At 41.4% G+C, this 102,326-nt stretch overlaps 1 protein-coding gene and 1 long non-coding RNA gene across 2 annotated transcripts; one reads left to right on the top strand and one right to left on the bottom strand.

Annotated features, from left to right (window-relative positions):
• Nucleotides 1-15,079: 15,079 nt before the first annotated feature.
• LOC309637560 lies at nucleotides 15,080-24,305 on the bottom strand. Its single transcript, XR_014250655.1, has 2 exons — nucleotides 22,530-24,305; nucleotides 15,080-20,736 (listed from the first exon to the last, which is right to left on the bottom strand). It is a non-coding gene; the product is annotated as an uncharacterized lncRNA (long non-coding RNA).
• Nucleotides 24,306-24,536: 231 nt separating this feature from the next.
• On the top strand, nucleotides 24,537-98,704 carry RYBP (RING1 and YY1 binding protein). The gene is made up of 5 exons (XM_082412388.1): nucleotides 24,537-24,681; nucleotides 25,441-25,566; nucleotides 93,852-94,028; nucleotides 94,123-94,221; nucleotides 94,663-98,704. The coding sequence occupies exons 1-5, from the start codon at nucleotides 24,650-24,652 to the stop codon at nucleotides 94,913-94,915; spliced, it is 687 nt and encodes a 228-aa protein (XP_082268514.1). The 5' UTR covers nucleotides 24,537-24,649; the 3' UTR covers nucleotides 94,916-98,704.
• The last annotated feature ends 3,622 nt before the right edge of the window (nucleotides 98,705-102,326 follow it).

Below are 102,326 nucleotides of genomic sequence, written 5' to 3'. Positions count from 1 at the left end.
GGGTCCTTCAACGGATGAATGGATCAATAAAATGTGGTGTATCCATACAATAGAATATTATTCAGCCATAAAAATAAATGGCATATGGCTACCTGCTACAACGTGGATGAACCTTGAAAACATTATGCACAGTGAAAAAAGCCAGATGCAAAAGGCGATATACTGTATAATTCGTTTATGTGAACTTTCCAGAATAGGCAAATACATAGAGACAGAAGGTTGATCAGTGGTTGTCAGGGGTTTGGAGGGAGAGAGGAATGCAGTGGGACTGCTGATGAGTAGGGGTTTCTTTATCGGGTGATGAAATGTTCTCGGTGATGGTTGCACATATTTGTGACTATATGAAAAACCACTGAATTGTGTACTTTAAAAGCGTGAATTTTATGGCATGTGAATTATATCTTAAAAAAAATTCTCTGGAAATTTGCTTAAAAAACCAGATTCCGGGCTTCCCTGGTGGCGCAGTGGTTGAGAATCTGCCTGACAATGCAGGGGACACGGGTTCGAACCCTGGTCTTGGAAGATCCCACATGCCGCGGAGCAGCTGGGCCCGTGAGCCACAATTACTGAGCCTGCGCATCTGGAGCCTGTGCTCCGCAACAAGAGAGGCCGCGATAGTGAGAGGCCCGCGCACTGCGATGAAGAGTGGCCCCCACTTGCCGCAACTAGAGAAAGCCCTCACACAGAAACGAAGACCCAACACAGCCATAAATAAATAAATTAAAAAAAAAAAAGAAAGAGGAAATCTATTAAAAAAAAAAAAAACAGATTCATAGGCCCTACCCAAAATCCACTGATTTAGTACCTCCAGGGTAGGAACCTCGGAATCTGTTTTTTAATAAACTCCCCAAATGATTCTTATCAAAATTGAAGTTTAGGAAGAGCTCCTTGGTGCTCAAGCCTGAGCTGCCCTTCCTCATGGACCCTGGAGACTCCATCTGTGGTCAGCAGCCTCTAACATGGCCCCCGTGGTCCCTGCTTTTGGTGTTCTGATCCCCTTGAGTGTGAACTGGGCTTATGTACTCTCTTCCAAGAAATAGAATACAACAGAATTGATGGGATGTTGTTTCTGATTTTAGGTTTCTAAAAGAATGTAGCTTCCATCCAAAGAAGATATACAAATGACCAATAAGCATATGAAAAGATACTCAACATCACTAGAGAAATGCAACATCATTAGAGAAATGCAAATCAAAACCACAATGAGATATCACCTCACACCTATTAGGATGGTCACTATAAACAGACACACACAACACACACACACAGAGAAAATAACATGTGGTGGTGAGGATGTGGAGAAATTGGAACCCATATGCACTTTTGTTGGGAATATTCACTGGTGTAGCTGCTGTGGAAAACAGTATGGAGGGTCCTCAAAAATGAAAACTAGAAGTACTGTCTGATCCAGCAATCCCACTTTTAGGTATATATCCAAAAGAATTGGAAGCAGAGTCTTGAAGAGATATTTGCACACTCATGTTCACAACTGCACTATTCAGAATAGCCAAGGGGTAGAAGCAACCCAAATGCCTGTTGATGGACGAATGGATAAAGAAAATGGCGTATGTACCTACATTGGAATATTATTCAGCCTTAAAAAAGAAGGAAATCCTATCACATGCTACAACACGGATGAACTTGAAGACCTCCTAGATTAAGTGAAATAATCTAGTCACAAAAACCAAATAACTGTCAGTTCTACTTCTATGAGGTCCTTAGAGCAGTCAAATTCAAGTAGAACGGTGGCTGCCACGGGCTGAGGGGAGTAGGAAATGGGGAGCTGTTCAATGAGGATAGAGTGTCAGTTTTGCAGGATGAAAAAGTTTTGGAGATCTGATGCACAACAATGTGAATATACTTGACACTACTGAACTGCACCCTTAGACATGGTTAAGATGGGTTTTAAAAAAAAATAGATTGCAGCTTCCATTTCGGGCTCTCTCACTCCCTCTTGGCGTGCTCACTCTCTGGCTCCGGCTCTCATTCAGATCATCAGCTGCCATGTTGGGAAGACACTCAGACAGCCTATGGAGAGGCCCATGTGGTGGGGAGTAGAGGCCTGCCAACAACCATCTGGGTGAACTTGGAGGTCAGTCTTCTGAGGCCTGCCAACTTGTGAATAAACTTGGAAGTGGATCTTTAACCCCCAAGTCAGGTCTTCATATGAAACTGCAGCCCCGGCAAACACCTTGACTGCAACCTCATGAGAGACCGAGGGACACTCAGCTGAGCTGCATGTGATTTGTGGGATAATGAAGTCTTGTTGTTTTAAGCTGCTAAATTTGGGGGTAATTTGTTATGCAGCAATAGGTGACTAATACACCATCCAATGCATTTTGCTCAGTTAGATTGCAGTGCAGACCCCACCGTGTTGCTCCAGCTGTAACTCTGCTTTTCAGGATATGAAAGAATATATATATATATATATACACACACACATATTTTTATATATATATATATATATATATATATATAGAGAGAGAGAGAGAGAGAGAGAGAGAGAGAGAGAGAGAGAGTGGTAGGTCAAATAGTAGGACCCCCGAAATGTCCACATTCTAATCCCTGGAACCTGTGAATATGTTAGGACACATGGCAAAAGACCATTGCAGATGTAATTAAGGTTACAGACTTTAAAATAGAGAAATTATCCTGGATGATCCAGTGGGCCCAGTTGAATCACATGAACCCTTAAAAGCAGAGACCTTCCTCTGGCTGCAGGTAGGAGAGATTTGGCAGAAGTCGAAGTTGGAGAGATTTGAAGTGTGAGAGGGACCCCGCCATTGCTGGAGGGGACAACGTGACCAGCATGAGAATGAATGTGGGCAGCCTCTAGGGGCAAAGACCAGCTCCCAGCTGACAGCCAGCAATGAAGCGGTACCTCAGCCCTACATCTGTCAGGAACTGAATTCAGCCAAAAACCTGAACGAGCTTGGAAGCAGTTTATCCAGAATGTCTCCAGGAGGGAATGCAGCCCTGCTGACACCTTCATTTTGGCCTTGTGAAACCCAGAACGGAGAAACCAGTCCAGCCAACTGGGACTTTGGATTTACAGAGGTGTGGGATAATAAATTTGTGTTATTTTCAGTTACTTAGTTTGGGGTAATTTGGGCAGCGATAGAAAACTAATGTAATTATATGGATATGATATTTATTGGTTTTGAGTACTTTCCTATCAGGTGTCATAGCTATGCAGATGTTTCACGATGCTATTTATCATTTTCCACTTATCCCACTGAAGCACTCATTCACTATCTCAGTGCCTCTCTGTACTGCAGGCTTGAGTGTTCCATGCATTGTTTTTCAAGGCTCTCTGGGAAAGACACTCCTTCTTTGGGAGCCTGGCGTCTGGCTGGAGGAAGACTGAGTGCCTGCTGGTTGTTTCTGAGGCTACTAATCAATACTTACCATTAGGACGACAACTCCATGCATCACTAAGCTTTGACCTCTGTGCCCCAGAGCCGTCCCAAGATGCCAATTGATGTACAGGCAATATACATATTCCTCAAATGCAATATCCCTTTCATAGACTTCTCTGAATTAAATTTTAGAGGCTTTAGCCATGGCAAAATAATGTTGCTAATGTACCAGCAAGCCCAGAATATTTAGAAAGTGTGCTTGGATGAAAGTAATTGTGTTTATGCTTTCTAAAAAGATGTTTGGGATGGACACTGCATTTGGACTGATGGCCAGCTGTTCCTGTCTCCTACACAGCTGGGTGGTGCTGGCATAAACTGTCTCTTAAGTCAGCCGTGAAAATAAGTACATACCTACAAGCCCAAGACCTGAAAGCAAGCAGTTGCCCCCCTCTAGAAATCACAAGGCAGGCCTAAAAGAGCCTGAAAGAGCTTTAACTGCACTTTTCTGTTATCTACAGCTTTTGGAATTTTATTTCCCCAGAAGTATGTGTTTTTCAAGGAGCTCTTCCGAATGGTCTGCCGTCACATAACACTGTGGCGCTCTGAGTAAGACCCCTCTCCTCCTGTTTTCCTGGATCTATCCAAATGGGATCAATTGCCAAACAGTTGTTTGGATTAAATCCAAATAGTTAATCTAATCAGGCTTTCAAGAGGCAGTTATTCTGATTAAAGGAGCTATATCTTAATGACCTGTGGCAGCTTTTTATATCTAATCAGTGGGTCCCACACATTTAGCCCTTCTGTGGAACCAGGGGGTGTTGATTGCTCAGGTGAAAAGGGGTTTATCGGAAGAGAAGACTCACGAAACCCTATTGAAGAAAGGATAGCTGAGCCTCAAAGGCACTGAAAAGCCATTAAGAATCCAAAAGGGCTACTGCCTCTGTCTCTTTCTGGAGCCGCCTGGCCTCCCATCATTGCTTTGCTCTGGAATTCTCTGCTTACTAGTTGGTGTGCGCAAGGCTGAGAATTCTGTTAGCCTTGAGTTTACATCACTGTGAGTTCTGTACCCATAACCATCATGATGAACTTCATCCTGAGTCTGAATTCCGATCCACTCAATTTTAAATTCCCAGGAGAGAATTTGATTGGCTTGGTGTGGTCAGGTGTCTAGTTCTGGTCCAATCAGCTGTACCCAGGATGAGTCGGGGTCACAAGGCATGAAGGCCTGGCTCCTCCAGGTGGTGGATAGGGCAGGGAGAAAATGATGCCTCCAGAATTTTTTCTGAGCTGGTAATAGCAGATGCCTCTTTGCTACTTCTTTTCTTACCCAATCTGCAAACTCTTTAAGGGTAGAGGGGTTTTCTCATCTTTGTCTTCACCACCATACTTAGCTCAGTGCCTTATATAAAGATGCTCAGTAAGTTAAAAAAAAAAAGTTTTTAATGCCAACTTCCAGTCATATGTACTTCTCATAGTCCTTACCATGCTGGTCTTAACCTATCTGGGTGTTTAGCCAAGAAAAGCAGGGTCAGATGGGCTGAGCACTCCCGCATTCTTTCTTCTAGCACTGCTTAGGTTAATAATAACTATTATGTATTGTCCATTTCCCAAGAGCCTAATGTAATGCAAAGTGCTTTATACATCATTATCCCATTTATTTGCTATGATAACCCTATAAGGAAAGTGGAGTTCAGAGAAGTTCAGTAACTTGCCCAAGGTCACATAGCTCCAAAGAAGTATGGTCAATTCTAAACCTAAATCTATAGCCCTGTCCTCTTAAACACTGTCTTTGCCTTCCTCCTGGGACAGGAGGAGTTGTGAATGAGGCTGAGAGACGAAGCTAAAAGGAGAGGTGTTGGCTGAATCAATGCCAATTTTGTGAACTAAACAAAGGTGTTCTGTGCTAACAGGTTTTAAAAGCTTTTTGAACATGGCCTTGCACCTTTCATGGTTCTGAGGTTTTCCTACAACTCTCCTTAATTGAGTCTTTCCAGGCTGAGCTGCAGGATTTAAGTAATTCAACAACAAGAAAAGAGTCCTCAGAATTCTCTTCCTTCCCCTTTAAGCTGGGTGAGAAGGTGTCCCCCAGCTTTCTGCTTTTAACCACTGGAAAACATTCCAGGGAATCCGAGACAAGACCTGGATCAGGGCCGTCATTTTTTATTGTGCTTTGCATAGTGAGGGCTAAAATCCAGGCTGCTCTCCACTCATCAAGTCATGTACCCTGGCACCAGGCTGGCTGTATTGCTTACAGGGAGAGGTGCCCTACTCTAATTCACATGCTAGGGCACCGTGTGGGTGCACTGTGGTCCAGAGGCAGCCCTGAATGGATTTAACATCGTTTCAGATCCCCCCTGCTTTAGGTTTGGATTATGATTTGTGATGATGCCATTTCTGGATAATACCTCTAATCTCTGTATTGGTAAGAGGAATCCAGATTCTTTCTCAAGGGAGAGAGGGGTTGACATTGGTGCCTAGAACTGAGTTTTCACATGCTGGTGGGAAGGCGGGGTCATCTCCTTGACACTTTCCAGCTGGTCTCTCCACCCACAACCCTAATCCAAGCCACAGTGGGTAATCTTAGCAGTCTTGGGAATGGTGGGGAAAGAAACTGAAAACTCAGTTAGCAAAACAACTGGTCCCAGCCTTAGAGCAGGCCAGTGTTAACCCCGAGAGAGGCTGGCTTGCCTTAGAGCTCTTTCTTTCTGAGGAATCTGAGAGTCCTTCCACCCAACCCCCAGGACACTACAGGCACAGCTAAAGGGTTCCATAGTATTTATGCCCTCTTTACTTCTGTTTCTAGATACTGTTAAGATGCCTTTCCAACATGCTGCCATGATTTAAATTAGGCGTGTGTGCTCATCCTGAAATATACACACTGGAATATATTTGGAACAGAGATAGGATTTTAAAGAAACAGAGAGATTATGAGTTTCAAGATCCCCTTCCTCCTGCCCCTCCACCAGGCTCATTCAATACCTGGAGATATTTAAAACGTGGCATTACCTTGGTAGTAACGCATAGTGGTGAAAAAACAATCAATCTGAAGGGACAGATCTGGGTGGGTTCAGATCTTATCTCTGCCACTTACTAGCTGTATAACCTTAAGCAAACTGCTTCAACACTCTAGGCCTCATTTTTCCTCCTCTGTAAAACAGAGATAATAAGTTTCTTCTCCATAACCTCATTGTGAGGTTCCGTGAGATAATGCATGTAAAACAGTGAGGACAGGGCCGAGAACATAGCACCCATAAATGCCAGTTCTTCTCACGTCTCGAGGTGGGAAGCTAAATTCTGGTTGAGAACTTGAACACGTGAGACACTTTTTGTCGTCTTTTGTTGGAGGTCCCCCTGTACTCCACGTGAACGCTTTCAGAATTTGATCCTAGTGCCCAAAACCTTGTCTGCGTCGTTACTTCCACCAGGAAGACGTTCTGGTTACTATGACGTGCACTTAGCCGTCAGCATGCCTCTCTGTCTCAGTCTCCAGGCCCCAGAAGTGCAATGTTAGGCCAGGGAGCTTGTCAACAAGGGTGCAAAGCTGGAAGGAATGGGCTGTCCATTGGACGTACTTCAGTTGCAAAGTTGTGTGGAAAAATGAAGTAGTGAAAACTCAGGGCACTGGTGGAGAGACAGAGCTCGTGGCAGCAAATTTTCCATTCTTATGCACAACTGCTTCTCTGTCTGGGATAAAACAAAACTTCCCAGTGGCTTCTTTTTAATCTAAGGAGGCAGTCAGTGGATGCTGGGATGAGGCAGCCCTTGGTTAGCTGCTACTAGGAACCTCTGGCAAGTTATTGAACCGCTATATAGCCCAGTTTTCTCCTCTATAGCATGGAAATATTAATAGCATCTATCTATCTCACTTATGTTTTGAGGATTAATTGGGATAATGAATGTAAAGTGTCTGGCACACAGTAAGCACTCAGTAGGTGTACTTTATGGGCAGCATCATCGTAATTATTACCTACATCTTGGTGATACTCAGTATATGATCTGCAAAGCAATCAGCCTTCTGTCCAAAGTTGGTAAATAGATGGTGGATGGATGTCATATCTCTGTTGTGAATATCAACTATGAAATTTAATCATTCTTTTCAAAGCTCTCTAAGCGCTTGTCCCATTCTGTAAGCTCTCTGGTTTGCTTCCCCATGGCCCATGCTCACCCTATGAAAGGATGCTTGCCTATGGCAGACACTGCTGGTTACCACCCCAACTGTCAGTCCCCCTTCTTTCTTGTGAATAGAACACCAATCTGTTCAGGCAGCCATGTACCATGTGCCTGGCCCCAGGAGAGAAATCATAATTGGTGTAAGCCATTTATGGCTGTCCCCTTTGCCTTTATCTTAATCGGTCTAGGAGAAGGCATGGGATTGAGTTTCCAATGAGATATAAGGGAAAGTCTCCCAATAAAAGGAGAGAGCAGTGTGGGGTGAGCCTCATTTTGGCCCCTGCTGTCTTCCTTCCTGCTTTAGGTACTGTCAGGTGAGAATGTGATGCTTGGAGCTACAGCTGCCATTTTGTAACCACGTGGTTATAAGCATGAGGATGACAGAGCAGAAAAATAGAGGCCAGCTTCTTAATGACATTGCTAAGCTGCCAGGCTGACTCTGGGGATGCTTGCCTCCAAATTTCTATTTTAGTATACAATAACTGTTCTTATGATTTGGCCTATTGTGAATCTGATTTTCTGCTGCTTAATTGATACCCTCCTTTTCTGTTTGCCAAGTCTGGAAAATGACTGCTATATAAATTCTGCCCAGATATAAAGACATTCAATTCCCATTTTCTTCCTCTATATTTGGATAATCAAGTGTCTTTAAATAAATTCCACACTCACCATTATAGTGAAACTGCTCTTGAAAAGGTCACCAATGACCTCTTGATTGATGTGTCCAACAGCTTCATCTAATTTCACATCTTGCTGAACCCCTGATCCATTGGACAGCTTGACCACTTTCTTATTCTTAAAGTGAGCCCCTTCCTTGGTAGATGTCACTGTTCTTTCTACTTCTCTGGTCCCTCTATTTTCCCTTCTCTTTCTGCCCTTCAACCATGGACGAACCCCGACACTCTGCCCTTTGCCTTTTCCTTCTCATCTCTCACTAGGAGCTTTCCCTGAATGCTTTCTCCACTTCTAAGCCTCCACGGGCCCGAGTGATCCCCACATCTGTGTCTCCCGTGCAGGTCTTTCCTCAGCGTCAGATCCACCTATCTCTCTGTGCACAGAACGTGCCTACTTGGACGTCCCCTCAGGACTGTAGACACCATTATTTCTAAACTGAACTATGTCCCCTACAAATTACTTGTCCTCGATGACACACCTCGCCACTCACACTAGCCCTCAGCTGGAAACCTCAGAGTCATCCTCAGCATTTCCTTCTCTCCCAACATCCAGTTAATCACCACCAAGTATAAGAATGTCTCTATTCTCAGGAGTCTGTGGCAGCTTCCCCGTATTCACGGCCATGGCCTCTGTTCGTCATCTCTGTATCGCAAAAGCCTCTCATGCACCTCGGATCTCTTCCCTTCCCAATCATCTGCATTGCTGTTAGAGTGGATTTTCTAAAAGCAAATTGAATCAGATTGTTGGATTTGAAATTTTCCAAGCGGATAAATGTGTGTGTGAGAGGTGGATGGGTGGGGAGACTGTATCAGCCCATCATGCCCTCCAAATAAAGTTCACACTTTAAAACATGGCATAGAAGACCTCTAGTCACTCTGGGAACAGACTGGATTTTGTGTTTCGTCTCCTACCGTCTCCCCTCCACCTTCCCTACATCCTCAGCTCGACCTCCCGGGGACTCCTCTTTCCCTCTGCTGTGTCCTCTGATTAGGTGCCACACCCCCATTCCCCAGCATTCTGAACGCCTAGCATCCTCTGGTTCTCACATCAAACTGCACTTCTTCCCCAAAGCATCCCCTGAGCCTAGGACTAAACCAGAGTTTCTCATCCTCGGCACTGTTAACATTTAGGGTTGGATCGCTCTTTGCTGTGGGGCTGTCCTGGGCATTGCAGGATGTTTAACAGCATCCCTGGCCTCTGCCTGCTAGATGCCAGGAGCTCCCTTCCCCCACAGCTGCGGCAAGGAAAACATGGCCAGAGACTACAAAATATTCTCTGGGGGACAAAATCGTCCCACCACCCCCGTTGAGAACCACTGAGCTAGACTGAGTTCCCTTCTTATCACCCCATAGCTCCCTGTTCTTCCCCGATCATAACACCCATGGCGCATTTTTAAAATGACTCGTCTGACTGTCTCATCTGTTTCAGCCGACTGTTATCTCCAAGAGGGCATCTCCCAGGGCCTGGCACCCAATAGGCATGCGGTATAGCTTCATGAAAGAGACGGCTCCATGATGGGAGCAACCGCGCTTGTCCTCTGCCTAGTGCCCTGTATGGTGCTAGCGCACAGTAGGGCTCATAAATATCTGCTGAGTGAAGGAATGACCGAAGGATCCCATTCAAACACTCGTTCCCCTGTGAAACTTTTAAGTATCCGAGTGAACGTTAGAATCTTTTCTTCTCTTTACCCTGTAATATTTTGTGCATGCCCCTGTCCTCCAGCACTTATTCCACTGAATGATAATTACAACCAACTTGTTAAGAAATGTTGCTAGAAATTAAAGCGTGCTCTCTCTCTTCAGGCCTTTTTCTAGAAACAGGAAAACTAGGTCCATTCCTGTTCCCAGGGATCGCATGGTCTCCCTTTTCCTTAAACTGCTACACCTGTTCTGCCCCCGGCTGCTCTCAGCCACACCCTCCATGCACCTCCATACACCTCCACACACACCTCATCCATCCTCCTCAGCTGACTTCAAAGAGGAGGACGGTCTCAGAGCTGCTGAGAATTAAGAACCGACTTCCACTTCAAGGCCCCTTTTTGCACTGCTTTCCCCTGACTGTGCTCCCAGCCCTGGCAATGAATTCTGAGAGGTCTTAATAACATGGTGGTCGCTCACAGCCTCTCCCGCTGGGAGATGGGATGGGAAAGACCACCTCTGCAGCATGCCCATCCCTGATGACTTGAAATGCAAGAGGCCACAGTGGGCTCCACGGTGGAAAGGAGCCTTGTATTATTCAAGTGAACAAAGCGGTGGTCAAGAAGGAGAGCAGCCTGCTTGGGAAAAGAGATCAGGAGTCAGAGAAGAGTTGGGTGGCTTTTTCTGCACAGTAGACGGTTAATATGCATTTTTTAGTCGCAAAGGCCTGTAGGGAGAAGATGCCGAAGTTAATATTTATATTTGGCACCCAATCCTCCACATAAATAACAGCACGGAGGCCCGGTGTTTGGTTTGAGGTCAGCTCCGTTTAAACAGCCAGGCCAGGTGCAGACCCACACGCTGGACCTTTGAACTCACTGTGTAGCAATCCAGATGTTCAGCAGAGGTGATGAACTTGGGTCACTGATGATGAGAGAGTGTGGAGTGTTCTTCTAGCATCTTCCACGGGGAGCCCTGGACAGTAGACTTGGCCCCGAGCCCATTTTCCTCGCTAGAGTCAAGAAACAGTAGCAGCTGCAGTTGTTGCTAGGGATGAGGGATCATCCACTGGGGAGTTGAAATAGCCAGGAGGGGGAGGTGGGTAGCAGGAAGGAGGTCATGAAATTGACCGTGCTTAGCCGCTGCCCTCGTTTGGATTACTTGGAGCCATTCTGCAACGGGAAAAATATTAGGCTTTAAATGACAGCCCTGACAAACATGATCCGTATGACCAAATCAGTCTCAAAAGCAACTGCTATCATTTATAAATGGAGGACTTGCCAAATTGCATGGTTCTTCTAGGGTTTTCCAAGTCCCACACTTTGCCTCAAAAATGTGCAGAGTGAGAGGGGTTTGAACTTTTTGAATTTAATGCAAAGCACATATGTTGTTTGGGGTTTGTTTGTTTGTTTTTACAGTTGCAAAATATGTTTTATAAAAAAGAACCATATAGCAATAAAATGTTAATGTAAACACAAACCCTCCAAAAGGATGCAACATATTTCTAATGAAAGGAAACAACCACCTTCGCTTCATCCACAAAAGAATAAAAAAAGATGAAGAGAGGCCGTTTCATTCGCAGATTGTGGAATCCTACCGTTTACTGCTCTCTGAATGAGTATTTTTGAGGCAAGACTTAAAAAACGGGAATTTTCAGAACGAAGCAGCTCCTGGCATAGCAGAAAGGGTGCTGATGTTGGCAGTCAGACAACTTGAATTCTGGTCTTGACTGCTGACCCCCTGCTTCCTGGCTTCCACCCCCAGCACTCCATTCGAAGTGCTCTTGTCAAGGGTACGAGTGACCTTCTAATTGCTAAATCCAAAGGGCATTTTTCAGTCCACTTCTGACCCGACCTCTCTTCAGCAGATGACATAATTGCCCACTCTTTCCTCCTTGAAATCCTCTCACCCAGAGCCTTCAATGACACCATCCCATCCTAGTTATACTCCAGATTTCCCCGTCACTCCCTCTCAGACCCTCTCTAGGCTGTTTTCTTTTCCACCAATGGCTACCAGCAGCTGCCGTGGGCTGAGGTCATGCAGGCTCTGTGTGCATTTTCTTGTCAACTCCTCACAGCAACCCTGGGAGGTAGGACTTAGTGGTTCCACTTTACAGACAAGGAAAGTAAGGCTCTGAGCGATGAAGCAATCCTCACCCCAGGTCACATAGCTGATAAGTAGCTGGACTGGAATTCCCATCTAGGTTTGTTTGAATCCAGAGTCAAATTCTCAACTACCACACTGCCATTTATCTTCCCCAGGTAGCCCCCTAAATAGGCGTGTTCCCCGAAGCTCTGTGTTTGGCCCCTGTTTCTTCTGTCTGCCCCGTCCCTGTAGAGGTTCATCTACAGCCTTCCTTTCATAGCCCCTCTATGATAGCTTCAAAATATAGCCAAAATCTGTCCTGTGCTCCAAGTTGCCAGCTGTTCCCAAGATTTCTCCATTTGCATGTGCCACAGTCACCTAGTAGAGGTGGTGATGGTGGACTGACGACCATTCCATTCCTGATATTTTACCAAAGTCCGTGATTGCTTAAGGAGTGGGCGCATGACCTGATTCTGCCAGGAGAGATTGCTGGGAATGTCTAGCAATAAGGGGTTATTCTCCCTCTTAAATAGACACATGAAAAACGGTTCCTTTTCTTCTTCTAGATGATGTTGTGCCTTGTAATACTGCAGTGGTGACAACCATCAGCAACCATGAGGGGTAGGTTGAATCCAACAAGAGATGGAGGGAATCTGGGTCCTTAATGACCAGCTGATTGTATCTTACTGGGACAGGGGCTTCCAGCTATGTTAAATAACACATTTTCTCATTGTTTGTATGGGTTTTTGGTTTTGTTTTATTGTTGTTATTTGCAGCCAAAAGCATCCTAAGTGACACATCAAATTCATCATATCTACAACTCAACTCATTATGTCCTCCTCCAAACAGCCTCCCCTCCTATGACTCTATCTCTGTTAATAGCACCATGATTGACTCAGTCACCCAAGTCCGCAACCTGGACATCATCCTTGACTCGTCACTCTGCCTCACCCCCAAAAGTGCAATCATGAATTATGTCCAGGAGATTCTACTATTGAAAATCTCTCGTTTTTTCTTTCCACTTACCCTCTCCTTGTTCTTTTCAGTTCTTTGCCATTTTACTGGTTTTCTGCCCCCTTTCTCAGTTTGACTCAAGCCACCACCATCTATATTGCTCCCAACGAGATTTTTAAAACTCAGTACCAATCCAGCAACTTCCTTGATTAAAATGTGTCGACAGTCCCCTTGTCTTCAAGATGAAATCCATCCAATCCACATGGTTTCTAAGATGCTTCAAGATGGCGCTTACCTCTCTGAACTCTTACTTCCACCGCTCCACACATGCTCTAAGTTCTAGCCCACTGATTTTTATGGTCCACGAGCCAAGTGTCACTGCATGTGTGGCTCCGTGGACCTGGGATGTCCTCCCTGACTTGTCTCCCTGGACAATCCTGGTTGGCCAGTAGATTCTTATGCACCTTGGCTTGCCACTCATACAACACAGCAGGTGTGAATTTCAGGCATGCCAGAAATAGCTTCCCTTACTTTCATCTCTCTCCCCTTGATTTTTATTTTGAACCCCCATCCCAACTCAATCTTGGTCCATTTGGTGCGTCCCCTTTCTCTGGCATTGTATCCAAGTTCTAGACTCTCTGGCATTGTATGCAAGTGTCAGGGTGCTGAGGGACGTGTCTGCCTGGTCTCAGGGCATCTGTTCATCACAGGTTGCCATAGAGACATCCCTGGTTTTCTGTTCATGGCCCCTTCCAGTCCAGGAGTCATCTTGGCAATGCCCACTCCATGCTGGGTCCCTGGAATCTCTACAAGGTGGCTTTTGCTATGCCCGCGTAGGCACCCCTCTGCCTGCTCTGGGGTCTTGCCACCTTCCTGGGGGTTTGTGGACGGACACCCCTGCTCTCTGGCCCTTGCCCTCTCCATCTCGTTACCTCCTTGCCATCTCTCCCTCCTTCAGCACCTGGGAAGTTTTCTTGTCTCAAGAAAGCACATCCATCTGCTTTCTTCTTCCGAACATTTGCTTATTCCTTACTTCCCGTAAACTCCCCTGTGGGAACGTGGAGAGTTTAGAATTAGGGAACGTGAGAGGCAGACACTGACAGGCCTTATTTGCTTGTACTGTGTCACGTTGCTTCCTTCAGACAGAGAATTAACTGCTTGGGAAAGAGGAAAATGCCAGGAGACAGAAGAACACAGAGGGACCATTACAATCACCTGGCCACTGCTGCCCTCCCCACCCTGCTGTCATTATCTGCTTATGGCCCATTTCTCCCAGCCCGTGCGTTCCAGCGGCCCAGGCCCGCCGTGGCCTCCCCCTCCCAGGGGTTGTCAGCACCTGGAAGCTGGCACATGGTAGATGCCTCGTAAACAGTTGTCAAATCTAAAGCTAAAAGTTAAGACGAGAGTAGACGTTGGAGCCAGGGAGAGCTGAATGAATCCTGCCAGCTGCCTTCCCGGGGGTGTGACCTGGGGCCAGTTTCCACAGCTCTGTCTGTGGGCAGTAGCCACAGGGAGGCGAGAACTCGAAGAGGAGGTGAGAGACAGTGCTCCTTAAAGCCCTGGCGTTTGTACACCCCCTCCTCCTCGCCTGCCCAGATCCTGGCTCAATTTTATCATCTCCCCCTCACCCTTCGTGTAGCCCAAACTTCTATATCAGACGCCTCTCCTTTGCAGATGCATTTGGTGAGACCAAACGTTTTTGCCCTGACCCTTCCAGGTGGGTCCCTACTCTCCCTCCAGCGAATGACTTTCAGGATTCTTGAGTTCCAGGGATTCAGTTTGTGATAAAGTGCAGAGAACTTGGAATTCTGGTTCTGCCATGCCCTGGCTGTGGGAAGTTGGACAGGTTTCTGAGTCTCAGTTTCCTCATCCAGAAGATGGGAATGATGGTAACTAGACTCAGGCTGCCTGGGTTCACATCCCAGCCCTGCCGCTTTCCAAATATGCAGCTCAGGGCAAGTGACTTTTGTCTTCATTTCCTGTCTATAAAAGAGGCATTGTCATAGAACCCATCTCACAGGATTATTGTTAGCGTTCACTGAGTTAACAAACCTAAATTGTTTAGCACCTCGCCTGTAAGCGCTCCATGTATGTTGGTTATCATGATCTCACGGTGGCCTCTCTTTAGCTACCTACAAACTCATGACACTTTATTAGTCTGCTTGGGCTGCTGTAACAAAATACCACAGACAGGGTGGCTTAAAACAACAGAAATTTATTGTCTCACAGTGCTGGAGGCTGGAAGTCCAAGATCAAGGTGTCTGCCGGTTTGGCTTCTCCTGAGGCCTCTCTCCGTGGCTTGCAGACGGCCGCCTCCTGCTGTGTCCTCACGTGATCCTTCCTCAGTGCATGTGCATCCCCAGGGTCTCATCCTCTTCTTATAAGGACACCGGTCAGATTGGATGAGTTCCCACACTAACGGGCTCATTTTAGCTTAATCACTGCTTTAAAAGCCCTCTCTCCAAATAGTCACATTCTGAGGAACTGGGGGTTAGGGCTTAACATATGAATTTGAGCGGTGGACACAATTCAGTCCATGACAGCGTGTAAAGAAACCCCACCATCAGACGTTCTCTGGGGGAGCCTCTTTCTTAACTTAATTCTTGATTAATGAATCCCAGGGTGTCTGGGTTTAGGGGATTTCTTTTGTGGTTTAGTAGAGAGGACCCGCACTCAGAGAAGCAGGTTTTGAAGCTCCAATTTAAAAGCTGCTCATGGGTCTGTGGCCTGCCTGACCCTCAGCGAGCGTCTTCATCCTGAGGAGGAGGATGGTAACTCACACGAGGGTGGCTGTGAGGACCAAGGGTGCAGTGTGGGTGAAACCCTCCACAATCTCCACATCCCCAGGTTTTTGCCTCTGACCTAAAAAGACAGAACTAGATGGATTGTCTTGATTCTCCTTTGCATCCTCAAAATTCTATGACTGTGATTCTAAGGGTGGAAATTCAAGCATCAAGAACAAGCTGCTGGGGAAGCAGTTTCTGGGCCCAAGGCATCAGCAGATATTGTTGAATCAATGAAGGAAATCACACCCATCTTAGGGAGGCTCCCACTCTGCATATTCCCAAGGCCCGAACTGCAGCAGTGCCGATGTGTATCATTCAGTCCCTGGGTTCTGGCACATGTGGCTTGTCTGCTTTGGCAAGAACTCACAGCAACGTGGGCCCATTAGCTAGGTGTGCAAGGGGCAGAAAACCTACTTGTCTTTAAGAGGACCCCGGGATGCTCTGTCAAGAAAGACCACTTGAACTTCCACATCTGTCCACCTTCCTCAGGCTCCCTCCAAAACCGGCTGGTTCTTTTTCAATGCAAGGTGTGCTCTAGAAGGAGAGATGAAGGGATGGAGTTGGAGAGTCAGATGCCGAGTTTGAATTCAAACCCTGTCCCTGGCTCTGCGCACATCACTGACTCAGTTTCTTTATCTATCAAATAGGGTCATAATAGTTCTTGCCTCACTGGATCATTTGAAATTTCAATGGGGTAACAGATGTAAAAGTGCTTCATTCATTCCACCAATAATTTTTGAGCTCCTGCTACGTGTAGGAACATTTCCCACACTGTTCTAGGCACTAAGGATACAGAATGAAACGAAGCAAAGCCATTGTCCTGAGAGAAATTAAATTCTAGTGGAAGAGTCAGGCAAAAACAGTGCACCGTGCGATGCCAGATCATGATAAGGATGTAAAGAAAAATGAAGCAGGATGAGGGGATGGCACTGACTGGGGGTGATGCCATGTAAGATGGCTTAGTCCGAGAGGTCCCCTCTGAGGAGGGGGCATTTAGCAGCCAGTTGAACCATGAGAGAGATGGAGCCATGGGAACATCGGGGGGAAGAACAGGTAGAAAGGCCCTAAGAGGTGGCTGCACTTGGCAGGAAACTGCAAGAGGCCCGTGTGCCTGGAGCTGAATTGGGAGTGCATGAAGTCAGCAGGCCTTCAAGACTAGGGTCAAGATTCTGGATTTTAGGGCGTTCCCTGGTGGTCCAGTGGTTAGGACTCTGCACTTTCACTACTGAGGGCGCAGGTTTGATCCCTGGTCAGGGAACTAAGATCCCACAAGCCACGTGGCGCAGCTGAAAATAAAAAAAGATTCTGGATTTTATAACCTCTAAGCATTATATGTAATGTTTAGCTATTAATTCCATTTAGCTCATGACTCTCTCAGGAAAATGTATGATTTATTAATTTTTTATGTACTGTGAGGTTGGAATAAAAACAGAACATTTACTTTGTCATCTCAAAATTGATTAAGAAGAAAAGATCAACATCCTTGATACATTTTATATTGACATAATAAAGAATATTAAATGTAAAGACAGAAGGAAAATGTTAGAGGAAAAAAATAAAAGATTCTGAATTTTAACCAAAGTGTCATGAGAAGTCATTAGAGGATTTTCAGCAAGGGGAGTGACTTTGTCATCTACAGCTTGGAAGGGTCCTCTGACTGCTGTTTGGAGAAGAGACTTTAAGGAATCATGGTAATCACCAAGCTGATCGCCAAATATTTCCTGCACCTCTCGGGCACATGGTGGGCTGCACTTTCTGTTGCCAAGTGACCAGTGAGCTGGGGGCAGAAGTCCACGAGTGTCATTTCCAGGGCAAGCAGTCAGTTGCCAGTACAAGACCCTCCGGAGTTCCTTTTCCCTCTGTGTCAGCAACCAGTAATGTTGGAGGTGAAGCCTGGGTTGCAGGGGGAGGAGACAGGGAAAAGAGCTGCAGCTGGCCTGCAATGGGCACGTCACTTCAGCAAGAAATCAACCTTTGTCAGGATAAATCATGAAGATTTGGGAGCTGTAACCATAACCTAACCTAACCTATCCTAACAGGTACCAGGAGCAAGAGGGGAAGTAGGGAGCCAGTTAGGAGGCTGGAAGGTGATCCCAGCTCGGACTGGAGTGAAAGCAACAGAGGGTGAGGAGTGGTCAGGTTCAGGATATACTGAAGCTTAAGTACAAAGGATTTGCTGACGGACGGGAGGTAGGGTATAAGGGAAAGTGAAGAGTCACGGATGACTCCAGGGATTACGGCCTGAGTAACTGGGTGAATTACTGAAAAGAACACCCAGGAAAGCACAGGGTTACCCACAGTGCTAGGTGCACAGCAGAACTACAAAATGCTAGCTCTGTGGTTAGTACTATGAAGGGAGCAGGCAATGTAGAATGTAGAGGCTTTGGGACCTTTTCAATCCAAAACGATCAAGAGTCAGATTTATTGAGGCATAATTTATATACAGTGAAATTTGCTCTTTGGTGTGACTAGGTCTGAATTTTGACAAATTCATTTTGTCTTGTCACCACCTGCACAGTCAAGATGTAAACTGCTTCCATCACTCCCCCAATTCCCTTTTGCTGCTCCTCCCTTTGCAGTCACATCCTCCTTCCACCCCTAACCCCTGGCAACCACTGATCTGTTCTCCATCCCTGTCGTTTTGCCTTTTCTAGAATGTCACATGAATTCAATCACACCCTGTGGGACCTTTGGAGGCAGCTTCTTTCACTTAGTTTAATGCATTTGAGATTCACCTGGGCTGCACAGATGTGTCAATAGTTTATTCCTTTTCCTGGCTGAGTGGTATTCCATGGTGTGGAGGTACCTACCACTCTTTGTTTCCCATCCACCAGCTGAAAGACATTTGGGTTGTTTCCAGATTTTGGTGATGATGAATAAATATCTGAGTACAGGTTTTTGTGTGAACATATGTCTTTATTTCTCTTTGTAAATTTCTAGAAGTGGGATTGCTGGCTCATATGGTAAGTGTATGTTTAACTTTGTAAGAAACTGTCAAACCGTTGTTGCAGAGGAATCATACCATATTGCACACCCACTGGTGGTGTTTGAAGGCGGCTCCATGTCTTCCCCGGCACTTGGGAATGTCAGGATTTTTTGATTTAAGCCATTCGAATGTGCAGTGGTACCTCACTGTGGTTTAATTTGCATTTCCCTAATGAATAATGATGTGGAGTGTCTCTTCGTGTGCTTATTAACCATTCATACCTCTTTTTTGGCAAAATGTCCATTCAGATCTTTTCCTCATGTTTCATTAGGTTGCTTGTTTTTTAATTGTATCCTAAAAGTTCTTCATGTATCCTGGATACAATTCCTTTATCAACTATGTGTTTTGCAAATATTTTCTCCCAGTCTTTGACTTGTTTTTCATTTTCTAAAGTGTCTTTCAAAGAGCAGAACTTTTTAATTTTGATGAAGTCCAAGCTACCAACTTTTTCTTTTATGGGTCATGTGTTTTTTTTGGTATCATATCTAAGAAATCTTGCCCTATCCAAAGCCACAAAGGTTTGTTCTATATTTTCTTCTGGAACTTTTATAGTTTTAGGTTTTACACTTAGGTCTCTGATCTATTTTGTTTGTTTATTTATTTATTTATCAACGGCTGTGTTGGGTCTTCGTTGCTGCGCATGGGCTTTCTCTAGTTGCGGCGAGCGGGGGCTACTCTTGGATGCAGTGTGTGGGCTTCTCATTGCGGTGGCTTCTCCTGTTTCGGAGCACAGCCTCTAGGCGTGTGGGCTTTAGTAGTCGTGGCATGTGGGTTCAGTAGTTGTGGCTCACAGGTTCTAGAGCGCAGCCTCAGTAGTTGTGACGCACAGGCTTAGTTGCACTGCGGCATGTGGGATCTTCCCGGACCAGGGCTCAAACCCGTGTCCCCTGCGTTGGCAGGTGGATTCTTAATCACTGCGCCACCAGGGAAGCCCTCTGATCTATTTTGAATTAATTTTTGTAAATGGTGTGAGGCATAACCCAGGGCAAATGTGACTTGTGATATTTCCTACTTGTGCAAGAAGCAGATCAATAAAACTTCCTATCTCTGATGAGCACATGCACAGGTGACAGTGTGGCTCGTTGCAAAATCTGGTTAAGGTTCAAACACAGACGGTCAGGGACGCTCCACCTCTTTCTGACTCAGGGGCTGCTTCTTCAGAAGTTAATCCTGTCTTCCGTAACAGCTCCACAGATGTCGCCAGTGATATCAGCACGTGCAGGCCTGAGTTTTTCAGTGAAATGAGCTAGGTTTTCCCCAGTTCCTAAGACACTCCAGGTAGTTAGATGCTTCAAGAAACAATGTTCTCTCTTAAACCACTGAAGGAACATTCAGTGCAAAGTAGGGCATTAAATCTTTGCAATTACGATCAAAATCTTAACCTTCCTAGCTTCCGTCCTTCGTGGGTGACTTTTTCAGTCACTAAGTGATACTGTTTTTTCCTTACTGTTCCCCTCAGTAACACCATCTTGAGAAGTTTCATTAAAATTATTTAGATCTTGGTACACTTAAAACATCAAGAATAAAATTGATGAGGAGAGTTAGGAAGCCAATAGAGAATTGTCCACTTGTGATTTGGTCAACTGAGGACATTTTAAGCAAGGCAAGTACTGTCCACTATTGCCAACACTCCATTTACAAAGGAGGATTTAAGTTACCCAACCCTCCAAGAAAAGAAAAAACTTGGAAGGACATAATCTCAGAATAAAAAATAGTCTTTGCTGAGAACCAACTAATTGGTAATTTACTTGGGTGTAGGAAAGTATTCATACATTTTCCCTTTAGTTTTCTCATTTCACTGCTGGTTGGGGAAAACCTCACCCCAAACCACAGTTTGGACTCAGACCATAGGAAGGTGTAACATGGGTGGGGCGGAGTAAGCCCTAAGGTATCTGGAGAAAGGCTTTTTTTTCTCTCACTTGTGCGTAATACCTTTATTGGGTGTTGCTAAAGTTCAGAGCCCCAGTCTTAGTGTTTAGGTTTTCTGCCTGGAGTAGCACTTGCAAATGTAAAGGCAGGAGGAAGCTGAGTTGATAACATTCCAGACCCTTCCTCTGACAGGCACCAGTAGGTTTTGCTTCTTTCTGGAGCATAAGAAAGAGGGGGAAGCTCTTTTAGAACTGCCCTTCCTTGTCCAACTCCCAAGCTAATCTAAAGGTCCTCCCCCTGCCTCCCTGCTCTAAGGGGTCTGCCTCTCCCAGTTCCTCATTCATGAAGGCAGACCAAAGACAGTCCCAGGCAGACAGAGAGTCTTGGTAAACTCATCAGTGGTTTCCATGGCACTCAGGATAAAGACCCCGCTCCCATCTCAGCCCACCCTGCCTTACAGGACGTAGCCAGGGGCTACCTCTCTGGCCCCATCTCTCCTCTCTCACAGGGCGCCTGGCACAGCTGCTCACCTCTGTCTCCTCCAAAGCCCCACATCCCTGAATGCTCTTCCTTTCTCTTCTCCTAGGCAATCTTGCCTTGCTTCCTGTACTTTGTAGCATTTGTCACAATCATAATTAATTACTCTGATGAAGTCTGCCTGCTCAAGTAGAATGTAAACTCCAAAAGATCAGGAATTAAGTCTGTCTTGCTTATCTGATCTTCCCATCCCTGGCATGGGGCAAGGCATGGAGTTGCTGTGCAATAAATTACTGTTAAATGAAAGAGATCCTCTTCAATGCATGTTTACCAGGCACTGTTCTAGGCATTTATATATCACAGTGTGTGTGTTTTGGAGGGGGTGGGGGGGTGTGGTGAGGAGAAAAAGAAAAAAAAATTCCTTGCCGTTACAGAGCTTCTATCCTACTGGGTAAAGATCTGCTAAAACAAGATAAGCAAACAGCATGGTATGTCAGATGGTGATAAGTGCAAAGGAGAAAAAAGAAAGGCAGTTAAGGGACACACAGGGAGCTGGTGGACGATACTTTTAGATTTGGTGACCAGGAAAAACCTCATGGAGAATGTGACTTTTGAGCAAAGACCTGAAGGAGGTAAGGCAGCTGAAAATGTGGTTATCTGGGAAAAGAGCATTCTAAGCACAGGGAACAGCAAGTGCAAAGGCCCTGTGGTGGGAGCACGACTTGTTCCTGGAAGAGCCCTTGTGACTGAAGTGGAGTGAATGAGAGGGAAGGAGGCAAAATGTCCAAATGTGGTCTTTTAATCTGCCCTGTGTATCCATGGAATCATTTACACCAGACATTTCTTGGGAAGTGCTTCTAACCAGCGTCTTTTCTAAAACCACGGGCTTCTAATAGTTTTGAAAGCAGTAGAACCCTTCCTTCCAATGAAATATGAAGTGGAAGTTCAAGATAGGAAACAGAGGAGCAGGAAGGCAGCTTTCTGTCAACTCCCACTCATCCCTTCACCCCACACTGGTTCAAGGTTACGCTGTGGCGGAAGATTTGTTCCCCACCCAGCTCAAGTCGAAACCACCGCTCTAGAATCATAGTCTGATGCTCTGCCTAGAGTCATGCTGTTCTCCAGCATGAAGTAGTCTTGTCTGGCTCCTGTAACTATAAGGAGACTTTGAGTAGATATTTACGTCCAACATGTGAACGAACTTAGAGCTTCTACAGTTACAACCACATGGTGATGTGTGGGTCTGATATGTTCCTAGAAACTAGTTCTCTATTCTGGAACTTCTTTTTTCTTCAAACCAGTTTTTAAACTTTTTCTTTTTTTTGAAAAGATAAAAGAGGTCAAACACACACACACACAAATACACTAAAAAAGTCAGTCTCCTATGGATAACTAAGTGACCGTGTATTGGCAATGGAATTTCACACCCTTAAGCAAACAAAAGTAAATTACTGAGATAGGCAACAGTATGGATGAATATCACAAATATTTTGTTGAGCAAAAGGTGCCAGCCAGACACTTAGGTACATACCGTGTGACCCATGTGTATGATGTTCAGGCAAAGCTAATCTGCAGGGAGAGGAGTAACTCGCCGGAAAGATGAAAAGATTCTGTATCTTGATCCAGATGGTGCATGCAAAGGTGCAGTGGATACACATAAAAATTCACGGAGCTGCAAAACAATTCGTGCATTTTACTCTTGGTAAATAGTAATAAAGTCCGTCTCCTTCCCACTACCTGTGGCTCCCAGCTACCCAGTTTCCCTCCCACAAGGCCACTCCTCCAGCCGGGATTTCTTAATGCCCCTTTTCTCTCAGTACCTTCACGCTAGGGGCAGAATCCTGGGAGCATGCCAGGTAGACATCAGAGGCCAAGGCTGCGGGCACTGTGCCATGGCTTGTGTGCATGCCCCTTGCCTTTCTCTGGCCTCTTTGGCCCTCAGCCCCGTGCCTTCCTCCTCCTCTTCCTCCTTTCCTCCCAGGAGGGTAGCGGGAGGTGGCTGACCCTGGCTGAACAGTGTTGTCCGTGCTGGCCCTCCAGGGTGTGCCTGCCTAGAAAGGACAGCGTGTGCTTATCAAGCTTATTGTTGACACATTCCCTCCCTCTTTAATTCTCTCCCTTCTGATCCCTGGACTGATCCTAGGACTTCTTGCTCCCTGGGCACTCTGTCTCAGGGAAGTGAGCTTCCCTGGTCTCCTGCCCTGGAATGCTTCCCTTTTATGGGGCAGTCTTGACAGCAACCCACTTTGTGTTTGCATATAAACTGGGGAGAGGGGGGCTGTCTCAGTGGAAGCTGAGGGCCCATCTTATCTTCCCCACCCACCCCCCCAACTTCTAGCATTATCCCTTGAGCCTGTCCCTACCCCACCCAGGGCTTCAGCCCAGCCAAGCCTTTTATCTTATCATCTGTGGTTTTCCCCCTACCACGATTCCCTATTGCCTCAGGCCAGAGGGGCCTGAGTCACGTTCAAGTCAATTTGGCAAGCGTCCTTGGAGCAGGGCAGAAAGTAAAGGGTACTATTTGTTCCCCGCCTCTAAGAAGCTTCTAAAGCAGGGGAAATGGTGCACAACCCAGGCCCAGTTATAATAGTTCTCAACCCACTACTTTGTGTTGGTCCTTCCTAAGTGCCATGCACTGACCTGCCTGCTTTCCGTGCATTACGTCTCTGAATTTTCCAAAGAACCTAAGGAGGATGATGATTAGCCTCATTTAGGAGATGAAGGCGCTGAGACATAAGGCTTAAACTGTTGGCATGTGGCTGCCCGGATCTGAACAGCAGCTTCCCTAGGGAAACGCCCTATTTAGGCTCTGGGGGGTTCAAGCAGGAGCTGAGTGTCGGGCCTTGGGGGACATTCAGTTGTGCCACACCCTTTCCGCACAGTTCCCTCCGGCGTCAGGGGCCTGGGAAGGGGCTTCGGGGCGGTGTATCGGCTGGAAACAGGGACTTCACGAGAGGCAGATACAAAGCTCCGCGTGGCAGAGGAGCAGAAGGGCGCGGGGGAACCCGGGCCAAAAGAGGCCCTGCCGGCTCCCGGGGCACCACAAGCCTCGAGGCGTTGCGAGCGTAGCGGCTGTTGCAAGCCCCAGCGGCGCGCGTAAACTGCGCCCAACTACTTCCCCGGGGCGGCCTCGGGGCCCGGGGCCCGGCGATAGTCCCACGGGTCGGCCGCGCGAGGCCCGAAGCCCAGACCCGGCACCCAGGCGCGGCCACGTGCGCCCCGCCGGCCTCGCACGCTCCACCGCGCCGGGCCGCGGGGCCACCGGCAGGCACGCGCGCCCCCAGCGCGCACACACTCCCGGGCACGCACACCGACGGCCCGGCCCACGTCCGCCACGCCCCGCCCTCCCCCGCGCCCCGCCCCCGCCCTCGCGGCGCCGGCCGCCGCCTTCCCATTGGCCGCCCGGCGCGTGACGCGCGGCGCCCGGCCCCGCCCCTCGTCAGTCACTCGGCGGAGGCGGCGCTGGTGGGGACTAGTCTCGTCCGGAGACTGGCAGCGGCGGCGTCGGCGGCGGCCGGAGCTCGAGCCCCAGCGGCTGAGGGCGGGCGCGGGGGAGGGAGGGGGGCCGGTCCGCGACGACTCCCCGGACGGCGTTTCTCCTCCGAGCAGCGCCGGTTTCGGCTTTGGGGGGGGCGGGGGTACAGCCCATCCATGACCATGGGCGACAAGAAGAGCCCGACCAGGTACCTGCTCCGAGCCGAGGGGGCGGAAGGGGAGGGAGGGCTGGGGGCGGGTGGGGGCCGGCGACGACTAGGCCCCGGAGCCACCCGGGGCGGGGGGAGGCGCTGCTAAGATGGAGATCCGGGGGCGGGGGGAGGCGGCGGCGGCGGGCGGTGGCGGCGGCGGCGGGAGGCGGTGTCGCTCCCGCTCGGGGCCGGCGGCCGTGCGCGCCGCAGCCATGGCGGCTCCTCCTCAGCCGCCCTCCGCCGCCGCCGCCGCCGCCGCCGCCACTCCTCCCAGACAAAGGGAGATTTAACCAGGTGGGGAGGGAGGGAGGACGCGAGCATGGGAGGGGAGAGGGAAGGAGCCGGCCCACTCCCCGCCGCCGGCCTCGGGCTGCCCCTGCGCGCCCCCTCCAGATCCGGCCCGCGGCTCCCCTCCCGGCCCCCCCAGCCCCACGCTCAAGTCCACAAGTCCGCCCGCTTCCTGCGCCCGCCGCGGCCCTTCCCGGGGCGCCGCCGCCGCCTACTGTGCGAGGCAGCACGGCCCGGGCCCGGAGGCTGCATGGTGCCGGTGGGGGCGCCCCGTTCCCTCCCCCAGTTCCTCCTCTCGGCCCCGAAAAGGGTGGGTGGGTGGTCGCCAGGGCGAAGTTTCCAGCGCCGGATTCCTGCGAAATTACGACGGCTCACCAGCGCCTGTGTTTTGCTGTCTCTCCCCCTTTTTCCTGCTCCCTGACTCTTCCCTCCCCTTTCCCCCACTCCTCACTCCTCTCTCCTCTGAAGGCCAAAAAGACAAGCAAAACCTGCTGCAGACGAAGGCTTTTGGGATTGTAGCGTCTGCACCTTCAGAAACAGCGCCGAAGCCTTTAAATGCAGCATCTGCGATGTGAGGAAAGGCACCTCCACCAGGTACTTGAAGCTCTGTGTTACCTTTTGTTATAGGACTTTTTTTTTTTTTTTAAGGTGGGGGGAGAGGGTTGTGAGCTCTACTTTCTGCCTTCTTTCCAACTTGTTGATTACGGCATTTTCTGTACGTGCGGGGTGGGGTGGGGGGGATGATGTCGGTTTGGGTTGTGTATATTTCATGTTGGGTGCAAAGCCTCATGTTCACTGATTTATGGGAGGGAATTTTTCCAGGTTTCGTCTTGTTTCAAACAGACGCTGGGTTTATTTGACACTTGTATCCATTGGCTTATTGGTATTGGCTCCAAAAGAGAGGAAGCTTTGCTATGGATTGTAGGACATTGGACCTTTTATTTTTGCCATGTGCAGAATGTTTTTAATTTGCCTGTCCTGAATTATTCTTCTCTTCCCTGAGAAATTTGGTGGTGGTTGTACAGTAACGCGGTGGTTGTGCTTTTCCTGTCTTGAACTGCAAATGTCTTTTTTGTTTTCCTTGCACTTGAAGATAAATGCTGGGGTTTGATAAAGTGCATTTTTTGGAATACTGAACTGTCAGTGTGTGTGTGTGTGTGTGTGTTTCTGATTAGCTTATGAGGAATGGTGATGGAGGACGATTTTTGCAAAATGTAGAATGAATAGTGTGATTATACTGAAGTTTGTGTTTAAAGCTTTATTAAAATGAAAAGAATGTTGAAGGAATTCCTCATTTTAGTGAAGGTGGTTAACTGTGTGGTATCAAAACGAGTTGAACTACTCCAGATTTAACATTTAGATATACTTGAATGAAATGTAGAAGCTGATTTTTTGTAGTCTTCTGTCATCTTTTAACTTGTAACTGGAATTTGTTTCAGTGATTAGAGTTTGAAGTTAAAAACTATTCTTTGTGTCATTTAATGGGCAGACATTGGGGGGGGCTGTGTGTGTTCGTGTGTGTGTTAGTGTGTGTGTGAGAGAGAGAGAGAGAAAGCAAGACAGAATGAGTGAGTTCCTTGGGGATCTTTAAAGTTGATTGCCAAAAGTCTCATTTCATCAGGTACTTGTTTCTGAATTGGTGGCATTCCAACATGACCGTGTAGTAACACTGCACAGTTCTAACTGGTTATTGTTCTTTGATTAAATGAATGTGTCCTGTTAGGGTTTCATTGCTCTATTTATACCTGGGAATAAATAGGGTATTGGGCAACTTTATCCAATTACTGGTGGAACAGTTCTGTGAATTCCACTAACTCTAAATACTGAGACTTTTGAATAAAAATATTCCAGAACTAAAAATATTTCCCCATAGGTACTTCCCCCCCCATGGGTACTTTTTAAAGTAAATTCATATCAATATTTTGTATTATCATAGAGCAGATTTAGTTAAAATAAGCAACACTCATTGGGAGCTTAGTAGATTTTGTTTTACTATCTAAAACAAGGAATTCCATCAAATGGCATGAAAGTTTAGAAATGTATTTGTTATTTAAAGCAATAGTGATTGTATTTTATTTGAGTAATGTTTTTTTATATGTAGAATCCCTCAGAGGCCAAACCTCTTTATTGTGGTTTTGCTTTGAGTGTTACCGTAGATGATGTTAAAGTAAATGACTAGGAAACTCCTAAGAACTTGAGAACTTTACTGGTGAAGAGAAACTTAAAGCAGATTCAAAAGTTTACATCCAGTGTATTGCTGGGAACAATTATCTCATAATAAAGTGCATTTCAGTTTCTACACATATAAAAAAATTCTGACTCATCAGCTCTTTGGAAGCACGTGGAAGGTTTTGATTTTAAAAACAATATAGATGTTGAAAATTTTTTCAGAGTCACAGATGACAACATTGGAATTGTTTTTTTAACAAATATATTAAATTACTAATAATGAAAATGTTTCAGGAACAGGATACTCACCTACTATCTTTAAAAGTCTGTGACTTTTTTAGGTCTGTGGTTGTGTAGGATTTGAAGACAGATTTTAGAGATCTGAGGATTTAAATTCTTACCAACTCATGATACTTTTACATAACTTAATTTCATCTTGGTTATTGTCAATATTTTTGTGTGTTAGATCTGGAAGTCTTTATAAAAGATTTTGTTCTAGAAGTCATTGATCAAAAGGCAAATAACATTTGGCTTTCTTATGCTGTGAATGGGTTTCATGTGGAAGGGTGAATTTCACAGGTTTTCCTCCTGTGTTGTCCAGTGTATTAACTGTTGGTTAATTTTTCTGTGACACTAGTTACTACTGCTTTGTTTTTTTCCTGGGCCTTTTTTGTGTGTGTGTAATTTTCTTGATACAACAAAGATTTGACGTTTGTTGCCTTGTATAGTTTTAATCAGACTTGGTATTGATGGCAGTAGAAAACTTGTTGGGTTTTGGATGCTGGGTAATAGGCAAAAATTAGTGATTTTTAGTAATAAAAGGACTTCTAACCTGTTGACTGGCATAGAAATTGGGTGTTATTGCTCTGAGCTGATGTTTTGTATTATAACAGCCTCGCTGGTTGGGTAGCCAGTGGTAATTCTGGAGTTTGTTCATCATTCTTGTCACTGTCGTTGCCATCATCTGTCTACCAATCAAGCAAGGAAGTCAGCTTTGAATTAGTGATAGTCCACTAGGACGTAGAGCTGTATTTACTCTTTGAGAATAGAATTGATATCCTCAGTTTCATTAGGAAAATATTGCCACTCATCCAAAAAACATTTATTAAATTACTAGGGTGTGAAAGAGTCTGCTCAAGACATTGGGGACGGGAGGCGGGTGTTGAAAGGTTGGTAAGACATGTATAGGAATGGCCGTAATCCAAGTTATAAAGGCTCTAAGAGAGGTATAAATAACGTGCTACGAGGAGGTCTGAGCAGTCTGGCTTGGGCATCAATTAGAAGAATTCCCCCTCCCCTCAATTCTTCTGGATAAGAAGAATTGATTTCTACAGAATTAGCCGCCATCTTTCACTATTATTGCCATGTGTACCAGATAAATTTAATTCTGTGGGTGGAGTCATGAAAGTGATTCAGAAGGTCTTTTCTTCTTTTTGTAGCAGCTTAGAGCAGAGGGTCAGAAGTTCGAAAGGAACGTGTTAAGGGAAGAAGGAGACAACACTTAATAGGCTACTTGGAGGTTCAGGGGGCAGTGGAGAGCTTTATTTTGGATGTATTACCAATTTTGTTTTGGGTCTGTTTAGTTCTTAAATACACTCCTTTTTCCACTTATACTGTTCCACTCTCTACCCTGCTGTTTTTTTTTAATAGCTTTATCCAGACATAATTTATATACCATACGATGCACCAACTGAATAAGTGTACAATTCAGTGATTTTTGGTAATTTTAAAAAGTTGTACAGCCATCACCACAAACCAGTTTTAGTACATTTCTATCACATTGAATGGCTTCCTCATGCCTCTTCTGTGATACACTTTTACTAAGTCTTTAACACTAGAGCGTGGAGGAGGCACCTGCAGCTGAGAAGTTCGCCTCCCCACCGTGCTGATGTACTCTGAGCCTTTCAAGGTAGTAAATAAAGGAGTGTCTGTGGAAGGTGGTGGTGAGTGGGAAAGAAACACTACCCCTTCCCTAGGTAATAGCCAAAGTCGTATTTCCCAGCCCACTTTGCCTGTCTCATGAAAGAGGATATCAGCTTTTAAAAGGAAGAAAACCAGCAAAACCACAAACTCACAAATTTACCTAACCGTTGTTCTGCTAAGTTGAAGTTTTTGAGTATTGGGCAGAGTTAACTTCCTAGACATGGTGATAAATGAAATATATTTTACTTTTGGTTTTGTTATTTCTCTGAATGCAATGATTTCTATTGTAAAATTAAAATTACTAAAATATTGCTGCAATTCTTCTTGATTAGTGGTTCTTTGATAATAGTGCTGCACTGAATACTATTCCCCTGAAAAATGTACTGTATTTAGAGTTTTTACAGACAAGTAAAAGTGAGGAATTTGCTTTAGATGTGTAATAAGGTTGTGTGGCTTAAAAAAAAACCCAAAACTCTGGTACTAAGGATATTGAATGGGAAGTTGGTAGTACTCAGTTGTTTGTGTGTAAAATATTTTCCTTGTCCAGGAACTCCCTGATTCTTTGCAGTTGTAACTTTGGACTTTTTCTCCTCTTAAATTCAGATACCCTGACAGTTGAAAGTCTCTTGACTAGTCATGAAGTACTTTAGAAGTTTTAGGGGAAAACACACATATTTAGTGAAACGTGACAGTTTTGATCTTTGCTGGAAGCTTCAGAAGAGCATCATCCTGTGGTACTTTTCGGATAGGAAGCCTCCCAGAAAGCAGAGGGGTGCCTGGCCTAGAGAGGAGCCAGGCCCTTCCCCGCAGTTCTGGGTCATTCGCCACAGTGGTTCTGCTCCGTAGGCCACATTGGCTTTATTGTAGTGTTTGTCTTTTGTAAAATTTCTCCATAAAATACATAGAAAAATTACCGGTCCTCCAAATCATCAAACCTTGTCAAACCTTTTGGCCTCGAAGCTGATGCAAAAGCAGGTACAGGTTTAGAGATCACTCTTACCCAGAAACGGAGGATAATTTATTTTGTGTTTGCTATTACACTGGACTTAACTGATTTATTAGTACTGACTTGATCTTATGTATACTTGGTGACCTTAAAGTAAATTACCTGGGTAGTTGACAAGTTTTCATTGAGCACACAGACATCTGGGCTTTGGGTGTACAGTGGTGTACAGACAGATGAGATCTTTGTTCCTGTGGAGCTTAAAGTACTATGGCGAGGACAAGAAAATAAACAAGTGAACAGAAGAATAAGATCATTTCAGCTAGAGACCAGTGCTCCGAAGAAATTAGAGCAGAATAGGGAACTACAGAGTGGTGAGAACTGGGCAGAGCGACTGCTTTGTAGACAGTGTCGAGATACACATTTGCCTTTTTAGGAAACACTAAAGCTGCTTTCTTTTGGAGCAAGGGGATAGTTATTTCTGGAGGTTTACCTGTGCCAGTTAGCTCATTTGGTGGGGGACAGTTTAGAGTTCGAGCCTTTCTGCATAGGCTACTGAACTTTTAGCTACACATTGTAGACTAAAGTCTGGCCAGCTAACGTGCCAGTATATCCTGTTGCAGTTGACACTTGAACAACTGGAAGGTGAGGGGTGCTGATACCTACCCCCCTGTGCATAGTTGAAAATCCACATAACACTTGTCCTTTGGTATCTGAGGGGCATTCGTTCCAGGACCTGCCACGGATTTCCCCGGCTGCTCAAGTCCCATAGTTGGTCTCCATATCTGCAGGTCTGCATCTGTGGATTCAACCAACCACGGACTGTATAGTACTGTAGTATGTGTTTATTGAAAAAAATTAGTGTATACGTGGACCTGCGCAGTTCAAACCCATGTTGTTCAAGGGTCAGCTGTTACTAGGATGGGAGGTTTTGAATGGATTCAGTATGTATTATTTTTTCATGCATCATGTATTTATTGTGTGCTTCCGTAGATGCTGAAGAAATTCCAAGTGGCTGTGGTTTACGAAAATAGTTATCAGCACTAATTCGGTTCCTTAGTACTTTAGGGAATAGTGGGTCTCCAAAAGTCTCCTTTACAACTTGAAGTAAAACATTCTACAATCATTGTGGTTCTCATTTGCCCTCTTGTCCCATTGCCAGGGCCTTTTCTCTTTGTGACATCTTCCTTTATACTTCCTATCACTATCTCTCCTCCTGTTTTTTCTTTTTTTTTCTTTTTGCCTGTTGATTTTTAAGTAAACTTTTTGAACTGTAGCATGCTTACAGAGAAGTGCACAAATCATAATTGTAAGGCTTGATGAACTTTCACAAAGTGAGCATACCTGTGTAACCAGTACCCAGATTAAGAAACAGAACATTACCAGGATCCCAGAAGCCCCTTGTTCACTCTGCAGTCACTTTCCCCTACCCAACCCCTATCCTAACTTCTGACACTGGAGATGAGTTCTGCTTGGTTTTGAACTTTATTTAAGTGGAGTCATACAGTATGTGCACTTCTGGGTCTGGCTTTTTTCACTCATTCTTATGTTTGTGAATATCCATGTTGTGTGTGGTTCTTGTGTAGTCAGTCACTGCTGTTTTATCCTAAGAATATCTTAGAGCTCAACTCTACATACAGACCCCTAACACATTGGAGAGATGGGATCTCTCTGCACCTTCTGTTCATTACCTGCACAGTTGAACACAGCCATCTCCTCCCAGCAGCAGCATGAAATCCACACATCATTAGGTGAAAGGAATAAAACCTGGTGTGTGGAACTTTCTGGAGTATGCAAATGGAGTAAACTTCTGGCTCTCATGAGTAATATTGTTCATCAGTCATTTATATTTCAAGGCACTGGTTGAATAAACAAGGAACCTAACAAGCTTGTTGAAAAGATAAGACCATAAAAAGATAGCCAGTGGTGTGAATGCAGTGGTAGGCATGGAGTGAATGGGTACCTGGTAGAGACCCTAAGTGCTTTTTAGAGGAGGTAGAGACAGTATATGGGGTATGTTGCGGAAGGCCTCACTGAATCTGAGGTTTGAACTAGGCCTTTTTCGTTCTTGGATGTAGGGTATGTTGTACAGGTTGATACAAGTTAGTTAGTTCTTTGCCTCCTACCTCCTTTTTAACTGTTCGCTCTCCTTAGATGTCACCCATACCTTTCCACTTCTGTTCACAGGCTGCTAATTCCCAGATACTATTTATTAACCACCTGTCACCACCCCCATGTACACATACACGTGACAGACAGATCCGACTGGTTCTTGGGCCTCTCCATTTGGACAGCTTAAATTATCTCCTGGTTCTCATTGCTTTTAGGGTAAAGTCCAAATCCTGAGCATCGCAAGGGGCTCCTGGTTTGGTCCTCTACTGTTTCTTTAGAATTTCTGGAAGCAGCCTGCCACCACCCCATCTGCCCTCCACACATAGCATGTGTGTGTTTCATACCGAACTGCTTGGTGTTTTCCTAGCATGGACCGTGATGTCTCATTTCCATACTTTCACACATTCTTTTCCTCTGGATTTGTTCTAAAATGCCCCTCCTTCCTTGTAGCCTGGCTGACTCTTACTTGTCTTTCTACGTGTCTCTGGAAGCCTTTTCCAGCGCCCTACAATCATGTATACCTCTTCATAACCTTTGAACTGTATTTTTGTTTGATCACCTTTGTTATGTTTTCACCTTCTTTTTGAGGGCACGATCTTTCTTTTCGTATCTTTTCCTGTGTCTGTTGCAGTGCCAGGCACTTGGTAGGGGTTCACTCAATGTATGTAGAATAGATGAAGAGTGGAAGTTTGGAGTCGCCTTTAAAACTGTTGCAGTTAAGAGTTCTGATACATACTCTTGCACTTTGGGGCTTGTGTCTTGTCTGTAAAGTTATTGGATTACGGGAAATTTGTCTTTATAAAGTATGTCCTTAAGAAGTAGTGTTCTCATTTTTCTGATTTTGTTTTCTAAACATGTTCTAGAAATTAAACACAGACTTTACAACCTTGGAGACCTTGGGCCATGCATTTAAAGTACTTCCTGGAGTGGTTTTGGGCTTCAGAGCTTTAGCACACTTAACTAAATAACAATAACTGTGATGATTCTTTTTCCTTTTTTGTTGCCCATTTAGTGATTTAAGCTGCCGAAAGTCATGTCGAAAAGTGTGCTAATAAAGCAGAGGATCAGTCACGTTGTGGAAAACCAGTTTTGAGGTGTGATAAGGAACTAGGTGGGTGCGCTTGTAAGCTGGCACCTAAAGGGAGTTTAAAAATGGCTACGGAACATTTTGGGTGTTCTTGGAAATGTTTTGCTACGCTGTTCATTGTGTTAAGTTCTGTTGTGTTAACATACCCATAACTTGATAGTTGTACCTTGTACGTGGTATACATTACTGTTATTTGGATTAATTACTGCTGTTAAATCTTGACTCATTAATTTATGTGGCTATTTTTTCACTTCTTTGCAGTGATTGACACAGACTGTGGTGCCAAAGATGAATTCTCCGTAAAGGCATTGCAGATAAACTCCCGTGTTACTCAGAAATCATAAATACAGGTTTTTCTTGACTTTAAATGGGGTTGCGTCAAGATAACCTGTAATAAGTTGTCATAAGTTGAAAATACCATAAGTCAAAAATGCATTTAATACGTACACCTAACTTGCCAAACATCACAGCTTAGCCTAGCCTACCTTAAGCGTGCTGAGAACATTTACAGTACCCTATATTTGGGCAAAATCACCTAACACAAAGCTTTTTTTTTTTTTAATTTTTTAAATTTATTTTTGGCTGCATTGGGTCTTTGTTGCTGCGCTCAGGCTTTCTCTAGTTGTGGCGCACGGGCTTCTCATTGTGCTGGCCTCCACCGCTGCAGAGCGCAGGCCCCAGGCACACGGGCTTCAGTAGTTGTGGCTCGTGGGCACTAGAGCGCAGGCTCAGTAGTTGTGGCACACGGGCTTAGTTGCTCCACGGCATGTGGGATCTTCCCGGACCAGGGCTCGAAGCCATGTCACCTGCATTGGCAGGCGGACTCTTAACCACTGCGCCACCAGGGAAGCCCACAAAGCCTATTTTTAACAAAGTGCTGAATATTTCATATAATGTATTAATACTGTACTGAAAGTGAAAAACAGATTGGTTGTCTGGGTACAGAATGGTTGTAAGTACATCGGTTGTTTGCCCTGCTGATCACGTCGCTGACTGGGAGCTGTGGCCCCCGCCTCTGCCCAGCATCACCAGAGAGTACCGTACCACAGATCTCTAGCCCAGGGAAAGATCAAAATTCAAAATTTGAAGTGCGGTTTCTACTGACTGTGTACCACTTTTGCCCCATTGTAAAGTTGAAAAAGCCATCATAAGTCAGGGACCATCTGTAGTTGAAATCACAAGGTAAACAGATGAAATTTTTATTTTTAAGTATGATTAGATCTTTATTCCTCCTCTCCTTTCCTCTCTTTGTCAATTTAGAAAATCTATTTAAATTATCATTTGACTGGGAAAAGAAACTAGGAGGGGGGGATGTAAAAGAAACATCTTAAAACTTGTTCAAAACATTTTCTCTGTAATTCCAGATCGTAAGCAATACAATTGAAGAGGAAACTTTTTGATAGCCTTTGGGAGGGACAAGAAATTAAGGGTGATATAGGATGTCAGTTTCATCAGCTTATTGGGTCTTAAAACACAAAAGTGCATGGTGGTTTCTCAGAGGGAGAAAACAAACCTGGTGACTGTTTTCTAACAACAGATCAGATTTCATGTGTAGGCTATGAGGTTTTGATTAAGTAGGTCTGGGCTATCCTGAGAATTTGCGTTTCTTACAAGTTCAAGTGATGTTGATGCTGCTGGTGTGGGGAGCACACTTTGAAGACTGGTTTAGATGACCTTAAATTCTCCTTTAAAGAGAAGCCAGCCACGCTTCCTCATGAAGCTGAAGATCGTTTTTGATGTCTGTTTGGGAAAAATTATGTCTTGGTATTTTGAAGTGAGCTTAAGAGAAGTAAGTGATCAACGTTCTAGGAACCAAGTTTTTAATCCAGAGATGGCATTAGAGGTGATTCCTTAATTAATAAATACGTTGTGTGAAGTATAGGAATTGATAAATTGGGGGACCATATCAACTAAACTAGTTTAATTTTTACATCCTAAAATCAGCAGTTATCTTGCATTACTAACACTTGGCTTGAATTTCAGACGTTTATTTTAAAAACCTATATTTTTGCAACATAAGTTAGAGAGACAGAACCAGGTCTTAAAATTAGTGAACCAACATTCCAGTAAAATGTTGGCAAAGAACATGAACAGGTAATTTATGAAAGAACTGCAAATTAAGTTAAGAAGTGTGGGAAATGTATACAACCTTCCCATTATTCGAATAAATACAAAACAAGGTAACATTTTTTGCAAGTAAAAAATTAAAGATTAAAAAAAAGTTTTTAGTGAGGCTAGGGAGTGGGCATTTTCACAGACCCTTGGGTGGGTGGTGTGTAAGTTGATTTAAATTTTCCAAAGGCCATCACGGCAGTTGGTAGCAAATGCCTTTAAAATATTTGTATCCTGTTCCCCAACAATTTAATTTACAGGAATTTGTGTGATCTGCATGTGAAAATTCTGTGTATGTATATTAATAGCATCGTTATTTTAACAAAAGATGAAATTACCTACATAGGAATCAACAAGGAATTGTTAGAAACTATCGAATAGCCATAAATATTTTGCACCTCTTAAAAATGGTTTGAGATCTCTATCAAGTGGTGGTGGGAATGTAGAATGGTACAACTACTCTGGAAAATAGTTTGGGCAGTTTTTTATAAAACTTACCATATGACCTAGGAATTTCACTCCTGGGGATTTATTCCAGGTAAATGAAAACTGATATTCACACAAAATCTGTTCACAAGTATCCATGGCAGCTTTACTTGCAATAAATAGCCTGAAACTGGAAACAAAAATGTCCTTCAGTATGTGAATGGTACATCCATACCATGGACTGCTACTTAGCAATTAAAAAGGAAGAAACTATCAACGCATACAACTGGCATGGATCTCAAAGGGCCCTTATGCTGAGGGAAAAAAGTCAATCTCTAAAGGTCACCTATTGTAGGATGCCATTAACATTCCTGAAATGACAAAATTACAGAGAGAACAGATTAGTGGCTGTCAGGGGTCGGGGATGGTGGGAAAAGGAGGGAGATGCGTGTGACTGGAAAGGGGTAGCAAGAGGGAGGTCTTTGTGGTGATGGAACAGATCTGAATCTTGATTGTAGTGATGCTTTCATCTATCTACATGTGTGATTAGATGGCATAGAACTGTTTACATACAGTATACCAATGTAAATTTCCTGGTTTTGATACTGTACTATAATCAAGAAGATGCAATTTTGGGGAAATTGGGTAAGGGTTATTTGGAGCCTTGTACTATTTTTGCCACTTCCTGTGAATCTATAATTATTTCCAAATAAAAATTTAAGAACACATTTAGAAATAATACGTAATATAAGAAAATGCTCTTAATATATTAAAAGAAAGCAAGTTACAAAATGATAAACAATATAATCCCACTTGAAATAATATTTCATACCATTTCATCTAATATACATACCTAGAAGTAATGACTGATCAAAATACTAATTCTGCTTGGTGGGATGATGGGGTTTTTTTGTATTTGTGCTTTTCTGTGATTTCTGTAGTGTGGATGAGTTGGTATCAGTTTTGCAGTTGGAAAAACCAGTTTTCATAATAGGAAATTTTAAAAAATCTAATTCTAGAATATTGAAATTTAAATAAGCAAAATCAAATTTTAGATTAAGGGAATTTAAAGTTTTGTCTATATTGGTTACACTAACTTAGTATTAAAACAGCTGTTAATATTGGAACATATCTGTATACTCTAAAATATGTTGTGTTTGTAAATTTAAAATTGTTTTGTGCTCTTGTATAATATCGCTTATATGTGGAATCCAGAAAAATAATACAGATGAACTTATTTGCAAAGCAGAAATAGAGACAGTGATGTAGAGAACAAATGTATGGATACCAAGGGGGAAATGGGGGTGGGATGAATTGGGAGATTGGGATTGACATATATACACTACTATGTATAAAATAGATAACTAATTAGGACCTACTGTATAGCACAGGGATCTCTACTCAGTGCTCTGTGGTGACCTAAATGGGAAAGAAATCCAAAAAAGGGGGGGATATATGTGTATATATATATAGCTCATTAACTTTGCTGTACAGCAGGAACTAACAAAACATTGTAAAGCAACTATACTCCAATACATAATAATGAAAAAAATATTAAAACATTTAAGGAAAAAAAATGTTTTGTGCTCTTTGATTTACAAAATCCTGTATAATATTCTAAATCAGTGTTGCCCAGGAGAAGTATATGCATTATAAGCCACATGTAATTTTAAACTTTCTACTAGCGACAGTAAGAAAGTAAAAAGCAGGTGAAGTTATTTTTAGAATATATTTTATTTAATCCATTATATCCAAATCACTGTCATTTCAACCTGTAATCAATATTAAATTGCAGTGAGATATTTTACATTCTTTTTTCATATTAGGTGTTCAAAATACGGCGTGCATTTCACAGTTAACAGCATGAGTCAATTCAGACTAGCCACGCTGCAAATGCTCAATAGCCACAGGTGCCTCATGGCTCCCATATTGGAGAGTAGTAGCAGTAGTAGTGGAAAGTCAGGGCTCTGGTTGTCAAACCTAAGTTTGAGTAACACCAGCTCTGTCATTTGCTAACCTTGTAACCTTGGATATGTTACTTTAACTTGTGCTTTAGTTTTTCAGTTTTGGATAATAACTTCTCTGTAGGAGTATTCTAAGGATTAAATGAGTGAATGTATATAGCATAGCTGGCACAGGACCTGGCACAGAATACATACTGTAAACAATATATAACTGATGGTAATGTTATTATTCCAATAGATTGTGTATTGATTGAACGATTAATCATTCTAAAGGCACAACTGATTTCTTAATAATATTACTAGTGAATAAATATGTAAGGAGTATATGAGATAACCTTTGTTTTCCAGAGTTAAAGTTTTGGGGCCTAACTTTAAAGTTATGACTGAATGAATGGACAAATATTTGAGCACTTATGTGCAAAATATTGCATGAGGCACTTGAACATTTAGACTGTAAGTCATAAGATGATATCCTCAAATACAGTGTATTTGCATAGTACTTTACATTTTGCATACCAGTTTTTTGTCTTGTTTTCCCAGTGCAGTACTCAGAGCAATCCTGAGAGGTAGTTGTTATTCTAGCTTTCACAGTTGAAGAAGCTGAGGCTCAGAAAAGTGAAGTAACTTATTTGATTTCCTACCCAGTTAGTAGAATAGAAGAAATAGAAAAATGACTATAATTAAATGGACAAATTAATATGGTACGAAAGTGTTTGAACTGTATTCTTTTGATTCAGAATTGTTCCGTCATTATTATTAGCCTAATCAGGTCACCTGTGATGTAAAAAGTTAATACAAGCCTGCGTAGATTAGATTGCTTGTTGTGATGTTTCCCTTTATAAAGTTGAGTGTTTATCATTCTGTTTCTTGGTTAAATATACTCATAAAAATGGGCTAAGAATATGCTATATATGCTGACTGCCTTAAAAACATTATTTGAAGTGCTATTCGTCTGAAGTGCTGTTCATTGCTTGACTTACTCAGAAAATTAAAGAATTCTTTGAAAGAACATTGCATGCCACCATTAAAAGTCAGTGGTGAGAGGCAGTTTGTGAATGATTGACTCTCCCAGTGCGGTGGTGCAGTGGAAGGCAGTCATCTCCTGGGCAGAGTCAGGTGCAGCATATATCATCAGGTATTCATTCTTTGTGTTCTAATATGTAGATTCTTCTTTCAGTGTATGCATTGCTGACCTTTTTTCTGGTTTCTTCTTCAATTAAGAAAATTGAGGAAGTCACAGGACATCCAATTTGTTGCTGGGTACCCTGGGACAGAATGTGTGACAGTAAACTATCAAGTCATCTTGACACAAGTACTTTTGGTGTGCATCCTTGAAGCATGTTTATAAGAAGGGAAGTTATGTTTTGGTGCTCAGGACCGAGTGATGACAGGGGGAGGTAGGTGGAATGTTCTTTGCCCCTTGGTTTTCCCTCTGCCTTTTCGGATAGTTTTACTTTGGCTCAGCACGATTTGCCTGACAGTGTCTGTCTTCCTGTCTGTGTAGCCTTTACCCTTATATAGTTCAGGGCTGTAAATCTTACACGAAGAACCCGTCAGAACTCCTACGAAAGACTCATCATTTCTGATCTTGGTGATTCTTACAACATGAAATTCTGCTTTGGTATTTTTTTTTTCTTTGTTGAAGAGTTGTGAGGTTTGTGGAATGTAGCCATCCTGATTGACTTTGGGGATGAAGTTTGATGTTATCATGTTTCAAAGATTTCTACTATTTTGGCAGGGGCAATCTTAATGCCTAGGATTTCTTAAAAGTTTCACTATACACAATGTCTGCTACTACAATTATATATATATTTTAAATAATATATTGTAAAATATATATGTACAGATTTGTGTGCTAGGTTGGAATGTAAAACTGTGGGTTGCAGTTCACACTTGAAATTCCCTGAAATTCACAGAATGAGATGATGTCTCTGTTTCCTCCAGTTTTGAAATACTGTGATTTATGTCAATTTTGTTAGCTTTTAATATAATGACTCCTCTGAGTATCATGATGCCAAATAACTTGTCTTAAAATATATAGAAAATAATGTATTTGTAATGTCTTACCCTCCACCCCCAAGATACATCAGTAGATACACATTTCAAAATCTCGAATAGGAAAACTTTATTTGTTAAAGCTTTTTGGCATTGTCAACTTTATGTGTAACTAAATAGTTTCCTATTTAAGTTATAGTTAATCTTTTTATTTTTAAATTCTTCATTTATGGGTTAATAAATCCTTGTCCCTGATTTTCCCAAATAAATTAAGCTCATTGCAGACTGACCAAAACACTAGATTCATTTCATCTCCTATTAAGGATCTTTAAGATAAGGGCTTTGCGACAGAACACCTGGTGTGGAAGATGAATGGTTTTTTTTTTTTTAAGTACAGACAGGTGTACTGCAGCCCTAGGGGTATGCTTACTTGGTCTTTATTATATCGTTTAATTAAAAGAAAGACTGTAGAATGGATGAACAACAAGGTCCTACTGTATAGCACAGGGAACTATATTCTTACCTCTTACTGTTACCTAGGAAATGCCACCTTCTTCTGCTTCTAGACATAGCTCATGTCAGCTCTTTTGGGAACTCCTTCTTCATTCTTTTTTTCTGTGATCATTGAAGCACTTTGTATGCATCTCTAGCATAACATAGCATCATTTTTGTACCAAAACTTCTTGTTTGCGTTTGTTGCCCCAAGTTTACATTTGAAGCCCTCATGGGCAGGCACAGTGACATACTGTTATGTCTTCAGAGGCAGGGTCTTCTGTGCTGCTGCTGTTGTATTCTTCATGGTACCCTTTAGAGTGTAATCCATTCTCCTAATCTCTTAAAAATCTTGTTTCCTTTTTAAAATAATTGTGCTGTATATTGGTTAACCCTCTCTGCAAATGGGTATGTCCATTTAAAAAAAGAACACCTTGGTAAATGACTTGGAAATACTGCTAACCCTAGTTTACGTCCTCTCTTTAGTTTCTAATTTTACATTACTCTTTGCATAGTCTGTTGTTACTGTTCTGTTGTTACTGTTTAGATAGGTCCCTTGATTATCTCCCTTTCAAGTTGATACCTGCTTTTCTGCTCACAGCTGAGACGACAATTGATTGCAAAATAGAATTCTTCTGAAGCAGTATCTTTTAAAAAGGTGATCCTTCTCAGGAGAACTCCTAAAGAATGACCTCCTCTTAAATTCCATTCTGCTTGCTGACTTAAGGTTTTAGAAACAGAGCTATCTTTAAAGGTTTGTAAAACAGTGACTAGAGGGTCTACTAGACTCAAGAGTATGGCTTAAGGAGGAAAAGGTGGATTAAAATTGACAAGATCGTGAAGTCTTTATTTTTCTTAGAAATTTTGCAGCTACATAGGACTCAGAATGATTGTAATTCTCTTAGCAAAAGGATGTTCAAGAGATGGGCTAGAGAATTTTTTGAATTGTTTAGTAATTTAGACATGTTGGAATTTTACCTATTATTTTTCAGGAGTGAAGTCCCAGATCGTTCCCTTTCAGCTGGTACTGTTTTATAAACAAAGCCTCTGAATTGTTAGTATTTTCAGAAATCTTTGATCTAATAATGAATTTCATGTGAGAAGATATTTTCCCTGATTAATTGGGATGTTTTGGTAAAAAAGTGAATTTGTTGCATTTTAAATAAAACTATTAGCTATTAATAAGCACTTAATAACTGGAGTGTGAATTTTAAGAATAAACAAATTATCAGTGAAAATAGAGACTAAGGTTTCTAAATAGATGTTAATGTAGAAACTTCTGTAAAGTCAATACCTAGTTTTAAAGAATATTTACAAGCAGGAAATGTCTTTACAAAATTGAATAAATGTAGTACACAGCAACCAGGCTGATCAGTAGATTGGGAACCTTTTGCTAAACTTAGTATTAGAGTTAATCCTAATACTTAATCAATTTATGCTAACTTGACGAGTCATTGTGATCCTCTTGTGGTTTTGAGAGGTGTATTTTCAGAATTAATTTTGTTCGTAACATGCTCACAGAAAAGTGGTATAAGGATATCGCTTTGTGTTTCTCAGTGACCAATAGAATCTTTAAAGTGTCCTTTTTAGTTTTGTTTTCCTGTCACTGGAAGTTTGTTTTATTTCCAGTTCAGTGATTTTGTCAAGTAAACAGGTCCTGATTATCTTTTCCTATTCCCCTTTCCTTTATCCAGGCTCTATAGTTTTGTATGAAATACTGCTTTAGAAATTTTTGTAACTCTTGTTCAAATGTCTATAAAGTAAAATTCAAATTTACAATAGTTTTTATTCTCCAGCTTCTTAGTAATAGGCAGTGTGGTCAAGTGGAAAACCTTTCAAAGTCTGACATAATGACATATATATTTTGGATATTTTTGTGTCATTTTAACTTTTCTAACCCTCGTGCTAATGAATGAGAGTTTCGATAGGTCAGAGCTAACTTCTAACTTTGACTTTATGGTGGTGTCTGCTACTGTGAATTTCATTTTAAAACTCTTTTACCTTTATGTAATTGAGTAAACCTATCCGGATTGTAGAAAGTAAGGTATAGTATGTGGTCTTCTTGTGTTCTTTATATTTTCCTTTAAAGAATAGGCTTTTGGACTTACTGATTGTTCTTTAGGGTCAGAATATTTGTGGTGTGCAGGTAAATCAGACTTTTTCTATAGTTCTGTTCTTGAGGATACAGTTTGACGTTCAGTTTAGCAAATATTTGTGGAATACATTTTATTACCTGTGAATGAACACATTTTTAATTCTTTCCATTGGCTGTATTTAGAATCAGAGAAACCAGTTTAGTTGGCCTCCCCTGCTTCTGCTTTATGAGCTAAAGCAAAGAGCGATGAATGCAGAGCATTAGAGCCAGTTTCAGTTGTCTTATATGATTTAGAATTTCCTCATCTAACCCCCAAATTCATTTTAGCTTCAACCTTTTTATCATTTCCCCGCCCCCCACCCTGCAAGAAAAATCCCCAAACAAAACACCAAACAGCAGACACTGGAATTAGACCACACGAGTGGTCTAATGGCAAGTGGAAATTGATATATACTTTTCTTTGCTTACCTCTGGCTTTTCAAGACTCATGGATTCAAAAGTAGGGAAAGAAGTCCCAACTCTCCGTGTCCAGCCCCATGAGAAGTTTTAGGTGACGTGAAGCAGGGAAGAGCTAACTAGATAACTGACCATTCAGTAAATTCAGCCTGGCTATGTTTCGTCCCTTTCATATCTTTTCTTGTGCTGGACATGAAATTGTTTGGATCAGATACTGGTATGGAGATAAGAAGAGTAGGATTACTCTACTGTAGGGAATGTGAGAAATAGCATAGCGACCCCAAATACACGACACGAAGTTGTAAACAAGCTAGATCTGTGATCTCTTCCAGTCATCAGGAAAACCACTTTATGCCTTGGTGAAACTCTGGCAGTGCAGATTGTTTCTGAAGAGATGCATGTTATAATTTATAGGGTGTGTTTTGTGTGTGTGTGTGTGTGTAATGGTAATGATGGTATTGATACTAAATTTACAGCTAAAATGTCAGGCTCTATTGCCAGTTAAAATTACTAGGAATGAAGATAGAGTATTTTGAAAATACTTAGAAGCTAGCAAGAAAATAAATAACTCTGCTCTACAAGAGGATCTATTTGTAGCATTTCTACAATGTGTTGTCAAATAGTACTAAACAGCTAGATTTTTTATCTCCTGATTTTAAAAGATGATAAACAGTAAAACCTGTATAAATTTTGTACACTAATGTATAATTTCTGTATTAACTCTGTGTTACTTAATCCTTTGTATTATTTAAGAGAAACCAAGAAGTATTATACTGCAGTCAGGAAAAAAAAGCACAACATCTTGTAATCTGCGTTTCTTTCTCAGTTTTATTAAGGTATAATCGGCATATAAAAAACTTCACATTTAAAGAGTAAACTGGGAAACCACCACAAAGAAGATAATGATCATATCTATCACTCCTAAAAATTTCCTCTTGCCCCTTCGTAATTGCTTTCGCTCCTTTCTGTCTCCAGGCAACCACTAATCTGCTTTCTGTCACTATAGATTAGCTTGCATTTTCTTGAATTTTACACAAATGTAATCATACAGTATGCACTTCTTTGGGTCTGTTTTCTTTCAATCAGCGTGCTTATTTTGAGATTCATCCATGTTTATTACTTCTGATTGCTGAGTAATATTCCATTGCATGCATATTCTGCTATTTGTTTATTCTTTCATATGTTGATGGACCTTTGAGTTTCCATTTTCTGGCTCTTAAAAACAAAAAGCTGCTTTGTACTTTCCTGAACAAGTCTTGGTATAGATGTATACTTTCACTTCTCTGGAGTACATACCTAGGAGTAGAATCAGTGGGTGTGTTTAATAAACTGCCAGACTTTTTTTTCAAAGTGGTTATATTATTTTAAATTTCCAAAGCAGTGTATGAGAGTTCTAGTTGCTCCACATCTTGCCAACCTTGATGTGGTCAGTCTTTTTAATGTTAAGAGGGCTTCTGATGGTATCTCATTGTGGTTTTAATTTGTGTTTCCCTAATAACTAATGATGTTGAGCGTGTTTTCATGTGCTTAGTTGCCATCTGTGTATTTTCTTTTTATTATCTTTTTTATATCTTTCCTCCATTTTAAAATATGGTTGCTTGACTTATGAATTGTGAGAGTTCTTCTAGATTCAGATATATGTTTTGAAAGTGTATTGAAGAGCAGATATACTAATTTTGATGAATTTTAATTTCTTTTTTCTTTTATAATTTTTTGTGTCATTTAAGAAATCTTTCCCAAACATCACTAAGATTTTCTCAGATCATTTTCTAGAAGTTTTATAGTTATAATGCCTACATTTAGGTCTTTAGTCTATTTTGGGTTAACATTTGTATACAAATTTTGTAAGGGTGAAGTAAGTTGGGTTTTTTTGGTTTGTTTTACATATATGGCTATCCAGTTGTTCTAGCACCATTTACTGAAAAGATTATTCTTTCCTCATTGAATTGCATTGGCATCTTTGATGAAAGTCAATGGACTGTATATTTGTCACTCTATTTTGTTCCATTGATATATTTGTCTTTCTTTACTACTGTCTTAATTAGTATAGCTTTATAATGTCTTGGAATCAGGGCATATGGTAGATCCTCACTATCCATGGGGATTGGTTGTAGGACCCCCTTTTGATACCAAAATCCATAGTAGCGCAAGTCCCCTATATAATATGGTGTATTTGCATGTAACCTATGTACATTCTCTTGTGTACTTTAAATCATTTCTATAGTAGTTTTACTATTTAACACAATGTAAATGCTATGTAAATAGTTGACGACATATGGTAAGTTCACGTTTCGCTTTTTTGGAATTTTTTTCCCCCCAAATATTTTCGCTTGGTTGCATCTGTGAATGTGGAGTCCTTGGATACAGAGGCAGACTGATAAGACTTTTAACTTTACTTTCAAAGTAGTTTTTGTTATTCTGGGTCCCTTGCATTATCATATAAATTTTAGAATCAGCTTGTCAATTTCTACAAAAAAGCCTGCTGGGATTGTTGTTTGGATTCGTTGAATCTATAGATGAACTTGGAAAAAATGGACATCTTAACATTAGATTCCATATTCCAATCCTTGAACATGGTGTAGCTATCCATTTACTTAAATGTTCTCTGAACAGTGTTTTGTGGTTTTCAGTGTGTATGTCTTGCATATTTTTTTATCAAATTTATCACATTTTTGATGCTTTGTGAATGTTGGTGCTTTAAAATTTTCAGCTTCTGGTTGTTTGTAGCTAGTTTATAAAAATACAGGGTTCTTGTTTTTTTTCAGGTTCTGTAGTTTTTTTCATCGACGATCTTGTCTATGAATTAAGAGTTTTACTTTTCCAATTTGGATGCCTTGATTTTTTTTGTTTGTTTTTTCTAACTTGCTTATTGCACTGGTCAGTTGTCCAGTACAATGTTGAATAGAAGTTGTAAGAGTGAAAATCCTTGTATTGTTCCTGATTTTTAAGGAAGTAAAGCATTAAATCTTTTACCATTAGGTATGGTATTGGATTTTCTTTTGGTAGGTTGAGGACGTTTCTGTTCTGGTTTGCTGAGAGTTTTTTTTTGGGAATAGATGTTGGCCTTTGTCAAATATAGCTTCCCCCTGGATTTATTAAAACAGTTATACAGGTTTTCATGTGTAATGCTGAATTACATTGGTTGATTTTTGGAATTTTAAACCAACCTTGTATTTCTGGGATAATCTCATTTTGTCATGATGTATTCTCAGGGCAGTAATCCATGTTGGATTATTTTATTAAGGATATTTGCATCTGTGTTCACAAAGGACGTTGGTTTGTAGTTTTCTTACCTTGTATTTGTTTGGTTTTACATTCAGGCTAATGTGAGTCTCATAGAATGAGTTGGTAAATGTTCCTTCTCTTTAATTTTTTGTAAGAGTTTGTATGGAATTCATGTTATTTCTTCCTTAAATGTTTGGTAGAATTCACCAGTGAAGCCATCTGGGCCTAGAATCTTCTTTATAGGTAGTTTTTAACTACAAATTATATTTCTTTAAAAGGTATAGGAATATTGAGATTACTTCTTTCTTCTTGCACAAGCTCTGACAGTTTGTGCCTTTCAAGGAATGTAGAACTTCGTCCATTTCACTGAAATAAAGTGGCTTATAATATTCCCATATCATCCTTTTAATATCTGTAGCATCTGTAGAGATGTCACCTCTTTTATTCCTTATTGGTAATTTGTGCTTTCTCCCTTTTTCCTTATGTGTCTAGTTGGGTTTACCAGGATTTTATTGATCTCAATAAGGTTTTGATTTCACTGATTTTTCTTTGTTTCTCTTTTGTATTTCATTGATTTCTGTTTTAGTCTTTACTATTATTATACCTTTCTAGTTTTTTAAGGTATAAATTGAGGTCATTGATTTGAGAGCCTTCTTTTTTAAATACAGGCATTTGATGCTATAAATTTCCCTCTCAAGTGCTATTTTAGTTACAACCCATAAAATTTGATAATGTGTTTGCCTTTTCAATCAATCCAAAATACTTTTTTTTCCCTTTAATTTCTTTTTTGACTGATGCATTATTTAGAATTATGTTACTTAGTTTCCAAGTGTGTGAGGATTTTCCAGATATCCTTCTCTTTGACTTCTGGTTTAATTATCTCAATTTTGTTATTACGGTGTCTAAACATTTAGAATAATGTCTTTTTGACGAATTGAGCTCTTTGTCATTGTGAAATAACCTTATTTATCCCTGGTAATTTTTTGCTCTGTTACCTACTTTGTCATATATTAATATAGTAATTCCAGCTTTCTTTCAACTAGGGTTAGCGTGGCATACCCTTTCCCATATTTGTATCTTTATTTGACGTGGGTTTCTTACAGGCAGTATGTAGTTGGGTTTAGTTTTTCTGATCAGATATCACAACGTTGCCTTTTTAATTGTGTTAAGACCATTTACATTTAATGTGATTGTTGGTATTATTGGTTTTAAATCTACTGTCTTACTATTTGTTTTTTATTTTTCCCACCTATTTTTTTTTTTTGATTATTTATTTTTGGCTGTGTTGGGTCTTCATTGCTGCACGCGGACTTTCTGTAGTTGCACTGAGTGGGGGCTACTTTTCCTTGGCACATAGGCTTTTCATTGCAGTGGCTTCTCGTTGCGGAGCACGGGCTCTAGGCACGGGCTTGAGTAGTTGCAGCACGCAGGCTCAGTAGTTGTGGTTCGCAGGCTCTAGAGCGCAGGCTCAGTAGTTGTGGCACATGGGCTTAGTTGCTCTGCGGCATGTGGGATCCTCCCGGACCAGGGATTGACACTCCCTGCATTGGCAGGCGGGTTTTAACCACTGTGTCACCAGGGAAATCCCTTCCCACCTATTCTGGATTCTTCGTTCCCCCTCTTCTTTTGGCTTGAGGTTTTTTTGTTTATTTGCTTGTTTGTTTTTGTTTTTTTATTTCACGTATGTCCTTTCTTACCTTCTCAGCTATTACTCCTCAGCTGTTGTTGCTTTAGTATATATACATCTTTAACTTAGTTTACCTTTAAGTCATATTACACTTCTTTATATATAGTATAAGAACCTTATTGTAGTAGCCCCTTTCCTGTACCTAGCCTTTACACATTATTATTGTCATAGATTTACTTCTGCATATGTCGTAGTCTCCCACAATTAACTTTTGCTTTAATTTGTCAAGTTACCTTTTAAAGAGATTTTAAAATATAACGAGAAGTCTTTTATATTTTCCCAACATATATTTTTGGTGCTGTTCATTCCTTTCTGTAGATCCAGATTTCCATGTGGTAATATTTGCCTTCTGCCTGAAGGACTTCCTGTAACATTTCTTGTTAGTGCAGGTCTGCTGGTGATTGATTCATGTTATAGTCCATAAACAGTTATTACGATCTTCGACTTCCAACATTTATGTTGTCTTTGGAAGTCTGTGGTTTGGTGTGCTTGACAGGTAGACTTCTTAGTTGAAATGAGGGGGTTCGGGGCGTGAACTTTCTTTCTCTTGACATATGTTTCCGTTCTTCAACCCATCTAATTTCCCCCAGTGGGAAGTATGTGAGAGTGATCGGTGTTTTTTTAAGTTGCCATCTGTATCACATCCATAGCACTTCCTTTCCCTTTGTAAGATGTCCTTTGTTTTTAGAATCCTTTCATATTGATTATTCGTCTTGATGACTTTCTTTATAGATAATTGTGGAGCAGCTGGAATACTTTGACAGAGGTAGAATGCTTTACATGTCTTTTTGAAGCTTATCTGATTGGTTGTACATTTCTATGCATTAGAAACATACTGTCTAGTGATGTGGAGCAGCCAGTCATCTTGTCTTGCAGAGTTGAGGTTTGATGAAGCTGGTTATATGAGGCTCTCAGAAGGCCATCTAGAAGGACATGATGAAAAGAGTTTTTGAATGGAAAACTGAAATGATAAAATATTTTAGAGAAAATACTTAAGAAAATATATGAGAATTTTAAAAAAATCTGGTTTATTGAGGTATTTGTATATAGTAGTATCTAACCTTTTCATGTATGAGGTCTGAACTTGGTCTTTTAATTACAAACAAGGAAAAGAATATTTCCTCATCCTAAAAGTACCACTTGGCATTCACGTCAGCAGTGTAGGAATTCCATTTCTGTGCATCCTTATCCTTCGCAGTACTTGGTATTGCCAGTTGCTGTTTTGTGTAGTAGGTTGTAGTGGTACCACATTGTAGTTTTTATCTTCATTTCCCTAATGAATAATGATAAGCCTCTTTGCATTTGCTTATGTAATTCACCCATGTATCTTTGGTGAAATGAGTTTAGGGTTTTTTTGCCCATTTTAAAATGTTTTGTTTCTTTGTTATTTAGCTTTTAGAGTTTTTCATGTATCCTGGATAGCAGTTCTTTATCAGATATGTGTCTTGCAAATGTTTTTTCCTAGTCTGTGGCCTTTATATTTTCCTAATAGTGTCCTTCAGCAGGGAGGGAGAATTGGAATGAGATGGTTAAAATGTACGAACTTCCAGTTTTAAGAGAAGTAAGTAATAGGGATGTAGTGTACAACATTATGACTTTAGTTATCACTGCTGCATGATACACGGTAGTCCCCCCTTATCCATGGGAGATACTTTCCAAGACCCCCCAAGGGATTCCTAAAACTGTGGATAGTACTGAACCCTATATATACACCATGTTTTTTTCTATACATACATACCCATGATAAAGTTTAATTTATAGATTAGGCACAGTAAGAGATTAACAACAATAATAATAAAACAGAACAATTATAACAATATACTATAGTAAAAGTACCTGAATGTGGTGTCTCTCACACACTCACTCAGAATACCTTATTGTATATATTTAATGCCTTTTTCATCCTGTCTTAGCATGCATGGTGGCCATAACTTGTGTAGTTTGAGGTGTGACAGCAAAACTAGCAAAGATTCTCTCCCCCCCACCCCTTTTCACACTTTGATGGATAGACGATGCATTCTTGCCCTAGATCTTAGCAACCTCAGCAGACAATTTTTTTTTTCTTATTAAGTTAAGAACTTTCACTTGTTTACTTAAAGGAAGCACTTTATGGCTTCTCTTTGACAGATTCAAATTGCCAGCATCACTACTCTTGTGCTGTGGGCTTGTTACTAAGTAAAATAAGACTTAACTTGAACGTAAGTGCTGGACTACTTTGATATTCGATCGGACAACCAGGACAGCTACTAAGTGACTCACGGGTGAGATATACTGGACAAAGGGGAGATTAACATGCTGGGTGGGATGGAGTGGACAGCACGAGATTTCATCACATTACTCAGAAGGGCCCACAATTTAAAACTTATAAATTGTTTATTTCTGGAATTTTCCACGTAATATTTTCAGGCCACGGGTGACTGAGACTGCGGAAAGTGAAACCGTGGATAAAGGGGGACTCTATTCTATAGGAAAGTTAAGAGGGTAGATCTTAAGAGTTCTCATCTTTTTATTGTATCTATATGGTGGATGTGAACTAAACCTATTTTGGTACCCATTTCACAATATATGTAAATTAAACCATCATGCTGTACACCTTAAACTTATAGAATTATTTCTCAATAAAAGGGGAAAAAATAATGTCTTTCAAAGAGCAGACATTTTTAATTTTTATGAAACCCAGTATATCCATTTTTTTCTTTTATGGCTTATGCTTTTTATGTTTTATGCAAAGAATCTTTGCTTAAACTGGGATCGTAAAGATTTTCTTTTATGTTTTATTGGCAGCTTTATAATACGTTTGAGGTTTTACAATTAGGTGTATGATCCATTTTGAGTTAATTCTTACATATGGAGCATGGTATGGATTGAGTCTCTTATTTTTGCATATGGACGTCCCAATTTTTTCTGCACCATTTGTTGAAAGACTCTTCTCTGTCGAATTACATCGGTGTCTTTGTTAAAAATCAAATGTGTGGATATATTTCTGCACTCTGTTTTTCCATGGATTCTACGTGTCTGTCCTTTTGCCAGTACCACGCTGTCTACTGCAAAGTAGTCAGCGTAAATCGTGAAATCAAGTAACCTTCAACTTGGTACAGTTGGCCTTCCGTGTCCTTAGGGTCCGCATCCATAGAGAACCAAACATGGATTGAAAAAATATTTTTTTAAAAAACCACGATTCCAGACAGTTTCAAAAAAGTAAAGCTTGGAGTTTGCTCCTTGCCAGCAGCTATTTGAGTAGCATTTACTTTGTATTAGATACTGTTGTAAGTAATCTAGAGATGATTTAAAGTATCTGAGACGATGTGCATAGGTATGCAAACACTACTCCCTTTATGCAAGGGACTTGAGCATCTGTAGATGTTGGTATCCGTGGGGGTTTCTGGGACCACTCCCCCGCAGACACCAAGGGACAGCTCTACTTTTTCAAAATTGTTTTGACTTTACTAGGTCCATTGTTTTGTCATCTAAATTTTAGAATCAGCTTGTCGATTTCTATGAAACTTTCTGGGATTTTAATGGGATTGCATTGAATCTAGAGATCAGCACCGCCCAACAGCAATAGAACTTTCTGTAATGGTAGTCATGCTTTGTATCTACACTGTCGAATACATGGTAGTCACTAACAACATGTGCCTATTGACTTCTTGAAATGTGGATATTGAGACTGAGGAAATGAATTTTATTTTTTTAAATTTTATTTTATTTTTGGCTGCGTTGGGTCTTCATTGCTGTGCGCGGGATTTCCCTAGTTGGGCGAGCGGGGGCTACTCTTCGTTGCGGCGCATGGGCTTCTCATCGCGGTGGCTTCTCTTGTGCAGAGCACGGGCTCTAGGTGCACGGGCTTCAGTAGTTGTGGCGCATGGGCTTAGTTGTACCGCGGCATGTGGGATCTTTCCGGACCAGGGATCTGCATTGGCAGGCGGATTCTTAACCACTGCGCCACCAGGGAAGTCCAGAAATGAATTTTAAATTTCATTTGATTTTAATTAAATTGAAGTGTAAATAGTCATGTCACTAGTGGCTACTTTATTGGGATAGCTCAACTGTAGATCATTTTGAGGAGAATTGAGTTCTTAAAAATACTCAGTCTTCCAATCTACGAATGTGGTGTATATCCCCTATTTAGTTGTCTTTGATTCTCTTGTCAGTGTTTTGCAGATTGCAGCATACAGATCTTGCACATATTTTATTAGATATATCTCTGAGTATTGCAGTGTTTTGATGCTGTTGTAAATGGTACTTTTTCATCTTTAGATTTCCATTTGTTGTTCATTGCTAATATGTAGAAATAAAATTGGTTTTTGTATTCACTTTTTTTTTTAGAATTTTTTTGGTATGTTCCTTGGGATTTTCTGCATACACAGTCATGCAAACTATGAATAAAGACAGTTTTATTTTGTCTGTTTGCTTTTTATGTATTTATTTTTCCCCCTTATTCCATGGGCAAGGACCATGGGCAAGGACCATGGGCAATGTTGAATAGAACCCTTAGTTTGCTGCCTTTTTGAAAATTATTATGATGAATGGATGTTGAATTTTATTAATGCTTTTTTACTGCATTTATTGAGATACAGTTGTGTTGTTGTTGTTGTTTTGGCCACGCCTCTCAGCTTGTGGGTTCTTAGTTCCTGGACCAGTAGATCGAACACAGGCCCTCTGCAGTGAAAGAGAGGAGTCCTAACAGTGGACAGCCAGGAAATTCCTGAGATACAGTTTTGTTTTGTTTTGTTTTTTAATCTGTTCTTCTTGGCCAGGGAGGGAGAGGTTCTTCTGGTTTTGTTATTTTAATTGCTGAAGGTTTTTAAGTACAAATCAGTTTATTTAGTAGATATAGGTCTATTTATGTTCTCTTTCTTCTTGAGTGAGCTTTGGTTGGAAAAGTTCCTTGACACATAGTTCATCTAAGCAGTCAACATTAAGCGTAAAGTAATTACGCTTGTAATGCTTGTAATTTTCCCGTATGTATTTAATGTTCATAAGAGTTGTAGTGATGTCTCTTCTTTCATTCCTGATACAGAGAATTTTTATCTTCTTTTTTCCTTGACTAATATGCTAACCCCTTTCAAAACTTAAGGAAAAACATAACCCTGCAAGCTAACAGAAAAGTACAAAAGAGTAGGAAAAAGTATACCTCCATACTCTCTATCCGTTGTTAATAAATGTTAGCATTTTTTCCTACATCTGCTTTGGGCAGTTTTAATTAAAATGTTTAAATAGTGCACATTAGTTGGGGTTTAAATGGTGAGTACACCACTGTTACTGAAGCGGATGTATATCATTCATGTGCATATTTTCCTGTTTTTAGTACGTGTTTGTATGAATTCATTATCAATATAAACCTTTTTTCTTTGTTTGGACAATCAACCTAAATAGTGTACAGTACCTGTCTTATATCTTGTTTTTTTCACTCAGCATTGTTTGATGTTGATACTAGATCTGACTTGCACATGTTAACTGTTGTGTAGTATTTTATTGGGTAAAATACAGCTTGTCTATTCTTAGATAGATTTCTTTTCCTTTTCTTTATTATAGATAGCACTGTTGGAAGCATCTTTGAAATTTTTTTTGTGATAAGTATGTGAGTTTCTTTAGATTAGAGATTTTTAAGTGGAATTGATGGATCATAAGATACGAGCTTCTTCAGTATTAAGAAACACTGTCATCCCTGGGTATTACCACGGGATTGTTTCTAGGACCCCCTGCAGATACTAAACTCTGAGGATACTCAGGTCTCTTAAATAAAATGGCATAGTATTTGCATATAACCTACGCACATCCTCCCGTGTACTTTCTAACATCCTCCTATGTACTTCAGATCATCTCTAGGTTACTTAATACCTAATACAATGTAAATGCTATGTACGTAGTTGCTGTCATGCTACAAATTAAAGTTTTGGGTCTTGGAAGTTTCTAGAAATTTTTTCCTTTTTTTCTAATAGTTTTGGTCAGCAGTTGGTTGAATCCATGGATGTAGAACCTACAGATAGAGGGCTGACTGTCTATTAAATTGTCCTCCAGACTCTTCTTGCCAGCAGCAGAATTCCAGTTTTCCTTTGCGCTTCACAGGTGATGCATTTTACACATGGAATGTTGTGGCAATCCTGTGTCAAGCAAGTCTGTTGGCATTATTTTTCCCAAAGCATTTGCTCACTTTGTGTTTCTGTGTCACATTTTGGTAATTCTTGTGATATTTCAGACTTTTCCTTATCATTATTATATCATGATGATGGTGATCTGTCATCAGTGATCTTTGATGTCACTGTTGCAAAAAGCTTACAACGCGCTGAAGACTCAGATGATAGTTAGCATTTTTTAGCAATACTTTCTAATTAAGGCGTGTATTTTTTTAAAGATGTTAACACTTAATAGACTACAGTATAGTGTAAACATAATTTTTATATGCACTGGGAGACCAAAAAGTTCCCATGACTCACTTTATTGCTGTGGACTGAACCCAGAATATCTCCAAGGTATGCCTGTAATTAACACTTAGGGTTATCAGATTTAAATTTGAGAAGGGAGAATGGAATCTATAGGATGGGAAAGGGTTTTTCATTGTTTTAATTTACATTTCCCTTATCAAGAAGGTTAAACATCTTTTCACATGTTTGTTAGCTATTTGAAATCCTTCTGTATTTGTTAACTGTGTTGGAACGTTGAGAGGGTTTAATCTTCTGAACATACTTCCCTGAGTTTGAACTTTGGCATTCCTTTTAGTTCCTTTAGCATCTCTTCCCATGTTTTGTTATCCTTTTGTCTTTAGTTACCTGTTTAGTTCAGGGTGCAAAATGACTACAGTATGTGCCCATTTTGCTTTTCTTTCTATTGTTATAACTATCAGGTAATGTTACGGTTTTTCAAATGGCTACTTTACAGCTGCACCTTTCTTTGAAATGGGCAGGAAGGCTTCCCCACCTCTACCCAACACTCCTTTTCCTGGCAGCTGTCCATTCCATTTGAAGTCTTGATGGTGCCATCAGTAGGTCACCAGATTCCAGGGGCGGAGCTTCACAGGCTTTCAGTGGGGGATAGTAGGTGAAGGAAGATGAAATTAGGCACACAGAAGACAGGTAGAAGCAGAATGGCAGTTTATGATGATAGTTCTTTCCGCTAACCAGAATGCTCAGATATCCTTATCAGTTGCACTTTGTTACATGTCAGGGTGCTAAGGAACCCAGGTTAGTGATTTGAACTTGCTTGGTAAACCTGGAATTCATAACAAAAGCTGTGCCTGTTTGTGTGTCTTACAGTTTTTTAAAGACATGGCTTATACCACACTGTAGAAAATACCTTTCTGATTGATAAGATTGTTCTTGTTTTTGGTGAAAATTTTAAGTCTACTTCCGGAGGTTGTTTTATGTTGCTTGGTGTAGAAGTTTTAAGTGCTGAATTTCTTTCCTACCTTTTTTTCTCTGGTGTTTAGGGGTCGAAAGTTAATGATTGATTTTGATCACAACTTTTCTTCTGATGAGGAGGTTTATGCCCCATAAAAAAGAATAATACATGGTAAGACTTAAACATAATGCAGCTTCAGATTATGTGATTTATTGGTATTCCACAGAAGAAGTAATGCAAATATAGTGCCTTGATTTTTTTTTTTTAAACTTAAAAAAAACCTTTATCTTGAAATTCTTGTAGGTTCACAGGAAGTTTTAAGAAATACTACAGAGAAATCTGATGTATCCTTTTTACCCTGTTTCTCCTAGTGGTAACATCTTGCATGACTAATACCACTTCCAGAAAATTGACACTGATACAACCCACAGACTTTATTTAGATTTCTGTAGTTTTACTCAGACCCATATGGTGGTGGGTGTGAAAGCATGCATATTCGCTTCTTTGTAATGTTGTCACACGTGGTTTGTGTGACCACCATCAAAGTCAAGGTGCAGAATTGCCATCGCAAGAGCCCCTCAGCTACTCTTTTACAGCCACAGTTACCTCCGGCACCCCCAGCCTCTCTGGCAACGACTGATCTGTTCTCCAGCTCTATAATTTTGTCTTTTCAAAAATGTTATATAAATGGAGTCATACATATGTAATTTTTTGAAATTGGATTTTTTTTTCACTCATAATTCCTTTGAGATCCATTCAGATTGTGTGCATCAGTAGTTCATTCCTCTTTATTGCTAAGTGGTATTCCATGGTATGAATATACCACAGTTTTAACATTCACCCATTGAAGGACATTTGGGTTATTTACAGTTTTGAGCTATGAACAAATAAAACTGGTCTAAATGTTTGTGTACAGGTTTTTATGTGAACATAAGTTTTTGTTTCTCTAGGATAAACACCCAAGAGTACAATTACTGGGCAATACTTTTTTCTTTTTTTTTTTTTTTTTTGACACTACAGATAAGACTGGAATATGTATGCTATGTTAGAATTTTCTAAACAGCGTGTCTTAAATGGGAAACTGCTACTATCGAGTTTCCTTTAATTCTAATACAATTTATATTTGAAAACAGTCCATTGTCTAATTGGTAAATAAAGAATAAGGAGTGAGAATATTTTGAAAATTAGCTTCTATATTTAAAACATTTGGAGGATTGGGTTAAAGTTAACAGCTTTATTGCATTATTTACTATACAGCTCACCCATCAAACAATTCAGTGAGTTTTAGTGAACTTATGCAGCTGTACAGCCATCACTAAAGTCCAGTTTTAGAACACAGCACTTCAGAAACTTCCCTTGGGCCTGTTTTCAGTGAGGCCTCACTCCAGGCAACCATTGATACTTTTATAGTCTCTGTATAGATGTTATGGCAGTGGAATCATTCACTGTATAGTCTTTTGTGTCTGGTTTCTTTCACTTAGTATAATGTTTTTGAGGTTTGTCCACCGTGTTTCATTATTGCTCTGAAGTATTTCGTTTTCTGTATTCACCAGTTAATGGATTAGGATCGTTTCCAATTGTGGTTGTTATGAATAAGGCTGCTATAAATGTTTGTGTGGTTATTATTATTATTATTATGTTGTTGTTGTTTCTCTTGAGTAGGTAACCTATGGGTGGATTGCTGACTTGTAATTGTATATTTAACTCCAACGAAACTGTCAAAGGGCTTTCCGAAGGGGTTATACCGTTTTATATATTCCCACCAACAACATGCAGGGGTTCCATTTTCTCCACATCCTCACCAGCACTTGGTTGTATTGTATTTTTTATTATAGCCTTTTTAGTGAATGTGTTGTGGAACTTCATTGTGATTTTAATTTGTGATTCTGAAATCACTAATGAAGAGCATCTTGTGCTTACTAGCCATTTGTGTATCTTCTTTGGTCAAATGTCTATTCACATATTTTTGTCCATTTTCAAAAATTGGGTTGTCTGTGTTTTTAGAATTGTAAGAGTTCTTTCTATGTTCTGAATGTATGTCCTTTATCAAATATATGTGCCTTTTCATTTTCTTATTGATGTCTTTTTTTTTTTTAAAGATCAAATTTATAGAGAGAATGTTTTTGCTTATCTCTTTTAAATTTTATTTTTATTTATTTATTTATGGCTGTGTTGGGTCTTAGTTCCCGTGCGAGGGCTTTCTCCAGTTGCGGCAAGAGGGGGCCACTCTTCATCGCAGTGCGCGGGCCTCTCACCACGCGGCCTCTCCTGTTGCGGAGCACAGGCTCCAGACGCGCAGGCTCAGTAATTGTGGCTCACGGGCCCAGCTGCTCCGCGGCATGTGGGATCTTCCGGGACCAGGGCTCGAACCCGTGTCCCCTGCATTGGCAGGCGGATTCTTAACCACTGCGCCACCAGGGAAGCCCCTTATTGATGTCTTTTGAAGAGCAGAAGTTTTAAAGTTATCATTTTCATCCTCTTATAGAAAAATATTTTTTAAGAAGGCAGTCTTACTAGTGAAAAATGATATATTTTGACCTTTGTTAGTCTGTTTCTAAAATGATACTGGGTTCCTGACTTGATTATTTTCTTGGTTTTTAGCTTTTTTTACCCAGCAATGAAACAACAGCTTATAACGTCTATCTATATTTTTGCCCCAGAACCTTCTGAATGTATTATAAATCTTGTGTGAAAAGTTAGGTTTTCATCATTTTACTTTATAGTGAAAAAGCAGTAAATAATTCTACCCTAGGCCTGTTCAAGACAGTTTCTTGAACAAGTAATTAAGCTTCATTGAGATACACAATATATATTAAAACTAACACCAAATGGCTCAGATTATTAGAAATTCAGGGTAGTGGGGAACAGGTGTCTGTGTTTGAGCTCTTTTTCTTCATTCTGTTTAGAACTCAGCAGAAGAAATAAAATGGCTTTTTAGTTTCTCCTTTTGTAACTTTTTAATGTATATTTTATTGATGCAGCAAGCTTTTTAAAAATTGCCATCTGGAGATCAATCACAACAGTGTAATTCTGGCTTGAGAGTGTCAAGTTTTTATCATCCTTTTTCTTTTCTGCATATCTCACTTTTGTCTTAGTTTGACGTTGGCTCACTAGTAATAACTTACTAAAGTGCAAGGTAGATCTTGAGTAAATTTTGTTTTAAAAAAGAAAACTTGATAAAGGAAGGAATGCAAACTGTACACCGAATTATGGCATTCGAGTTGGATTTTCTTAGCCACTCATCATCTTCATATGCAGAGTCATATGCAGAGGGCAGCAGAATGATAACACTTAATTGAAAGTGAACTTCTCAGGTGGATTTCAAGATGGGTACAAGTTGAAGGTTATTTGAGTACTTTTTCCACTGCTTTGCATCAACCGTCTTTTATGAATTTTCCCTGTGCAGAACAGTCCTAGCTTTGGTGCAGTGTGTCATCATGTATGGACAGCAAGCTATATAAGAGACTCTGATAATGAAGATCAGAAACTAGAGGGGACTGAGATCACCTTTCAGATAGGACACATTAGTATGAACTGTGTGTACACTTCCTACCTCATATGCATATTTTTGCCAGTAGAAGTTAGAATTTTTCTTGCTAAGAAGTAAAATGACACACCGAAAGTTGGTCATAAGATGGGGGAAAAGTTAGTAGGAGTTTAGTTGTTGCTTCACTGAGTGCCTCTTAAATGAGAGAATTCGATGAGGGAGAATGTGCCTGGCGTGCGGAGTGCTGGCAGAGTAGCTTGTTAAGCTCTTGTGCAGGCTCATTCCCATCAGAGAATTAGCTGTGCCTTTTTGGAAGTCGTCTCCTTTGTTTTGCATTGTACACCATGCCGTGGAGGTTCATCTTGTAGACATGGAGCACCTGCTTGTGCAAACAATTAACTTGGTGCAGTTTTTCCCAGCGTAGTTGATAGCACAAAAGTGAAAATACAGGAAAGTGTTTTAATAAGCATGCTGTATATAATCTTTTAAACATCTACTCTCTTGGAGTTTGCCAGAAATGTATTTCAAGTACGTAATAGTTTTCAAGCCTTCTATGGTGATGGGTCCTGCTGAGTTAACCACAAACTTTTGGTTAGGCTGCAGTTAGCCAAGCAGCAGTTAGCTATACAGGCAATCTGATCCTGTCCCCTTGTTACCTGCCAGGGTTTTTGGCCTCCTTAATCAATAGAAATTGATCAGAGGCCAGACAAGAAATTCAGGCAAGGCTTTATTGGGGCCCCTGCTGCAGCAGGGGGGCAGTGGGAACAAACAGCAGGTTCCCTTGCTTGTTCGCTCCCGGGGGGGGCGGGGGGTGGTGAGCTTGATCCTTATATGGGGTGAGGGTAGGGGTGTGGCCGGGCGTCCGGCCAGAGGGGTGGCTTAGGTGTTTTGCCCACCCCTTAGGTGGTGGTGTGTGCAGGGGGCATGCGTGCAGTATCCTGCTTTTGCTCCTGAATGCCCTGCTTTTGTTCCAGGCTCTTCAAAAGTGGCAGTTGGGTTTTTTGGTCTCTTTGTATCTTTTGTCCAGAATTTGCCCCAACTACCAGGCACGCAGTTATTTTTAGTCCCATACGGTTTTCTTTGTATTTTTTTGCTGGAGGAGAGGTGTGTCCAGGTGCAAGCATTGCAGCACTGCAGCAAAGGGTCCCAGGTCCTAGCCTGTCTCACCCTTACCAACCTAGTCTAGTAAACTGAGGGCGCTCCAACCTGGCTTGTATGCCTTCCCTCAATTACAAACCAGGGTGCATGTTTTGCAGACTGTTGAGGAAATGTGGAGAGTTAACAAGATGACTGGACTTAACTTCCTGTCTTTAATTCTCTTCCCCAAAGTGATGGTGTTGCTCTGACTGGCTGTGTTTTCACTATATGATATAATAAGGTTTTCTTCACAGCATTTAGGGCTGATGATGAGTTTCAGTTTTCTGTTTTTGAAGAATATTCTCTGATACACTTGTTTGTCAGTGTCAGACAAATGCCAGGGAGGGTTTTTGGGGAAAGAATTTTGATTTGGCCAGGAAACTTGCACTGGTGGATGTCTAGGCTGCTCTATTGCACTTAAGCATAAATATGCATAAAGAAAGTGAATGTGCTAACAAATAATGGAATCCCATTTGCTGCAATATAGAAAAAATGTTAGATATTTGTCGTTCTTTATTTGCACCATTAGTATAGCTGCATAGGGTCGCTGGGGACCCTTCTGAATCTCTTGAGTGGTAAGAGTGACCCATCCTCACTGTCGCCTCCCTGCAGATCTTGGCCTTCAAAGCTGCCAAGGTGCATATGTCATCCTGGTCACCTGTGAAATGATTTCGTGGGCTGTGGAGGACCCTCTTTTTACAGTAGGTTCTAGAGGTAAATACTGAGGTGGCTTCTCATCACAGATTTACAAATTGGCTGAATCATCTTAATTTTTGCTATTCGTTGGTCTAGGATTTGTCATGTGGGCTAAAGTTGATTGATTGCTCATTTCTCTTATATATAAATTATACTTAAGTTTGTGTTCTGAGGTGTCTATATAGTTTAGAATATACTTTAAAGTTTCTAAGTAGATCTTGTCAAAAGTTAAGTAATAACCACTTTTAAAACCCATGGCACCTTGTAAAGCAATTATACTCCAATAAAGATGTTAAAAAAAATAAATAAATAAAATAAAATACAAGTTACTGACCAAAAAAAAAAAAAACCATGGCACTGTGAAAATAAATGACTTTGGCTTAAGCCAAGTAAATTCAAACTTTCCTCATTCTGAAGGTATAAATGAGACATGAGATGTTATGAAAATTGAATTTGTAAAATATTTTCTTAGAGAAGCCTTAAAGAGGGAATTTGTATTTTATTTTTAACTTTAATTTTCAAAAATTACTACAGAATTAGATATCTATAAGTTAGATGGTCTTAGCATATTTCTCCTGATAGTAGTCAGTTTTTCACTGATGAGAACAACAATGTCACCAATAAGTAAACAAATCTAAAAGTATTTTCACACTTCAAAAAGTTGACATTGAAATGCAACCGGACAAGAAGCTTAGTTACTACAGTGTGTGTTTCAAGTGAATATAAACGGTGAATTTGGGAAGCTTTATAAAGTAATGCTTCTTCTTCCCCGTCGTTGCAATTGCTAATTATCACTCCATTATATATCCTTTATTTTGAAGTGGTGTGTGTCAGCTGTAAAGAGGACGGGTAGTGAACGCAAATAGAGAGTGCCTGCAAAGGCCTGAGCTCCATGCAGCCTCTGCCTGAGCACGGGGTGTGACTCTAAACTTTCCCTGGCTTTTGTTTTCTAACCTATCAGATAAAAGGTTTATATTTAATAGATCTCTGTAGTGCTTTCCAGCTCCAGATCCTCAAATTTCATGGGTTGTAATTTTTTTACCCAGTTTTGTTCTAAATAAAAACATCATCTGATATGCTTAGCAATTAAATTATTTGCAAATACTTTACAGACTGTGGAAACTAGCATATCTTGCTGCCTTCCTTCCCCCTTTCGCCTCTGAGAAAAAACTATAACACCAATGGAAATTCCTTACCGTCTACTAACTTTCAGATAAGAGCAGAAGCCTCAGGTTGAGTTTCTATACATTCTGTATTCAGTCTTAGGATGCCTGCACAGAGTTCTTAAATCCAACAGACTTCCTTAAATGGTTCTGAAGAGAATTAATCTCTACTGCTCTAAGGCTTCCATTGGAGATAGTGAATTACCTTCTCTCCTATGCGTTCAGAATCATACGTGTGTGTGTGTGTGTGTGTGTGTGTGTGTGTGTGTGTGTGTGTGTGTGTGTGTGTGTATGTATGTATTCCTGTCTATATCCTTGGGAGACTTGAGAAAATAATCAATGAATGACTTTTTGGTGTTCTGTGGTTCAGGTTGAAAAAGGCTGTGGACACTGTGATGTGGTATAATCAATTCTTATGTGAATTTACAAATGCAAAACAAAACCCACAGCAGAGATGTTCTTTGTACTTGAGACTTCACCACCTGGCGTATGCTTTTAGTTTTCCAGCAACCCAAACACTTAGTGAACACCTACAGTCCTTTCTGTTACCGGTGATCTTGTGCTTTGGCTGCCCAAATTATTTGGCGTTCCCTGCACTTACTTGTTTGTCTCTCCCCTTGCATTTATTTCCCCCTCCTCGGAATATTCCCTTTGTTCACTGGTTCACTGCTTGAAGACTCCCTCGTCAGCTTCCGTTGAACTCATCTCCCAGGACAGTTGGGTTTGCCTCTTTTGTACGCCAGTACCTGGCCTGATAACCATCATCTTTCACATTTGAAAAATCGTATTTTACAGAATCATCTCACCAGCCCTGTCCCTGCCCATCCCCAGAAGGACTGCTAGACTTGTCAGCACCTGCTCTGTGTTGGTTGACTATGGAATGATCCGTTTACACTCTCTTGCTCAGTGTAATGATAGGCATTTATAGTATGGTTTTGCAGCAGTAACAGCAGCAGTGTATGGGGGTACCAAACAGCAAAACACCTTGGTCTACGTGGAGACAGAAATGCAATCTTGGCTTCGTTAACACCACACTCAAACCACCTGAGCCCATAAATGCTGTTACTGCCTGACAGGAGCATAAAGACATTAAAAAACAGCTTAAGTGATGTAAAGACTGTATACATCAAATACAGATATGTAATTAGTGGCATAGAACAAGCCAGCAATGTCTTTAAAAAATAAATAAATAGAACAGCGCTTCAAAGGAGGTACGTACCCAGGAAACCTAAAATGAAATTGCCTACATTGTCACTATATGGACGGTCTTAAAAGGTCAGTACCATTCTTGGGCCTCTCTCATAGTTTTCTCATTTGTGAAATTGTTGTTTTGAGAGAATTGCTTGAGGAGGATGTATGAGCAAGTGTGTTGAAAGTGAGAAAGCAGCAAAATAGAAGTGTGAAATGTTAGTGAAACCGAACAGATTCTAAGTTTGAATTGTTGAGAGGTTTCTAGGTCTCATCTCTTTTGTCAGTCAAAGAGATAAATACATAAGGTCTTGCATACAGTGGATGTTCAGTAAGTATTTGTTGAGTCAAGGAAACAAGTGAGGCTTGGGGATATAATGAACAAGAATGACACTGTGGGTTGGATTGGGGTGCAGAAGAGTGTTCCAGACAAAAGGATCCTCTGGAGAATGTCTAGAAGTGTCACTGCTACCTGGCAATGGATTGTGAAGGTAAGAACTTTAGATCCGGCTCCCATTGCGCGTGGGAACTCGTGCTGATACTCTGAGGAAGGGAGTGGTGTAAATCAGTGACAGAGAAAGAATGAACTTTGACACTCTTGTGGTAAACTAAAGAAAGGACAATATTAGAGGCCCGGAGGTTTGTAGTAGAAGTAGCTCAGGTGAGCTGTACTTTGATCCACAGTGGGAGGTGGAATAATAACCGTTTATTGAGGGACCATGATATGCCAGGTCTGGTATGAGGCATGTACTTTTATCTTTACAGCAGCCCTGGAGACACCTGGTATTACTTCCTTTTTAAAGATGAGGATAGACGTAACCCATCCGGAACGTACGTGGTGTTAGTATGATGTACTAACTCGAGTTGCAGAGAAAGGCGTTACACGGCAGAGAAAAGTGCGGGTGGGGTGGCAGCTAGGGTGGGGTGAAATATGGCCCTTAACGTGTGGGCCTCTTGAGGCTTTGCCTTTACAGATTTGGTGGAGAAATACCACCCAAGCTGGTGCTGGTAGCTTGGTGAAACTCGTTTTGATTTCTTTGGAAACATTACTTGTTTTTGTTCAAATTGTTTACTAAATATTATTTAAATAAGTCAGACCTTTATATGTTTGTTCTGTTATACTGAACATTAGCCTTACTGCGAGGAAGGATCTTTAACCACTTGGGAAATGCATACTACCTGTTTTAAAGAGATCATTTGATGAACGAATGGTGGTACTGTACTGTAAAAATTTTGAATTGGGGGAGAAAAATAACAATTACTACATATGTTTGAAAGTAAAACGAAGAGCTCTGTCCGGTAACTAACTTGCCACTTGAGTAACTTAACTACATTAACCACCCAAAGAAGAAATGAAAGTAAAATTTTTTATCATTCAAATATTTGGCTGTGTCCACAGTTTCTGTTGTTTTATATGCCGAAGCCCCTTCCTTGGACAGATGACGTTTTCCCCTCTGATGTCTTCACACTTCTTTGCCTTATATAGATCTTACAGGTTTATACACAGCAATCCACTTCATTTAAGCTTTCTATTCCTGCCTGCAAGCCTCCTTTCTAATTGCATTTCTTTCTGAAATGCCTTATATCAGCTTCTCAGCTTCCTCCCCTCAGTAACCCCAGAGATTTGAGTCAAGTAGATTCCTATAATATCAGGAGGTGCAGCTATTCTATAGGGAGTCATAATGATTTATTGCAGCATACTGCTAGTATTCCTTTGCCTGTTTATTCACCAGTCTACTGAATGCACTGTTTAGCTTGATAAGATACTTTGTTTTTTTTTACTGTGTATGTTCTGAATATTTTTATTTATAGGTCTAGACCATAATGTCCAAAAGGGAACTGTAATGTCTTTCATTTGTTTGGCATTGAGCTTAGTCCAGTGTGAACAGGCTCATTTCTTCAAAAAAAAAAAAAAAGAAGGTTTTAGTAAGAAAAAAATTTAGTATTTTTTTTTTGTGTTTTAAACTACACCAATTGGATGAAATAGTAAAGGTAGAGAATATGATTTTAGGAATATGAAATTGCTAAGTTTATAGAAACAATTTTTAAGTATCACACGAAAAGCATTGTATTTGTGAAAGATGCCTGATGTATTATAAAATAATTTTGACTTGTTTCTGCCAGTCCAAAGATTTATATTAAGTTAACGTTTTAAACACAAAGACATACTGTTGCCTTAGTGGTGGTGATGATGAAATAGGACACATTTCCAAGAATGCAGCCATCGTTAAAAGGACTTCTATTGGATGGCATTTTTAAGTCATCTCTTTTTTTCAAAGTAATTTTCAGGAAGGAAATAAAAATCTGAACGAAAAGTGTTTTTTATTATGTCATCAAAAGGTGGAATGAAATATTCTTGTTCCTGGATTTAAAGAATAAACATTTCATGTATGTTTGAAACTTAGAAGTTTGGAGGTGAGAGGCATTTTGCTGAGCAGACATTGCTTTTTATTTCATTAATTCCTTCAGGACTCTCCTCAAGACACTTGATGTTAGGCTGACAGTTCCATGTTAGTTCAGGCACAGTGCCCAGGGTTCAGCCTGTAGCTAACGAAAGTAAAGGCATTAAGAATCCCAGTAATCCACTCTCACTCACATCAGCTCTGTTTATTCTGGTCAGTGGAACTGGGGAGAAATTGGGGGCATTAAGTGGGCTAGACAGTGAAAGGCACTTCTGCCATTGATGTGTGAGACTCTTTAAATGGAAAATGACTTCAAATAATGGTGCCAGGATGGTGTCCTTTACAGTTGGCCCAGGTTCATCTTAGAATGGAAAGTTCTTGGAGAGAGCTAATTTTTCTCATTGTGTCACCTGTAATTGTTCTTAAAATGGCTTCACTTTTAAAATAGAGAAGGTGAAAATTGCATCGCGTCTTTTGAGATAATTTTCAGCAACAAATTCTGATTTTTTTTTTTCCTTCGTAAAACTGCCTACTTAAAATCTTTATGCTTTGTGTATCAACCTCATACTCAGGAGATATGCACAGAAAATCCAAAGTTGCCAGTGAAATCTGAAATTACTCATAAGTTGCATTTAATTTTGAATTATTATAAACATGATCTTTGTATATAACCAGAATTCGGGGGTAGAATCCTATTATTACAGATAACATCGACTAGCAATTTTCGTATATAACAAACATAAACTATAGCCAAAGTCTCTCTGCTTAAACTCTGGCAATTTTAATAGCTTAAGAGTTGACCTACATTGACTTGTGTTTGAGTTCCTAAGACTGTTCGATGCTTGCAGCTTCAGGAGCAGGTTTGAATGCCCTCCTCCTCCTGTTCTTGGCATCGTGCTGTCTAATATTCTCTGTTGGTTTCTCAGACCTTTTTGCCTGAGATAGCAAGCAGACACGAATCCAGTGGTTTCCCTTTCCCTGTTCTTTTTCCTTTTTTTGGCTGGGGTTGGGGGTTGGGGGGAAGCTTCTCTTGGACAGAAGTCACCTTTCTTGTTTTGTCTGCCACCTTAGGGATTTTACTCCTTTCCCACAGACAGGAGTTTTGACTAGAGTATTCAAGGCTGAACTTACTTTCAGGGTGGTTTTTTTAATTCCAGCTTAACACCTCACTCCATCCCCACCTCATTTTTTATACCAACTTGATTGTTTGAAAGGGTGTGGAAAGAATGAGTGTGGTTCCTGGGACTTAGCTCTTCAGATATGTCTGGGGACCCCAGCAGTTGGGTTAAGTCTAGGAGGAATCGGGGGCAGTGTCTAGCAGTTAAGGAAAGGCTATGAGAAACACAAGGCTGTTTCTGAGAGGCTTGTTAGGAGAGTATCCCTAAGAAAGATGGTTCTCCATGCAGACGTCACATTAGCCTCCTGGGGAGCACAAAACCTTTGTATAGGTGGGGGCCCATCTCGGACCCATTCAGTCATTGTCTCTGTTGGTGGGACCGGAGCCTCATTCTTCTTTAAAGCCTCTCCTGTTGATTCTAACGTGCAGTCAGTTCTGAGAGTCACTGATCTAGCGGTAAAACATTGTTGACAATCAGTGGTATGAATCTGGTAGGATTGTCTACCAAGCTGTTCATTTCTTTAGCAACTTTTGTGTCTCTTAATACTTCAGCATATTCCTGTTGTTGAATTTAACTTTTCATTCAGCTAGTGAATTTTACCTTTCTGGTTAAGTAGCACTATAGTAGACAGTACAGAGGGTTTACAGTAGCTGAGTACATGCTCCCTAAATAATAGTGTTGATCTGGCTCCCTGCCTGCCCTTCTGGCCTCATCTTCTGGTGCCCAGTCTCTGCAAATCTGCCACCTTGGTCTTCGTATTACCATACTATTTTCCTTCCAACCACAGGGCCATTTTCCATACTTTGCCTACCTGAGACTGTCTGTCCTTGACTCTTCCCTCCCCCCATTCTGGTTAACTCCCTCACTGCCCCTGCAAAGCCACTTTCTTTGAATGTGCCCTTCATGTTCCTGTCTTTTGGAATGCTTTCCTCAGTTGTAATTTCCTACGTATGTGTGTGATTATTTGCTAGTTTGACTCACTATTTAGACCTAGCTCTTTAAGAGCAGGGATCAGGCTGTTTTTACTCACCATGGGGTATTTCTAGCACCTAGCACAGTGCTTGAGATAACAGCGTGTGTTGAATGAATGAATAAAATGCAAGGTACTGGGACACAAATTCCATTAGCTTGTATATGTCTATAGAACCAAATAAATAGGAGAGTTGATAGGAACTCAAGAGACTTCTGAGGCTTCAGATACTGAGCAGCGTACGGGTTTTATCTTAAAGCCTTCAGGAGTGTTGTTTTGAGGATTCTGGAGCCCCATTTGGGCTCTGCTATGTTTGCTCTGGGTTTGGAAGGGAGAGAAATTATGCTGGGTATTTGTCCTCCAAGGGCTTTGCAGGATGGACGCTAAAGAGTCACTGTGGAGAAACAGTGGTCTATAAAGAGTGGTTATTTTTAGAGAAATTGTTACTCAATGGTGGCAAAATTTATGGACATAAGTAATTATGACTTTTCTGGGCACCTTTTTTTTTTTTTTTAAGGAAATGGGGATAATTCATACTTTTTTAAGTTTGAAATTGGCAGGCAAACCAATTGTTCATTAAATCACCTGCTTATTAATAGCAGATGAGTTTTAGGATACATGTCTAATATTTAGGAGTATATTTTCACATATCTATGAATATTACTTTCAGAATATTTACATGAATTTTATAAGGAAGGCAGTGTTATGGGATAAAAGGATCAAGACCACTGTACCCAGGAGTCAGAAGACACTAAATAACAATAAAGCCTTTGGCAGACCGCTAGGTATCTGCATTTCATTTTTGTCATCTGTAAAACAGAAGAAATTGAGCTAAGTATTTTCTCACAGGGAAGAACCAAGAGAACATGGTTAACTACTACTCTTTTTTGTCTGGACTTACCTCACAGCTTAAAAGAAAACGCATTGTAATACATAAACCAAGGGAAAAAAGGTAATCATAGATGGCTCCCCACCCCCCATTAATTCCTGTTTTTAATTGTCCAGGGAATAAAATGCATGGGGATTCACCACTGTTTTTTTGCTAATGACCAGCCTTGCAGGAAGCCTAAGGCTTAATTAAGCTCACTGGAAAGCATTAGCAAAGCCACAGTATTCATGGCAGTAAAACGAAGACCTTTCTGTGATCTTGGTGGGCAGCTCTTCTGAAAAGTTTCCAGGCAAAAATCACCCTCCATCGCCTATCATGTAGAACTTTAGGGGGTCAGTTTAGTACCTGTACATGTGCTGAGGTGGGCTCTCTAAATAACAAGAAACGAGACTGCCTGCAGCTGCCTCTGCTTGTTCACCTGACAAAGGGGGTCGTCGGCCTGGTTTAAGTGCCGTAATTGTTGTCGTGCCGTAGGACTCACCTCTGTATCTGGATGCTGGTGTCCAGGCCCTCATCAGAAAAGTCCTCCTCCAGCTCATTTTGTTCAGCTTCTCCCAAAAATTGCTCCCCCCCAAAAAAATTACTGATGGCAAAAGATTAGAGAGACTCAACAGTCCATTTGTCCCTAAATTCTTTCCCTTAAGGATCTAGGGGCCCTAAGTGGAGACTGTTGCCCATTGGTTTTTAAAAGTACCAGGGAGCCATGGGAACCTCAGCCAAAATTTGCATTTTGAGTAACTAGAGTGACAGTGTCAGTGCCGTATATTCTTTTTCCTGGTCCTAATTTTCTGCTCTGGTTTTCATTAGTATTGATTTTTTACATATATAAATATTTAATCTGTGATTAAGAAAATTTGTAATCCACTGCCTCCTTTGTGGTATACAGTGGAGGTAGAATAATGGTTAGATTTTTGAGGAAATGTAAGTTTTCTTAAAGCATTGGATTTCCCTAATGTACTTAATATTTTACAATTTTTAAAGAATTTTACTTCAGTATGGACTCTAAATACATTCACAGCTTTATGCTAAGTATGTCTAAAATATTGAAGACTTTAAACAATATCTCAATATGTAGCATACTTGGATTCAAACTGGATCCTTACTTGTCACTAGATGTCAAAGATAGGATAATGAGGTCTTCCTTAAATGCTCTCAGCCACCAAGCAAGAAAACTGCGTTAACCAAGTGAGTGCACGACTTTATGTATAATTTCCCAGTGAGTACCTGGCTACCCATTTGTGGCAGGTGGAGCTTGATCCTGTTGTTTTTCCTATGGGGATTTTCAGGGTCGTTGATTGGCCCACCAGACTGATTGCAAGCACTGTCAGTGATATTTCCACTTAAGAGAGGACATTTAACAGGAAACCTTTACTGGGGGAAAAAGATTTCTACTGAGAAGATTAATGGGTCTATAATTTTAGAGACAGAGACAAAACACTGTCTTAAGGCAAATTAAACAATGAAATTGGCATTCCCTTTAGAAAACATTTCACTGGCTTCTTAGAGAATTTTCATAATACAAGAACATAAGCAAATGATGTATCTTCCAGCCCTTAATTTTTCTTCATTGTTCTGCCTTTTTTTTTTTTTAACTATAAGAACACCTGCTTACTGCCTAATAGCAGTTAAGTAGACAGAATTAAATTATTTTAGGCTTTCTCATATTTGTTTTAAATATATGTTAGTATCATGGTCTTTTGTCATTCAGAGGATTCAGATGTAATAAACTTGAGCTGCATCATGTAGAATCTGAATCTCAGAGAATGCAAATGACTGGGAAAGGTTTGAACAGCTAGTCACAGAGTATAAGGACTAGACTTGGGAGTCTCCTGACTACTATATTGTTACAAGGGCTAATTTAATAGGATTAACCTCATTTTAGGCATCCAGTGGCCCAAATAAGTTGAGTTTGCAGAACTGCGCTCTCTTTTTTAAAAAAATAAATTAGGAAACCTGTCACTTGAGGAATTTTACAACCAGAGGATGTGATAAGGGCAATAGTTGAAGGTGAATTATATGATTCCTTGTTGCATTGGTTAACTAGTATGCCATTTTTACTACTCAGACCCCTTACTTGTTTAATGATAAATTTATTTTCTGGAAACATTAACCACCATCGTTCTCTTGCCCCTAATATCCTGACTGAAACAAATTTATATTTTTTCCAGTTTAACAAGAATGTGTGTGTCTTTGTTCTTAGAGTTCCAGTGTTGATGTTGTTTTAACTTTGGAATGGCAATTCTTGTTCTCTTATGAAAAAGCAGCTATTCTAGTTTCAGTTGCTTTTTTATTAAGATTTGCATAATATGCAACCTATGGGGAAGTCCTTTGACATACAGACACTGAAAGCTTTGGATTTGCTTTAGTGTGAGAAACCGTATGCTCTTTGTAGTCTAGACTTGTAATCGGCACACTGGCCCACCACCTGTATTCTGAGCCTGGGAGCTCAGAATGGTTTTACGTTTCTAAATGGTGGTTGTTTTACGTTTCTAAATGGTGGTTGTTTAAGTGTCTACGTAATCTTCTTGATTTTGTCTCTTGGCCTGTAAAACCTAAAATAGTTACTGTCCGGCCTCTTACAGAAAAGTTTGACCCCTGGCCTAAAAGAATGCAATAAATATTATTGATAATATTTAACTGAGTATCTGAAGAGTTGACTAGGAGGTCAGAGCTGAGTTACTTATATTAATTAAGATTCACTTCTGGCTTCCTTGAATTAACCATTATTTCCTCTAGAGTAGATCTGATCAGAATGTAAAACCGTAAAGGTTTTGTAGAAACTCAATGTATTTTAACATGGAACATGAATCCTCTTTCGTAGGCATTTTTCTTTACTTTTAAACTGGTGTCTCTTTGAGAAATGTGGGAAGCATGTGTCTGTGTGTGAACTATCTATTGCTGTGTAACAAATTATCCCCAAAGTAGCAACTTAAAACAAATGTTATCTCACACCTTCTTCTTTCAGTTTTATTGATATATAATTGACATATGAGTATACACACACACACACACACACACACACATATATAGCACTGTATATAAGTTTAAGGTGTATAGCATCCCTTGACTTAGATATATTGTGAAATGATAACCACAGTAAGTTTTGTTAGCATCCATCGCCTCAGATACCAAAAAAAAGGAGAAAAAAATTTTTTTCCTTATGATGGGAACTTTAAGATTTACTCTTTTAGCACCTTTCAAATTACTATACAGCAGCAGTGTTAACTGTAGGCATCATGTTGTATATTACATACTCAGTACTTATTTAATTTTATAACTGGAATTTTGTACCTTGTCACCACCTTTATCCAAATTCACACACCTTTTAAAAGGGTTAGGAATCTGGGGGTGGCTTAGCTGGGTATTCTGGCTAATGAGGTGGTATCAAGGCGTTGGATGGGGCTGCAGTCAGCTGAAGGCTTGACTGGGGCGAAAGGATCTGCTTTTCAAGATAACTAGTCCTTACGTGACTTGGCTGAAAACCTCAGTTCCCTGCTGGCTGTTGGCAGGCAAGGCAGGAGGTCTTAGCTGCTCACCACATGAACCTCTCCTTAAGGCGTTGTAAGCGTCCTCAACACATGACTTCTGGCTTCTCACAGTGGTCCAAGAGAGAATGAGGAGGAAGCTGCACTCCCTTTTTATTCTCAGCTCAGATCACTTAAGTCATATTTTGTTTGTTACATGCATGTCATCAAGTGAAGTGACAGAAGGAAGGTACAGGAGTATGTATCTTTTGGGTGGAATTAGGAGCACTGGTTTATTTGGATGGTGTATTTGTGTCTGTTTCGTTGGTGTCATGGTGTGTGTGTTTGAAGACCACGTGCTTTTGGGGGGTGTGGGACTTGTGTGGGGTGGATTTGGGGGATTGCTCAAGGGGCGTGGGTGGGCATGTGTATGTGTCTGTCTGAAGAGGGGTATGGTGTGTCTGAGATGAGATTGAGACAAGGTAACACTGGGATGCTGTTTTTATCAGGAAGGAAGGCTGACTGGTGGGAAAAGGTAGACTTCACTCTCCCAGGCGGGTTGAGGTTTCATTTGGAGGCCTCCAAGAGAGGCTACGTTTCTGCTTTTGGAAGCTGCCTTTGCCGTCCGTGAACTGGGATTATTTCATTACACACATACATATATATATGTATGTATATACATATATGGATTTTTATATGGATGGCTTTTCTACACAAGCCTGTGGAATTTGCCTCACCCAAGCTACCCCATTTTAGTCTGCCCCGGTCAATTCAGTCAGGGATCTGTTTGAGGTATCACCAGTACATTTTCAAACTGGGCCCAGTGGATTCAGTTATGAAGGAGATTGAATAAATCTTTGTATACAAAGTCTTATTCCCTCACGTTGAAACATATTCCAAAACATTTCGATTTTGAGAGGACTTTAAAGTGCAAATTTTGAATTCAGGGCTATTGTCCAAGGTGTCACAGGGGAAAAGAAACACAACATCCTATAATACTAGACATTGGTGATTTTCCTTAATCTTCAAGATAATATTTTACGGAGGCTTATATTTCAAGAAAGAATAAAAACTATTCTTGGGTCACAAAATGCTTACAATTTATTAGTTATAGAAATTAATACACAAGCAAAAACTCACTTTAAGAATAGATAAGCAAGTTTAAACTTAAACTCTGTGTTAATTCTTCTCTAGTAAATGGTAACGATGGGACCAGGGTGGAGAGGGAAAGATGGAATGATTCTTGGATGTGTGTGTTCTGTCCGCACCGTACTGCGAATGATGTCGGTGACTGTATCTATAGAAAAAAGGTGGCATTTGTGTGTGGCCATGTTCAGTCATTTCCATTTAGCTGAGTTTTTGGATACTGTTCAAGGACTGATTCAACTTAAATTCAGCATTTGCAGTTCTCATAGTTGATAAAGGAAAAGTCAGACAGCTTCAACAGTAACATCCTGAGATTCTGAAAGTCCCAGATGGAATCTTAGCTAGTCATCCCTGTTGTTCTTGTTTGTTTTTATACAAACTGGTATTTGCCGGACCAGGTGTAACTGTGGGATCTACACATCTGAAATTGCACGCCATCGTTTACTTGTTTGTGCTTTTTTCTGAGTAGGTTAATAGCATATTCGCAGAAGTTTCCAAGAGGGACCCATGTACTCACCCAGGTTAAGAACTACTGAAGAATCTATTTGCGATACTCGTAGTGTTCTTTATCTCTGTTTCCTCAGCACTTAGCACAGTGACTAAATATGTCCCAGGGATACAAGCTGGTATTTTTCTGGGAAAATTTTATTACTATAGATGTCTCATGATTCCCTCTATTAACCCATGTTTTGCTTCCTTTTTCTCCTTGGGCCCCAGAACCTTTTAAAGAGAGCACTTCTCTTGGATCATTTGGAGAATTTTTATTTTTTAAGGCACTAGATAGACGTGGTCTGAAGCTTTTAGGGGAGAAGTATTAACGAAAGTTAAATATTTTGGATTAAGTGGGAGTAGAGGGGAAGAAATCAAAGCAGACCTCAAAACGAGAATACTAAGAGTATTCAAAAATTGATTCAGTTTTTTAAATCCAGTTTTATTGTTAAGCATGATGTCTTTTTACTGCAGTGGTAGTAGCAGCGACTGTGGACAGGCATAGAGTGGCCCAGAGGAGTAAATCACGTCACACCGTGTTTTGCCTGCTCTGTCACATTCCCATATTTTAACCTTTCTGGCACGGTGGCACATATTAATATTGTTGACATCTCAGTTGGCGTTGGAAAGTAGAGGTGTAAAAATTTCCCTTTGACATGTGGTAAGATTAAGAAAACATGACATCAGTTGGGGCTTGGAGTAGATGCATAAGAGTTTTAGTTATGCACTGACCCTTCTGCTAAAAACTGGGAAAATTTTTTAGGAGTCTTGGTTAGGCACTTACCACTGTGTGGAGAGGCAAATTAAACCCAAATTCTTGAGAAGATTGCTAGCTTTCCCTAAGCCTGTTGCTTATCTGTAAAATAAAGGAAATTTTTCATTATTATTAGAAAACAATTACTTTGAAACTAAGCAAAGGAGAGAGAGTAGCCAGTGTACTCCAGCAGCCTCTGCAGGTGTTCTCCAGTCTCTGTCTGCATTCTTGGATGGCAGTTATGATCATGCAACCACAATAAGATTACCCTGGGAATTGTAATGTGTGAAATGCGTAAACTCATTACCCTGTTGGTTGCTAACTCAAACTTTTATCACAGACACATAGCACTTTGGGGAATTAACTTTTATTACTAGAAAAAAGGAAAACAGTGAATCACATTTTCCTTTAGGATAACAGAAAATACTGCCCCCATCCTGCTCTCCTCAAAAAAAAAAAAAGAGCACCAATCCTCATACTTTAATTTAGTTCAATGGTAAGACAGATGGAACATGAAAAGGACACTGTGTGAAAGTTAGAAAGTCAATGAATGTAATAAATAGGGAAAATAGCAAAACCAAAGACGGTTCTTTGATCAAAGCAATGTGGGATCATTGGGTAAAAACAATGCTATGCAGATTCAGTGTAGAGTTTTTTGGTCTTCAGTGTTTACCGTCTGTTGTGAACTTTAAAGGGGATACTAGGACGTATAGTTCTCAAATTTGTTTCTTCAAGAAACTCCTATTTATACCTCACCAAACACTACTTAGCAACTGCTCTAGGTCACATTATGACCACGAGTCTGAGCTAGGTCTTCAGAAGCTTGAAAATCCTGTTTATTTCCTACATTTCACTTGAAACCTCCTCCCCCTTAAGCATATTTTTCATCACATCAACTGGATGTATTTTCCCCTTTGAACAAAATTCTGATACACTTTGTACCTTTGGGGTGTTTATCCTGCTGTATCTCATTATGGTCTCCCTGGCTTGTTCACCGTTATTTTCTTGTAACATCTAGTATGGGGCCAGTTTTGCATTTACTAGACCCTTAAGGTACGTGCTTGAACCCCATCCTCCCTGATAAGGAACAGAAGTGAGAGACAGGCTTCTGGTTTTTTCTAAGCACCATTGATTTCCTCTCTTGGCGGCTCGCTGTGCACAGGCAGTGCTGGGGCTTCGGGCAAGATCCTGTTGACCAAGAGATGGGGTTTTCAGGAACTTAGGAAGAGTGTGGCTCTCAGCCCCCTTGTCCGGTCTAGTCACTGCAGCCTGTGGATCTTGAACTGTGGGTAACTAACTCTTCACAACTCAAAAACTGAGTGGAGGTATCGCTGTATGCTGTGCCTCCCCCCACGATTGACCCTCTTGCTCTCCTTATCACTTCTTCTATTTTAAACATGTTCATATTTTTCTTAACTCTGTGGGAGAGTATGTTTAGTTTTGCCAAAACATGGTCAGCAAGCTGTTCATCATATTCTTCAGTAGTTGAGAAGGTTGAATGAAGCTAATTCTGTTAGAAGTACAATAAAGAAGATAAATTGGTAGTATTATTTAGAGTTTTGTGCTTTTCTAAAAATTCTGAATTGAATTTGCTAGCTCTTTAGGAGTCATTTGTTGGGTAGGAAACACCTCTACTCTGATGAAGATTTTCATGGTTAGTCCTGATGTCCTCACCCGTATCCCTGCCAATCAAGAGTATTATTTCCTAGCTCCTGTTTGAAGGGAAGGGTTTTGGTCTTGATTTGCTATGTTTGTTGTTCCCAGGAGTTAATATTTTCTACTTATAAAATGAGTATGACTACTGATGAGTTTGTGTCTTCCTGAAGCTTTCCTTACTAGATTTTAAGTTTGGCACGTGCATGCATATTGAGATTACGTGGCTGTGGCTTATTTGTTAAGAACTGTTAGGTATGGGAGGAAGTTTTAAATGTATTTTTTATGATTGATGCATTTGATGCAGTAGTAACTCATGTAAGAGGACAAGTTCCTTCAAAAGACACTTGGACAAGACCCTGAATTAGTGGTCAGAAATTGAATACATTGTAATCTGCTTCTGAGAGAATTGTGTTCTCAATTCTAGCATGTTATTTCAAGTGCATTCCAGTTTCCCAGAACGAGGTCTGGGCATGGGTGTGGATGGCTCTTATCTTAACAGCAGGAACAGTGGACAGCTGCTAGGTAACAGAGATGGCATGAGTATAGGACACGATCATTGATGGACACCATGAAAACAGCTTTATGGGCTGTACAGGGCTAGAGCAGCTCTGCACTTCTCCAGGGAATTTCAGTTTAATAGCAGCGGAAAGTAACCAGAAGGTTAAATTGTTTTCCATGTAGTCTTTAATAATACAAGGAATTAGGAATACAGTTTTTAAAAACCTTTAAAAAAAGAACTATTTGGCAAATTGGCTCATGACTGGTGGTGCTCAGTAAATGTAGTGTGGCAATTAAGGCTTGTCTTTTTTTCTTATTGAATGATTTTTTTATGTAGTATCACCTCTCTGAGGCATATATTGGTATGAAACTTGGGGAAGCATTCTTCTGTTTTTACTAAAACCAAAATTTTAGAAGCTTGCATTTGCTTTATGACTATGCATACAAAAGTGTGTGTGTGTGAATGTGAAAACCAAAATAGCTCTGCTATACTTGCCCCCTCCAAGTGTATGTTTTGCTGGTTCCAACATTTTATCTCGCCTGTACTGAGAAGAAGGTAGGACAGGTATTGGTTGGCCAAAAGGTTCATTTGTTTTTTTCTGTAAGGTGGCTCTAGTAGTGCTTAGTTGTCTTTAACTTTGTTCGAAACAATTTTGTTAGATTGAATTGTGGCAGCTGTCATATCAGAGTGCATTAAAGAAAAACATCAAAATTGGTGAATTTTTGTGTAGCCATTTGAATATTGAAGATGGAAGAAAAGCAACCTTTTCGGCATATTATGCTTTGTTATTTCAAGAGAGGTAAAAACGCAACTGAAACGCACAAAAAGATTTGTGCGGTGTATGGAGAAGGTGCTGTGACTGATCAAACGTGTCAAAAGAGGTTTGGGAAGTTTCGTGCTGGAGATTTCTCGCTGGGCGATGCTCCACAGTCGGGTAGACCAGCTGAAGTTGACAGCGATCAAATCGAGACATTCATTGAGAACAATCTTCATTATATCACGTGGGAGATAGCCGACATACTCAAAATATCCAAATCAAATATTGAAAATCATTTGCAGCAGCTTGGCTGTGTTAATCGCTTTGATGTTTGGGTTCCACATAAGTTAAGCGAAAAAAACCTTCTTGACCGTATTACCACGTGTGATTCCCTGAAATCAACTGAAACATAACAAAAATGTTCCATTTTTAAAACAAATTGTGATGGGCGATGAAAAGTGGTTGCTGTACAATAATGTGGAATGGGAGAGATCGTGGGGCAAGCGGAATGAACCACCAGCAACCACGCCAAGGGCCGGTTGTCAGCCAAAGAAGGTGATGTTGTGTTTATGGTGGGATTGGAAGGGAGTCCTCTATTACGAGCTCCTTCTAGAAAACCAAAGATTAATTCCAACAAGTACTGCTCCCAGTTAGACCAACTGAAAGCGGCACTGGGTGAAAAGCATCCAGAATTAGTCAACAGAAAACGCATAATCTTCCATCAGGATAACGCAAGACTGCAAGTTTCTTTGATGACCAGGCAAAAACTGTTACAGCTTGGCTGGGAAGTTCTGATTCATCTGCTGTATTCACCAGACATTGCACCTTCAGATTTCCATTGATTTTGGTCTTTACCTCTCAATGGAAAAAATGTCAGTTCCCTGGAAGACTGTAAAAGGCACCTTGGAACAGTTTTTGCTCAAAAAGATAAAAAGTTTTGGGAAGGTGGAATTATGAAGTCTGAAAAATGGCAGAAGGTAGTGGAACAAAAGGGTGAATACATTCAATAAAGTTCTTGGTTGGTGAAAATGAAAAATGTGTCTTATGTTTTTACTTAAAAACCAAAGGCACTTTTTGGCCAACCCAATATTTTCTCTCTTTTAACGGTTGGGAAAACTGAGGCTGAAGGCTGTGGTTCTTATAAATCATTCTGCAAATTGGTAAGAGAACCAGCAGTAAAATTCCATTTTCTTAACATCTATGACTCTTTTCACTAGACCAGTTACATTCAGATTAAGAAATACAGCAAGCAGATTACCTCCGTAAATATTGCTTTCCTGTGACATCCTATTGTCTGATATCAAATCTATTATTCCAGTTCGCTGAACCCCTTCAGATTGCCATTCTGTCATCCAGGGTGGCAGGTATCCCTCCAGCTCACCTTTCTAGTCTTGCCACGTGTCTACATCTAATGCATTGATTTGTACAGACCTTTATATCGTACATACACTCTTATTCGTCTGGTGCAGCTGGGTAATTTTTAAGAATTAGTTGATAGTAGGTTCTTGAAAAGCTGTTTAGCTCAGAGTCAAAATGCTTTTATTCCATTACTCTGTACCTAAATAAGACAAGTAGTTGTCTTTACTTTAATTCTCTTCTTTCTGAATCCTTGTACCTCAGTTAAGACCTCAACTGAGGTCTTAACTGAGGTACCTCAGTAAGATATTCTCAGTAAGATTATTGAGAATTATTGTACCTCAATAATTATTGTACCTCAATAGGATGTTCTCTGGGCAGGCAACCCAGCAGACTTCTGGTTTATTTTTAACTTTTTTTCAGTGGACACAATTTAAACACAGAAGTAGAGACATCGGTCTCTCTGCCCATCACTCAGCTTCAACAGTTATCGTATTGGCAAGCTTCTCGATCTTCACAAATACTATAAAAGCTTACTGTTTCCGGGAAGCCATCAACTGCATTTGTGTAAAAATGCATCCTGGACAAAAAGTTGGCTCAACATCTTTAGTCATTGGGGAATTGCAAGTTAAAGTCACATTGAGATGCTACTGTACACGCACTAGAGGGACTCAAAGAGACTGACAGTAGCAAGTGCTGTTGAGCGTGCGGAGCAGTTGGAATGCCCATATTTTGCTGGAGGAAGTGTAAAACGGTGCAGTCACTTTTGAAAAAGAGTTTGGAAGTTTCTTCTTGTCAAGTTAAATATATACTTGCCATAGGTTTTTTTAGCCAAGGGAAATGAAAACAGGTCCACACTAAGACTTGTATGTGAATGTTCATGGCAGTTTTATTCATGAGAGCTGAAAACTGCATACAGCCCAAATGTCCATCAGTAGGAGCCTGGGTAAACAAAACACACAGCAACAGGGATGAATGTCAGAAAATACTTTGCTCACTGAAAGTAGCCATAAGAAACAACGAATATATACCATATAATTCCATTTATGTGAAACTCGAGGAAAGACTCATTCAGTTCACAGTGAGGGAAAACAAATCCGTGGTCTCTTAGAGCTGGGAGTGAGGATTGTTTGGAAAAGGACACTAAAGAACTTCGGTTGGGGGTGGTGATTACACTGCTCTATATATTTGTCAAAACAAACTGTACCCTTAAAACCGCGTGCGTTTTGTTGTGTAAATTGTATCTCCTTAAGATTTGTCCCAGGCAAAGATTGTCCAAGTCAGCAGACCTCAGCAGCGGTTGCTATTTCTAGCCACCCCCCCCAACCCTAGCCTTTTTTGGGGTGTTTGGATGGCAGGTGATCAGGCACCTGTAAGCAAGCAGGGAGTAATTTTGGGGGTCCCTCTCTTCTTTAGTGCTTTTGGAGCCGTGGAGAGGGCGCGATAAAGTCAAAAGGAACAGTGTCGTCGTTGCTTCCCTCCACCACAGGCTGTTTACTCTTTGGAACGTGCACTCAGCCTTGGCTCTTGTACCCTTATTCCTCATTACAGAGTCTGAAATCTTTTCCCTTTCCCTCTGCAGAATGCCAGAAAAATACATTGTGTGTTCTTAGAGGACACTTGTCTAACTAACTGGAATCTTATTCCACCTGGAATTTTCACCTCTCGCCACAAAATGTTTGATGATGAAGTATGTCTTTAGAACACAAAAGTTTTCTGTTAATAGAGGCATTAGATAAGTGATTACATTCTGAGAAAATGTACTCCTTAAGATATCCAGAGCTCTCACTTGCTTAGCTATCACCCAGCTTTTGTTAGTGGTTATGCTGTGTGGAATATAGCGCTGATTGTCATAATATGTAATGATTCATCACTTCGAATGACTGTTTGTTTTGTTCCTTCTCTAGCTTGACTGTAAGGGTTTTCTTTGAGTATAGTGCTTAGGAATGTAAAATAGTCCAAGGAACATTGGATCCTAAAAACTTCTAGACTTTTTGGGATCAAAAAAGGGTGGGGGCTTGTCAAAAGAACTCAGCCTGAAGGAAGAGCTCCTAATGGCCAAAGCTGGAACAACTTAAGCAACAAAATAAATAACGATAGAATTGGGTTTTAACCCATAGGATAAGATAAAAAGCCATGAATTCATACTGATAAAAATAATTGAATGAATGAATTTGAAGAGACAGCTCTTACTTAAAGAAGAATTCCAGTTAATAAATGTGGAAGACCAAATCATCATGGGGCCAAAACAAAACAATAGCAATATTTGCACAGTCCACCTTTGAATGCTGAAGTTAGTGGGTGAAAGTTTGAGAAGAAACGGCATATTGGTATATAGAGTCTCAAGGTTAACTCTTTTAAAGTCTTCTATTTAATAGATAATAACTTTAAAGTGGAGAAACCTGACAGACACTACCTTAGTCACCTGGTCATGGTTAACATCGGGGATAAGACATGGAAACATCCGGAACCCCTTGCTGTGATGCAGTCAGGAGAACACACGTCTTTGCTTTGGTATTGTCAGAATGTATAACCTCATTCTGGTCATGAAATAAACCCAAATTGAGGGACATTTCTCCAAAACAACTGACTAGTACTCATCAGGAGTGTCCAGGCCGTCAGAGACAAAGAACCTGAGGAGCTGTCAGAGATAGGAGGAGACTGAACATGAGGAAAAACAAACGGCAGTGTGGATGCCTAGATGGGAGGCTGCCGGGGACAAGGACTTCCGTGGGGAAACGAGTGCGAATCCAAAAGAGTGTCCAGTTTAGTTAAGAGTACTGTATCAGTGTTAACTTCTCTAGTTTTGATAATTATCCTGTTTATATAAGATGTTAAGATTAGGAGAAGCTGAGTGAGGGGTATGTGGGAACTCTGTGCCATTTTGCAACTCTAGCTTAAGATGAAACATTTAAAATTCTGTTTTAGACTTTAAAAAAAATAAACCTTGCAAAATCTCCATTGTACTTCTGCAAATTAGTGAATCAGATGTTCAGCAGATATTTGATGACAGTGCACTTGCAGCAGTGTAGTTTAAGAAGAAAAAAGTCCCTTTCAGACGAAGACATTTCAAAGTCATTTTTGGCACACACAGGCCTTACCTTGTTGGAAACTTATGACAAGGCATGCAAATTCGCTTACTTTGATGCCAAAGGGAGATGCTTCAGAGTGGAATACCAACTTGAAAAAAAGTACCTGTACCAGAATGATGCAGATATGTGTGTGTGTGCAGTATACCATCGTCCCAGTTTAAGTGTCCCTTTTTATAAGCTAAGGATTTAGATAAATCTGTGTAACTGGAGAGCTTGCTGGTAGTGTGAGAATCCCACTTGATTCCACAGTACTTACTCTGGTGATAATGTGGTTTCTCTAAGGTTAAGTAAGCAGACGTATTGTGTCATGCTCTGTGAAGTCAGTAGTTACTACCCATAGATCTTTTTTACTTTGACAGAGAAACAGAAGACCAAGAGCATTCCTGAAGGACTTAGACTTGACTTCCTAAGAATTTTGTCCTAATTCCCTAGCCCTAGATATTTAAAAATACAGGCACTGCAGTACAGAATGTCATAGTCTGCTTTTTTCATACCTGTATGGTTGTGAGTATAGGTGGAATATGTTGAAGTAGTTGAGATATTTGAGGTAAGAGGAAAGGTGGAAGGGTTAAGGGGCACGCACATATGTGACCTAGTGAAGGAATGGAAGAGAAACACTTCGTTTGGAAGGGCACCTCCTTGACTGGCAGATTCAGAGACCTGTTTTCAAGTTTTCATTTGCTCCAGTTTTCAGTATTACTGACTACTTCATGAAAACTTTCTCCTGCTCTCTTTTTAGTGTTTTCCTTTGTTTTCCTCACTTTCACTGGCTCCAGTTGGATTCCCTTTCTTCTCAGGGTTCTTTGGGTTGGGCCGTGTGGCTTAGTGGAAGGAGCATACACTTGGGGTGAAAGGTCTCAGGATTCTTCTTTCCGAATCCTTCCCTCTTACAACCCCAACCAGTTAGAATGATGAATATATTATATATATTTTTGGTAGATATCTTTGGATAAAATTCTGATGGGTCAAGTGCTATTTTTTGCTGGGCTGCCTTCCCATGTTTGTAAATGTTTCTACTCCTTTTTATTATATTCTTCTGTAGACCAGTGTTTCTCACCTGGGACTGATTTTGCCACCCAGGGAATATTTGGCAGTGTCTGTCAGAACTTGGGGATGGGGGCGCCCCTGGCATCTGGTGGGTAGAGGCCAGGGATGCTGCTAAACATCCCACACTGCATTAAGCACAGCCCCACAGCAAAGAATTACGACGTCTAACGTGTCACCAGTGCTGCGGTTGAGAGACCGTGCAGTAGACGTCCTTCCAAAGTGATGATAGGCTTTTAGAAAGTTTTGACTACCAGCAATTTAGGAAACCCATTATAATTTGACCGTGAACTAACCTGTTTGTTAGAATTCTTATTTTCTACTACATGTGTTTTGGTTTTGTTTTAAGGATTAGGTTTGAGGGAATCCTTAAGATTACCTTAATTTAGTCCAACCCTCTAATTTTACAGGTGAGAAAACCAAGACCTGAAGAGGGCAACTGGTTTGTTAGATCTTGGATTTCTTTAAATTATCTAAATAACGTTTTTTTTTGCGGGGGGGGGGGTTTCCCTCTGAAGAATTACAAATTCTTCTGTGTGCTTTGTAGGTGCCCAGTTTTGTGGCATGAACTGTAATTTCAAAATGGTACGTGCATTTTAAATGGGATCTCTGAGAGCTATAAAGTAATTTTCAGAGCAGATTGGATTGCTTTAGTATAGTTTCTTGGAGAAAGACTTGATACATCATCAAGTTTATTTGCATCTGAAGATATATAGTTTACGAAGAGATTTGTAGTGTCTTGTGATCTTTCTTAAAATCATTTGCATGATTTATAAGGTAATTTTGTGTATCTTCTGGGGAGACTGGGAGAGGTCATATCAAAGTCACTAACCCAGCAGTATAGTTTGTCGAATGTAGTTAATGCAAACTTGCCTGTACGTTAAGAACAAATAACTCTATTTGGTTGTTTTTATTAAATATCGAATACAAGTATCTGAGCTGAAGGAGCCATAGAGATTGCTTAGTTACTCTATTCTGATCTCTTTTATCAGTGAGGAAACTGCAGTCTGGAGAGAGTATGTAATTCATCCAAGGTCATGGAGTTAGGTTCTAAAATAAATACAGAAAGCAGAGGAGAGAGCTGAGGCACCTCAGCCTGCTAAGTCCTATGATCCAACTTGTGTGACAGGGAGCAGCCCAGAAAACACAAAGGACCCTCAACAGAGATCTTGGCTGTTGAAATCTAAAGCGTCATATTTTATCAGCTTCTTGGAAAAGAAGCATATACCCGTACTCAGAGTGCAGAGCGCCTGCCTTGGCATAGAGTAGACACCAGGAAAAGTCTGTTTGATGAATTTGGAAACATAAGCCCGAATGCCGGAGGTGAAACCAGGACAAGAGACAGCACGAGGAATGTTGCATCTCTCTTTGCTCCTTTATTCAGATGGGCTTTCGAAGTAGGGACGCTGGCCCAGAGAGTTGGGATTTGGTAACCTACATGAGCTTTCCCCCTCAACGAGGCGGGCAAGGGGAGGTGTGTCTCCACCACTTCTGTAGTCACAATACCGCAGCTACTGTAATTCTCACACTGCCTCAAGCGTGGCAGCGATCCTAACACTGCTCAGACGAAATCCTCAGCCAGCAAAACACCTTTCCACTCTTAACACACCAACGTCTTTTACTGTAGAATAAAATTTGTATTGAAAATTTGGAATGGCAGGTATCAAAAAGAAATGCAGTTAGCCATCTTCAAAGAAGGTCCATTTTGAAAACAATTTAGGAAACATTTTTCTTCACATGATGTCAACTAGTCCATTCTTTGTCAGTGGATTTACTTTTGGAGAAATGCTGTGAGAGATCTAAAGGGCATTTTTATTATGGGACATTTACTTTAAATATTTGAATGACCACAATGAAATTCTGTTATTTTAGGCACCACAGGGGAGAGGAAATGGAAGGAAGCCAGATTTATAGTCTGTGGTTGAAATACTTTAAGCCTTGTTTTTGAAAGTTGTGCTTGTGTTTAGGAAGTTTAAAATTTTTTCTTTATCTTTGAAATGTTCTCTTAACCTGCATTTGGAGGTGATGCTGCTTTTCATGGTGGTGGGGGTTTTTTGTTGTTTTTTGTTTGTTTTTTTGAAGTTTTGCTGAGCAAGAATTTAAGCTTGAGTTGTTTTAGAAGTTGTCTTCGGAAGAAAACCTCTTCTTTCTTTACCTGTGGTGAAGCAGCAGACTTGCACAGTAAAATATTTGTCATGGTCCTAGGGTAGCAGCTCTCAAGCTTTTTGGTCAGAGGATCTCTTGCACTGTTTAAAATTATTATGGACCCCAAGTAGCTTTGGCTCATGTTGGCTATACCTGTAGATACTTTCCACATCAGAAATTAAAACTGCGCAATGTTTAGAACACAGGAATATACAAACATACATTTCATTAGCTCTCAGAGCAGCGATGTCACGTGTCATTTAGTCTTTGGAAAACGAAAAGGCAAGTATTACTGTGGAGGTAATTATTATAGAAATAGTTTGCGCCTTGTAGACCCTCCTCAAAGGGTCTTGAATGCCCCCAGGAGTCGCTGGACCACACTTTGAGAACCAGCTGGACTAGGCTATCTCTCCATTGCTGCCAGCTTCGTTTATAAAATAAGGGTTTTGTTTTCAAGAGCCTCAACCACTTGTAGCTCCGTTTACTTTCTGAACATCTGTTCCAGAGTTGCAGAAAAGTTACAGTGCCGACGGTGACTGGTGCTCAAGTACTTTTTAAGTAAGTGTGTTTTCGGAGCATAAGAGACATTTGAATACAATGATAATTTTGAATCTGTAGTAGAACATTTCAGATTCTGCTGTTAAGGATGCTTATGTTAGTTCTCTTGGAGCCAGTTGTTTCTAACCAAGTTGTATCATCTGGTGAGTTTGTGCAATACCATGTATAGTATTGTAAAATTGAAGTCCGGTAGCCTCCCCTAAAGGCATTCTCTTTTAAAAGGAATATCTGCAAAACTAAAATTCTGTCTGAAGTAACGCAGAAAAACTGACAGCTAAGTCAGTGAGGATCTTTAGTGCTGCCTCTGCTACCAGACAGCATGATTAACATAGGACACCAAGCTACTTGACGGATTTCTGTCTCTAGAACCATTTCCGTAGGGCAGAGCTTACCAGCTTCTTTCATTTGTAAGTATTTCCATTGGCCTCCAAGTGTCTGTGGAAGGGTAGTAGATGCATCTACAGCTGGAAAAGTTAGTGCTTTGAAATGTAGATATTACTTTTAAGGGGGATTATTTTGTGGAATATCTGCATGTTCTGTGTACGTGTACTATGACGAGCTAAGAGAACTTTACCTCCTTTAATCTTGAGTTCAGCCCTGTTATATTAGGTGTGGCCCCATTTCCATTTTGAGTAATTTACCCAAACTCAATAGCGGAGTCTGGATAAAGTCCAAAGACTGTCCTAACTCTAAAGTCCGTACTGTCCCTATTACCTGTGAAGGTGAGGATGGAGAGGTAAGTGGAATAAAGGGGATGGCTTGACTTTTTTTTTTTTTAATTTGATAGCTGGAGTCCGAATTAAGGGGGAAATTTTAGTTTTCTGGTACAAGGCAGAGTGGTTCTCCTGAGTCAAGGATGTATATTGGTGGGAAAGAGTAACCTAGAAGATGAACTCAAACCCCTTCGGGCCACCCAGTGGCTCATTCTAAAAGATTTGAGAAATTTCATGAAAACAGGTGTTTACATGAGAGGCGAAAGAACTATTTAGGAGAGAAAAGAACAGCAAGAAGAGATACTATTTGGGGAGCAGAGAGAATTTAATAATGCCACGCAGTGTATGATTGTAGCAGTGAAGGTCACAAGGTCATAGAAGTTTCGTATTACCCTGGTGTAGCGTGGCCTGACTCTGTGGCAACAGCAGCTCTGGGGAAGGAAGGCCATGAGTATTCATCTTTCCAAAGCAAAGCCAGCTGGGTCTGCGTAACGTTGAACTGAGCCTAAATCAGCGGCTGAAAGAGCACCTTAGTCACTGGGACTGACAGCTAGTACAAGGTCTTACGTTTCCTGCGTCAGGGAAGAATTTGACTGGAGCTCTTGTGTGCTTTCATCCCATAACTGAACAGATGAGTATTTGTCCATTGGTCCCTTAGGATAATCAGCCCTTTAAAACAGTGGCAAAGAAGGTGCTTACCTAGAAACTCCCTGGGAACTTACTTACGAAACTAGATTATCTGCCGTATTTCCTCATCTACTATTCTTCATTGGGCTGGATTGACTCACCTGGGTGATTCTTAGTAATAACTGTGCTATAACGTGCATCAAATATGAAAAGGTACAGAAATTTTCATGAGATTAAAACCCTTTGTTACAAAACTCTCAGCCTAGCATGGTAGACCTGAAAGACTACCAGACTAATTGTCTCTGGTGTAGTTGTAAATCCTCTCTCTCTTTTTAAACTGAGAATACTAGTGGTTGTGTAACATACCTTTTAGAATTGTTGAGGATAAAGTGAGGCAGTAGTTGTTAAAATATAAGTATAGGTGGAGGGGAAAGAGCCCTAAAGTAGCCTAATTACTTCAAATCTGTTGTACCTGTGCATGTCTAGAGTTTAAAAAAAAGTCTTGTATCACCCTTTAAGATCTCATGGTCATTGATGTTGGAGCCAGAGTCCTGACCTCTGTGTTCTGTTCACAGCATTTCTCCTCTGCTTTATCTTTGGTTTGTAACATACAGTGGGTCAGCAGCGGGCGGGTAAAACGAACAGAAAGCGAGTTGTCCTCGTAGGGCCTCTTTTCTGTTGTGCTCAACGAAGCCAGGAGCCAGTAGTGTGTGGTCGGCAGTGTTGCTGGGACAGACCCTGAATCTTAATGCTTACGTGGCCTCGGAGCTAAATACAGGCGTTAGCCGGCGTGAAAATGGGTTCACAGCTTCTTTTAACTTGGAATACATATTGTATGCAGACAAAGATCAGATTTATTTACCCTCATTATGGCTTTAACAGGTACTTCTGCAAAGAAAAGTGTGCAGTTTATAACGCACTTTACACATTTGGCCCACCCGCTTCCCTGAGGTTGTATTTACTATTCCCCTTTCATTTTCAAAATATTTTAGTCGGTAACGGCTGTGCAGAGTACTCTGCTGTGTTCCCAGCTGGTGTGTGTGTGTGTGTGTGTGTGCGTGCGTGCGCGTGCGCGCGTGTATCGTGGGCTCGGTAATACAGAAGTTCAGTCATTGGTGCACACGTGTAGAATAACCTTTTGAGTGGAGGGACAGGGAAATGGGTCATGTGGAGAAGTCTCCTTTTAATTACAGAGCCATGATGTGATCTCTCATAAAGACTCGTGGGCTCCTGATAGAGTGAGCTAAATGGACAGGCATTTTCAGAGTAGTTCAGTCCTGGAAATTGCTAATTTTTCAACCGACAGATTGCCAAGGCAAGGAAGGGCTTGGTGGGGGAGGTAAAGGCGATGGCAGGAGAACTCAAGGGCAGTGTCAGTTAACTTGGGAAAGATGTTTTGTAAGTTGCAGGGTACTTTTTTTTTTTTAATGGATAAGTTGATTGTCTGATTTCAGAGCCTTTAGGGTATTTTAACTGAAAGTGGAGTTCTATAAGTGGACAAAACATAAATGTTAGTTTAGGAAGAGCTGAATATAATCAAGGGGGAAAAAAAAAGGATTTGTTATTGCTCTTTGTTGCCTGAACTACGAGAAGATGGCTTTGTCCTGTTTCTCATTGTGGGAGCTGAGATACAGAAAAGCACATGAGAAACGATCACAGATCTCAGGTTCCGCTGAGCACACAGTGGAGAAGGAAAGTGTTGTATGGGGGAAACATATGGTTTGCCCGTGTTCCCCCAAAGCAGTCCAGGAAGATAGCTTGTTTTTTGCTCTCATTTGTGTTCATGTGTGCTCGAACTCTGAAATTTTTCTTTCTCAAAAATTAAGGATGTCCCTAGATAAAGATTTGCTTCACTTTATGGAATCAGCTCTTCTCTGAAATATTAGCTGTTCAAATGCAAATAAATAGACAAGATTTCCTGACGATGTCTATTACTGAAATGTCACAGCAGATTTTCCTTTGTAAACTCTATTGGAAAAGCAACAATAAAGGTATGAAACAATTTTCAGAAGCCTAAAAATTTTTTATTAAAAAAATACAGTTTTGAAGAAGATTGGAAAAAACTTTTGTTGGCAAACGTACTTATAAAGGAAACCAGGCCCCATGTTATATACTATATAGTATTTCTGGTTAAACAGGGCTTTTTGTTTGTTTGTTTGTTTTGTTGGTTAATGGGCTTTGAGGTGTAGTCACCAAAAGCAATAAGCCATGTTCTTTGATCTGATGTTTTCCCCTGTATTGGGAAAGCTGTTAATTGCTTATTTAAGATTTGTTAGTTGGGAAACTTAGGTAATTTTGGAGAACCCCAGACTCTCAGCTCCATATTGAAGAATTGACGTCCTGCAATATGCTGGAAATTCTGCCCATTAAGCGAGCTATATACAGTGTGTTGTATGACACTTAAAAGACTGCATTGAGCAGTGTAAATCTGTGGGAAGTAACTATTTCTCACTGATCAGCAGTGTTAAATGTCGTGATACGGGTTCATTCCTTACAGGAAATGTTAAAAGACATTGGAAAACGTACTTTGCCATCTCCTCTCCCCGTGCCCCTTCCTCTCCCCTTAAGGACAACCAAGTAGTCCTCTTCTTACCCCAGTGAGGATGGTGGGGCTTAACGAGAGTGCTGGAATTCTTGGGCAGGTATCTGTTGAAACCATAGCCAGAGTTGACCTGGGTCTTCCATCCCTAGTACCCTGTGCCCCCTCCCCGCCCCCCGACACACACACACGGTGGGGAGACTCATTTGAAGTTACTTTCATAAGAGGAGTCTTTGGGGACTTCCCTGGTGGCGCAGTGGTTAAGAATCCACCTGCCAGTGCAGGGGTCACAGGTTCGATCCCTGGTCCGGGAAGACCCCACATGCCACGGAGCAACTAAGCCCGCGTGCCATAACTACTGAAGACCGCGCGCCTAGAGCCCGTGCTCCGCAGCAAGAGAAGCCACCACAATGAGAAGCCCGCGCACCGCAACAAAGAGTAGCCCCCGCTCCCCGCAACTAGAGAAAGCCTGCGTGCAGCAACAAAGACCCAACGCAGCCATAAATAAATAAATGAATGAATGAATGGAGTCTTTGAAAAGTTCAGGTGGATCTGGGTTAAAAAATCCCAGTTTAGCCACTTACTGTGAACCTTAGACAAGGTTCTTGATCTTTCTGCTCTCAGTCTCCTTAATTTGTAAAACAGAGACAATCACTTCTGCCCTAGAGGATGTTGTGCTGACTCTAGCTTCGCAGTGTGCCTGTCCTGTGATGGCTGTGAGGTGGCTCAGCCCCTGCTGCTTCACGGGCAGTTCATAACATCTAACCTGGAGAGCGCGGCCGGGTGGAGTGGGGTGCGCGTGGCTGTCCGTGGAGGTGGCACGTTCCCACCCTTATGCCGTCAGAGTGTGCCAGCCTGCAAGTAAGTAGGGGACGGATGGCAGGAGCTGCCACAGCAGTTATGGCAGGGTGGCACCTTTGGAGGGTCTCCCACCGATGACCCTTCTCATTTCTTCATCTTCTCCAAAAAGTATGCATTTTGTTCAGCAGCACTGCACCATTTCATAATGAATTAGGTGCATTTCCCCATCTCACCCCGTTCCCTGGTCTGAGAAGGAATGTGGGATTTGTTGGGGGAACTAGTTTGAAAAAACCACTCTAATAATTAAAATAATAAATTCCCACCTGTTGGTGAGGGTTTTTTGTGGGGAAGGAGCAAGTGATGATGGAAGAATTACTAGGTTGTTATTTGAGGACGTTGAGAACACAACGGTACTTGTGAAACAACACAGGTGCTTTTAGCAGACATCCCATATTTCTTGGTAATAATCTGATCCCAGTGAGCCTTGGGTCCTTTTCATTTGTGAAGTTTCAGTTTGGTTGCCCATTAGAGAGGAGGAACACTTTCACTATTCTAGTCAGACATCATTTTCTTAGGAACAAGTGAGGACATCGGCGCGGTTGTGCACACGTGCTGCATTTGAGGAGTTGCCGCTTATGTTACCGTGTGTGTGTGTGTGTGTGTGTGTGTACTGTCCTACATATACTGGATTGTGGTGCATGCACTGAAGAATTCTGAGGGTTTGCTTGCCTTGCTGAAATGTTAGAGAGTGGTCGTCCGCGGGAGGAGTATGAGACAGGCACCTGGCCTGTTGCCCACGCTGTGCCCATGGCCTCGGCGAGCCGCCTGTGAGGGGATAATCCATCTTGGATCAGCACGGCGTCTGGGTGGTTGAGAGCTGCTTGCAGGTGCACCATGCGCCTGCTGTTGGGGCTGTTTGTGAGGCGAGGGTGACTTCCTCTACTCTCTGCTCTTCCCTAGCCCTCTGTTGTGCTGGTAGTGCCAGCTGCTCACCAGCCCAGGCGCCACTTCTGATGTCCATCGTTTCAGGATCTCTCCTTCGATCTCTCACTTCCATATTCTGCCAATAATCCCCCAGTACCTAGCATCCCTCCCGTCTCAGAAGAAAGTGTCTCTGTTCCTTTCCCAGCACTTTTTTTAAATTTTTGAATTTTATTTATTTTTTTATACAGCAGGTTCTCATTAGTCATCATTTTTTTACACATCAGTGTATACATGTCAATCCCAATCCCAGCGCTTTTCTTGATTGTATTCTTTCTCTCATTTGCCCCATGGCTAACCCCTCTCTTCTGCCTGCCTTCAGTCTTTCTCCCTTTTCAGTGTACAACATGATTTTTAAGCTTCCCGTTCCCAAGGAAATCTCCTCAAACCCTGCTGACCCCTTTCTGCAGTGGCAGGGCTGTCCTTGACCTCAGCACCACAATTCTCAAAAGGGTTCCTGTTGGCCGCCTCTAGATTATTCCTCTGACATCCTGTAATCCCTTCATCTTTGCAGCCCTGATCGCGTGTGGCTTGCTCTCCTGAAAGTCGGCAGTTGACTTCTTGATCACCAAAGCTTGGGCCCTTTTCTCAGTCCTTATCCTACTTGGTCTTTCTCTGAAATTTTCGTTTATTCTTTATTCATCCAGTAGGTAATTTTATTGGGTACCTGGTACTGTGCTGAATGCCACAGTGAGAAGGATGATTAAGACACGGTCGTTCCATTCCGGAGTGTACATTTGATTGGCAGTTACAGTGCGGCGTGCTAACTGACATCACAGAACTCTGTAGGATGTGCTGGAGTGAGACAGGCCCCCCCTAACTCAGACTGGGTGGGCTTGGTGATGGGGCTGGGGGTGGTTTCTCTGGGGCAAGCGTCTGGTGTGCCACGTGCCGTTGGTTCTTCTCGCTGTTGAAGGTGGTCTTGGACTGGTGTCCAGTTGTCCTCTCTTGTCAGACTTCCATGCAGTGAAGTACACATACTGGCTTAATTGAAAGTCTCCCTCAAGGTGTAGTTTTTCATAAAGTTTTATTCAGTTAGTTAGTTTTCACTTGGCTGAGTTATTTCATTTTGACACCTGAGTATTGGTTAGTATATGACAATTTGTTTAAACTCTGATTTAAACTGCTTGGTAATCCCTGTAGACAGCTGGTCTGTTTGTGTCCCCTGTGAGTACTTGTGAAATAGTTCGTAGTGGTGATTATCTTCTCTGTAAGTATTAACAGATACACATCCTCTTTGAAAGAGTAGAATGTGTTCGAATGGCTGCTGCTGCCTTTGTTAGACCTGTAAAGAAAGAATGTTACCTTTCACCTTTCACTTGAGGGGCGGGCGGGGGTTTAGAGTTTTTTTTTTTGTTTTTTTTTTTAATTTATTTTTGGCTGTGTTGGGTCTTCGTTTCTGTGCGAGGGCTTTCTCTAGTTGCGGCAAGCAGGGGCCACTCTTCATCGCGGTGCGCGGGCCTCTCACTATCGCGGCCTCTCTTGTTGCGGAGCACAGGCTCCAGACGCGCAGGCTCAGTAGTTGTGGCTCACGGGCTCAGTAGCTCCGCGGCATGTGGGATCTTCCCAGACCAGGGCTCAAACCCATGTCCCCTGCATTGGCAGGCAGATTCTCAACCACTCTGCCACCAGGGAAGCCCCAGTTTAGAGTATTAAGTACCTTCCTCCCTTTGTCTCGGGGCACTTCACATCTTTGAATCCCTTGCTAAGTGGCATGTGAGGCTGCTTGTGGTCCAGCCTGAGGTGACCGTACCTGTTGTGGGCTTCATCGTATGCCGCCGTAACCAAGGCCTGTGTTTGCCGGAGACCATTAGGAAACTTGCTCTGGGATTGCTCCTTTGTTGGTGTGCTTTCTGCAAAGCCACACTATTGTGGAACCAGCACTGAGACACTCAGAACAAACCCAGTGACTTCCCCTAGCAGGCTGGCCTTGATGAAGTCAAGGAGTAGGTGTCTGTCCCCTCCTTGTCCTGTATTTCTTCTTCGCCACATCACACCTCCTCCCAAGAGGTGCTTCAATAACTGTGCTTAACTTAGGAGCCAGCGTGTCCTGTATCTAGCAACTCTTTTTGTTTGTTTTCTTGAAAAAAAAAAAAAAATGGTGGAATTATTTAAGAAAGAAACTTTTGTTTTTCGTAGGCTTTTTTTTTGATTTTTTTTCCATTTCCGTTCTTCCACCACTGGCTCCCTCATTGATGAGGCAGACCTTGTCTGTCCAGTTATTTTTCTCTGGCCAGTGCCTCCATCGTTGGGAACAGAGGGGGATGTAGGGTCTGAAGGGGATCATTACATCATGGCAGGTGGTTGCTTCACCTCATTAATGACCCACTTAGATATGTGTTTTCTACCTTGTACTTGGAGAATTTATTATATTGTAAATGTCGATCTAGATGCTAATGTCTTTGAAAATTAATATTGTAGAGAAATAGTGCCTAGGTTTTCCTTTCTCCCTTTACCATTTGGGTCCGAATGGTTATGCGTTGTGAGAAGCGTTTGGCACCGTTTAGAACTTGTAAACAATAGTGTTAAGAGCCAGTGTCAGTTGGAGACTGGTGCAGACATAATGGTTGATGGCACAATGAATGTATCACTTGTCTAAGATTTTTTTATAGTGACTTTGTCTTCACCCCCTTGGAAGCTCGTATGAACCACAGTTACCTTTTATTGCTCTATACGTGTTGTCTGTGCCAGTCACAGAGCAGCAGGGGAGCAGAGCAAGTCGGAGTAATTAGATTGAGGAGTGAATGTCACACTTCTAATTTCATTCTCTTTTCAAAGGATTACCAGTGTCCATTTAATAAAATGAGATTAACCCTCTGCAGCAGGAGTATTTGAAAGCTGTCAGTCAGTATAATCTTGACAGCTCAAAAGAAGTAGTGTTCTCAGCACTCTGAGAAGCAGCGTCATGTTTTATTGGCTGAAAGTCTTGACTGCACAGGGATGTGTATGTTTGTGTGAGCACATGTGTTTATGTCATTAAAGGTAGATGTACGGAGAGTGGATTTGAAAGAGGAAAAGTTTTATGGACTTAACCGTACTATCTGGAAATAATAAACACCATATAATTTACTTTGAGTTGCCAGATACCAGTAATAAAATACCTAAAAATTATGAGACCAAAATTTTAAAATTAAAGAAACAGTTAAAAAGCAAATGATGAGGCATCTTTTCTTGAATGTTTTAGAAAACCTCGGATCAATTCTCAGCTGGTGGCACAGCAAGTGGCCCAACAGTATGCCACTCCACCACCCCCTAAAAAGGAGAAGAAGGAGAAGGTTGAAAAGCAAGACAAAGAGAAACCCGAGAAAGATAAAGAAATTAGCCCTAGTGTTACCAAGAAAAATACCAACAAAAAAACAAAGTAAGTTCTTGGGTAACTCAGTACAGTACTATATTATTTTGCAGGTGAATCAAAGATGTCTTTTAAATGCCTCTTTTTCTGTCTCCCCATTTAGACCAAAGTCCGATATTCTGAAAGATCCTCCTAGCGAAGCGAACAGCATACAGTCTGCAAATGCTACAACAAAGACCAGTGAAACGAATCACACCTCAAGGTATTTGAAACTAGAGTGAAATACCACGTCGCTGCCCTGATTCACCTGCTCATAATCAAGAGTCAGGGGTGCTTTTGTGCCTGTGGGTTTGTAGGCTAAGAAGGGGTGGGGTGAAGATCTGGGGGGGGTGGGACTGTTAACTTTCAAAATACATGTACATAGATACGAGCTGCTTTTATATGACTGAGTCCAAAACAGGAGAAAGATAAATTGATCATAATTTGGCAGTGGTCCGAAGCTTTGCTAACTGATGGCGGTTTCGTTTCTTGCTACGCTTAGTCGGCAGATTTGGTAGTAAGCGCTGGTATCCGTGCTGGCGTTTTAGATTCATTGCCACAGCGACATGCAGTCTGTGTGTGTGTGGCGGGGTGACGTTGGGCCCGAAGTCCTTTGCATCCGTAGCCGATTTCATGGGCTGTCCCCCTGTGGTGTTGCTTTCAGGCCCCGGCTGAAAAACGTGGACAGGAGCACCGCACAGCAGCTGGCAGTGACTGTGGGCAACGTCACCGTCATTATCACAGACTTTAAGGAAAAGACTCGCTCCTCCTCGACCTCCTCATCCACAGTGACCTCCAGTGCAGGGTCAGAACAGCAGAACCAGAGCAGCTCGGGGTCAGAGAGCACAGACAAGGGCTCCTCCCGCTCCTCCACGCCAAAGGGCGACATGTCAGCAGTGAATGATGAATCTTTCTGAAATTGCACATGGAGTTGTGAAAACTATGAATCAGGGTATGAAATTCACATCCTCCACCTGCCCATGCCGCTCGCACCCCTGGAGAATCTTCTGTGGACATCGACCTCTTAGTGATGCTGCCAGGATAATTTCTGCTTGCCATGGGCATCTGGCCCCCAAGGAATTTCGCACCCTGACGATTACTCTTGACACTTTTATGTATTCCATTGTTTTATATGATTTTCCTAACAATCATTTATAATTGGATGTGCTCCTGAATCTACTTTTTATATAAAAAAAAAAAAATCTGCTGTGCACAATTTTCCATGTACATTACAACTGGTTTTTGTTTTTGTTTTGTTGGGGGGGAGTGGGGTGGGAGGGGGAGGGAGCTTTTATTTATTGTGTTCACAGACTCCATCCTTTCAGCATATCCTTTTAAGTTTAGTTCTTTCTTCCAGTTATACTATGTACTATCAGTTTTGATATAACTATATATATATAAATATAAAATTATATATAAAGGGTTATTTGAAACCAATCCATGGCAACGCTGGTGCTTGATACACTGTGAAGTGAATTCAACATTGAACAGTTACAGATCTGGGACGGTCCCTTCTATGAAAGTACTGAAATTAAGTTAAAATCAGTCTTACGTGAAGTATGTTCCAACCCACGTGGGAACTTGACTCTCTCATCTGTCTAAAGAGTACTGGACGATAGAAAAATATATATTTTTTAAACAATGTGATCTCAAATTAAAGACTGCTCCAGATAGCCTGCATTTGCGATGGAATAACTGACAAATCACAAGTGGTTTAGTTGGGAGGGCTTTGATCAGTCAAAAGTAACGAAACTAGCTCCAGAATGCCAAGTATTCGTGTAAATTACGGTTACATGTTAACATTGCTGTTCTTACATAAGCATTCATGAAAATGTGGTATTCTGTAACTCGAATTCCATCCATTTTCCAGACCTCTACTCATGTCTGAGGTAAATTGATAAATTGTCTCTTAGTTTTAGGATTCAAACTGTCTAACCTGTATTTTTGGTCCATACAAGAAGCAAATCCCTGTCTCCACTTTGCATGTGGTGTTTTGTTTAATCGAACTTTGTTTGCCTCACTTCCCCTCGTTTCCCTTACCCTACCCATTCAGTTGTGAGAATTCCTTTTTCTTTCCTGAAATCTAGTCTTGTTGTTTTACTGAACAAAGGTTATCAACCAGTACATGCAGTCCCCACATGGAGCTTTTCAGTGTTGGGAGACGTGTCTCAATTCCCTGCTGTGGGAAGGAACTCAGTGGTGAATAAATGGTTGAAGTGCTGGCAGCCAGAGTTGCAGGGAAAGCTCCTACTTCCTGCGAGCCTGTGATCTTTTTCTTCCTCAAGATAAAGATAGCTTGAGTAAACTCTCTTTTAAAAAAGATTCTTTTCACTCTCTCTTTTTTAAAACTGTCTTGCAAAAACAAACAAAAAAAGGGGGGAAAAAGAAGACCGCTAATATGAATCCACCCCTCCTCATTTTAAAAATGTTCTGTTTTGCTTTGTTTAGATTTAGGGTCTGTCTTCTCTTTGACTCTTACATTCATATCCGCAGAGTTCATAGACTTGAGAGTCATTTCAAGCATGGGAACTTGATGTCACCTTCCTTTATTTGATGGTACTTCCGGGAGGGTAGCAGATTAGTAATGAAACACCACATTTTGGTGTGAAAAACCTGGTCTGCTTAAGAATAGAAGTAACTTCTGTCTGTGGAGGCAACAAGTAAACAAAAATTAACAGCTTGATTTGAGTAGCCAACAGGAAGGCTCCTTTCACATTTACATTAAAACTATTCCTTAGTCACTAATGTACCATCATTTAAATTCTGTTCTCAAAGGTATAGATGATAAAGCAGTGCCATTTGTTGCTGTGGTCCTATTCTCAAATGCATGGACAATGTTCCCCCTCTTTTTAAAATACTGCTTGTATCTGGGATGCAAGCTATACTTACCTTTTTAAATACATTTTTGAAGTATTTATTAATGAACCAAAGGAAATCAGATGCTTTCTGTAAGCATCAGGATATAGAATACATAGTGATTTGACTATGAATTTTAAATCCACATTTTAATATTAGTGGAGTATTGCAAAGACATTCCTTCTAAAGTTTTAATATTCCTTTTATTAAGGGTCTCAGGGAGGGTGAATTAGTCAGCCATATTTATTTTCCAGAGGTGTAAGGAATTGCTAAGTTTTTTAATTAACTTTTTAAAAAAATTTAAACGTCACCAAACTCATGTGGGTTGCACTGCTTTTGGAACCAGTAAGTGTTGGTTTGCACTTTGTTCAGAAACACTGTGTACTTTTTCAAAATTAGTTTCATGTAAAGTGATTGGACCCCGAGATGTGTGGGAAAAGCTGGTTCACCAGCTACTCAGAGGCTGCTAATTGATTCATTGCCAATGTCTTGGTTTTTCAGTTTTGCCTCCGTGATAAATTAAAGAATGGGGAGGGGTGAAGGAAGGGAGGATTGCTATAGAACAGGTGAGAGGATGAAATGGCCATTTTGGTAGAAACTGCAGCGCACGGTGGGACTGGTCTCAGCAATCAGATGTTCTTGGGCCCATCCTTTAGCTGCTGTTGTGTGTTCTGTTACGGTAGTGCGGTGGTAGGTACTTCAGGCTTTTGATTTCCGAAATGGATGACATCCCTCAGGCATGTATTCTGGAAATGGAATTCCTGTAACTTTCTGCATTTGCAGTCTGCCCTACAATTAGTAGGCAGTGTGTGAAAACACTAGTGTAGATGATAAAGATACATGTTAAAAGAGGACCAGAAATACTTGGTATTCAGCGGCACAGTAAGCAGGTTATAAAAACAAAACAAACAAAAGCACAGTGTTACGCTTGCAAGTTTCCATTTGTTTTAATACCACACAATTCTTCACACTCGTGCGTGCGCGCGCGCACAGAGCTTATCTGACCTGCTCTGCTTGAGTCATGCAGTTCAAAAAATAATAGTAGTAATAATAAGGTAAAGACATCTTGACACCCACAAAAAATTTTAATCAAAATCTTTCAGTTTCAATCTGGATATTCAAAACATTGGCAGAAGCTTCTGTGAGTTTAGTTCCACTAAGATGTTTCACCTGCCTTATCAAGACCATTCTCAGTCTACTTTTTTAAGCTACCGTATCTTAAATTATTGAAAATTTATTAATTGCTGAATATATAATAACCTTTGCTTGTATGTAACCGAAAATGGTTTAAGAGCCAACATTTAGAGTATGACAATGGAGCTGAACAGTTTTTAATGCGCAAGCAGTTCTGTTCTTGTGTATGACTTGTAACCTTAATTTACTGTGTAAAGATGGTTACATTATTTCCTTAGCTTTGTTTGTTGGAGACAAATAGAGAATGCTTGTTAAGTATGTCAAAACATAATCTTACCTTGTGAATTTTTGTTAATGTATTATACGAGCTATATTTTTCATTTGCCCAGAAAGACAGCTTGTATAACGCTTTTGGAAGTTCCTGCTCTGTAACGTCTTTAGAGCTGACAGTCTGTTAGGTTTGTTTTTTTTCTTCATGCTAAAGTGTCGGTGGTTTTGTGAACTGGTCAGAAATTCACAGGTCTTAAATGTTTGGGGGAAATTTATATTGGACACTGCTCTTTGTCTAGCAAATAAAAGATGTTAATATATTCCTGTTACTGGCATGTGCACGACTATGTTATTAGAAGCCACTTTATCGTTTTCCTGCTTTAAATAGAAATGTCTATTTATGAATTCTGCTTGTAGTTTTTTCACAAATAAAATAGTAAAATTTACATTGAAATCTTTATTTTTGTCTGTGTAGACTTTAGCCTGTAGGAAAACAGTTAACTTTTTGTACTCAGATTTTTCACTTGTGTAATATTTCCAGTAGAACAGGAGGCCAAGAACTTGAGTTTATCAGATGCTGAAGTTGACTGGGGTGTCTCAGTGCACGGCTCAGAGCTGCAGCAGAAAATATAATGGAACCAAAGAATGGCCGAACTTTGGAAGAAAGCGAGCTAGTGTCTGTAAATGCATCCTTTGAGGTAGGTTGCAATGATTTAAGGAAGGAAGTGGAGATGATGGGTAACGATGATTAATTCAGTGCATGACTGAAAACCCTCAGAAGACAACCCCTTTCTGGCCAACTGCAGTTAGGTAAATTGTGACTCTGATGTAAAGGAAATGCAGTGTCAAACCTAAAAGCCCCACAAACAAAGCCGGCTTATTGCCCCGTGCTAGGGAGACTGCTGCCGAGACAGTCACTTCCAAAGAATGTGGAAGTCACTTAACAGCACTCGTAAGAGTCATCTGTGATTACTGTTCTTTGGCCCGAGTCTGCACTTGAACTAGCGCGGAGAGGAGGAGAATATAAGTGGTGCAGGACTGTAATTGGAAAATGGGTTTGTCCTGGTAAAAGAAAACTTAGCAAACTTCATTCTTTTTTGTCTTTGCTCCTGGCTCCTCGGGAGTCTTGGAAAGGATCTGGAAGGATCGAAGAGCAGGGAGCAAGTGGTGTCTCTGATGTTTCCCAGGGCTCTCAGATAAGTGATGGGCTGTACCCCGACCCGTCAGCTTTCCTTGATACCTGAGGAGTCCTTTTTGAGGGTCCCTGCTGCCAGTGGCACTGGCACCACCTTTTGAGGAGCACGGAGGCTGCTTCCCACACCAGATGGACGTGTACAGCAAGATGTTGGCCCCTACAGTGAAAGTGCAAGGATGTCTTTTAGGAAGAGTGGATTCCTTGCGGTTGTGAAGATGAGAAGGGAGGTGAAGGCTTCTTCCCTCATGTCTTTAGCTAAACCCCAGCCTTGACACCACATGTCCATACCCCTACTGAGGAATACCGTGGCCGGGGTGTGACACCATCGAGGTAAGAAGCTCTTGCTGAATTAATCTTGGTCAAGGGTAGGATGATGTGTTCAGCCGGGAAGTAACCAGGCCGTGCTCTGCTTTCCTTGTCCTGTATCATGGAAACAAGGGCAGCGAGGAGAAGAAGAGGGCTCTCAGGGAGGCCCTGCATCTGTTTCATCCTTGACCTCCCAGCAGTTCTGAAGAGCTCCTCTGAAATTTTAACATCATAGCAAGGAAAGCTTCAGAGCCATTGTCGTGTTAGGCTTAAAAACTCTTGATCAAGGTCTTGTTTGTTAATCATCAAGAGAAGCCAGGTTCTAATCTGGCTGCCTTTAATGACGTTTGTCAGGAAAGGACAGTCTTCATCCCGGCAGCCTGGGCTCTGTAAGCTCAGTGGAAATGAACCACTGAATACTGCAGGGAAGGCTCTGATTTTTCTAGAAAAGATCGTAGGCCATGTCTGGAGAGATTGAAGGGAGGGGGCTCAGATCTGGGTAGACCCTAGAGTGAAAGTAGGCATCCATCTGTTGTGTTCTGCCTGGTCAACCTGCCTTCTCTCCAGGCATAAACCGCAAGGCTGGGGCGGAAGCCAAGCTGTAAGGCATCCAGTGCCCGGTTACACATCCACCGTGGTTCTGAAAAACAGCAAATGGGGCAGAGTGTGTGGAGACGAGGGCATGGGCTGAAATTGGCCCATTCCTGCAGGTGCTTTTGACCTGGACCACCGACCCTGTTCTCCCCACCTCGAGCTTGTGCCAGGCATCACAGATCGATCACAGTACTGTTTTTCAGCTGAGTTCAGCCTCTGAAACCTCAACACAGCTCTCCAGGCATCCTTACCCCACGTTCCTGTGAGGCAAAACTCATTTGCCCTTCCTGCCCTGGACCAAACCCACCCAAAGCAATCGGGGAACCCTACAAGGCAGTTTTGAATCAACCGTTCAGTTGTGGAGCACTTGCTGGAGCCATAGGGATTCCAAGCAGTAGGCAGCTGAGAGGCTTGAAGGAGTCAGGAAAGAAGAGAACAAAATACCCAACACCAGCTCTTACCACAGTTCACAACGGGACCAGAGGAGGAGGCCGACCTTGAGCACTGCAGCTTTGAGTGCCAGACCAGCAGCCCGCCATGTAGGCTGGACCAGGACCTGCCCAGGCTGTCACACTGGTTCTGCCAACTCGGGGACTCTCAGATGACAGGGCAGAACACCAAACGGGTGTGATTCCTGGAAACAGCAGGATACACCTTTGGAGCCAGATTCCTGGAAACAGCAGGATACACCTTTGGAGCCAGAACTGGGTGAGACTCCCACCTCCACCTGACTGGGTGACCTTGGGCAAGTCAGCCTTCTCAGGCTCATTTTCCTCACCTCTGAAGCAAACTTCTCCTGCCCTGTTCTCTGCTCCCAGGGGCCATGGGCCAGTGGCCCCATCGTTGCTTGTATTTTGCTATGTTTCTAATAATGGAGAGCAAAACTTTTCTCGAACGTTCATTCTGATGCTTCACTGATGTTAACACCAGGAGTGAATGAGAAGGGTTTGTTTTGTTTTGTGATTGTCTTGTTTTTGAATATTTCCTTTATCTGTCTGTCTGTCTGTCGTTCTCTCCATCTGCCACTTCCCACCATGGAGGCCACATTTGGAACCACAGTAGCTTTGCAAGGGGATTGCTCGTGTCACCTTCAGGTACCAATTAGTTGCAGAGATAGGACCATTCAGAGCTGTAAACCGGAACTGCCACCACAGAAGAGGGAAGGTTCTGGCGCTGTAATTGCAGATGGGGAAATCCTCCTGGAACATCTGCGTGCCAGCACCGTGGCCTTGGCGGGGTGCCGGCTCCCCTCCCTGTGGGGTTGTCCGCCGTCACTTACCAGGGAGGATTTAACAGTCTGCTCCGGCTGTCAGCCGTGCTTTTGGATCCTCTCTCATCTTAGTCACACTTCTGCTTAAGTGAGTCGTTCTTGACTCCCTGGACACCAGAAGCCTTTCTTCCTGACAGCAGGTGAGATGCTGGCAGCCTCTCGACAGGGACCATCCACTTCAGTGCCTGCGAAAATCCCCACCGCCCGGCGACCCAGACATCTGAAGATTTTGCTTAAGAGAGTCGGCTGCCACTGGAGGGAGGTGTGCTGGGCTGGCGGGCCCAGCGTGAGCCCCGCTCTGCCGGAGCCGGGCCCCCCCCCCTCCCCCGCTCCCGGGCACCGCTGCCTGGGAAAGGCTGGTGCTGCTGGAGGGGAGTGAGGGGCGGGGGCAGGCCGCCTGGCATGCAGGAGGAGCGAAATTGACAAGGTCGATTCCGGAAGCCTAGGGGGTGGTGACATACTACTTCAGCATGAATTTTCACAGTAAAACGCAGGACCTCAAAGAAATTTCACATTCTCCGTATACTCTGCTGCCTTGACGGGTGCTTCTGTTGAAAAGTTTGAGGAAGCCTGCTATTTTCCTGCTCCCAACCGCACAGAGCTTAGTCTGAAGAGGGGATGGAGAAGGCAGTAAATATATATTTGACAAGGCGTGGGTTCCAAGGCCCTGCTACGGGCGTTTTCTAGTCTCTGGCAGTCGGCA

Source organism: Balaenoptera physalus (assembly GCF_965194825.1).
Source record: "Balaenoptera physalus genome assembly, chromosome: 11".
NCBI lineage: Eukaryota > Metazoa > Chordata > Mammalia > Artiodactyla > Balaenopteridae > Balaenoptera > Balaenoptera physalus.
This window is presented reverse-complemented; position numbering and strand designations above follow the sequence as displayed.

Excerpts from the sequence above, each read along its gene's own strand:
- RYBP (XM_082412388.1), top strand. The coding sequence starts at position 24,650 with ATGACCATGGGCGACAAGAAGAGCCCGACCAG. Across the intron at positions 25,567-93,851 it reads AGGAAAGGCACCTCCACCAG|AAAACCTCGGATCAATTCTC; the intron begins GTACTTGAAGCT and ends TGAATGTTTTAG. Across the intron at positions 94,222-94,662 it reads GAAACGAATCACACCTCAAG|GCCCCGGCTGAAAAACGTGG; the intron begins GTATTTGAAACT and ends TGTTGCTTTCAG.